Source organism: Muscardinus avellanarius (assembly GCF_963383645.1).
Source record: "Muscardinus avellanarius genome assembly, chromosome: 21".
NCBI lineage: Eukaryota > Metazoa > Chordata > Mammalia > Rodentia > Gliridae > Muscardinus > Muscardinus avellanarius.
The window spans coordinates 921282-1029936 of NC_137807.1; the positions used below are offsets into that span (position 1 = coordinate 921282).

General features: G+C 50.1%; 2 protein-coding genes across 2 annotated transcripts; one reads left to right on the forward strand and one right to left on the reverse strand.

Annotated features, from left to right (window-relative positions):
• Positions 1 to 9466: 9466 nt before the first annotated feature.
• On the reverse strand, positions 9467 to 61337 carry IFT81 (intraflagellar transport 81; the record flags this gene model as incomplete). Its single annotated transcript, XM_080717640.1, has 18 exons — positions 9467 to 9649; positions 16507 to 16552; positions 19303 to 19388; positions 19468 to 19539; positions 20332 to 20418; positions 25867 to 25956; positions 28446 to 28574; positions 29860 to 30009; positions 45190 to 45336; positions 46994 to 47089; positions 48454 to 48617; positions 51521 to 51605; positions 53473 to 53583; positions 53775 to 53840; positions 56716 to 56805; positions 59723 to 59903; positions 60579 to 60682; positions 61194 to 61337. The coding sequence occupies 18 exons, from the start codon at positions 61335 to 61337 to the stop codon at positions 9467 to 9469; spliced, it is 2031 nt and encodes a 676-aa protein (XP_080573766.1).
• A 17754-nt stretch (positions 61338 to 79091) lies between these two features.
• On the forward strand, positions 79092 to 108263 carry P2RX7 (purinergic receptor P2X 7; the record flags this gene model as incomplete). The annotated part of the gene is made up of 13 exons (XM_080717579.1): positions 79092 to 79216; positions 91536 to 91707; positions 93163 to 93231; positions 94741 to 94813; positions 96209 to 96305; positions 99229 to 99309; positions 99796 to 99925; positions 103864 to 104000; positions 104663 to 104753; positions 106062 to 106127; positions 106211 to 106360; positions 106908 to 107009; positions 107844 to 108263. The coding sequence occupies 13 exons, from the start codon at positions 79092 to 79094 to the stop codon at positions 108261 to 108263; spliced, it is 1713 nt and encodes a 570-aa protein (XP_080573705.1).
• Between the last annotated feature and the right edge of the window lie 392 nt (positions 108264 to 108655).

Consider the following 108655-nt stretch of genomic DNA (forward strand, 5'->3'; position numbering starts at 1 on the left):
TGGCAGACTCCTGTAATCCCAGGCTGAGACAGGAGGATCACGCAGGTTCGAAGCCAGCCTCAGCTACTTAGTGAGGCTCTCAGCAACTTAGTGAGACCCTGTTTCCAAATAAAATAGAAAATAGGTCTGGGAGTACAGCCCAGAGGTGGAAAGCATCTGGGTTCCACCCCCAGTACCACCAAAAACCAAAAACAAAAACAAAAAATCATGCACATGGTACCCGGAAAGGTGTACCTTTAATGACAGTTAAAACCGGCCGTCGTCGTGGGCTAAATTCAGATACGATTGGAAGCTAACGTTGGCTTCCAGGCGTGGAGCTGGACGGGCAAGACCACCGTCCTCCCACAGGCGCCAGCAGCCTTACAAGGAGACACCGGGACCTCTCGAACCTTCTTTGAGCTCTTACATCAAACTACCCGGCTAAGGACGGACACTTGAATGGGTTAACTGCTGGTTGTTGTTTTTTAATTTCTTAGTAGCTAAAAGATTTTAAAAAGCAAGAACGGCTCAATTTAGATTATAAAAAGACATTCTGCTGAGAAGCAAATGTGTTCCTAAATGCATTCTGAGGTAGATGGGAAGAGAGCTAATCTATATAGGGTTCGTGGGCTAAATATATCATTTTTTTGAGAAGCAGAACATGACTGCTGGCGGGGGGATCGTCTTCTCGCACAGGACTCATGGCCGAGGGGAACGAAAATGTCTTCCTATTTGTTGAGTTTTCAATGTTGGGTAATATTGCTCAGTGGACCCAGAGAGAAGTCCTAAATTGGAAAAGCAGCTGAGTCCAAGGTCATCTCTCTCGTTTCCAAATATATCTCGAAACAAATGCGGGAAGGGCCCTTTGCTGAGTGTTATCTGCACATATATAGTTTCAATCAAGTTCTCTGAGAAGTGTCGGGAGGAGAGCTGAACACTTGTTTGACACGGCCGAGCTGCCGGCCGGCGGGCCTCTCTGCGCGCCGGGCTCTCCGTGGCAACTTGGCAGCGGTTCCGCTCAAAGCTCCCCGCACCCAAGGAAAATAAGTCAGGCACAGCGAAGCCCTCGGCTCTGAATTTTTTTCTCACATTTTTTTTTAAATATAGGAAATCATATAAACTTACAAAAATGTCTTCCAACAAAAATAGCACTCTAAAATATTCTGTTCCTCGGCTGAATTCCTTGGAATTATCAAATCTTTTGCACAGACTTCCTGAAAATGTTCCAGGGAACAGCGAAGTCAGGGTGTAGACGACAGAGCTGGAAACCAGTGAAAGAATGCAATGCTGATCCTTTGAATTAGTGTAAAAAAGAAAATAAGCACCCAGATAGGTCAAAACCAGGGACTTCGCTTAAAGTTTCTAACCGTTCATCTGTTACCAAAAACCAACGCAGACCAGGCCATCTTCCGTGGCTCGGGTCACTGTCCCTCCCCAGCTGCAGCGTGGCCCGGCCATTCCGTTTCCACCCGTTTCCCTACTCCTCTCTCTCCCCCGCCGGCCAGGCCTGGACCTCGGGGCAGTGCAGTCTTGGGGTCACCTCTTCCCCCGGCTCCCCCTTTTCTACACCTGCTCCCAGAAGTATCTGAATGCTATCTCTCAGGCTGCGGCCGGCTTGGGATGGTCCAGCCTAGCGCGCTTTCATCCTTTGGAACTGAGACCTTAGAGCTTCTAACCTTCAGAAAGATGGCAGTGCCCGATGCAGGAGGTCGGGAAATGAAGTAAGCGCTCAGCCATGGAAGGAGAGAGAGGGAGAGGGAGAGAGAGAGAGGGAGAGAGAGGGAGAAAGAAAGGGAGGAAGGGAGAGAGAGAGAGAGGAGAGAGAGGGAGAGGGAGAGAAAGAGAAAGGAGAGAGACAGACAGACAGACACACGGAGGAAGGAGAGAGCGAGCGCGCCCGTGCCAGCCAGCCCTGCCTTTCCTCTTGTTTCTTCTTTGGTTGGTCCTGAGGACTGAGTCCAAGGGTGTGTTCTACCTCCGAGCTACATCCCCAACCCCATTTTATTTTTAATTTGGAACCGAGATCTAAGTTGCTGAGGCTATCCTCGAACCTGTGATCCTCCTGTTTCTGCCTCCCAAGTCCTGGGATGAAGGGCGCGCGCCACTTGGCTTCACAGAGATTTAAATAACCTTCACCGGGCGGGCGCGGTGGGCACGCTTGTCATCCCCGCGCTTGGGAGGCGGAGACAGGAGGATCACAGGTTCGAAGCCAGCCTCAGCTGGCTTAGGAGACCCTGTTTCCAAATAAAATATAAAATAGGTCTGGGAGTGTAGCCCAGAGGTAGAAGGCCCCTGGGTTCCATCCCCAGACCACACACACACGCACACACACACACACACACACACACACACCCTATAAGGCTCAGTCAGCTCTAGACCTGAAGCCACCGCTCACTGCGTCTGGTTGTGAAGCTTTTAATCATTCAGTAAAGTTTGTTCTTCAGGTACGGTAAGCACACAGGTACAGTAAACACACTCTGGTGGTGCTGGGATTAAACCCAGGGGCATGCTCTCTGAGCCACACCCCCAACCTCCAGCCAGACATTTTTTTTTTGCGGGTCTGAGGATGGAACCCAGGGGCATTCGACCTCCGAGCTACACCCCCTGTCCTATTTTTTATTCTTTATTTGGAAACCGGGTCTCACTGAGTTGCAGAGGGCCTCACTAAGTGGCTGAAGCTGGCCACGAACCGTGATCCTCCGGTCTCAGCCTCCCGAATGCCAGGATGACAAGCGTGCGCCACCACGCCTAGCTACATTTTTTTTTTTTTTTTTGCGGGTCTGGGGATGGAACCCAGGGGCATTTGACCTCCGAGCTACATCCCCTGCCCAATTTTTTATTCTTTATTTGGAAACTGGGTCTCACTGAGTTGCGGAGGGCCTAAGTAGCTGAGGCTGTCCGTGAACCCCGACCCTCAGGTCTCAGCCTCCCAAATGCCGGGATGACAAGCGTGCGCCACCATGCCTGGCTACATATTATTTTTTGAAACGGGATCTCTCTAGGGTGCCGAGAGTGTCACTATTGCTGAGGCTGTCCTCGAACCTTCGATCCTCCTGTCTCAGCTTCCCAAGTTCTGGGATGACAGGTGTGCGCCACCACGCCCGGCTAAGCCAATACATTTGGTAAAAGATGCTTATAAGTTTAGAATAAGCGCCAAAAGTCATTTCAAGTTGGACGCCAACTTGCTCGAAATTACGTATTTGGGATACGCACGGTCACACTGCAATACAAGCCAGCGGTGGGGAGCAGGTTGTGGCCCCGGCTCTGCCACAGTCCTTACCTGCTAGGAAGGAAGCGGGGAGAGCTGTCGGCCCCGCCGGGCTCCCGCGGGCACCTCGCGGGCCTGTGCACAGCGCCGCCCGTGACTCCAGCCACTCGCCTGCGCCCGCGCGGCCTCCGCCTTTGTCCACCGATCCATGCAGAGCTTTGCAGAACAGCCTTTGTTCAGTCTTTTGGTTCTGGGAATTGAATCCGGGTGGCACTCTACGTCCAAGGCATAATCCCAGCTCTTATTATTGTTCTGAAACGGTCTCGCTGGGTTGCCGAGTCTCGCTGATTGCTGAGGTCTCGAACCTGCGATCCCCTTGTCTCAGCCTACACCACCGCATCCCGCCGCATAATTCAAAATTTGACAAAGTCCTTTCTCTGTAAGTTTGCTTTGCTTACAGAGCCAAGCACTAAGCAGGCTATGCTTTTTTCTTTTTTTTTGGGGGGGGGAACTGGGGATTAAACCTAGGGGCATTCCACCTCCCCCAACACCTAACACCTACAGCCCTTTTTTTTTTTTAAATAAGGTCTCACTAAAGCCGGGTGTGGTGGCGCACGCTTGTAATCCCCACACTTGGGAGGCGGAGACAGGAGGATCGCGCAGGTTTGAAGCCAGCCTTGCTGGCTTGAGAGACCCTGTTTCCAAATAAAATATATAAAATAGGTCTGGGAGTGTAGCCCGGAGGTAGAAGGGTTCCATCCCCAGTACTATTAAAAAAAAAAAAAAAAAAAGAACAGGGTCTCACTAAGTTGCTGAAGTTGGCCTCCAACCTCCGGTCCTCCTGTCTCAGCCTCCCAAGTAGCAGGATTTCAGGTGTGTGCCCCACGCTGGCTGGGCTGTGCTCTTACAAGAGTCCTGGTGAGGAGCGGGCTGTGCCGCGGTTACTCTGCAAGAGGAAAGTCTGGAACGCGCTTTGGCGCCAGCACTGCGGGGCAGCTTCTGCGGTGGCCAGGGGCCTGCGGCCTCTGCTGACCAGGCCGTTCTGTACAGCGGAAGGCCCTCGGCTGTGGGAACTCCGACTTCCACTCCAAACAGCAACCTTGCGCTTCTTCCTGTGTTCTCAATAGTGAATTTCCACAGTCGTCAACCCAGTTTGGTGACTTGAAGCTCTTAGCAATTCTAGCGAGGAAATTGTGAAATTACCTGTTGGCCAGGGAAGTACCTCCCGTCCACCAGAAGAGGGAGCATGGGAGCAGAGAGCGCGTGGATGTCCAAGCCCCCCTCGGAAAAATATTTACTTGGATAATATTTTACTTTTTAATTCCTTTTTGCAAGGATGGGGTAGGATTAAGCCATGATTACAGTCAGCTTTCTCTTCTTAAGACTGTCTTAGAGCCGGGCGTGGTGGTGCACGCTTGTAATCCCCGCGCTTGGGAGGCGGAGACAGGAGGATCGCAGACAGGAGGATCGCGCAGGTTCGAAGCCAGCCTCAGCTACTTAGTGAGGCTCTCAGCAACTTAGTGAGACCCTGTTTCCAATTAAAGTATAAAATAGGTCTGGGAGTGTAGCCCGGAGGTAGAAAGCCCCTGGGTTCCACCCCCAGTACCACCAAAAAAAAAAAGATTGTCTTAGAAAATCCAGGCATGGTGGCGCAGGCCTTTAATCCCAGTCCTTGGGAGGATGAGGCAGGAGGATCACAGGTTCAAGGCCAGCTTCAGCAACTTAGTGAGACTCAGCAGCCTAGTGAGACCTTCCTCCTTCGCTCCCTTCTTTTCTGTGGTACTGGGGATTGAACACAGGAGTGTTTTACCTCTGAGCTACACCCTCAGCCCTTTGTACTTTTTGATTTGAAACAGGGTCTTGCTAGGTGGCAGAGAGAGGGGAGGGGGAGGGAGAAAGGATGTCCTTACATAAAAATCAAATTTTATATCATAAACCTAGTTTTATGTATAAATGTAAAGCTCTCTCGCTAGGATGTGGAGAACCTGCTGCTACAAGCACACCTGATCACTAGCGTGACTCTTACCGCCCACCCTGTGGCTACACACTCCTTCACGCCCATCAGGACCAACGCAGGCCCTGGAACCTTCTAGAAACGCCTTTCCTTCACGTGCTCCGCTCGCAGTGCTGGAGACGGGCCATGAGACGAGGCTTGAGACGCACGCCTCCATACAGAGCCCTGGTTGATTAATGTCTCTGCCTCATAGAGCAGCTTTATCACGTCACCCATTTGTATATTTTTTCAGATTCAATGAGAAAGAATTCTGCTTATATGTTTTATACGTTTCAGCATAATGTATTCAGTCTCCCCATTTACTCGTATTATCAAAGAAAATGCTCTGTACCATCTTTTGTGTGTGTGTGTGGTTCTGGGGATGGAACCCAGGGGCTTTCTACCTCCAGGCTACACCCACAGTCCTATTTTTCATATTTTATTTGGAAACAGAATCTCATTAAGTTGCTGAGAGCCTCGCTAAGTAGCTGAGGCTGGCTTCGAACCTGTGCGATCCTCCTGTCTCCGCCTCCCAAGCGAGGGGATTACGAGCTCGTGCCACCACGCCCACTCCCCTATTTTTTATTTTATTTTTTGGTGGTACTGGGGGTGGAACCCTTCTACCTCCGGGCTACACTCCCAGACCTATTTTTATATTTTTTATTTGGAAACAGGGTCTCTTAAACCAGCGCGGCTGGCTTCGAACTGGCGCGATCCTCCTGTCTCCGCCTCCCAAGTGCGGGGATTACCAGCGTGCGCCACCATGCCTGGCTCCAGTCCCCTATTTCTATTTTTCATTTTGAAACAGGACCTCACTGACCTCACTAAGTTGCAGAGGGCCTTACTGAGTAGCTAAGGCTGGCCGCGAACCGGGGTCCTCCGTCTCAGCCTCCCGGGTCCTGGGATGACAGGCGTGCGGCCCATGCTGGGCTAACTGACAAGCGAGGAGGGCCGCACCTGAGCCTGCGGGAGCAGAGGAGCAGGCGCGGAGTCGCAGCGGGCACGGCGGGCCGCGCAGCAGCTGGCAGCCCGAGCCCCGCGGAAGGCCGTCGGGGGCAGAGGCAGGCTGCCCAGGCCGCATGCTTCCCCTTTATTTGGGCCATCACGTGAAAGACAAATTACTTTCTAAAACGATTAAGTACTCTCATCAATTAGGCAGCCAGAGTATTAATCCCAAAGGAAAAATGTAATAAGCTCTTCTTCCGTAAGCGCCAGCTGTCAAGAACCGTCAGTGTTAGCCAAAGCCTTTAATGTTCTAATCAAGTCGTGAGGGGAGAGGCTCCGCGTGACACCCTTAGGCTGCTGCTGAATGTCCAATGTTACATAAAAGCTATAAATAACTGTACTTTAGAGTTCTTTTCCAATTTGTTTTTCTTGAAGTAATAACAATGTTCTGCTTCAGTTAATAAAGAAGTTTGGAGCGGCCTGGGTGTTGAATCCACACACTTTCTGTAGAATGAAGACGGCCAGCAGTGATCCGAGCAGCTGCACCAGAAGCATTCCTGGAGGAGCTGCCATTTTCGGGGGTGGGGACTGGGGATAGACCCAGGCACGTTCTGCTTCTGGGCCACACTGCTGGCCTTTTTTTTTTGGTGGTACTGGGGGTGGGACCCAGGGACTTTTTTACCTCTGGCTACACTCCCAGACCTATTTTATACTTTATTTGGAAACAGGGTCTCACTAAGTTGCAGAGGGCCTCACTAAGCAGCTGAGGCTGGCTTTGAACTTGCATAATCCTCGGGTCTCAGCCTCCCAAGCGCGGGGATTACAAGCATGCGCCACCACGCCCAACTGTTTTTTTTTGAAACAGGGTCTTGCTAGGTTGCTGAGTGTCCTGTTAAGTTGCTGAGGCTGTGAACCACGATCCTCGGCTCTCAGCCTCCCAAATGCTGTGGTTTCAGGGGAGCATTCCTATGCCCGGCTTGTCAGTAACAATTTTAAAACTTAAAGAAGAGCAGCAAAGAGAGCGGAGAGTTAAAATCATCCGGTTTAGTAATCCTGAGTTGGCATTCCTTTGGGTGAATAAAACGCTATTTCTAAAAAAGCCATCTAGTCTCTCAAATACTGCAAAGAAATGAACCTTCTGGTTAATGGACATCACTTATACTGGATTAAAATAACAAGTCTGTAGTCAATACCACACAAACATATCAGCCTTGATTTCCAACACCGATACTGAATACAGAGGGTCTGTTTCAACTTTATAAAACACGGCTTTTCTTCCTTTAGCTTTGGCTTCCAGTTGGTCTAATGGGACAAATGAGCCGGCGTGGGGGCACACGCTGTCCTCCCAGGACTTGGGAGGCTGAGACAGGAGGACCCCCGGTTCAAGGCCAGCCTCAGCAAGTAGTGAGCCGCTCAGCAACCTAGTGAAACACTGTTTCCAAATAAGAAATAAAATTGTGCTGGGGTATAGCTTGAAGGTAGAATGCCTGAGTTCAATCCCTATTATCTATTTTTTTTTTTTGGGCAGGTCTGGGGATGGAACCCAGGGACATTCGACCTCTGAGCTATACCCCCTGCCCAATTTTTATTCTTTATTTTGAAACAGGGTCTCACTGAGTTGCAGAGGGCCCCACTAAGTAGCTGAGGCTGGCCGCGAACTGCGATCCTCCTGTCTCAGCCTCCCGAATACTGGGATTACAAGTGTGCACCACCACGCCCGGCTTCCCTATTATCTAAAATGAATGAATGAATGAATGAATGAATGAATGAATAAATAAATGGACAAATGAACTGATAGGTGATACTTGCCCAAATAAAAGGAAAAATAAACAGAAGACCATATTTAAATCATTAACATAGCTGGGTACGGTGGCACACGCTTGTAATCCCAGACTTGGGAGGCTGCCACAGGAGGATCACAGGTTCATAGCCAGCCTCAGAAACTTAGTGAGGCCCCTGTTTCAAAATAAAGGAAAAAAGCTGGGCGTGGTGGCGCAGGCTTGTCATCCCAGCATTCGGGAGACTGAGACAGGAGGATCGCAGTTCGATGCCAGCTTCAGCTACTTACTGAGGCCCTTTGCAACTCAGTGAGACCCTGTTTCAAAATAAAAAATAAAAACTAGGGCTGGGGGCGTGGCTTGGAGGCCGAATGCCCCTGGGCTCCATCCCGTTTCTACACAAGCCAGGCTCTGCTTAGCAATAGCAAAGCTTTCAGACAAACGTTAAGAGGAGGGGATCCAAAGCTGCTTGTTTTACACAGACAGAAACAAATTTTTTTTCATTAAAATTTGTACTTTCATATATAAAAGTATGATATTTTGAAAAGTATGCTGAAATGGAAATAAAGCAAAGCATATGAATTTTTTAAATCTATTTTTGCGGTACTGGGGATGGAACCCAGGGGCACTGTGTCTCCAAGCTGCACCTTCAGCCTTATTTTTTAGTCTATTTTTTTTTTTTAAAAAAGAGGGTCTCACTGAGTTGCGGAGGGCCTCAGTAAGTAGCTGAGGCTGTGCACGAACCGCGATCCTCCTGTCTCAGCCTCCCGAGTGCTGGGATGACGAGCTCGCGCCACCGCGCCTGCTGAGTTTAGTATTAATTCTTTAAGGAAACCCAAGAAGTTTCAAGTACATGTCCACCGGATAAGGCACAGGCTGGAGGCACTGTGGATTGTTGAGTTTCACTTGGAATCTTGTGCTGGCATTTGTACATGGTAATGATGACCTTCGATGACGATAGGTATCATAAAGTAACAATTCCAAGGCTGTCCAATTATCATGTTACTAAATCGAAATTTTTGGTGGAAATAAGTAACAATCCTTTAGTATTAGCGTGTGAATACTTACTTAAAAAGCGTATATTAGGACACAAGATAACTGTATAGTTGTGAAATAAAGAGCCACGATATCTGTATCAGTTTTATTTGCCTTTCAGGAACACGTGTGCGATTCAAAGTATCAAGTTCTCTTGCATTTTACAGAAGAAAAAGAAGCTGAAGTGAAACCGCAGCAACTGCTGAGCTTAGACAAACGCTTCTTCAAAACAAGGGGTATTAGCTCCTAAAAGACTCCTCTAAAGTTAAAAAGATTGAGAGAACATTCAGCCACTGGGTTATTGCATATTAAAAAAAAACACTACGTGTCTCTTAAAGGATATATGTTTACGTCTCCAACCTGGCCTCCTGTCTCATGAATCTCAGAAGACACCACTAACGTCTAAACCAATAAAAGCCTCTTGTCCACACGGAACCCTCCGGAACCTCGACCTAGAGGAACTTCACTTCCCGGGACCGGGAAGGCTCATCCGAGAGCCAGGGGCCGGGCTGCGCAGACGGAGCCGGCTCAGAGCACCAGCCGGTCCTCCCCGCCCTCCCGAGTTACCTGGCCCAGCGCCGCCTGGCTCTGCTGGCTCAGGAAGCACTGCCGCTTGCACGCCATCAGCTGCTCAAAGTCGCGCCACATCTTGGCTTGTTTCATGTTGGGACCGTGGCGCTCTCGCACAGCTTTTTGCTTTTCCCGGAGTTTCTATCATTAAAAGAATAATAAATAACGAGCTGTGAGTGATGGGGATTTGCTGCTATTTTTCTGAGTCCGAAGCATACGGTATGTTTCATACAGTTGAGAGGTAATAGTTAAATAACCAGGCTCGTCTACAAAGAGGTCTAAACCAAGATTTAAAAGTTCATTAAAATTTAAGGAATTTGTGAAACAAAAGTGTAAAAAGAGCAGAGTAGTACAAAAGGGAGGGAGAAGCACGCAGGGAGGCCGGCAGGCACAGCGCCCGCACTGCGCACGCGGCCCTGCGCGCATAAAATAGGTCTGGGGGTGTAGCCCGGGGGCAGGAAGCCCCTGGGTTCCATCCCTAATCTCACACACACACACACACACACACACACACACACACACACACACAATTATAGCCAACAAAATGATTTTTTGTTTTGTTTAGTTACCAGGAATTGAACCCAGGGATGCTCTACAACTGAGCTACGTACCCTTTTTATTTTTTATTTGGAGACAGGGTCTCACTAAATCGCTCAATTGTCCAGGCTGGTCTTGAACCTGTGACGCCCCGTCCTCAGCCTCCCAAGTTACTAGGGGTTATAGGTGTGCGCCGCCGCGCCCAGCAAGCAGCCAGGTTTTGATACACTACCCGGCATACGAGTACATAGACTTAAGCTTATGTTACAAATAACTTATTTTACAACAAACGTTTGTATTCTCATAAACTAAAACAAAAGGATGTGGAAAGGCTATTAAACAGACCAGTAAGTTTTGGTGGTGCTGGGTTCCTGGAAGCCCTCCTGCCTCCGGGCTACACCCCCAGGCCTGTTTTTTTTTATTATTATTGTTGTTATTATTATTATTATTATTATTTTGGTGGCGCTGGGCTCCTGGAAGCCCTCCTACCCCCGGGCTATACCCCCAGGCCTATTTATTATTATTATTATTATTATTATTATTATTATTATTATTATTATTTTGGTGGCGCTGGGGCTCCTGGAAGCCCTCCTACCTCCGGGCTACACCCCCAGGCCTGTTTTTTATTATTATTATTGTTATTGTTGTTATTATTATTATTATTATTATTATTATTTTGATGGCGCTGGGGCTCCTGGAAGCCCTCCTACCCCCGGGCTACACCCCCAGGCCTGTTTATTATCATTATTATTATTATTATTATTATTATTATTATTATTATTATTATTGGTGGCGCTGGGCTCCTGGAAGCCCTCCTACCACCGGGCTACACCCCCAGGCCTATTTATTATTATTATTATTATTATTATTATTATTATTATTTTGGCGGTACTGGGGCTCCTGGAAGCCCTTCTACCTCCGGGCTACACTCCCAGGCCTATTTTATATTTTATTTGGAAACAGGGTCTCACTAAGTTGCTGAGAGCCTCACTAAGTAGCTGAGGCTGGCTTTGAACCTGTGCGATCCTGTCTCAGCCTCCCAAGCGTGGGGATTACCAGCTTGCGCCGCCACGCCCGGCAAGACCAAGAATTTTAAGAGTTCTGAGCGTGATTTTAAATTAAGGAACTACTTAAAACTGTAACTTTATGTTATTGGAATAATTTCCTTGTCAAGAATCCTAACAACCTATAAAAGTTATTTAAAGAACCAAAGACAGGATGTGGGCACCGTCTGTGTCAGGAATATTAAATTTAATTTGCTTCAGAACCATACGTGTTTGAAACCTTTAGCTTAATGAATACAACTGACTTTAGTATGTAATTTATTTTAAAGCGGATTGTTATTTGATACAGATTTATTGTGTAGAGAGTTGTAATGTACAAAAAATAAAATACTTGTCATGGATCATATTGTCCCGTAACGGTGGGGGCCGGCAGCCCGAGGAGGCCGCGGGCGGGAGGCTGGCTGCCAGCAGTCTGCAAACCTGGTTCATTCGGACTCGAGGTCAGTTCTGGAGGTGGGAGGAAGGGCCAAGGAGCTTTGCTTCCTTTTTCTTGATTCTTTCTTTTTTTTTTTGGTCCTGGGGATTGAACCCAAAGACATTTACTTCTGAGCTATGCCTCCAGCCCTATTTTTTATTCTTTGTTTTGAAAGTTGCAGGGCGCCTCACTAAGTAGCTGAGCTGGCTGTGATCCTGCGATCCTCCTGCCTGTCTCCCAGGTACTGGGATTACAAGCGTGCGCCATCACGCCTAGTTCTTTATTTTTTTTAAATTCTGATTTTGAAACAAGGTCTCACTAGGTTTCTGAGGCTGGCACCAGATCGGCGATCCTCCTGCTTCAGCCTCCAAGCCCTGGGACTGCGGCGCGCGCCGCCACGCCTGGCTGAGGAGCCGAAACGACAGCTGTGACCCGGGAGGGAGCCAGTCGCTGGACCACTCTCAGAATACTTGACGGCAGGCCTCCCGCCGCTTTCTCCACGGACCCTTCAGTACATCGCTCTATTAGAAGGGAAAGCACTGTCTTTTTGGGGGTGCTGGGGACCGAGCCCAGGGTCTTGCGTGTGATGAGCAGGCAAAGCGCCACCTCTGAGCCACATCCCGGCCCTCGAGTAATCTTTGACCACATCTTGTAATTAAATATGAGTCTTTAAAAGGATGCAAGTCTTGATAAACATGTCTGTGCACATCAGCATCCATCCAAAGAGGTTTGAAAACAGAAATAAAGGAATGTTTTCATATTATAGAACATGAAATATTTTGATGAAAGTCAATTCTTAACAATCAAAGTAAATCCTAAAATCCTGTAGTGAAAACATGATGTAAATGCCAGGTGCGGCGGTGCCCGTCTGTAATCCCAGTACTTAGGAGGCTGAGATAGGAGGATTGAGATTTGAGGCCAGGCTCAGCAACTTAGTGAATAAAATAGGGCTGGGGTATAGCTCAGAGGCAGAATGCCCCTGGGGTCAATCTCCACACACACACACACACACACACACACACACACACACACACACTCTCTCTCTCTCTACTGTACAAATGAATGCCTACAACTTAATTAGTGCTTCTTAATATGAAAATTATTTCATTTTTTTCTTTTAGGTATGGCATATAATTCTATAAAATCAAGGCATATAAAGTTTACTGACAAAGGGGCAATTAGCTTTAGGAGGTTTCCTTTCATTTCTTTTTAGTTATTCTCATGAATCTAATAATAACAATATTTTTAGACGTTTATTCATGAATCATAAAAACAGAACAGATGAACATTTTTTAGAGAAATGGTTCATTCTAGATTTGGGACAGGAAATGTACAAGATAAGCGTGGAACACTCTGTCACACCAGAAAAAAAAGCCATCAAAGCCTACTAGGTGTTTTCAAAAGGACGCAGGAGCCGGGCGTGGTGCGCGCGCTCGGCACCCCAGCATTCAGGAGGCGGGGACCGGAGGATCGCGGTTCATGGGCAGCCTCAGCTACTTAGTGGGGGCCCTTTGTAACTCAGTGAGAGTCTGTTTCAAAATAAAGAATAAAAAATAAGGCAGGGGGTGTAGCTCGGAGGTCGAATGCCCCTGGGTTCCATCCCCAGCACCACACACACACACACACACACACGCGCGCGCGCGCACGCACACACACACACACAGAAAATGCTCTATTGATTCGATGACATTCTCATTCCTTGCGCACACAGCGCTGCTGCACACCGGGGACTGCAGCCGGGAAGAGAGCTCACCACAAGCTCCCCGCGCTCGGGAGGTGGAGACAGGAGGATCGCGCTGGCTTAGGAGACCCTGTTTCCAAATTTAAAAAATGGAAAAATAGGTCTGGGAGTGTAGCTCGGAGGTAGAAGGGCTTCCAGGAACCCCAGTACCACCAAAATAAATAAATAAATAAAAATAAAATAAAATAAGACTGGTCATGAGTTCAATTATTGAAGTTGGGTTATAAGTACACCTGGATAGTATCTCTACCTTTTATATAGTTTTGAAAAATTTCACAGTGAGATTTTTTTTGGTGTGTGTGTGTATGTGGAACTGGGGACAGAACCCAGGGGCATTCTACCTCTGAGCTACACCCCTACCCCTATTTTATTCTTTATTTTGAAACAGGGTCTCATAAGTAGCTGAGGCTGGCCGCGAACCTTTGACCCTCCCGTCTCAGCTTCCCAAGTACTGGGATGACAGGTACTTCCAGCTACTATTTATCTCTTTCTTTCCTTCCTTCCTTCCTTCCTTCCTTCCTTCCTTCCTTCCTCTCTCTCTCTCCTCCCTCCCTTCTCTCTCTCTCTCTCTCTCTCTCTCTCTCTCTCTCTCTCTCTCTCTCTCTCTCTCTCTTCCTTTCTGTCTTTCTTTGTAGTACTGGAGATGAAACCCAGAGGCATTCTACCTCTATCTAAGGCTGTCCGCGAACCGCAATCCTCCTGTCTCAGCCTCCCAAATGCTGGGATTACAAGCATGCACCCCCACGCCAAGCTCTGATTCTTTACTTTGAAACAAGGTCTCACTAAATTGCAGGGGGCCTCACTAAGTCATTGAGGCTAGCTGTGAACCTACAATCCTCCTGTCTCAGCCTCCTCCCAAGTACTAGAATTACAAATGTGTGCCACCACGCCTGGATTAAGATTTTTTTTGAGGAAGGGTTACTGAAATTGAACCTAAAGGTATTCTACCTCCAAGCTATATCTCCAGCTTGATTTTATTTCTTAATTGGAAACGTGGTCTCATTAGGTTGCCGAGGGCCTCCCTAAGTTGCTGAGGCTGGCTCTGCACCTATGATCCTCCTGTCTCAGCCTCCCAAGTGCTGGGATTCTAAGTGTGTGCTACTGCACCCAGCTAAGATTTTTTAAAATGAAGAATATATCTACTCTATTTAGCTACTACTCTATTATTTACTATACTCTTTCTCTCTCTCTCTCTTTTGCGGTACTGGGGATAAAACCCAGGGGCATTCTACCTCTGAGCTACACCCCCAGTCCTATTTTTTAGTATATATATATAATTTATTAATTTTTTTGGTGGTACTGGGGTTCCTGGAAGCCCTTCTACCTCTGGGCTACACTCCCAGACCTATTTTATATTTTTTTATTTGGAAACAGGTTCTCTTAAGCCAGCGCGGCTGGCTCCAAACCAGCGCGATCCTCCTGTCTCCGCCTCCCAAGGGCGGGGATTACAAGCGTGCGCCACCATGCCCAGCCTAGTCTTTACATTTTTTGAAACAGAGTCTCACTGAGTTGTGAAGGGCCTCGCTCAGTACCTGAGGGCCTCCACGAACCGTGATCCTCTGGTCCCCGCCTCCTGAATGCTGGGATTATAAATGTGCGCCACCACGCCCAGCTGCCACTTTTTATTCTTTATTTTGAAACAGGGTCTCACCGAGTTGGGAAAGCCTCACTAAGCAGCTGAGGCTGACTGCGAACCGCGATCGTCCTGTCTCAGCCTCCTGTCTCAGCCTCCAGAAGGCCGGGATGACTCCGGCTACCATTTGTTTTTCTGAAGTTCACCATTAGAATATTATTAGGTTCCTAGGAGCTAATTCAGCTTTTATGTAAAAAACATAGATATGTGTATTTTTAGATGATACTTCAAACCAAAAAAAAAGTAAATCAGCACGAATCATTTTCCCAGGAGCGACTCAGTGAGTCTGACCTCGAGCTCAGCTGTAAACGCGCTGAGCCCCAAGCAAAGCCGTGCTTTCCATTTGTACTTCAACAACAGATAAACTGCAACCGGCGTGCTGCCCACACCTGTGACCGCGGGACTTTGGAGGCTGAGACTCGAGGACCGCAGGTTCAAGGACAGCCTCGGCAACTTGATGAGCCTCTCAGCAATTTAGTGAGACTGTTTCAAAATAAAAACTGAAAAGGGTTGGGGTGTAGCTCAGAGGTAGATTGCCCTTTGGGTTCAGTTCCCAGTTTAAAGAAGAGGTAAGATAAAAAGAATGGACAAGTTTCAAATACACATAGAGAGACGCCAGCTTGGTGATGCACTCCTGTAATCCAGGACGTGAGAGGTGGGGCAGGAGGACCACGGGTTCAAGGCCAGCCTCAGCAAGCAGTGACGCTCTCAGCAACCTAGGGAGACCCTGTTTCAAAATAAAGATAAAACAGGACTGGGGGGTGTATGTAGCTCAGCGGTAGAAGGCCTCTGGGTGCCATCCCCAGTACTGCAAACAAACAAACAAAACAAAAATCATAAAGATTTTTGAAAATCATGAGTGGGCGTGGTGACGCACACTTCTAAGACTCATACATGGGAGGCTGAGACAGGAGGATCACAGGTTCACAGCCAGACTCAGCTGCTTAGTGAGACCCTGTTTCAAAATAAAAAATAAAGCCGGGCGTGGTGGCGCACGCTTGTCATCCCCGCGCTTGGGAGGCGGAGACAGGAGGATCGCGCTGGTTCGAAGCCAGCCGCGCGCGCTGGCTTAGGAGACCCTGTTTCCAAATAAAAATGTAAAAATAGGTCTGGGAGTGTAGCCTGGAGGTAGAAGGGCTTCCAGGAACCCCAGTACCACCAAATAAATAAATAAATAAATAAATAAATACATAAAAAAATAAAAAATAAAAAATAAAAAATAGGGCTGGGGTACAGCTTAAGTAAAATGCCCCTGGGTTCAATCCCCAGTTGCACACACACAAAAATAAAAAACATACAATAGGGCTGGGAGTATAGCTCAGAGGTAGAATGCCCCTGGGTTCAGTCCCCAGGAACAAAAAATAAAAAATAAAAGTAAAAAGTCCACTGTAGGGCTGGGGCTCAGTGGTAGAGCTTTCCTAGAAGCCCAGCAGTCCAGCACCAGGAGGCCCTGGGCTCCATTCTCAGCAGAAGGAAGACAGACACAATGGATCTTTCATTAACAATTTCCCTTCAAAAATTATGCTATAATTTTTAGCAAGCATGATCATGTCATAATCATGAGTTAGAAGACAAAATCAGATACATTAAAAAATAAACAATTCTTACCTTTCCAAGGTTTTCTTGTTCAGCAATATTTTTGGTATACTGTTCCCTAGAGAATCAAATAATGATTTACTTTCAATTTATTTCATTTGATTTAATCATGTAAGTAAATTATAAGTTAATGTATCTACCTAATTATATGAGGCAATATGGCTTCCGTGTCAGAGTCACAATGGAAACCGTGTTATCAAACGCTTTACCTCTCCCCATCTTAGTCAGCTCTTCTAGTAAACAGTAATTTAACAACAGCAAAAAGGCAAGCAGTGCATAGGCAATTAAGAGAATTAAGATGTAAGCACTATGTCTAGCTAATCTACCCTTAAAACAATGGCAACTCATTTGCTTAAATTACACTTTGTATTTAATGAGGTTTGTAGAAATAAAAGGATACACTTTTTTTTTTTGCGGTTCTAGGGGTGGAACCCAGGGGCATTCTACCTCCGTGCTACACCCCCTGCCCTATTTTTTATTCTTTACTTTGAAACAGGGTCTCACTGAGTCCTGGAGAGCCTCACTAAGTAGCTGAGGCTGGCCGCGAACCGCGATCCTCCTGTCTCAGCCTCCCAAGAGCGGGGATTACAAGCGTGCGCCACCGTGCCCGGCTAGAGATACACATTTTAAATAGACATTAAGTAGTATTTAGTTCTGCAACTTTACTTCTAGAAAATTATCCTGCAGAAAAACTCCCTAAAAGTGAAGACTATTAAAATCAGCACTGTTCAGAACAGAAAAAATCTGGGGACTAAACACCTCTGAGGGGATGTCTAAGGAAATCACGATACAGTCATTCAAAAAATAACACAGAGCCGGGCGTGGTGCGCACGCTTGTAATCCCCGCGCTTGGGAGGCTGAGGCAGGAGGATCGCGCAGGTTCGAAGCCAGCCTCAGCTACTTACTGAGGCTCTCAGCAACTTAGTGAGACCCTGTTTCCAAATAAAATAGAAAATAGGTCTGGGAGTACAGCCCGGAGGTAGAAAGCCTCTGGGTTCCACCCCCAGTACCACCAAAAAAAAACCCAAAAAAACAAAAAATAACACAGAGCCGGGTGTGGCGGCGCACGCTTGTAATCCCCGCGCTTGGGAGGCTGAGACAGGAGAATCGCGCAGGTTCGAAGCCAGCCTCGGCTACTTAGTGAGGCTCTCAGCAACTTAGTGAGACCCTGTTTCCAAATAAAGTATAAAGTGGGTCTGGGAGTACAGCCTGGAGGTAGAAAGCCTCTGGGTTCCACCCCAGTACCACCAAAAAAAAAAAAAAAAAAATGTACTAATGAGTTTAGAACATAATCATATCAATTTTATTCGCCAAATTCTTATCACGTACTTCCGTAGTCATGGCACAATATTTTTTCCTAAGGAAAACTAGGGAACAATGCAGGTTCATAATGACTTTTAAACAATGGAAAAGAGCCTGCTGCTAGAGAACTGACAGGAGCCAGAGGCCCAGGGCCAGCGTTTCCTTCTTTCCAATTTGTGTCGCTAATCTTAGAAAAAATGGAACTTAAACTTCAACGTTTTATTTTTCAAGAGTAAAGTTATTCTCATTCCTTAGCACTGACTATACAGATTTATTTGAGCAAATTTTGAATGCAATGACAGAATCTGAATAAGGACATTCTTAGTTCAAAATGGGAGAAAAACACTTCTATCTATAGGATACATTCGGTCTGGCCCGCATGCCAGGGTTTTATATACATATATTTTTTTTCAGACTTTGCAAGACACTATTTCTTAGATGCTTTTGTAAAATTAATGTGTGCGTGTCTCAAAATCTGAACAGAAATCTCAAATAAATGTGAATCTTACTGAGTTCTTACTGGATAATAAAAGCAAAACGTCTAGCTTTTGATGAGGGCAAGGGAGGCTCATCTTGTTCAGCTGCTGTGCTTTATTTCAGCTGGCCGTCCAACTAAAAACGAAGATTTCAAGGCAAGAATTGACCTGTCACAGCATGCCACAAGCTAGACTCCCCAGAACGTCAGCGTTTAGGGGCTGAGCAGGATGTCCCCGCCCTCTCGGTCACCCGGGCCTGCTGCAATGCAGGCAGGCGGTGAGGGCTGGGACGTGTGAGTGTGAGAGTGAGTGTGGGGCTGGGGATGGAACCCAGGGCCTTCCACCTCCGGGTCGTACTCCAGCCCTATTTTATTTTTATTTGGAAACAGGGCCTCGCTAGGTTGATGAGAGTCTCAATACTTGCTGAGGCTGTCCTCGAACCTGAGATCCTCCTGTCTCAGCCTCCCAAGTATTGGGATTATAAGCACGTGCCACCATGCCTGGATATCGTGTGTGTGTGTGTGTGTGTGTGTGTGTGTGTGGTACTGATGATTGAACCTAGGAGGAATCTACCTCAGAGCAACATCCCCAGCCTATTTTATTTTTACTATCAACAGGGTCTCATGAGGTTGCTGAGCGTCTATTTGCTGAGTTTGTCCTTGAACCTGCGATTCTTCTGTCTCAGTCTACCAAGGACTAGGATTCCAGGTGTGCACCACCACGCCTGGCTAGGAGTTTCTTCTTCTTCTTCCCAGGGGCTTTCTACCTCTGGGCTATACTCTCAGACTGATTTTTATATTTTACTTGGAAACAGGGTCTCACTAAGTTGCTGAGAGCCTCACTAAGTAGCTGAGGCTGGCTTCGAACCTGCGCGATCCTCCTGTCTCAGCCTCCCAAGCGTGGGGATTACGAGCGTGCGCCACCACAACCGGCTGTGAGACCGTTTTAAATAAAAATACAATAGGCTGGGAGGTGTAGCTTGGTGAGAGGCGCATGCGCGCACCCCCCCCCCCAGCAGGTGAACTCTTGCCTGACGGCCTTTCTTTTCTCCTGCTGGTCAGAGGAGACGTAGGCCTTCATCTCGTCGGTGGCGCGGCGCAGCCGCACCTCAAGGTCCTGCGTGGAAAGGTGGGTTTCAGTGGCGTCTTTGATACAGAAAAACCTCGGGCAAATTCTGGCGTGCGTTCTGTCTCACCTTAATCATACAGTTTGTGTAGTGGTATTTACTTTCTTCTTGGAGGCATTCTTCGCGGAGCCCTCTCACTTCCTACAACAGCGATGGTGAAGGGGCCGTTACTGAAGGAAGGCGGCGGCTGCCGGGAGGACGCAGCGGTCTCCCTCCGGCCGGCACCCATGGCGAAGCCCAGGGTATCTGGGGTGGGGCTGGTCCATGAAGAAAACGGCAGCGGACGTGACGCAGGCAAGGCCGGGCCGTGCGGCGGGGCGGGCGCAGCAGACAGGGCAGCACAGCACAGAAGCTTCTAGGAGTGCCCCCCAGGCCCGTGGGCCTGACGGAGGCGCCCAGGTTGGAAACAGGCTCCCGGGCTGCTGTACGGAGTAAACGCAGGAGAGCGGGAGGGGAGGCAGGCCAGCGGGCTCAGGCCACCGGGAGCCAGGCGGGACGGCGCTGGGCTTGGGCAGTAGTGGCAGATGGAGGTGGTCAGCGTGTACACGGGGCCCAAAGAAACAGAGGGCTCTGGAGCGCGGACACAGCAGAGGAGGTGGGAGGTGGCGCGGAAGGCTGGCATCCACACCCCGCCGCTGCCACCGCCGCCGGGGGCACGCTGGCGCCTGGGCTGAGCCCTCAGTCTCAGGAGGCGCCGCGCTCTTACCTGTTCCAGTTTGCTTGTTTTTTTTTTTTTTTTTTTTTTTTTTTGTGGTACTGGGGATGGAACCCAGGGGCCCTCTACCTCTAGGCTACACTCCCAGACCTATTTTATATTTTATTTGGAGACAGGGTCTCTTAAGCCAGCTGAGGCTGGCTTTGAACCTGCGTGATCCTCCTGTCTCCACCTCCCAAGCGCAGGGATTACAAGCGTGCCCACCACGCGCGGCTTACCTGTTCCAGTTTGGACCGATTGCTCTCGAGGCCCGCTGCACAGCTATCGTACTGGGATTTCTTCTCGTCACACTCCTGGGTCAGCTCCTAGTGTGAAGGGGGCAAAGATGGGCAGGTGACAAGCAGGCCTCAGGTGGCTCCTCGAAGCTTCTTGGCACACTTGCCAGCTACTCATACCATGATGGACATGTGAGATCCGAGTTCTGTGGGGTGGAGGCGGCGGTAGAGTCACAGCGACCTTACCATCGGGGCTGTGGCGCCAGGTGGACAAGTGCGCCATCCCTCCCCGAGAGCCGCCAAGGGTCCACGGTGGCAGGTGGCGGGCGCGGGGATCAGTGAGGGGGACAGCTGCCCAGAGCCGCCGCCTCTGCCGTCTACCCGACTTACCCTGAGCACGGAGGATTAGTAAGGAGGCCAGGAAGGTGAACAGGGGAGGGGGTGCTTTTAAAGGGTTTTTTTTGTCTTTTTTGGAACCGGGGACCGAACCCAGAATGCCACACCTGCAAAGCAGGCGCTTTGCCACTGAGCGACATCCCGGCCCCAAGGGGGTGCTTTTAAGAAAGACACCGTGTGTAAAAGATTGGAAGCTAAAAAGAACAAGAACACCGAAGGAACTTCTAAGCCGTTGACGGCGCTGGCCTGGGCCTGGGAAGGAGCGAGGGAGGAAGAAGACCGAGGCTGGGGCCTGGCCACTGGCGCCCGTGCACACTAGGGAGTTTGAGCTGGACCGACAGCAAGGGAGTCTCCAACGCCCTCGAGGGGTGTCCTGACCCCCGCACGGCGCCCGGAGATGCTTTGGGAAGGCCCAGACCTCCAAGGGCTTCTGCCCTCTGAAAAGGGGCGAAGTCCACAGTTTTAGTAGTTTCAGAGTTTATACTAATGTGATGTTTTGAACAAGATAATCTGATATTTTGCTATAAATACCTATACTGCTAGAAAGAGCTGATTTTTTTTTTTTTTTTTTTGCAGGTGTGGGGATGGAACCCTGGGCATTCAACCTCTGAGCTACACCCCCTGCCCTATTTTTTATTCTTTATTTTGAAACAGGGTCTCACTGAGTTGCAGAGGGCCTTGCTAAGTAGCTAAGGCTGTCCGCGAACCACGATCCTCCTGTCTCAGCCTCCGAATGTTGGGATGACAAGTGCGCCCACGCCCAGCTGAGTTGAATATTTTTGATTGGGGAAGGTAACATCCTTTAAATCCAGAGTAAAGCTGGATTCTCTAGGAAGGAAGGAACAAGGGTGACCGTGGAGGAGGAGAAGGAGGAGGAGGAGGAGGAGGAGGAGGAGGAGGAGGAGGACGACGACGACGACGACGACGACGACGACGCAGCCGGCTGGACAGCAGAGACTTCAATGTCCAAGTCGGGAGGGAGAAAAGCCTGCGGCCTATGCAGACTGGACGTTAGCACTAAGAACCCTGTAACCCACCCACACTGCCTGCACCAGGAAACTGCGAGGAAAGGGTTAAGCAGGTCTGGGAAAGGCCTGGCTTTCAAGGTCTCCCTGGAAACTGGAGCGTGGCCAGGGCTCAGCACCCTGCCCTTGTCCTGCGGGCCAGGACTGCATCCGGTGCGGTACCAAAGGCTGAGGGTCAAGGAGCTGTGGCTCCATCTACCAAAGTGACCTACAGACTCCCGTGCCTCTCAGGGTCACGCGTGCACACGCTCATGGGAGGGGAGGCAGATGTGTGCGCACACGCGGCAGCTGGGCAGCCCTTCTGTCTGGCGAGCCTGGCAACCCAGGTGCTAAGCATGCCATGGCCTCCCAGCTCTGCGGCTCCAAGACAGGGAGGACGCCCCGGGCAGGCTCATCCTGCCTCCGGTAGAGGGGCTCCTCGGTGGAGACCGCAACTCAGTGTCAGCTCCAAGCTTGTGAGATGCCCTTTCTTTCTTTTCTTTTCTTTCTTTTTATTTTTTTGCAGTACTGGGGATGAAACCCAGGGACATTCTACCTCCAGGCTACACCCCCAGTCCTATTTTTATTCTTCATTTTGAAGCAGGGTCTCACTGAGTTGCAGAGGGCCTCACTAAGTAGCCAAGGCTGGCCGTGAACCTGAGATCCTCCTGTCTCAGCCTCCCAAGCACTGGGATTATAAGTGTGAGTCACTATACCCAGCTCAGCTTGTGATACTGTGTGTGTGTGTGTGTGTGTGTTACTGCAGATGAAACCAGGGGCATTCTACCGCTGATCTATACCTCCAGCGTCCTACTTTACAGCTGAGGCTGGCCTTGACCCTGCGATCCTCCTGTCCTGGGATTACAAACATGCACCACCACGCCTGGCTAGCTTGTGATCCTTCTAAAACACCCAGCAGAATACTGCAAAGCCACCCTGGAGGCCACACTGCGTAGCCCAGCTGCCAGGATTGAAGAGGGGAGACCTGCTCAAGGCGAAATAGCTGTTCCAAAGAGAATCAGGAGACAGGAAGCGCAGCAGGAACTCTGCACTAGAAACACGTCCACTCACTACGCACACGGGGAGATTAGGAAAACAGGAGGGAAGCCAAAGGAAAAAGGTAACTGTGGAAACTGGAACCTAAACGGATAGACTAAACATAAGAAAGACGAGACACTGCTGAGGAGACAGAAGAACGGGGCGGGGAGTGGTGGCGCAGCTGAGACAGGAGCATGGCAGGTGCCACGGTGGCCTCAGCAAGTAGTGAGACTCTCAGTCACTTACTGAGACCCTTTTTCAAAAGAAAAAAAAAAAAAAAAAAGAACCAGGGGTGTAGTTCAGGGGTAGACTGCCCCTGGGTTCAATCCTCAGTACTACCAAAAAAAAAAAAAAAATTAGAAAACAAAGCCAGGCATGGTGGCAGCACACTCCAGTGATCTCAGTACTTGAGGCTGAGACAGGAGGATCAAAGTTTGAGGCCGTCCCGGCAACTTAATGAGGCCCTGTTTCAAGACAAGATGCAGATAGGAGTGTGAGGTTGAACAGTAAGAAACACACTAAAGATGTCTGACGTACACCTTAGGTAGACGACATGGAAGAGATAATATTTAAAAATATTATGTAAGCCAGGCGCACGCTCGTCATCCCCGCGCTCGGGAGGCCGAGACAGGAGGAGCGCACGGGTTCGAAGCCAGCCTCAGCTACTTAGCGAGGCTCTCAGCAACTCAGTGAGACCCTGTTTCCAAGTAAAATACAAAATAGGTGTGGGAGTGTAGCCCAGAGGTAGAAAGCCTCTGGGTTCCATCCCCAGCACCACAAGAAACAAAACAAAAAAATATGTAGAATTTTTCCAGAATTAATGGAAAACACAACACAATTCTAGCACACTCATTAAAACTAGGTCCAGCCGGGCGTGGTGGCGCACACTTGTCATCCCAGCACTCGGGAGGCTGAGACTGGAGGATCGCGGTTCACGGCCAGCCTCAGCTACTTAGTGAGGCCCTCTGCAACTCAGTGAGACCCTGTTTCAAAAATAAATAAATAAATAAGGCAAGGGGCGTAGTTCGGAGGTCGAATGCCCCTGGGTTCCATCCCCAGACCCCCCCCAAAAAAAAAAAAAAAAACCCTAAGTGTACACTTAGCTTGTGGTAGAGAAACATGGACATTAAAGCCAATGACAGGAGAGAATTGCCCGAGAGAGAAGACGAGCTGACAGAGCCCTGCAATGCAGCAGGAGAGGGCAGCAGGGAGGTCTTGACCACACCATCATTCACACACAAATAAAGGATGGGTTGCTTCTTGTCATAATTCTTTACTTAGGGAATTACTAAAAGAAAAACAAGGGAGCTGAAATTCAGAAAGAGGGAAACCGGCTCCAGGAGGAAGGAGTAAAATAAAAGCAGCAATGGTGAGGGCTGCTGGCTATCTGGGCCAAGTGAACAGGTGCGATTAGAGAAAGTGGTTACAGCACCTGCACCGTGACAACGACTTTATTTATTCATTCATCGGCGGCCTGGGGATTGAACCCGGTGGCATTCTACCTCTGAGCTACGCTTCCGGCCTATTCTATTTATTTTGAAATCGGGTCCTGATAAGTTGCCAAGGCTGGCTTCCAAGCTGGATTCTTCCCAGCACGTGGGCTGCCTGGGTGACCACTCAGGAGGAACACAGGTGAGGCCACACACTCTAAGGTCAAGGCAGGAAAGGCAGCGAGGCCGGCGGGGCGGAGCCGCTTTCCGATCCTCCAGCATGCCAGGGCCTGGCAGGGCCCCTGTTCTCCCGGCCTTTCTGGAGGCCCCTATGGAGGGCAAATCGGAGAGCAGGGAGACAGAGGGGAAAGGCGGGGTGGGGGTCCAAGGAGACTGAGAGGAGAGCAGAGGTGGGTGGAGGGCAGGTCGAGGTCAGGTCACAGGGCAAGCAGGCCTGCAGTGGGCGGGGAGGTCAAATGACATCATTTCCAGCTAGCAAATCAAAGCAGAGCATGAGTACACTCAAGGTGTCCAGATAGGCCGAGCGAGACCACAGGACGGCCCAATCAGAGCCGAGGGAGGAGGGAGGAGGAGGGACCACACTCACTCCCTTCTCCCAGCAGGGTGAGTAGACGCTCCATAGGGACATGCAGGATCCATGGCAGAGAGGAAATGTAAAGGCGAGAACAGGCCAGCACGCACGCGGGCACGCGCACACACACAGAAAGTAGGAGAGCTTTTTTTTTATAGGCTTTAAAATCAAAAGCCAAATATAAAATGACTCCACCAAGACCAAAAAATATAAAAGAGTTAAATTTATCTGTTAAATGTTTCAGACGGTATCATACAGCGAGCCTAATTCAAGACCTATCCAGGAGACACACCTGAAACAATGGTTTCTAAACAGTGACAGGCAAAGCTGGCGGCCGCCTGAGAGCCAGTCCCTGGGGGGGCCAGAGGCCGGGGAGCCGAATCCTGGCGCTGCCTGGCAATACGACACCCCATCCCAAAAGAGTAATAAGCAAGCCGGGCGCGGTGGGCACGCTTGGAATCCCAGCACTTGGGATGCAGACAGGAGGGTCGCGGTTCGCGGCCAGCCTCAGCTACTCGGTGAGGCCCTTTGCCACTCAGTGAAGACTGAAAAATAGGGGTGGGGGCGTAGCTTGGAGGCCAAATGCTTCTGGGTTCCATCCTCAGACCCGCAAAAAAAGAAGTAAAATCAGTCTGGGGACGTATCTTGGAGGTAGAATGCCTCTGGGTTCAATCCCCATGACCCAAATAAGTAAATAAGTAAAATTAAATAAAGATAAAATCAGGCTGGGGTGTCGCTCAGAGGTAGAATGCCCAGGGTTTAATCTCCATGACCACAAAAATAAATAAATAAATAAATAAATAAACAAATAAATAAATAAATAAACAAACAAATAAATGAATACATGAACATTCCTGGCTGCTGTCTGTTGGGTTTCAGTTTAAATCCCTTCTTTCTCTCCCCCATCCCTACTAATTTATGCCAAAATGAGTAGCATAAATTAAACAAAACCTTTGTAGGTCACATCATTAAAATAATAATTTATTTTCTATAATTACTCAAGCAAAATGCTCAGTAGTCTAACTATACATCAGAATAAGACGAAACACTAAAAAAATCCCCAAATCAAATGACTTACTTGACATTTCTGACGCAACTGTCGAAGTTCTTTTATAACTGGGGCTAGAGCTGATTTCTTCTCAGACACCAAGGCATTCAGTTTTTTTACCTACCATTTAAGCAAAAGACATGATGTCTAAGAAATAATTAAAAAGAAAATGTTACCTGCATAAAAGTATGCATTGCAGTGTTTAAGAGTATAAAAACTATGAGTGGTTTCAGTGCCAAACAGTGGGGCTGGGCGCAGTGCCAGTCTACTCCCCAGCACGGCGGATGGTGCCACCTAGTAATTCAGAATGTCGGTTATCGCGGGTGACCCTAGTACTTGGAAGGCTGAGACAGGAGGACTTCAGGATTAAGGCTAGCCTCAGCAATTTACTGACATTCTGTTTTGAAATAAAAAGTAAAATCAGGCTGAGGGTATGGCTCAGAGGTAGAACACCTCTAGGTTCCATCGTACTACCAAAAATAAGTCAATCAATAAATAATAAAAAGGACCATACATATACACAAATGCCAGTTAATAAGACTGTAAATCATTATGGGGAAATATTTATTTATTTATTGGTGGTACTGGGGATGGAACTCAGGGGCCTTCTACCTCCGGGCTACACTCTCAGACCTATTTTATACTTTATTTGGAAGCAGGGTCTCACTAAGTTGCTGAGAGCCTCACTAAGTAGCTGAGGCTGGCTTCGAACCTGTGCCATCCTCCTGTCTCAGCCTCGCAAGTGCTGGGATTACAAGCGTGCCCACCACGCCTCCTAGGTCAATACTTTAGAACATGGTGCCTTTTTTTTTTTTTTGGTGGTACTGAGGGTGGAACCCAGAGGCTTTCTACCTCCAAGTTATACTCCCAGACCTATTTTATATTTTACTTGGAAACAGGATCTCACTAAGTTGCTGAGGCTGGCTTCAAACCTGCGCGATCCTCCTGTCTCAGCCTCCCAAGTGCGGGGATTACAAACGTGCGCCACCATTTTTGGCAGTACCGGGGATTGAACCTAGGGGCATTCTACTTCCAAGCTACATCTATGGGGAAATATTTATAATCTAACACTGAATGAATAAAGTAAATGCAAAGTTATCTTATATAACAACAATCATGTTATATACAGTTATATAAGTATATATATATAGTTATGTAGGTTATATAAAAACATATAGACATTTGAATGAAGTGATATTCAAAGTGCTTAATAATCTGAATGGTACAAGTAACGATCAACAGATACGAGTCGCTGGACAGATACGGTCCTAGAGGCCTCTTTTATACTAATTGCTAACCTCTGTGTGTGGGTGGCACTGCAGATAGAACCCAGGGGCATTATGCCTCCAAGCTACGGCCCAGTCCTATTTTATTTTTTATTTGGAAATAGGGTCTCACTAAGTTGTGGAGGGCCTCACTGAGTTGCAGAGGCTGGCCGTGAACCTGCGAGCCTCCCGTCTCGGTCTCCCAAGCACTGGGATTACAGGTATGTGCCACTGTGCCCGGCAAAAGCTAATCCTTTTAGTGGTTAGATTTTAGTAAAATCCAGAAGGTGTTAGGGCAAGGCCCTGTGTGCACGAGGTGCTCTGAGAGGCTGGGGAAGCAGCCATTTCCCACAGGTAAGAAAAGCTTGGAAGATGATACCGTGTGACGCGAACGCGCCGGGACTCGGGCTGTGCGGCCTCGCGAGCGTGGACACCCACTAAGGACACTGCACGAAAATGAAAATCTTTACTAGGCAGAGTGGGCAGATTTGGGGAAACTTGATTTTTTATTGTGAATATTTCTCTAATGTTAAATAGCTGTGTGGGGTACTAGGGATCGATCCTACAGACATTCTCTCTCCAGGCTCTACCTTCAGATCTTTTTATTTTTGTTTTGAAGCCGGGGCTCACCAGGTTCCTGAAAGTCTTGCTGAGTTGCTGAGGCCGGCCCAGCCCGTGGTCCTCCAATCCTCCAATCTCACCCTCCCGAGTATGGGATTACAGATGTGCTCCACGATGCCAGGCTTAGCTTTTTTTTTTTTTTTTTGCGGTACTGGGGATGGAACCCAGGGGCCTTCTACCTCCAGCTACATCCCCACCCCTTTTTTTTTTTTTTTTTTTTTTTTTTTTTGGTGGTACTGGGGTTCCTGGAAACCCTTCTACTTCTGGGCTACACTCCCAGACCTACTTTTTATATTTTTATTTGGAAACAGGGTCTCCTAAGCCAGTGTGGCTGGCTTCGAACCTGTGCGTTCCTCCTGTCTCCACCTCCCAAGCGGAGGGATTATACGCGAGAGCCACTACGCCCGGCCCCAGCCCTGTTTTTTATTCTTTATTTTGAAACAGGGTCTCACGAGTTGCAGAGGGCCTCACTAAGTAGCTGAGGCTGGCTTTGAACCTGTGCGGTCCTCCTGTCTCAGCTTCCCAAGTGCGGGGATTACAAGTGTGCGCCACCACACCCGGCTTCAGGCTTAGCTTTTAGACATCTAAAAAGTTTCCAAATGCATGAGCCATGAGGAGTTGAGCGGTCTTATTAGAATGGAGAAATTCAAGAGAGGATAAACACAAAACACCCGTTTCCTAGCAACAGAAAACAACCAAGTAGCTGGAAGGACGTGAGGTCACCATTTCCGACATGTCGCCCAGCGTCCGGCCTTTGGCCTCGTCCACTTCGCTCTTCAGCGCCGACACCCTTTCCAGCTCCTCTTGGGTGTAACTGTACCCAGATATGCCTTTCTTCTCCTCAATCGTTTGCTACAAGTAAGAAATAAAAAGGCCCCAAGTGGGTGTCAATGTTGTGTTGGTTCCAAGGAGCAGGACAGACTTCACACTCTAAGAGTTATCAATCAAGTGAGCTCTTCAGAACCCTGAAGGACGCCTCTGTGCACGTCTTTCATTCACAGCAGGAGCCGACACAGTTTTCTACACGAGGAAGCGTTTCTGACCTTAGAGTTTAGAACAACCACAAACCACAAGGCTGGCCCGCAGCCTCCGCAGGGCGCTCAGCAAGCAGCCGGTGAGCTGGGACTCTGTCCCCGGCTCTCAGAGCTCACGGGAAGGTGAGCGGGGCATGGATGGGAAGCCCCGGCCCCGGCCCCGGAGGGCCTTCCTGAACCAGATCCCAGCCGAGGCATGGAGGAGCCAGCCCACCAGAGAAGAGCCGCAGAGTGCCCAGCCCAGAGACTCCAGAAGAGAGCTACGGCAAAGACCGATCGTTCGGTCAGATGTGGCGACAAGGTCCAGCAAGAAAACTAAGAGCTGATCGCTGAGCCCGGCCTGCTGGCGCACGCCTGGAATCCCAGCTCTTGGGAAGCTGAGTCGGGAGGATCACTGGTTTGAGGCCAGCCTCAGCAATTTAGTGAGGCTCTGTTTCAAAATAAAAATAAAATGGGGCAGGGGCTGGGGCAGAAATACGTCCTCCGGTCGTGGAAGAAGCAGGCTTGGAATCCGAACCAGAAAAAACCCGAAGATCTCCAAACGCTAGACTTTAAGCAGTAAGTACTTGGCCTAAGAAAGCCCCAACGGAAATACAATAATGTGAGCCGGTGGCAGGAGGCACCCGGAGCCAGCCCGGCGAGCACCACAGAGCTCCGCGGAGCACGGCCGCCCGCACCGCGGCTCAGCCTCCGCAAGCACCCCCAGCCAGGGCCGCGAACCCCGCGCTGCGCCTGCTGAGGACGCCTTTGCAAAGCTCGGAAATGCACGCGCCCAGGGAAGAAGGGAGGACTCTCCGCCCAGGACGCCATGAGAAACGAGTATTTTGCAGTCCTTCGCTTGGTGTGATAATATTACTCATATTAACTAGCTAAGTAAAAGAAAAACCTACTTGGACTTTAAATCTATTAATAACCTCAAAGTCAGCACACATTTTAAAAAGCCATTAAAACAAATGAACCCGCTTACATGGCATCTCTGCAATTCATCAGAGAACATTAATAACTTTTATGTTTTTCCTAGTAAAAACGATCACCCCCCACAGAGCCGCGCCCGCCTCGCCGCGCCTCCGCTTGGCTGTGCCGCGCAGGATAAACCGCCTCACCAGCTGCTGGTGAAAGTTTTCATGCCGCTGCTTGAGGAGTTCTTCTGTCCTTTGCAAGAGACCGAATTCGGCTCTGAATTCAGCTATGATTTGATGCTTCTTTTTGAAAACTGTGCTCTTGCTTCGAAGTTTACTGACGTATCGTTTGAACTGTAAAAAGAGACATAATATGTAACCTAGTAACCAAAGTAACTAAATGAGAAAACTCCTCCACTCAACAACACTATCAAAAGCATATAAGTTTTATTAGAAGACTTGGAAACACTAACCTCTCAAAATATTATGTGTATGTTTTCCTGGAAGCCCTTCTACCTCTGGGCTACACTCCCAGACCTATTTTTTATATTTTTATTTGGAAACAGGGTTTCTTAAGCCAGCGCGGCTGGCTTCGAACCTGCGTGATCCTCCTGTCTCCGCCTCCCAAACGAGGGAATTACAAGCGTGCGCCACCACGCCCGGCATATGTGTATGTTTTTATTTTTTGGCCCCATCTAAGTATTCTATTTTTTTTTTTTTTGGTGGTCCTGGGGGGGGGAAACCCAGAGGCTTTCTACCTCCAGGCTATACTCCCAGACCTATTTTCTATTTTATTTGGAAACAGGGTCTCACTAAGTTGCTGAGAGCCTCACTAAGTAGCTGAGGCTGGCTTCGAACCTGCGCGATCCTCCTGCCTCAGCCTCCTAAGCGCGGGGATTACAAGTGTGCGCCACCACGCCCGGCTCATCTAAGTGTTCTAAATCCTTATATAAAAGCTATTCATTTCAGGTTTGCCTATAAATAAAGATTAAGAAAATAGAAACTTGAGCAAGGCGTGCTGGTACACACCTGTAAGCTAGTACTTGGGAGGTTGAGACAGTAGGATCTCAAGTTTGAAGACAGCCTCAGCTACTTAGTGAGACTCGGCAACTTAGCAAGACCTTGTTTCAAAATAAAAGGGGTGGGTGTACCTCAGAGGTAGAATGCCTCTGGGTTCAATCTCTAGTCTCACACGTGCAAAAAAGAAGCCGGGTGTGGTGGGCACGCTTGGAATCTCAGCATCTGGGAGGCTGAGACGGGAGGATGGCGGTTGGAAGACAGCCTCCGCTACTACTTAGTGAGGCCCTCTGCAACTCATGAGACTCTGTTTCAAAATAAAGAATTAAAAAAAAAAAAAAGGGCTAAGCTGGGTGTGGTGGCTCATACTTGTAATCCCAGTGCTTAGAAGGCTGAGACAGGAAGATCGCACGGCTTCGAAGCCAGCCTCAGCTACTTAGTGAGGCTCTCAGCAACTTAGTGAGACCCTGTTTCCAAATAAAAATATAAAATAGGTCTGGGAGTATAGCCCGGAGGTAGAAAAGCCCCTGGGTTCCACTCCTAGTACCAACAACAACAACAACAAAAAAGCTAATTATAAGATTAGTAATTTTTTTTTTTTTGGTCCTGGGGATGAAACTCAGGCGCATTCTACCTCTGAGCTACACCCCCGGCCCTATTTTTGGTCTTTAAAAAAAAAAAAAATTTTGAAACATGGTCTCACTGAGTTGTGAAGGGCCTCGCTAATTAACTGAAGCTCTCCGCAAACTGTGATCCTCCAGTCTCTGCCTCCCGAATGCTGGGATTGATTACAAGCATGCACCACCACGCCCAGCATAAGATCAGTAATTCTAAATTGCAAGGTAGTAAAATAGAGAAGTTTTATTTATTTATTTATTTATTTATTTATTTATTTATTTTTTTGCTGGTACTGGGGTTCCTGGAAGCCCTTCTACCTCCGGGCTACACTCCCAGACCTAATTTTACATTTTATATTTGGAAACAGGGTCTCCTAAGCCAGCGCATGCGGCTGGCTTCGAACCTGCGCGATCCTCCTGTCTCCGCCTCCCAAGCGCGGGGATGACAAGCGTGCGCCACCACGCCCGGCGAGAAGTTTTATTTATTGATCTGTGTGTGTGTGGTTCTAGGAATTGAATCCAGGGGCATTCTACCTCTGAGCTAGATTCCTAGCCCTATTTTATTTTGTATTTTTTATTTTATTTTATTTTTTTTGGTGGTACTGGGGTTCCTGGAAGTCCTTCTACCTCCGGGCTACACTCCCAGACCTATTTTATACTTCCTTATTTTTTATTCTTTATTTTGAAACAGGGTCTCACTGAGTTGCGGAGGGCCTCACTTAAGTAGCTGAGGCTGTCCGCGAACCGCCATCCTCCGGTCTCAGCTTCCCAAATGCTGGGATTACAAGTGTGCACCACCACGCCTGGCTTTTTAAAATTTATTTTTTTCTTAGACTTGTTTCCTCAAGTATAAAAAGAAATGCCTGGATGATAGTAAGATTAAAAAGTCTTGCCGGGCGTGGTGGCGCACGCTTGTAATCCCCGCGCTTGGGAGGCAGAGACAGGAGGATCGCGCAGGTTCGAAGCCAGCCGCGTGCGCTGGCTTAGGAGACCCTGTTTCCAAATAAAAATGTAAAAATAGGTCTGGGAGTGTAGCCCGGAGGTAGAAGGGCTTCCAGGAACCCCAGTACCACCAAAAAAAATAAAATAAAATAAAAATAAAATTAAAAAATAAAAAAATAAAAAGTCTTCACATAAAAACAATCCTCCAGTTGCTAGTTTAGACATCTTTTTATACTTAACTTTAAAAAAAAAGGAACGCACGTTTTAGAGGAAGTTAAAAATATTTTTCTACCTATGATTAAGTTAATTTAATACTAAGGAATCTAGCCCACATACTGCAAAACTTCAATGGCCGGATTACAAACAGTGTGCTAAAGTCTTAAATCATACTTCCGTACCTCGAGTCTGATAACCTGCAAGTTTTCCTTTTCAAGAATCAATGTGCAAGGCTGATAGAAGCACAGACTTAGAATCCCTACGGTAACCAGTTCTGTGAATCCCTAGAGGAACTGTAGGTTCTACTGAGTGTCCCGGCCTACGCAGCTGTTAGCCTCTGGAACATCTGGGACCAGTCTCCCTTTCTCTATCTCGCTGTGGCCCAAACTATTTTTAAAAGCTAAAAGCTAGAAATGTTTCTGATGAAAGAACCAATTAATTACTCAGTGCGATCTCCGCTGACGGGTTGACGCTCACTGCGATCCTTACCTAAGGGCCAGATTCGTCACATTCCATGCGATTCAACAACTGTGGTCACCAAAGCAGCTAAAAACGCCCCTACCCCAGAACTAAGCAGAAGAAAGAAAACATACTATCTGTGTTTTTCTTCCACTACAAGTTTCTCCTAAATCTCACTTGGATATATATTTAGGGTATTTCCGGTTTCTTGTTTGTGTTTGGTACTAGGGATTGAACCCAGGGACATTCTACCTCTGAGCTATATTCCCAGACCTATGCCATTTTTTAATTTGGAAACAGAGTCTCATTAAGTGGCTGAGAGCCTCAGTTGCTGAGGCTGGCTTTGAATCTGTGCGATCCTCCTGTCTCAGTCTCCCAAGTGCAGGGATGACAAGCGTGCGCCACTACGCCTGGCTACCCTATATTATTTTTGTTTGTTTGTTTGTTTATTTATTTATTTATTTTGGTGGTACTGGGGTTCCTGGAAGCCCTGATACCTCCGGGCTACACTCCCAGACCTATTTTTACATTTTTTATTTGGAAACAGGGTCTCCTAAGCCAGCGCTCGCGGCTGGCTTCGAACCTGCGCGATCCTCCTGTCTCTGCCTCCCAAGCGCAGGGATTACAAGCGAGAGCCACCACGCCCAGCTTCAGACACTGTTAATAATTTCTTTTTGTGTGTGTATGTGTGGTACTGGGGATTGAACTCAGGGGCCTTGTACCTCTGAGCTACATCCCTAGACCTATTTTACATTTTATTTGGAAACAGGGTCTCACTAAGCTGCTGGGGCTGGCTTGGGACCTGTGCGATCCTCCCGTCTCGGGCTCCCGAGTGCTGGGATGACAAGTTACTGTCAGCCCAGCTACTGTCAATGATTTCAGTAGAGCCAGGCGTGGTGGCGCACACCTGCAATCTCAGTGTTTGTGAGGCTGAGAAGGAGGCTCGCAGTTTTGAGGCCAGTCTCAGCAATTTGGTGGGACTCTCAGCAACTTAGGAAGACTGCGTTTCAAAATAACAAGGCCAGGCCTCAGGGCGCACGCTTGTAGTCCCAGCACTTGGGAGGCTGAGACAGGAGGATGGCGGATGCACGGCCAGCCTCAGCTACTCAGTGAGACCCTCTGCAACTTATAAAGAATAAAAAATAAGAAACAGAACTAGGGGTGGAGCTCGGAGGTAGAATGCCCCTGGGTTCCATCCCCAGTACCACAAAAAATAAAAATATGAAAAATGAAAAATAAAAATGTCTAGAAGCATAGCTTGGGGATAGAATGCTTCAGGAGTCAACCTTCGGTACCCAAAATAAGGATAATAATAATAATTTTGATAGGACATATTTCCAGAAATGGTCAAAAGAAACACAGGCTTCTAATACATTCTGCCAACCTGCCTTTCGAAAGGCTATTTATAACACTTTTATAATCAATCTGATAAGCAAGCAAAACAGTTATCTTAACTTTCTATTTTCTTTTCTTTATTAGGAAACTTTGCTTCTTAGTCATGTTTATTTTGAATCTATGGGGATTTTAAGAAAATTAATTTGTCTCTCTCTGGTTGTGGAGAAATTAAAAATAATTCAAATGGTTTAGCTAAGCTCTCTGGCCTTGCTACGTTGGCTGGAGCTGGCCTTAAACCTGCCAGCCTCCTTTCTCAGCCTCCCAAGTACTGGGATCATAGCTGTGCACCACCATGCCCAGCTTGTCCTGTCTGTCTGTCTGTCTATGTCTATTGGAGTACCAGGGATTAAACCCCTGGGCATTCTGCCTCCAATCTATACCCCTAGCCTTATTTTTTATTCATGTGTGTGTGTGTGTGTGTGTGTGTGTGGTGCTAGGGATGGAACCCAGGGGCCTTCTACCTCTGAGTTATACTCTCAGACCTATATTTTATTTTATTTGAAAACAGGGTCTCACTAAGTAGCGGAGGCTGTCCTCGAACCTGCACGATCCTCTGTCTCAGCCTCAGGGATCACAAGTGTGTGCCATCACCACAGGCTTTATTTAATTAAATTAATTTATTTATTTTGTGGTCCTGAGAGGGAAGCCAGGGAAGTTTTTTTTTTTTATCTCCAAGCTACACTCCCAGTGCTATTTTATTCTTTTATTTTGAAACAGGGCCTAAGTTGCAGAGGGCCTCACTAAGTTGCTGAGGCTGGCTGCGAACCTGCAACTCTCCTGTCTCAGCCTTCTAAGTACTGGAATCGAAAGCATGTGCCACCATGCCCTGGCCCTGCTAGGATTACTTTTTTAACTTCTTGTTTTTTTCTTTTTCTTTCTTTTGCCACCAGGCCTAAACCTAGAGGGGTCTACCTCTGAACTACCCCCCCTTTTTATGTTTTGTATTGAAACAAGGTGTCACTAGGTTCCCGAGGCTGGTCTCAAACCTGCATCCTTCAGTCTCAGCTCTCATGGACTGTGATCAGGGCACGCGCCACCACGCCCAGCTACATTTTTAACTTTAAATTAGAAAATCTCAGCAAGCCACGCACGAAGGCTGCAATTACCTACATATGGCAGTGGCTAGCTAGCCGCTCCTTCTTTTGAGAGAGTCTATAATAAGCAGTGATATATATTGGTAGAAATCTGTCTTACATGAAACCGAGGGCCTAGCTCCATCTGTGAAGCAGTCGGTCACACCTTCCAGAGTCTCTGAAATCCCAGCACGTCACTACCCCACAGCTGTTACTATCTCTGATGGCTGTTTCCACTTCTGCCCAGTTAACACTCCAGAAAAGAAAAGAAAAAATCTGGAAGTTTCTGAGTTTGGGGCTAACATCGTGGGCGGCGTTACCTAGACCGCACACATAACACACCGCGATTTCTATTACGGCCAACCGAGCCCAGTTTAGCGGTTTCTGTCTTGTTCCCGAGAAGACTCGGGGGCCGGGGCCTGCTGTGAACTCTAAGGAGCACATGTGATTTGGGAGGTTCTAAAAATAGCGCGGTGTGCCTGAGGAGGGCGGAGGGCTCAGTCGGAGCGCCGCAGTCTTGTTTCTAGGATGTGACTAGGATGTGACGCCGCGGCAGTCTTGTCCGGATCCCCGGATCTTCACTCTCAAGACTTAGCGACGATTTCATAATCTTCCCAATTTAGCTCGAGGATTTCTGTCGGCAGCTGCACGATGAATTGGTAGGTTCCTTCTAAAGCTGCTTATAAATATTATCCGGCCAAGCATATTTTTCAAGTAGCTAAAAGGTTCAGGGGGAAAAACGCTGGGGGCCCTGCACCCACACAGGTGCCACCAGCCTGGTGACCTCTCGGGGCAGGAAGTGCCTGTGGGGCCCAGCAGGAAGGTCACCTTGTCTAGAAGAAATATCCCCAGCGGGGCACAGGGGCGCACGCCTGTAATCCCAGTACTTGGGAGGCTGAGGCAGGAGGATCGCAGGTCAAGGCCAGACTCAGTAAGTAGTGAGCCTCTCATCAACCTAGTGAGACCCTGTTTCAACACGCAAAATAAAATCAGAAGCCGGGCGTGGTGGTGCACACTTGTAGTCCCAGCATCTGGGAGGCTGAGACGGGAGGATCATGGTTCGTGGCCAGCCTCAGCTACTTAGTGAGGCCATCCGCAACTTAGTGAGACCCTGTTTCAAAATAAAGAATAAAAAATAGGGCTGGGGTGTAGCTCGGTGGTAGATGCTCCTGGGTTCCATCCCCAGCACCACACACACACACAAATAATAATAATCTAAAATAAAAAATAAAATCAGGCTGGGGGTTGCAGCCCAGTGGTGGAGTGCCCCTGGGTTCAAACCCACTTACACACGCTTGTGCACACACGCGCGCGCGCTCACTCACTCCCCAAAGGCAATGTCCATTTGAACGACAGCTGTGTCCGGGGCAGCAGCACCGCAACGTGGGGCTGACTTTGGTATTTTGTTTTGATTTTCAACTTACAAAGCAGAGATACAGAGAGAGAGGTGACCAAGATGGCAAGTGCCGGCTGTCATAGGCCCCGCTGCGTGCAGACTGTGTGTGTGGTGCTGGGCCTGACCCAGCAGCATTCTGCCTCCGAGCCACAGCCCCAGACCGATTTTATTTCTTATTTGGAAACGGGGTCCCACTAGGTTAACGAGAGTCTCACTGCTTGCTGAGGCTGGCCTCAAACCTGCGACCCTCCTGTCTCGGCCTCCCCAGTCCTGGGTGATGGGCAACAATGCCTAGCTCTGTTCTTTGTCTTCCATCAAAACTAAGTCTTCAAGCTTAGATTGTTGCCTATGATATGGCAAAAACCTGGCAAGAACCGGCCGGAGGCACCAGATTAAACAGGAAGTTCAAGTTTGTGGTCAAGTAGTTCATAACTGTCTGTACAAATGATGAAATAAATACCTGCTTAGGATGAAGAGTTCCCTATAATTAGCTTTTTTTTTAAACTGAAGCCTAGCAGGAAGTGCCAAGACATCCTTACTATCACTTTTCTGATGAAAAGATGCACGTGGAGGGTAGTTTGCACGCTGTGTCCAGGCACCGGCAGGAAGCCCTCGAGTCCCTGCCGTCGCCGCCCTGACAGGCAGCACAAAGCTGCCCGGGGCGGAGGGGAGGGTGCAGGGCGCAGCCTGGAGGAGGCGCCGCTCGCAGGCCTCTCCCTGCCTCCCCACTGAGGGTGGCGACCCTAGGACAGCCCAGACCACTGGCGGCCAAGGACCATGCGGTGCGCTCTGGGGCTGGCTTTCTGATCTCCTTTCACACCGAGCTCTGCACAAATAAGATATTTCTATATATAAAGAAGTTTCCACCCTGGCGCGGTGGTGCACACTTGGAATCCCAGCATTTGGGAGGCTGAGACGGGAGGTTCACGGTTCACAGACATCCTCAGCTACTGAGGCCGTTTGCAACTCAGTGAGCCCCTGTTTGAAAATAAAGAATAAAAAATAAGGCTGGAGGTGTAGCTCAGGAGTAGACTGCCCCTGGGTCCCATCTCCGTACCACACACACACAAAAAAATTTTCAGCAACACTCCAAAATATGGATAACTAAGGCCACTTAACATTAAAATCCTAGCCAGGCATGGTGGTCCATGCTTGCAATCCCAAGATGAGACAAGAGGATCACAGGTTCAAGGCCAGCCTTAGCAACTTAGTGAGGCCGTTTCCAAAAAATAAAATAAAATAAAGGGCTAGGAAGCCGGGCGTGGCGGCGCACTCTTGTGATCCTGGGACTTGAGAGGCTGAGACAGGAGGATCGCAGTTCGAAGACAGCCTGTTACTTAGCGAGGCCTTCTGCAACCTCACAGGACCCTGTTTCAAAATAAAGAATGAAAAATAGGGCTGGGGGTGTAGCTCAGAGATTGAATGCCCCAGGGTTCCATCCCCAGTACCACAAAAAATAAAAAATAAAAAAAGAACTAAGCCTATAGTTTGGAGGTAGAGGTAGAATTCCCCTGGGTTCCATCCCCAGCACCACAAAAAACAAAATAAAATTTAAAAAAGAAATTAAAAATAAAATCCTGTTCTAATATTTGAAATTATCATGACTTAGAAAAATAGCAGTAATTTACATTTTCCTGAGAGAACCACATTTTATATATATATATATATATATATATTTTGGTACTGGGGGTTGAACCCGAGGGCATTCTACCTTGCAGTTGGACCCCCAGCCCTATTTTTCTTATTTTTATTTTTTTATCTTGAAACAAGGTCTCTCTAGGTGGCTGAGAGTCTCACTACTTGCTGAGGCTGTCCTCCAACCTGTGATCCTCCCGTTTCGGCCTCTCAAGTACGGGGATGACAGGCCTGCAGCACCGCGCCAGGCTAGCCACATGAAGATTCTGAATAGCATCTAACAGCAAATCAACTTACAAATTAAAAGCCGGCTTCTCTTATAAGTGATAAAATAGAGCAAAGCTCGCATGCAGGTTCACGGCACCTCCTTGGGCAGTGACTCACAGCGAGTGCCGGGGCGATGGGCTCTGGACCTGGGACGGACCCTAGATTGACCGTAAAGTCCAGAGACTTCCAAGCCTCTTTTTGAACAGTGAAATGTTGTTTTCAAGCAATGCTTCTTTGGAACCCCGATACATCATTCAGATACAAACAGAAGAGATGTGGCTGAAGTCAGGAGGGGCCTAGGCGCACCCCAGCTGTCCCCGGGGCTCCCCCGCCACGGTGCGAGAATCCTGGCAAGAACCCTGAGCTTCCTGGCAGAGGGCTGCACCCCTGAAACCCCAAGAAGTAGCAGAAGAGGGACACACGCACACAAGCCCAAATTACCCAGGATTTGAGGAAATCTCATAAGCAACACCAACGTGGAACTTTAGGCTCAGTAACTCCAATAAGTTATAACTGTTCAGAATACCTCACGGCGACAGAACGACTAGTTTCTAGAAAGAAGTGGCAGAGACGGAGCACAGATGCTCCGGGCCCAGAGCCCACGCTCTGCCTCTGTGGTCTTCAGAGCCTCTCTCGTCTATTACTGACGAGAAAAAGCCCTAATACGTGGTGTTCAGGGTGAGTCACGCAATGTACACAGTATAAAGCTATTCACGCGTGTAAACCCACACAACACCTATCTATCTATCTATCTATCTCAAGAGAAAGGGCTAAAAAGACCAGCAGGCTGGGTTCATCAGGAGCTCCTCTCGGGCAGGGGCCGCGGGGCGGGACTGCGGTCAGGACCCAGTCAAGGAGCCTTCTGTTTTCCGTGTATCATTTTTCACAGCATGGCACGTCTTCAGGTGCGCTGTGATCAGATTTGCTAAGATGACAACGCCCAACGCACGGAGCCGTGTTCACACAGTACTTCTAAGGGCTCCCTGCCTGGCTGGCAGACTGAACAGTGCGCCTTCTCCTTCACCAGCGCGGCCTGCTCCTTCCCGAGCCGCTCAGGCGGGCAGGGACGGCTTCTTCTCACGGCTCTCCACTGTCCTGATTCACCAACAGAACCACGGCAGGCACCTGCGCTGGGGTCCCCTGGGCAGCCCTGGCTGCTGTCACCCTCGAGGCTGTGACTTATTAACCACAGGCAGCCGGCGGAGCCCACCCTAGGTGCACCCAGGCCCCCCCGGGACCGCTCAAGCCCGCTCTGCTCCTCCAGCCAGGGAGCCACGGCAGACCGGCTGTGCAGGGCTCCTGGGGCTGCACCTGGAGGCGCCCTCTGCCTGGCTCGCGACACCCAGGAGGAAGCGGCCCTCTGCACAACCTGCTACCACACAGGGTGGGTGAGCCAGCCATCTTGGCGCGGAGTGCTGGGAACCCTTCCAAGAACCCAGTGCCTGGAAGCCAGCCGGGGCACTCTCGCGGGCCGGCCTGCAGTGTGAACTCTCTCCTGCCTTCCATCAAAGGTTCCAGATTTTCACCCATTTTAGTGACCCTCCTCTGGGACTGTGGCATAACTCTCTCTCTCAAGACATGAAACCAGCCGGGCGCGGTGGCGCACGCTTGTAATCCTCGCACTTGGGAGGCGGAGACAGGAGGATCGCGCGGGTTTGAAGCCAGCCTCTCTGGCTTAAGAGACCCTGTTTCCAAAAAAAATATAAAATAGGTCTGGGAGTGTAGCCTGGAGGTAAAAGGGTTCCATCCCCAGTACCACACACACACAAAAAAAGACATGAAACCAAAACTGTAAAATCATATTCCAGACATAATACGACCCTAAACAGGATATTACATTTTTAGGACATTACGTTATTGTTTCTGAAAGCTGCAATCCTAATGGGTTTTGTGTTGAGCTGGCAGACTAAACTTCAAAACTTCAATTTCACCACATTATATTATTTTTAAATTTTTTATATGTGTATGTGTGTGGTACTAGGAATTGGACCAGGGACATTCTACCTCTGAGCTACACTATTTTACTCACTTGTGAAACAGTGTCTCACTAAGGTGCGGAGGACCTCACTAAGTTGTTGAGGCTGTGAGTCTGACATCCTCCCGTCTCAGCCTCCCAAGTGTGAGATTTCAACTGTGAGGCGCCACGCCCGGCTTACCACGTTGTATCATATCCCGCTCGTGGCTTTACTTAGGCACGGTACGCCTACCTGAGGAGGTGCCATCCCCTGGCTCAGGTGACGGCTTGCTTTCTGTCTTGTGTAAATTTTACTGAGGGCCTTGGGCCACAAGGCCTCAGTTCAAATCCCGGTCCGATCAAGCACTGGTGACTCGCAGAGAGGAGGCGGCGCAGAGTCTGTGTGCATCGATTCTCTTATCTGCAGAAGCTGGGATAAGAGCTGCACCTGCGTCAGAGCCGCAGCGCGGCATGAGTGAGCTGGTGCGCAGCGGACCCTCCTGTGGTGTCTGGCACGTTCTGCGGTGACAGACTCCGTTAATTTAATCACCTAAATCACCAGCAAGAGCCACCAACGGGTTGGGGTCGAGGGCGGGTGCAGGCCTACTGTTGGGTGACTTTTCTCAGAGATAACGAACAGCAAAGGATTTTTTGGTTTGTTTTTGTGGTACAGGGGATTGAACTCAGGGTGGTCTACCTCTAAACTACGCCCAACTGTTTAATTTTTTATTTTGAACCCGGGGCTAAGTTGCTCAGGGTCTTGCTAAGTTGCTGAGGCTGGCCTTGAACCTGTGATCCTTCTGACTCAGCCTCCTGAGTTCTGGATTAGAAACGTGCACCATCACAACCAGCAAAGTTTTCTGAGACTATCAATGAAACCAGATTTTTACTTAATCATCTTATACTTAATGCCCAATATAAAAACCTTTAAGACATAACAAAAATTAAATATATACAATTTGTGTGTGTGTGTGTGTGTGTTGCACGCTTGTAATCTAGGAGGATCGCAGTTTGCGGACAGCCTCAGCCACTTGGTGAGGCCCTCCACAACTAGTGAGACCCGGTTTCAAAATAAAAAATAAAAAGTAGGGCTGAGGGTGTAGCTCGGAGGTAGAATGCCCCTGGGTTCCCTCCCTAGTGGGGCAGACTTGGCCTAGCTTGGCCACTTCTTAACTGTGAGATTCCAGAGTTTTCCTGAGCTTTGCTCAAGTGTAAAATCAAAATGTTAAGACCACGTCTGCGGTCCTCAAGGAAGCATGTGTTTGTAATGCCTCTAGCTCAGAGCTTTGCATAAGAAGGGCTCAACTGCTGGCCATGGTGGTTCACAGACAGCAGGCTCAAGGCCAGTCTCAGCAACTTAGCAAGACTCTGTTTCAAAATAAAAAATAAAAAGGGCGGGGATAAGCCAGGTGTGATGGCGCACGCTTGTCATCCCAGCATTCGCGAGGCTGAGGCAGAAGGCTCATGGTTCGCGGCCGGCCTCAGCTACTTAGTGAGGCCCTCTGCAACTCAGTGAGACCCTGTTTCAAAATAAAGAATAAAATAGGGCTGGGAGTGTCGCTGGGAGGTGGACGCCCCTGCGCTCAACCCCCAGTACTAAAGACAAAGTCCTCAGTAGGTATCTCCCTCTCTTCTCCTGCACAGCATTCTCCCAAACTCCTCCCACTTCTCAACAGGCAGGGCCTGAGCTTCAGCGACTGCATGTGCCGCCAAACGAGAAGGCGCAGTGAAGTCCAGCTAGCTTTTGTTTTGGTGGTCCTGGGGATGGAATCCTTCTAGCTCTGGGCTACACTCCCAGACCTGCTTTTTTATATTTTATTTAGAAACAGGGTCTCTTACACCAGCTGGGGCTGGCTTCAAACCTGCACCATCCTCCTGGCTCCACCTCCCAAGCTGAAGGATCGCAAGTGTGCGCCGCCTCTCCGGCTGAAGTCCCGCTATCTTGCAGAATTCATGAGACTGCCGTGCTGCCTACTGCGCTAAGGAGGCACCTTATCTTATATAATTTTAATATAACAAACTTCCTCCCTTTCGTCCATATGGCCCATCACTCCGTCAAACTTGAAAATAAAATTCATCTACCAGGATTTGTTCCTTATAAAATTATGCAAAACGTTCCCCAATACCTTCTGTTCTCTTAGGTCACTGCCAAATAATTTACTTGATTTGTTCTTTCTGATCGGATATTACTTGAAAATTAAGTTGACCTTATCATTTCCTTCCTTCTTTCCTTCTTCCTTCCTTTCTTTCTGTGTGTATGGTGGTGGGGACTGAACCCAGGGGCATTCTACCAACTGACCTACACCCCGAGACCTACTTTTTTTATTTTTTCAGCAGCAGTGGGGATGGAACCCAGGGGCACTGCACCGCCCAGCTAGACTCCCACCCCCATTTTTCAGTCCTTTTATTTTTGAAGCAGGGTCCCACTGAGTTGTAAGGGCCTTGCTAAGTAGCTGAGGTTGTCTGCGACCTGCCATCCTCCGGTCTCTGCCTCCCGAATGCTGGGATTACAAGGAGTGCGCCACCACGCCCAGCCTAAGCCCTATCTTTATTTTTGTTTTGAAACAGGTCTCATTAGGTGCACAGGGCCTCGCTAAGTTTCTGAGGCTGGCCTCAGGACTTCCATCCTCCCTTCCTGGCCTCTCCTGCACTGGGGTTAGACATGTACCACCATGCCTGGCCACCTTATCGTTTTCAAGGTTTTCTTTTTTTCCCTTAATCTTTTGTCTCATCCGATACTATTTACCATGAGTTCTCAAAAATAAAGGCTAATAATGTGCCCCAGGGCTCTCTTCCCCTCCTCTGCACAGAGAACATGGACACTGATCTAGAAGCGCTGCGCCTGGCAGGCGTGGCCACAGCCAGAAGTGCCCCTGCCAACTGGGCAGCGTTTTCTTAAAAAGGGTAAAAACGCTAGGAAGTAGCACGGTTTCTTATAAGGCGAAACCACGGCATCATGAACCCCCCCCCCCCCCAGAGCAAAGCTATCCCAAAGCACAGGGTTGTGGCGTCCAGGGATCGCGTAACACATCTTGGAGCAATCCGGGCTCCAGGTTAAGAGCCAGAGGAGTGTTGGATGAAGGGCTGCCTTTCTGAACGCACCAGGTCCCCTCCGCGCTAGCGGGGAAGGGAGCCACGTCAGAGCGAGCGCCTAGCACGCAGAGAAGAACGGCGCCGCGGGAGCCCTGTGTGCTCCGCACAGGGAAAGCTCGCTGCCAATTTTTAACAGTGTGAATTCAATTACTTTTCAAAGCCAAAAAGTAGCTAACATAAAACTTTATTTATTGGTTTATCGGGGTTGAACCCAGGGGCATTCTATTGCCAAGCTACAACCCCAGCCTTATTTTTTATTTTTACTTATTTATTTTTTATTTTGAAACATGATCTCACTGAGTTGCAGAGGGCCTCGCTAAGTATCTAAGGCTGGCTGTGAACCATGCCCAGCTTAACATAGGACTTGAAAAGCCCGTGAGAACAGGCAGAGCTCAGGCGATGGTCAGGAAGGTAATGTGAGCTGGCTGGCTTCATACATTCAAAATGTAAGGTCATAAAGTAAGGTCACACATTCATAAAGTTAAGGTCTTCCTCGACCTTACTTTATGAGGAGGAGATAGATAGTTATATTTCTGGTGCTTGAATTAAGCCATTAATAAAATTATTACTTGTCTTACTAATTATTTTGTGTGTGTTGTGTGTGATGCTGGGAATTTGAAACCAGAGGCACTCTACCAAAGAGTTACACCCTCAGCACTTTTTTGTTTTTGAAACAGGGTCTCGCTAGGTTGCTGAGAGTTTTGCTAAGTTGCCGAGGCTGGTCTCACATCTGTGATTCTCCAGTCTCAGCCTCCCAAGCACCAGGATCACGGGCGCGTAGCGCCACGCTCAGCTCATCTTCCTGACTGTAGAGTCCCACAGGATCATGAGGGAAGAGCGCTAAAGCTCTACTCGCGACCCAGAGCGCAGCACGGCAGGACTGCTGTATCTTGGCCATGGAAGCCTGCATGATGGTCCTTCTACTGGGCCGCCCCAAAGACATTGCTGACAAAGTGACATACTCCTAGCCCTTTACCAAAAACACATCAACAAAGATGAAGTTTATACTGTTAGTTTTTACGACTTTCTCACTCTCTATGATTTAGTACTTTAGTAAATCCAACAGACTTGCCTAATTAAAAAGTGAAAGTTTGGAAGCTGGGCATGGGGCGCGCGCTTGTTATCCCAGCATTCAGGAGGCTGAGACAGGAGGATCGCGGTTCGCGGACAGCCTCAGCTGCTTAATGAGGCCCTCCGCAACTCAGTGAGACCCTGTTTCAAAATAAAGAATAAAGAATTGGGCAGGGGGTGTAGCTAGGAGGTAGAATGCCCCTGAGTTCCATCCCAGACCCCCCCCCAAAAAAAAGTGAATGTTTGGAATATGATCTCATAAGGCCACCAAGATCTCCCTTATTTTGCATCAAGAATAATCAATATTATGACAAAAGACTTCAGTTTTATGAGTATTAACTTATATTAACATTCAAAATCAGAGAGTCAAGGACACCGGCCCACGAGGCCCTCGCTCACCTCGTCGCCCTTCAGCACCTCGGCGCCATCCAGCTCGCGGGTCTGGCTCGTCTTCACGGCCACTTCTCTTTCCAGGCTGGCCAGCTTCTCCTTGGCCTCCTGAAGCTCCTCGGCTTTGGCTTCTTTTTTGCGGGAAATGATGGACGCCTAATCGAGCATTTAATGTGAATATAAAATAAAACATATATAACCAATTTTCTATTGTCTTTTAGATCTCACCACGCTAATTTTCAGTGTGGCTTGGCTTCTCCTGACCAGTACCCCACGCCCTACTATTCAGCAACGGTTTTATTTTCAGCACAGCATATAATGTATCTTAAATGTCAACCTAAAATACTTTGAGGACAAAAACCCTTAACATATAGGGTAGATCGACAAGGACACAAAAGTGTACTAGTGAAAGCATGTGCCTCGAGTCACACTCGGATGCCAGTGCAAAGGCACTCTAGGTGAGCACAACACAAGCTCACACTGCGTCTCGGTTTCCTGTGTGCTGGGTTTCCTTCCACTGGAAAAAAACAAGAATGCTTTGTTTTCAGAATTGTAAAACAGTCCGCCGGGTGTGGTGGCGCACGCCTGTAATCCCTGCACTTGGGAGGCGGAGGAAGGAGGATCACACAGGTTCGAAGCCAGCCTCAGCTACTGAGTGAGGCTCTCAGCAACTTACTGAGACCCTGTTTCCAAATAAAATAGAAAATAGTTCTGGGAGTGTGGCCCGGAGGTAGAAGGCCCCTGAGTTCCATCCTCAGCACCACACACACACAAAACTAACATCCTGGGTTTGGGCTGATGTTTATATTTACTTTTGTGTGTGTGGTACTGGGGATGGAACTCAGGGGCCTTCTACCTCCAGACAACACCCCCAGTCGTATTTTTATATTTTATTTGGAAACAGGGTCTCAGTAAATTACTGAGCATCTCATTAAGCTGCCAAGGCTGGCTTTGAACTTGTGATTCTCCTGTCTCAGCCTCCCAAGTATTGGGATGACAAGCGTGCGCCACCACGCCGGCTTATATTTACTTATCCTGTTCAGGCTGTGTACCGTCAGTTCTTACCTTTCTTCACTTGTTAAGCTGGAGTGCTTGTACACAAGCACTCCCTGATCACTGGGATTACAAGCACTGGGATTACAAGCGTGCGCCGCCATGCCCGGCTCCAGGAGGTTATTTAATAGAAAAATATCAAGTATCTCCCACTAAAGTCAGGAATAAGATAAAAATGCCTATCGTCTCCACTACAATTAGACAAAAAACAATCAAAAGCAAAATAATTTGAATGGCAAGTTGAACTCTGCATATTATGTAATTATGTGCCTTAAAAATTACAGGAAACGAAATCAATAGCTTTATAGAAAAACAAAGTCAGCCAGAGGCATAACAGAAGAAAAGCCCTTCAAACTAACTGTATATCTGAGAAGGCGCGTTGTTTCTGACTCATTAAAGATTATAAACATTTTAATTATGCCACCCCAACATAAGTATTCATTTGAAAAACAGAATTCCAGACTGGGAAATAGCTCAGTGGTAAAACACTTATCTTGCAATGCAATGCCCCAGGCTTGCTCCCCAGGACCAAAAAGGTCTCCCAAAAGAGAGGAATCCCACATTGCCAGATTAAGCAAAAACACCCCATCCCCACAGCCGGCCGCATCTCCACTGCAGCAGCGTCTCTGCGACTCCTCCACTACGCACCTGCTGTGACCTGGGGGCGGGAGGGCCCCGCCTCGCCTCCCTAGCTCTATGGCAGCCGAGAGGGGCCGCCGGCGCCAGGAGCACCGCAGCCCCGGCCGCAGGGCGGTCTTACCTGCTGCCGATAGAGCGACAGTTTGCCTTCGATTGGCTCATTCCTCATCATTTTCTTTTCTATCAGCTGATTGATTTGTGCATTTATCTCATTTATCTAAAATAGTACGAAAGTGAAAAATGTTAAAAATCTCCTGATAATTATATAAGCGAAGTGACATCTGGCCAAAGCCCAGTTTTTTTGTGTTTTGTTTTTAGTACTAAGGATGGAACCCAGGGGCATTCTATCTCCGAGCTACACCCCCAGGCTGAGTTTTTCTCCTTTAGTTTGAAGCAGGGTCTCACTGAGTTGCAAAGGGCCTCGCTAAGTAGCTGAGGCTGGCCGCTAACTGTGATCCTCCTGTCTCAGCCTCCCGAATGATGGGATGACGAGGGTGCGCCACCACGCCCAGCTTATACGTGGCCACTAACAGATGCTCCTAAAGCCCTCATGACCTCAAAGACCATGACTTTTTCTTTTTTCTTTTTCTGGTACTGGGGGTGGAACCCAGGGTCTTTTCTACCTCTGGGCTATACTCTCAGATCTATCTTATACTTTATTTGAAAACAGGATCTCACTAAGTAGCCGAGGCTGGCTTTGAACCTGTGCAATCTTCCTATCTCAGCCTCCCAAGTGCTGGGATTACATGCATGCGCCACCACGCCTGGCTGACCATGACTTTCAAGCCACTGTGAGTGACAGAGAATCCAGATAAACGTTCCCAGAGACTTCCTACAAGAAATCCACGAACTCAGCTGTGAACTGAAAGCCTTCCTGAGCCAGGTGTGGTGGCGCATGCTCGTAATTCTAGTCCCTCGGAGGCTGAGACAGGAGGATTGCGGGTTCATGGCCAGCCTCAGCTACTGAGCAAGGCTCTTTGCTACTTAATGAAACCCTGTTTCAAAATAATAAAAAATAAAATAGGGCTGGGGGTGTAGCTCAGAGGCAGAATGCCCCTGGGTTCAATCCCCAGTTCCACATACACGAAAAAAGTTAAAAAATATTATGAAGATATAAACTTATAATTCAATTCATATGCATTAATTTGTATATTCAAGTTACTTAGTTTCCTAATCAATTGATTGGGCTTTTATAAAATCGTGGGGCCAGGCGTGATGACGCACACCTGTAATCTCAGTATTTGGGAGGCTGAGACAGGAGGACTGCAGGTTCAAGGACAGCTTCAGCAATGTAAAAAGACTTTCAGCAACATAGTGACACCCTGTTTCAAAATAAATAAAAAGGGCTGGGGATACAGCTCAGAGGTAAAGTGCCCCCGGGTTCAATTCCCCAGCATCACAATACGTAAGTAAATCAATTCAAAACCAATGTCATGGCACCGAGTGATAGTTAACGTGCCGCGATCCCTCCTAAAGGGCAGCCTCCGAAGAGTCCACCGTAGCCGGGCTTGCTTAGCAGTGGCCATAATCCTCACGGGCCTGGGGAGGCGAGAGCGGAATCTGCGGATCATCATCACTTACTTTAGACTCAAGTTCAAGAAGATCGGAATGGCCCATGGCTGGCTCGGAAACCACTCTTTGTAGAAAATGCAATTCCTTTTTCTTGTTCTCTAATTCTTTGGGAAATTTTTCAGTTACCATATACGAATTAAATTTTATCTCCTCCTCTAGCCTCTTCATTAAACCTTTAAGAAATAAAATCAACAGACAATCGGCCTCAAAGCGTAGGTACAGTGACAGTGTGTACAGTGTTTTAAATACAAGACCTGGATTGTGAAGTGCGCCAGCCCAAAGTGTCCCGCAGAATACCTAGATCAGCACAAGAGACCGGCCACGGAAATCTTTTGACGTTAGTTAGAATGACCATGAAACCCAACTTAAATGAAAGAATATTTTCAGAACTGTGATATTCCCACCTTTACAACCCAGCTCTTCCGTGGCCCGCCATCTGCCAGTACGGCATCCGCAGAAGCAGCTTCACTACGGGGCTGTGTTACCTCCTGAGTGTTTAAGAAACCCCTGCGGGTTAGCGAAACCCAACCTGGAGGGACCTCTCGCACACGGCGGCCATTACTTGTTTCTTTTGCAATATTTCTGATGCAATTAATATTTCTATCCTAAAGTTTCATAATAGTAATTAATACATTATAACTTGTCAGCTTCAAACCCATGAAGATATTACTAAAGGCACAAGTCAAAATCTGGAAAAGAGAAATAAATTGTCTACTTCATAGATGTTTTAGGTTTGCTAACTTTTATATCTTTATTGGTTACTTTTTATTTTGTGTTCTGAAACAGGGTCTCACTATGTCACCGAGAGTCTCAGTATGCAGCCAAGGCTGTCCTTGAACCCGCAATCCTGTCTCAATCTTCTAGTTCTGAGATCACAGACATGAACCGCCATGCCCAGCTAGCTTTTATACTTTAAAGTGTTGGTTTACAGCTAAGTAGTAACTTTAATTATATTTTTAATAATAGTTTTCTTATTTTGGCAGATGCACACTATACACAGAGATTTTTCCGTGAATAATGGTCTTGTTATAAATTCCCAGCCTAGAGAGCTTTATCAAGTTTATTTCACATCCTTCCATTACACATTCACAATTCTGGCTTGACTTTTTAAAACACTGGTTTCCGGTTTAAGTAATCTACATACACTGATTGCATAATAAATTTGGCCCAAAGCCTTAAAATTATTTTTAGTTCTGTTGTACTAACAGAACATGTGACGATTATTAGTGGTAAATTTACAAGTTTTCCATTCATTCCTTCAATCTCCCCACTCTTTTTTCAGAATTGGAGAAGGGGGAAAAAAGAAAAGTATATCATGAATCACACTATAATAAAAATCGGGCAATGACCCCTCGGTGCTAATTAAATCTCCATTCTGGCTTCTTTAGCTATTAGATGACTAGTTTTTCCATCTTCAGATTCTTAAACACAACTCATGTAACCAGAGATATTTGGAATCAGAGCTTAAAATATTTTATAAAATGTAAATTTCAAAGGCAGGCATGGTGGCACACGCTTGTCATCCCAGCATCCTGGAGGTGGAGACCGGGTTCGCGAAAAACCTCAGCTACTAAGTGAGGCCCTCCGCAACTTAGAGAGACCCTGTTTCAAAATAAAGAATTAAAAAATAGGGCAGGGGATGTGGCTAGGAGGTAGAATGCCCCTGGGTTCCATCCCCAGACCTGCAAAAAAAAAATAAAAGTAAAATTCAGCTGGGCGTGGTGGTGCACAGGTGTAATTCCAGTACTTGGGAGGCTGAGACAGGAGGATCAGAGGGTCGCCAACAGCCTCAGCTAAGTAGTGAGGCCCTCTGCAACTTAGTGAGACCCTGTTTCAAAATAAAAAATTAAAATAAGACTGAGGGTATACCTCAGAGGTTGAATGCCCCTGGGTTTAATCCCCAGAACCAAACACACGCACACACACACACACACACACACACACAATAAAATTTTAGTTGGGCATGGTGGCACGCTTATAATCCCAGTACTTGAGTGTCTGAGACAGGAGGGGCACAGGTTCGAGGATGGTCTCAGTAAGTAGTGAGAGTCTCACTAACCTAATAAGACGCTGTTTCAAAATAAAAAAATAAAATAGGACTGGGGTGTAGCTCGGAGGTGGAATGCCTCTGGGTTCAATCCCTAGTACCACGACGAGTAAATAAATAGTAAACTTCTTAAATAACATCTTTTCTACTTAACCAGAGTTTCAAACTGTAGAAAATACAATCGACAGTGACAGGCGGATTGACGGCGGCCTGGAGAGGGGGCGGGAGCATGTGCTGCCGAGGAGCACGGGAGGCGTGTGGGGTGATGGGTGCCGTTACCTTTTTTCCTTTGTGGTACTGGAGGGTCTCACTTACCTGCTGAGGCTAGTCATGGACCTAGGTCCTCCTGTCTCAGGCTCCCAAATACTAGGATTACAGGTGTGTGCCGCCACGCCGGCTATCCTTAGTACGCTCATTCAATGTACACCTTAAATATTTCATAGGTAACTACAGAAAGATGACCTGGCCGTATCGGCTAGATAGTCACGTTGTAAGAGTTCTCCAGTACAAATCTGTGTGGGTTTTTTGCGTAGTGCCGCTCTCTACGAGCAGAGACACTTTCAAGATGCCTAGACTGGGTCTGGTGGTGTTACCCTCTGTGTGGGGCTGTGGCCGACCGAGCCAGGGAGGCCCACGGCACCTGCACTGCTACTCCGCAAACCGCAGGAGGCGGCGGCAGGCTGGTGCTCGACTCCCCTTCCTTCCTGGTCCTGGCTCTCAGCAGTGCTCCCGTCTCTCCACCCTGGTGCTCCCCAGCATCCATCCTAAGTCTTACCCAAGTCGGCACAGAGGGCCTCTCGGTCGGCCTTATCACCACCCTCCGCCTCTGGCAGCGACACCGGTGAGTTTTCCCTCAAACCTGAGGTGAGCATCCGCGCGTGCCGTGGCCGACCTCACTCACCAGCGGGGCAATGGTGCTCTAAGGTGGGAGGGCGGCTGCTGCCCTGGGGCGGCTGCCGTCAGGACTATCTACCCCGCCCAAGTCAACACTTCCATCGATCGCCTACGCCGCGGACAAGGCGCACTTACTTTCAGGCTTGGCGTCCGCTGCGGCGCTGCGCATGCTCTTCAGCTGGTTTTGTACTCTCTGCAGTCTCTGCACCGCATGAAACAGCTTTAAACACGAGATTAGGGATCGTTTAGTCCACTGAAGCGGAGCGCTCGCGGGGCGACGCGAATGCACCTGATCTCAGGACGCCAGAGAAGCCCTGAGGCAAGCGTCCTAGCCACACCTGTCCATGCAGACTTTTTGCTTTCAAAAGTTTTCTCCTGGCCGGGCGTGAGGGCGCACGCTTGTCATCCCAGCATTCGGGAGGCTGAGACCGGAGGATCGCGGTTCGCGGACAGCCTCAGCTACTTAGTGAGGCCCTCTGCAACTCAGTGAGACCCGGTTTCAAAATAAAGAATAAAAAGTAGGGCAGGGGGTGGAGCTCGGAGGTCAAATGCCCCTGGGTTCCATCCCCAGACCCGAAAAAAAAAAAAAAAAGTTTTCTCTTGAGTGGAACGTGGTGGCGCACCCTTTAATCCTAGCATTTGGGAGGCTGAGACAGGAGGATCGTGGTTTGCAGCCAGCCTCAGCTTCTGCTTCGTGAGGCCCTTTGCAATTCAGTGAGACCCTGTGTCCAAATAAAGAATAAAAAAAAATAGGGCTGGGGCTGTAGTTCAGAGGTAGAATGTCTCTGGGTTCCATCCCCAGTACTGCAAAAAATAAAGTTTTTCTTGAGCAGGGCGTGATGGCGCATGCTTTTAATCCCGGTATTTAGGAGGCTGAAACGGGATGACCGCAGTTTGTGGACAGCCTCAGATAGTGAAGCCCTCCGCAACTCAGTAAGACCTTCTTTCAAAAATAAATAATAGAAATCGGGGTTGGGGTGTAGCTCAGAGGTAGAACGTCCCTGGGTTACATCCCTAGTCCTGTAAAAATAAACTTTTTTTCTTTAGTTATTGGGAAAAATACGCGCTCGCCTTTCTTGGTGCAATATGGGCTTTTCATCCTTTCCTGGGTGCACCGTGACTCCCCACCTCAGTGAGATTCACAGTGACACAGCACCCTCCACCTCAGCCGGCCCCGAAGCCCCGCCTCCAGCCGGGAGCCACGCCCACGCCCCCAGGCTCCTCCCACCCACGGGCTTCTCTTTTATAAGCGGATTTCCTGAATCCTCAAGATGCTACATTCTCATGATGTCTCAGAACCAGAAATGGATGCTGCGTTAGCACCGCGCTGCCGCGGACAGCAGAGCGCGCCCGCCGCCATGCTGCCGGGCGACGCCAAGGCCAGCTGAGGCTGCTGTTTTTCTTCGGAGCTAGGGACGGAGCCCAGGGCGTCCTACCTCTGAGCTACACCCCCAGTCGTATTTTTTATTCTTTATTTGGAAACACTAAGTTGCAGAGGGCTCACTAAGTGGCTGAGGCCGTCTGCGAACCTCTGAACCTCCTGTCTCAGCCTCCCAAATGCTGGGATTACAAGCGAGTGCTCCACACCTGGCTTCAAACTGCCACTTGAGTACAAAATGAAATAAATAAATCAAATAGGAATGGGGGTATAGATTGGAAGTAGAAGACCCTGGGTTCAATCCCCAGTAACACACACACACACACACACACACACACACACAGAAAATAAAAATATTCTAAGCCAGGTGTGGTGACACACACTTGGAGGCTGAGACAGGCAGGAGGAACACAGGTTTGAGGCCAGCCTCAGCAACTTAGCAAGGCTCAGTTTCAAAATCAAAGGGCCGGGATGTAGCTCAGTGGCACAGCAGGAAGGCAGTGCTCTGGGTCCGATCCCTAGTCCAAAACGGAAGACAAGAAAAAGATAAGTGAAATAAAAGACAAAATGAAAAGGGCGGGGATGTCTCTCAGGTAGAGCCCGGTTCAACCTCCAGGACCATGAGAAGATCCAAATAAAAAGGAAGAGGCGGGGCAACCACGGTCCTCGGCCGTGGGGGGCGCTCTCCTCGGATGGAAGCTGGCGGTACCTGGCTCTTCTGCTCCTGCTTCTGCTGCGCGAGGAACTCCTCTCTCTCCTTTTCCACCCGGAGCTGCCTTGCTATCTCCAGCATGCGCTGGTGGTTCTGCACCGTCTCCACCTGCGTGAGGGAGCAAGCAGCCCAGGTTGCTGTTGGGCCGAGACTCGGTCCTTCGGAGCCCGGGCTGCTGCCTGAGCTCTCTGCCCTCAGAGGCCCGCAGCGCCACGCGCACTGGCCTGATCTCTACTGGCATGCCTGGCTCTCCAGCCCGGGGCCTGGGCCGACGCCTGACGTGCTCAGCCTCGCCTTACCCGCTTCTTCAGTCGCTCGACTCTCTTGAGGAGCTGGTCCTTTTCTTCCTCCATTGCACTGATATCCTAAAGAGCAGGGAAGAGGACATTTGAAGCATTCTTAGTCGCCGGGCGTGGTGGCGCAAGCTTGTCACCCAGCACTTGGGAGGCTGAGACAGGAGGATCGCACAGGTTCGAAGCCAGCCTCAGCTACTGAGCGAGGCCCTGTTTCCAAATAAAACATAAAATAGGTCTGGGAGTGTAGCCCCTGGGAGGTAGAAAGCGCCTGGGTTCTACCCCCAGCACCACCAAAGAAAAAAGAAGCATTCTTAGTCAAATTGGATGGGTTTTCTGTAATTCTGGATCTACCATTTTCATCATTCATAACCAAGGCAGTAAGGAGCAAAGATCCTCTTCGGAATAAAGGGCATTTCTATTACCTCCCCCCAGGGTTCTTGAACAGAGCTTTTTATTTATTTATTTATTTTGACAGGTTGGTTCATCTAGAAAAGCAACTAACTAAAGCAGGTTAGAACGCAGCAAGGTAAAGCTGCCAGCCAGCACATTTGTGTTCTGATTCCAAATATGGACACAGGATTTTTGGAAAATCTTCTATAATGGAAAGCGGGCAGGTCTAAATGCACGAAGGCCGGCTGCTGACACCCCGGCTGCTCGCTTACGTGCCAAACCGTGCGCTCTGCCAACTTTCCATCACAATTATTTTTAAGGCTCTGGTGTTTTCAAGACAAATCTGTATCTGGCTTTACCAATTAACCAACTGCCTCCCTGAAAATAAAGACCGTAAAAAGAAATTACCTTTAACTAGCCCCCAAATACTTTGTAATGAAAACAAACAAAATCCTTCCTAAACCTAAAATCCAATCTAGTAATACCACCAAAGGTAAAATATATACAGCAGTCAGTACTGGCAAAATGTGGGGAAATGGGCACTCTCACTCACGACCAGATTAAAGAGTGAGAGAAAGGCCGAGCACGGTGATGAACACCGGCGACCGCAGTATTTGGGAAGCTGAGACAGGAGTAATGCAGGTTCAAGGCCAGCGCACGCTAACCTGGTGAGACCCTGTTTCAAAATAAAAAGTAAAATAGGGCCGGGGTATCGATGGGAGGTGGGAGGCCCCGGGTTCCATCCCCAGCACCACACACACAAGGAATGCCATGACAAGTCGCCAGTGGGCATCTCTAGCCCCGTAACTCCACACGAAGAGATCTGTCCTAATAACTGCAAAAGCCAGACTCCTCCATGAGGCTCTCACTGCTGCCTAGAGCTGAGCTAAACGTCAGAGGACTGTTAAACTGCAGCACAAGACAATCAAAGCATCAGGACGGTGCAGAGAACAGCTCGTGACAGGAGGCGCTGGCGCGTGACAGTGCTGGGAAGACGCCATCACGGCCTCTGTGCGGAGCGCACGAGCAAGCGGAGACTTAAATGTCCTCATCACAAGTCAAGTGGCGATCTCCCCAGCGCACGGGCGAGGAGTGGATTCTTCTCTCTCTGCTTTAATCCTGTTTTCTACATTTACCTCAAGGACTGTGCTGGGAGCATTCTGGTAATAATGAATAAAGTTAGAACACGGACTCCAGGCCGGACACATCACCGCTCTCCTAAGCGTCAGCATCTACTTTCTGATCCGTCCCCCCTAACAGACTGGAGCTCACCTTCCCTTTCTAATAGTCAACAAACTCCTTTTGAGAACCAAGCACTGCGCCAGGGCCTGGAAACACGGGGCGGGCCGACGGCACAGACAGCCTCTGCCCTGCGGAGCTGCAAGCTGGTTGGAAGCTAAGTCAGAAGAGAGAGTAAGGAGCGGTATCACACAGGCTGCGGGGAATTAGGAGAGGCTGCTCCTGATTAAATGAGAATATAAGACCGCACTGACAACTCAGGCGTCCTAAAATAGACGAGGCGAGCAGTGAGCTCAGGCGGAGCCTGGGGAAGGGCCGGCACGCCAGGTGAGCGCGGACAGACACTTTCTGGAGAGCACTAAGTAACACGCATCAGAAGTCCTGCAATGTTTCATATCATTTAATAAGCAATTCCTTTTTTTTTTTTTTTTTTTTTTTTTTTGCAGTACTGGGGACTGAACCCAGAGGCATTCTACTTCCAAGCTGTAACCCCAACCATATTTTTCATTTTTTATTTTGAAACAGGGTCTCACTAAGTTGCAAAGGGCCTCACTAAGTAGCCGAGGCTGGCCGCAAACCTGTGATCCTCCTGCCTCAGCCTCCCAAGTACTGGGATGACAAGTGTGCGCCACCGCACCCAGCTTAAGCAATTGCATTTCTAAAAATTTATTCTGGCCGGGCATGGTGGCGCACGCCTGTAATCCCCGCGCTTGGGAGGCAGAGACAGGAGGATCGCGCAGGTTCGAAGACAGCCGCGCGCGCACGCTGGCTTAGGAGACCCTGTTTCCAAATATAAAATGTAAAAATAGGTCTGGGAGTGTAGCCCGGAGGTAGAAGGGCTTCCAGGAACCCCAGTACCACCAAAAAAAAAAAAAAAAAAAAAAAAAAAAATTTATTCTAAGGAAACAATCACAGAAGGAAGCAATAATCAAAGCACTACCTATAATAGCAAAAAATGAAACCAAAACTTAAAAGTGATTAAACTACCAATACTGTGGAATACAGTTTGGTCATTAAAACCATTTTGGAGAGCTGGGCGTGGTGGCGCACGCTAGTAATCTCAGCGCTTGGGAGGCTGAGACAGGAGGATCACGCAGGTTCGAAGCCAGCCTCAGCTACTTAGTGAGGCTCTCAGGAACTTAGTGAGACCCTGTTTCCAAGTAAATTATAAAAACCGGTCTCGGCATATAGACTGGAGGTAGAAGGCCTTTGGGCTACATCCCCAGTACCACACAAAAAACAACTCATACTGAATTAAGTACCAACAACGTGAAAACCACACTACTCAAGTAAAACGGCGTCGTCTTTCCCTTACCCTTCTTATTTCGGCTGTAGAAAATCCAGATGTCTTCAGCTGCTCACATTCTTTATGCAAAGCTTTAAAGGCTTCCATCAACTCTTCATACTAAAAGAGTAAGTTATAAAATTATAAACTAAGGCTGAGATCAGCAGGGCTTTCTTTTCTTTTCTTTTCCTTCCCTTTTTTTTTTCTTTGTGGGTTTGGGGACGGAACCCGGGGGCATTTGACCTTTTGAATAAAACGAACACATCTCACTGAGCTGCAGAGCGCCTCACTAAGTAGCTGAGGCTGGCTGCGAACCTGCAATCCTCCTGTCTCAGCCTCCATGCCCCGCTCACTTCAGGCCTATTTTACTTCTTACTTTGAAGCAAGGTCTTACTAAGCTGGAGCCTCAGTTCTTGCTGAGGCTGTCTTCAGACCTGGGACCCTGCTGTCTCAGCCTCCCGAGTACTGGGATTACAGTAGCACTCGGGAGTGCAGACGCGCACTGCCATTCGCAATTTCTTTTCTTTTCTAAGTTTTTTGGTGGTACTGGGGAGGGAACACAGGCATTTTACTTCCGAGCTATACAGCTAGAGACCTATTTTATTATTTTATTTTGAAACAGGGTCTCACTAAGTTGCTGAGTCTGGCCACAAACCTACAATCCTCCTGTCTCAGCTTCCCAAATACTAGGATTACAAGCATGTGCTACCATACCCAGTTTTGTTCTGTTTAATTTGAAACAAGGTCTTGCTAAATTACCTATACCAATCCTGGCTTACCAACACGTCTGTTTGTCTGTCTGTATTTATTTATTGGCAGTACTGGGAATGGAACCCAGGGGCATTCTACCTCCGAGCTACATCCCAGCCCTATTTTTTTTAACTCTTTATTTTGAAACTGGGTCTCACTGAGTTGCAAAAGGCCTCACTAAGTAGCTGAGGCTGTCTTCGAACCGCGATCCTCCCGTCTCAGCCTCCCAAATGCTGGGATTACAAGCGTGCGCCACCACGCCCAGCTCAAACACGTCTTTACCACCATTAATCTTTTCCTTAATTAACTGAGCATACGTAGTAAAACTATTAATAAGCTTCTTCTAAAATAATTCGTTTTATCCCGGTGATGAGGGAGGGAGGGAGAGACATTTCGCGTTTAGGCTTATCCATTCTCTAACTATGTCCCATCTTCAGAAGCAGAGAGGGTGTTCTCGTTCTGCTCTGCTGCTCCCCTGGGGTCTACTGTGACATGTGACACAATATTGGCATAAATAGTCTTTTTTTGTGTGTGTGTGGGTTTGGGGATGGAACCCAGAGGGATATGACCTCCAAGCTACACCCTCTGCCCTATTTTTATGCTTTATTTTGGAACCGGGTCTCACTGAGTTGCAGAGGGCCTCACTAAGTAGCTGAGGCTGTCCGTGAACCGTGATCCTCCGGTCTCAGCCTCCCGAGTACTGGGATGACAAGTGTGCGCCACCACGCCCAGAAAATACTGTCTTAAGAGATCAAAGTGGATTCTATTTTAAGTGACTGCCGTGTCCACCCAAGAGAACAAAACATATGAATAAAACCAAAAATATAGCCAGGCATGGTGGTGCACACTTGTAATCCCAGTACTTGGGCGGTGGAGACAGGAGGATGGTAGGTTCACGGCCAGCCTCAGCAAGTTGGCAGACGCTTGGCAACCTAGTGAGACGCTGTTTCCAAATAAGAAATCAAAACCAGCTGGGGGTGCAGCTCAGCGGCGGAAGGGCCTGGGTTCCATCCCCAGTACATGACACCTTCCTCCAGGGCCTCACAGTCCATTAGGGGAGACACACTGGCAACCGATTCACAACAAACGGCACAAATCAGAACAAACAGGAGCTGTGCGATAGAGGTGCCAAGCACTAAAGGCAGATGTGTGAGAGTGTGGTGTGTGTGAGAGTGTGTGTGAGTTGTGTGAGAGTGTGGGTGAGTGTGTGTGTGGCACTGGGGACTGGACCCAGGTGTGATCTACCTCTGAGCTATGCTCTTTATTTCTGTTTGGAAACAGGGCCTCACTAGGTTGCAAGCCTCAGCTCTCCTTGACCGTGTAAGCCTCCTGTCTCCATCCTTCCAAGGGCTGAGACTAACGCAGCACCTCCGCACCTGGCTCAGACCGCGTTTGAGGGCGAGGGGATGAAGCACTTTGAATCTAAGCCTGGTGTCTGCTTCTGCAGTCTCCGGCTAGCCTAGTGCTTTGGGATCCAGGACCAGGCAGCAGGCCGGCCAGTGTGCCCAGGAGCAGCGAGCTCTGTGACCTGGGCCAGGACCCCAGTGGCGGCGGGAAGGCGGGAATGAATGCGGGTGAGAACTCCGGCCCCCCAGCTCTAGCTCTGCCCCCCCTGAGGCTGCAAGCCGCCTTCTGTACCGACGGGCAGCTCAGTGTTCCCACCGGCCTGGGAGAGCGCCCACTGACTCACCGCTTGTTTTGGTGTAATTATTATGATATCCTGATTCTTTCTAACTTGGATGGCAAATTGTATAGTCACCTGACCGATCAGAAAAGTGTTCTGCAGTCTCAAGCCCAAGACAGAACCCTATCTATCCACAAATACTAAGTTAAAAAGACTTCTAAAAGCCGGGCGCAGTGGGCACGCTTGTCATCTCAGCATTCGGGAGGCTGAGACAGGAGGATCATGATTTGAGGGCAGCCTCAGCTACTTAGCGAGGCCCTTCGCAACTCAGTGAGACCCTGTTTCAAAATAAAGAATAAACAATAGGGCTGGGGATGTAGCTCAGAGGTAGAATGCCCCTGGGCTCCATCCCCAGTGCTGCAAAAAAGTAAAAAAATAAATAAAAGCTTAACTTCAGGGTTTTTTTCCCTATCCACAGCCTCCTTGTCCCTAAAATGGTACGTGAAGATGTGACTACAGGTGAGCTTTAGTTAATCCTGTTTTATCTTTGGTGCTCCTGGCACAAGAGACGGCAATGAAAGAGAATAATCCATGTGTATTTGAACATACACGGCTTGAAGCCCGTTCCAGACAGTCTGAGAAGAGCATCTGTGTGTTAGGTACCTGTTTGTGAGTGTCGGCCACAGCTTCATCCTGAAGGAACTCACTTGGTACCTCGAGCTTTATTAAAAAGCGAGCTAGATACGCCCTTTTCTTCAGCTCGCTGGTCCTCTGGAGGAGCCAGTGGAGCACGGGGTAGATCACGGGTTTACTGCCGGTCACCAGCCCCTGGCGAAAGGTGCTCCTGCAAGAGAGCGCCCGAGACAGACGGCCTGCGCTCAGAACTACTCACAATGTCCTCCCTGCTCCCGGAATGACTTCGCAAAGATAAACCCACCTGAGCTGAAAAGTCAGTCTTCTATTATTGGAATATCAGGCCCTCAGTAGAGCACTGGAGGGCCCAAGGGAGCTGGGCTGAAACCTCTAATGCAGAGTCAGCCTACATGCCTCACCTATTGACTACCGAATGCTAGGATTACAAGTGTGTGCCACCATGCCTGGCTTTTGACTGGGTATCATTTAAATTTTTTTAACCTAAGATGGCAATAAATGATAAAATGGCATAGTGGATTTAACTGAGTTTTTGGTTAGAGGAGATAAATGACCCATTTAAGACATCTGCATGACAAAGTAATATTCGAAGGTTTGACGACTGTGAAATTCAGTGATGTACTAAGGCCATCCAGAGACACCAGGTATTCCCTAAGAAGACTGACCACAGCAACGTGAAGGTTTGGACGTTAATGGCCCGAGGTTCCATCCCCAGTACCACAAAGCAAACATGGTCATAATATGAGTAATAAAATGAAAAGGGAGGGGCCGCGGTTCGGTGGCAGGTGCTTGCTAGCACGCAGGAGGCGCTGGGTCCAAGCCCGGCACAGCTTGAGAGAGCAGGAGCAGCAGCGGAGAGCAGACTCACATGTCCGCGGCGTTCCCTGGAGGCTTGTACTTGAGGATGCCGAGAAGGCTCAGCATCCGCTTGGCTGTCTGCTCCGGCATCTCCTCTCTGATGTCAACAACTTGCTAACCAAGGAAGAAATGGGAAATGTCATTGTTCCCCATCTAACAAAGAACGACAGTTATCATCACTGACGGATGGCTTTGCTGGAGCCCACAGCACAATGGTCTATTCATAAAACAGGCTGACTCCGGCTGCCCCGGAATCCAGGTGTGAAACGCCCAAGTCAGGTCAGGATTCGTGTTAGGGTCCCGCTGAAAAAGTCTCCAGTGGGAAGGACCAGGTCTGAGACGTGCGCTAACTTGCAACACAACAGAGCCCTTTGTGAAAGCAGTCTCATTCCAGGACCAAATCTACACACGTCTGGGAGTAGAGAAATATTTCTAAATAAGGATAAGGTACAAACAGAAAAATGGTGGGTTAGCAGAGAAACCTTAGATACTTACTATGACTTTATAGGTATGAAAAATAAAGCCCAGAGAGGTTAAGTAACTTGCCCAGGACTCACAGCCGTCGAGAAGCAGGTACTGGCTACTCTGCCCTCCTTTTCCTTACAGAGAGAGGAACAAGCCTAACCTTCGGGTCGACATCAGCGAGGACGTCATTGAGAACTTGCAGCAGCTGCATGGGCTCCAGGGAATCGAACGTGATTAGATTGTAGTTCTTCTTAAAAGGCTCCTTATTGAGATTGTCCACAATGAATTTAATTTGGTCACTCATAATTACGCCTTACAGCTTAAAGATAAAGAGTAAAGAAAACTTCCTCAATATTGGTAGCAAAAGTTGTGGGGGAAAAACCAGAATTAAGTTCATGGGTAAGAAACGTGCGCTTCTGGCCAGCAACCAAAATGCTGTGAACGGGGCCACTGTGTTGAATCGAGGTAAGAAGGCTTTATTACGAAAACTGCAGGATTTACTGTTAACATATAATACATGCTTCTGCATATGACTGATAGCAATCACCTAAATTAACATGGAGAATGATATGGAATGAAAAATAAATCCTAACTACATTAGCACCTCTCCTGTAAGTCTGTGAGACATTTGGTGGCAGGCATGCTTCTAATTTTTTTTAATAATTTTTTTTTTTTTTTTTTTGGTGGTACTGGGGGTGGAACCCAGGGGCATTCTATCACCGAGCTACACTCCCAGCCCTATTTTTTATTCTTTATTTCTGAAACAGGGTATCACTGAGTTGCAGAGGGCCTCACTAAGTAGCTGATGCTGGCCACGAACCACGATCCTCCTATCTCAGCTTCCCAAATGCTGGGATTACAAGCGTGCGCCACCACGCCCCGCTTCTAATTTTTTTTTTTTTAGATCAACAGCCCAGCCGGGTGTGGTGGCGCACGCTTGTAATCCCCGCGCTTGGGAGGCGGAGACAGGAGGATTGCGCTGGTTCGGAGCCAGCCTCGCTGGCTTAAGAGACCCTGTTTCCACATAAAAAAGTTAAAAAATAGGTCTGGGAATGTAGCCCGTGGGAGCATATCCCAGAGGTAGAAGGCTTCCAGGAACCCCAGTACCACCAAAAATAAATAAATAAATAAATAAATAAATAAATCAACAGCCCAGAGGATCGCGCAGGTTCGAAGCCAGCTGCGCGCGCTTTAGGAGACCCTGTTTCCAAATAAAAAGGTAAAAATAGGTCTGGGAGTGTAGCACGGAGGTAGAAGGGCTTCCAGAAACCCCAGTACCAGAAAAAAAAGAAACAATCACAAAATAAACTGCCAGAAAAAGTAATAAAAAGTTTCTTCAGTGTTCCCTAATTCTAAGAACCATGAAGTGGGTAGACACTACTTTACTCAAGACATACTTGGGGTGACAAACATCTGGCTCTGTAATGAATTTAACTGAGTGGGTAGGGCCATATGACTAGGTAACTAAAATTGTAAAAAAAGAAAAAGTCAAAAGAGGATAGACAAATTTAATGTCATATAAATCTGAGGTTTCCTTTATTAAACTATAAAAAGAAAACTAGCTGAGCATGGTGGCTCATGCCTGTAATCCCAGCACTTGGGAGGCTGAGATAGAGGATTCCATATGCCCAAGTAGGGAGACTTCTATCAACCTAAGCGAGCCCTGTTTAAAAATAAGTAAATGGATAAGCGGGACATGGTGGTGCACGCTTGTAATCCCAGCACTTGGGAGGCTGAGACAGAAGGATCGTGGTTCGCGGACAGCCTCAGCTACTTAGTGAGGCCCTTTGCAAATCAGTGAGACCCTGTTTCAAAATAAAGAATACAAGATAGGACTGGGGGTGTAGCTTGGAGGCAGAATGCCCCTGGGTTCCATCCCCAGTACCGCCAAAATAAATTAATAAATAAATAAATAAGGCTGGGGGTGTAACTTGGAGGTAGACTGCCCCAGTGTTCATTCTCCAGTACCACACAGAAAAGGAAAATCTTTACATAAGCACTTATTTATTTATGGAACGGGAGACTGAAGATTGAATCCAGGGACATTGTACCCCTGAGCTACACTCTAGCCCTATTTTAGTTTTTATCTGTAAACAGTCTCACCAAGTTGATGTGAGTTTCACTACTAGCTGAAGCTGTCTTCAAACCCACCATCCTCCTATCTCCGCCTCCCAAGTACTGAGACTGCGGGCCTGCACCAGCTCTCCCGGTTTATATAAGTTAAAAAAAAAAAAAATTCCATACTAGGTCGAATGTGGTGGTTCTTGCCTGTAATCTCAGTATTTGGGAGGCTGAGACAGGAGGATCACAGGTTTGCAACCAGCCTCAGCAACTTAGTGAGGCTTTCAGCGCCTTAGCGAGACCCTGATTCCAAACAAAACATTCAAAATAAGCTGGGGTTGTAGCTCAGAGGTAGAAAGCTCCCTGGCTGGGTTCAATCTCCAGTGCCACAATAAATAAATAAATAAATAAATAAATAAATAAATATCCACATTGGAGGTGCAAGTTTTCCACTGTTTAAACCATTTTAAACTCCACATCGTTCCGTTTGCACAGAAGATATAGTGTATAACGATGTCGAAATCGTTAGCAGGCATTTCAGAACTCCCCAATTGAGATAACCCAGTGCCACATAACCGGGAGTGGTCTGGAAAGGAACCTCGCTGGCTCCTCCCCAGCCGTGGTTGCCCCCCCACCGCCACCAACCCCTCCACCCCGCTTCAAACCACCCCCCTAAGGGCAGAGAGGGGCAGAGCAGGTAGGCTGGCGGCGCCCCGCGGGCTCTGCGCTCTAAAATTAGCAAAAGCAATTACCCTGCCCCGGCCGCGCCCCCGCCGGCGCTCACCCACTTCGGCCCCAGGGGGGGCTTTAAAAACCAGGACGCGCGCTTTATCGGGCACAGCTCGGGACGCAGGCGACGCCCCGGCTCCGCAGCCCCCGGGCCCCCGAGTCCGCGCGGCCCGGCGAGCCCCACACGGGGACCCCCGGGACGAGGGAGCCCTCCCATTCCGGCTTCGGGGGAGTCTCGGACGCGAGTTGGCGAGGTTACCTCAAATCCTCCTCCCGACACCACTCCCCACCCCCCAAGAAGCACCCCGGCTCCAGCGGGTTCCTGAGAAGAGCTCCTTGGCAACGGTTGCTAGGCCGGGGCGCGCGTCACTTCCGGCGGACGAGTGCGCATGCGCGCTCCCGGGGGCGGGGCTTCGGGGCGGGGCTGGGGAGAGGAAGGCGGAAGGGCGCGCCGCGCACGTGCGCAGCGGGTTCGCGCGCGGGGTCCCCTGCGCCCAGCCCTGCGCGCGGCCTGCCCGGCACCCCAGCTGTTTTCTTTTGGCACCGAGGATTGAACCCAGCGGCATTCTACCTCCGAGCTACAACCCCCCAGCCGCATTTTATTCTTTTATTTTGAAGCAGGGTCTAAGTCGCAGCGGGCCTCCTGGCTCCCCCCTCCCAGATCCTGGGGGTACCAGCGCGAGCCACCCGGCCGGGCTGCCACCCCGACTTAGACGCGCTGCAGCCGCCTTCCCCAGTGTCCTGCCCGGTCTCCGATTCGCTTGTGCGAAATGGCACTGCGCTGTTGGCTTTCTTGTTCTGGGGATGGAGCCAGAGTTGGGGCTGTACCCCCCACCCTATTTTATTTTTTTGAAACAGGGTCTCACCAAGTTGGGGGAGGCTCGCTAAATTGCTGCGGCTGGCGGCAAACCTGAGTTTCCTGTCTCAGCCTCCCCGGCACTGGGAGGACAGGCGTAATCGGTACGGCTGGCTCAAATTTAGGTTTTTGTCACGTTATTTCCAAATTAGGTTATACATAGAAATAACTGCTAGAGTCTGGCAGGATAAAGCGAAGGCACATTCATCGCCGGAATCTCAGCCTCCGTGTCACATTATGGGGCCACATCGCCTGTGCTGGGGATTCTTTTTTTTTTTTTTTTTAATCCACTAACTTTTTAATATGACGGGAGCCTGAAAAGAAAACCCACAAGTGGCTTTAAGGTCCTTCGGTCTCTGAGAGACTCCCCTTGGACAAGTGCAGAAACAAGCCGTCCTCGTCTTTATGGAGTTCACATCCTAGCCTGTGCAGGGAGCTGTGTGCCCCATCACTGGGGGGGGGGGGGTTGGGAACAGAGACCCTGAAATGAATGCACTTGCTGGTTTTAGGGAGGTATTAGAGCTAATAGTAATTCTGTATCTACACCTATTAGATTGGAGGCCACTGCACTTTGTGATCTCTTAGCAATTTTTTATTTTTTATTATGTATTTATTTATGGTACTGGGGATTGAATCCAGAAGCACTGTAGCTCAGAGCTATACCCCCCAACCTTTTATTTATTTATTTATTTATTTATTTTTTGCAGTACTGGAGATGGAACCCAGGGGCATTCTACCTCTGAACTACTCCCCAGCCCTATTTTTTTTTTTTTTTTAATTCTTTACTTTGAAACAGGGTCTCACTGAGTTGCAAAGGGCCTCACTAAGTAGCTGAGGCTGTCCTCGAACTGCGATCCTCCGGTCCCAGCCTCCCAAACGCTGGGATTACAAGCATGCGCCACCACGCCTGGCAACCCTTCTTATTTTTATTTTTACTTTAAAACTGGGCCATACTAGCCGGGTATGGTGGTGCACGCTTGTAATCCCTGCGCTTGGGAGTCGGAGACAGGAGGATTGTGCATGTTAGAAGCCAGCCTCTCTGTCTTAAGATACCCTGTATCCAAATAAAAATATTTTTAAAAATAGGTGTCTGGGAGTGTAGCCTGGAGGTAGAAGTGTTTCCAGGAACCCCAGTACCACCACAAAAAAAAAAAAAAAAGCCTCACTAAGTTTCTGAGGCTGGCCTCCAACCTGACCTCCTTCTGTCTAAGCCTCCAAAGTACTGGGATTACAGGCATGTGCCAGCCCACCCAGATCCCCAGCCCTTTTTATTTTTCAATATTTCAAAACAAGGTCTCACTAAGTTGCTGAAGCTGACCTCGAACCTGCAACCCTCCTCTCTCAGCTTTCCAAGTACTGGGATTGCAAGCGTGCCCCCACCAAGCCCTGCTACCGGTTTTCAGCGCAGCCATCTTTCATGGTGCGGATGGCGGATGGGGTCTTGAGACAACAGCTCCTGCCTCTCCTTATCTCCATAGAGATCTGAGGATGCCACCAACACACCCGGCCCCTTTTCATTTCCAGACTTCCAAACAAGAACTTTCCTGTGTGGCGGACAGGAAATTTTCTGTTTTTGGTATTAAATTTAGACCTTGCCTCCCGACCGTGAGATATTTCTGGATCCTGAAGGAGCTTCCAGTGAATGCCAGCTCTCAAGTTGCTCTCCCATCTGGGCGGCTCCATGCTCATGTTATCTTGTCTCTTCGAGACTGGGAAAAATAGCCGGGCGTGATGGCGCACGCTCGTCATCCCAGCACTCGGGAGGCTGAGACAGGAGGATGGTGGTTCGCGGCCAGCCCCGGCTACTTAGTGAGGCCCTCTGCAACTCAGTGAGACCCTGTTTCAAAATAAAGCATAAAAACTAGGGCTGGGGGTGTAGCTTGGAGGTAGAATGCCCCTGGGTTCCATCCCCAGTACCGTAAAATTAATTAATTAATTAAAAGACTGGGGAAAACGACCCAAGCACAGAAACAAATACAGGAGTGGGTTATCGTGGTGTTCCTTGATGGTCACTTAATTCCTGTGCCTTCTCAGTTCCTCGGAGATGAAAGAAATTAAATGTCAACGGAAAGCCAAAGAGACCCCCAGCTATCCCCAGTCGTCTCTGCGCTGGCGGTTTAATCCTGCGGCTGCGTCTGATGGCAGAAATGTCCTTTCCTAAAAGGAAAAATGATAAATATTATAAATAATGTGTGAAACATTCAACTAAGTGGATGAGGTTTATTAAAAGCATGCCTGAGCCGGGCGTGGTGGCGCACGCTTGTCATCCCCGCGCTTGGGAGGCGGAGACAGGAGGATCGCGCGGGTTCGCAGCCAGCCTCAGCTACTTAGTGAGGCTCTCAGAAACTTAGTGAGACCCTGTTTCCAAATAAAGTATAAAATAGGTCTGGGAGTATAGCTCAGAGGTATACTCTTTACTGGGGGCTGAGCCTAGGGATATTCTACCTCTGAGCTACACCCCCAGCCCCAGTTTATTCTTATTTTGAAACAGGGTCTCACTAGGTTGATGAGAGTCTTACTATTTGCTCAGGCTGTCCTCAAACCTGTGATCCTCCTGTCTCAGCCTCCCAAGTACTGGGATTACAAGCGTGCGCCACCAGGCCGGGCTATTGCTGCTACATTTTGTCAGATTTTTTTTTGTTTTTTAATGGATTTTGTATTTGTGAATGGGTTATGGTTTTTAAAGACTGGAAAAATCACCAGTGACATTAATGGACAATCTAAAACAGTTAAAACTACTAAGAAGCTAGGCGTGGTGGTACACAACTGTAGTCCTAACACTCAGGCCGCTGAGACAGGAGGATCACAGGTTTGAGGCCAGCCTCAGGCACTTAGCAAGACCCTCCGCAACTTAGTGAGATCCTGTTTCAAAAAAAAAAAAAAAAAAAAAAAGCCGGGCGTGGTGGCGCACGCTTGTCATCCCAGCATTCGGGAGGCTGAGACCTGGAGGATCGCGGTTCCCGGACAGCCTCAGCTACTTAGCGAGGCCCTCTGCAACTCAGTGAGACCCGGTTTCAAAATAAAGAATAAAAAATAGGGCAGGGGGTGTAGCTCGGAGGTCGAATGCCCCTGGGTTCCATCCCCAGACCCGCAAAAAAAAAAAAAAAATAATGTCACTCTTCTTGCAAATTTAAGTCATGGACCAAAATGGATAATCTCTGTCAGCATCCCTCCAGGGAAAAGATAGCTTGGTCCAGGCAATTGAGGACAGCTTAATAAAGCTCTATTTTTAAAGGTGTGGGCCAGGTGCACAGATGCCCGAAGTCCAGGACACTGCCCCTGAGGAGGCTCTGGAAGCATGGTGGGGGGGATGGATGGAAGTCCTGGGTGCTGTTCAAGGGCGCTGAGTAAAAATAAGGGGGAGCCGGGCGTGGGGGCGCTGCTAGTAATCCCAGCATTTGGGAGGCTGAGACAGGAGGACCGCGGTTCGCGGACAGCCTCAGCTTCTGCTTAGTGAGGCCCCCCCCGCAACTTAGTGAGACCCTGTTTCAAAATAAAGGATAAAAGCCGGGCGTGGGGGCACACGCTTGTAATCCCTGTGCTTGGGAGGCTGAGGCAGGAGGATCGCACGGGTTCGAAGCCAGCCTCAGCTACTGAGTGAGGCTCTCAGCAACTTAGTGAGACCCTGTTTCCAAATAAAATATAAAAAAGGTCTGGGAGTATAGCCCGGAGGTAAAAAGCCTCTGGGTTCCACCCCCAATACCACCAAAAAAAATTTTTTTAATAAAAAAAAAATAAAGGATAAAAAAAAATAGGGCTGGGGGTGTAGCTCAGAGGTAGAATGTCCCTGGGTTCAATCCCCAGTACTGCAAAAAAAAAGACGGACCCTCAGGCCCCCGGGTGGGGGGCGAGGGGCCTGGGGGGGCTGCTGCTTACACGCTGGCGGCTCTGTCGTCACCCAGGGAGGGTTCATGGTTCAGAATGAAAGCGGGGACAGAAACCCTGGGCTCAGGATGGGGGAGAGTGCATTTCCCTTGCGGATGTCTTTCAGAAGCTTCCTTTCTTTCTTTCTTTTCTAGCCTGGTGCGCGGTGTATTTATAGCAGTCAGGGGGAGGGTTTAAGGGTAGCCAGCAGTCCAGCAGTAGATTTGCCTTTGGGGCCATCGGGAAACTCGGCATCGCCCAGGGAGAGGTTGACCGGGAAGCCGGCAAGAAAATGGGGCAGGATCTGCCGGACACGGCTCCTCCTTTATGTCGCGAGCCCTCCTTATCCCCCGGGGCTGCTGACGTCAAACCGAGGTCTGTGACCACGCCGTACATGGAATTACAGGCCAGCGGGGGAGGGACGCGGGCGGGGCTCAGTCCTGGGGGCTGAGACAGGAGGGTGGCAGGGCGAGGCCCATCTCAGCTACTTACTGTAGCTCTCTGCAATTTAGTGAGACCTTGTTTCTTTTTTTGTTTTTGTGTTTTTGGTACTGGGGATTGAACCCAGTGGCATTCTACCTCCAAGCCACACCCCCAGCCTGATTTGATTTTCTTTTCCTTTCTTTCTTTCTCTCTCTCTCTTTTTCTTTCTTTCTTTCTTCTTTCTTCTTTCTCCTGGAAGCCCTTCTACCTCTGGGCTACACTCCCAGACCTATTTTTATATTTTTTATTCGGAAACAGGGTCTCTTAGGCCAGTGAGGCTGGCTTCGAACCTGCGCGATCCTCCTGTTCCGCCTCCCAAGCGTGGGGATGACAAGTGTGCGCCACCACGCCGGGCATTGCTTTTCTTATTTTGTGGTGCTGGGGATTGAACCCAGAGGCATTGTACCTCTGAATTACAGCCCAAACCCGATTTATTTATTTAATTTTAGCAGTACTGGGGATGGAATCCAGGGGCATTCTATCTCTGAGCTTCACCCCATCCCTATTTCTTATTCTTTATTTTGAAACAGGGTCTCACTGAGTTGCAGAGGGCCTCGCTAAGTAGCTGAGGCTGTCCGCGAACCGCGATCCTCCAGTCTCAGCCTCCCAAAAGCTGGGATGACGATCATGCGCCAACACACTTGGCTTCCAGCCCTATTTTTTATTCTTTATTTTGAAACAGGGTCTCACTAAGTTGCAGAGGGCCTCACTAAGTTGCTGAGGCCGGCCACACACTTAAGATTCCCCTGTCGCAGCCTGCTGAGTTACTGGGATTGCAGGTGTGCACCACCATGCCCAGCTCACTTTTTTTTTTTTTTTGGTGGTACTGGGAATTGAACCCAGGGGAGTTGTACCCCTGAGCCACACTCCCGCCCCTATTTTTCTAGTTTGAGACAGGATCTTGCTAGGTGGCTGAGAGTCGTGCAAAGTTACTAAGCCTGTCCTCGAACCCGCAATCCTCCTGCCTCAGCCTCAGAAATACTCTCAAGTACTGTGCACCACTGCACCTGGCTTTTTTTTTTTAATACTAATTTTACCAAGAAGGAGTCAGAGAGGTCAGGATCTTGCCGAGGTCACACAGCAAACAGGTTCACCCCGACTCATCCCCTCTGCTCTTCTGGGGTTTGCGTGGAGGTGGGCCTAGGCTGACGTGGGTCTCTGTTCCTGCCGTGGTTTTCCTGAAGGATCCCCCTTGCGCTTCTGGGATCAGAGCCAGGGCAGCCCATGGCGGGAAGATCGAGCCCAGGGCCTCAGAGCCCGGCGGCCCCGGCCGTGCCGCCCGCTCACACCTGGGGTGTTGGGATTTGAGCAGATCTCAGTCACCCCGCTGTCTTATCGACTTGTGACAGCCCCAAGTGGCCAGGGCCTGCGCGGTGGGGCAAAGAATGCGGCTGGGTAAAAATAATCTCGCCACATTCCTTGGCAGCCCCCTGCCCCTTCCCCCTGCCCGCGGCCTCGGCAGTGCCAGGGATGGGGGGAGGGCACCCAGAGAGAGGGAGCCCGAGCAGCTGCTGTCCAGCTCTGAGAGGGGCAGAGGGAGGGAGAGAGAGAGAGAGAGAGAGAGAGAGAGAGAGAGAGAGAGAGAGATCCCCTTAAAAGGGAAAGGACAGACGCAGACAATGCTCGGCAGAGCGCAAAGGACAGTGCGGGTCAGATACCAGACAGATGGGAGAAATTAAACATGGGACAGAGCGTGTTCCCGGCCCTGAAAGCAGGTCTTGTTTCAAATAGGGCTGTACAGAGCCTGGCCCGTTCCTCTTTTTTTTTTTTTTTTTTTTCTCTTAAGCTGAGCAGGATCTGTGCATCCTAAATTCTGTAGGACTTTGATTTGGGGCCCTGGTTCCATGCTTGGCCGGCAAAAGTGTGTGCGGTGTGTGTGTGAGACAGACAGACAGACAGAGACAAAGACAGAGACAGTCACACACCGGGGATTAGCCTGGTGACATTCTATCTATGAGCTACAGCCCCAGCCCCTTTTCTATTTTTTAAAAATTTATTTAATTAATTTATTTATTTATTTTTGCGGTACTGGGGTATTCTACTTCCGAGCTACACCCCCAGCCCTTCTTTTTTAGTCTTTATTTTGAAACAGGGTCTCACTAAGTTGCAGAGGGCCTCCTCACTAAGTAGCTGAGGCTGTCCACGAAACTGCGATCCTCCTGTCTCAGCCTCCCAAGTACTGGGATGACAAGCGTGCGCCACCACGCTCGGTTTATTCTTTTATTTTGAAACAAGGTCTTCCTAAGTTGCTGATAGTGTCGCTAAATTGCTGAGGCTGGCCTCAAATCGGCAGTTCTCCTGTCTCAGCCTCCCAGGTCCTGGGGTCCCAGGACAGATAAGATGATTTGCTCATCGACATAGCCGATGGGTGGTGGCAGGTCACGCTCCTTCTGACTCTGAATCGCCAGTTTTTCCATTACCCTGAGTGACAAAGTGCATTAGGACTTTGAGTTGCGTAAGATGAGAGCTCACAAAAAACAGGATCAGGCAGGACAACAGTGACTGACTACTTCCCGTGAGAGGCCCTGGATGGCCTCGCGGGGAGGGGCTGTCCCCGGCTGCCCTTGGGCTGTCACTCCTGAATCTCCTCGGTTCCCATCTTGGCAGGGCTCCTGATTGCGTCAGGCTCCCTTCACCAGCAGCCTCTCCACTCCTGAGGGCAGCCAGCTGTCAAACCTCTATTAGCTGCAAACCCAATGGGCACAGAGCTTCTTGCCGGGCGGGACAGCGCACACCTGTCATCCCAGTACTGGGGAGGCTGAGACAGGAGGATGGCATATTTGAGGCCAGCCTCAGCTACTTGATGAGACTCTTAGCAACTGTTTCAAGATAAATAATGATGGCCCAGGGTGGTGATACGCTCTTGTAATGATACGCTCTTGTAATCTCCGTGCTTGGGAAGCTGAGACAGGAGGATCACAGGTTCAAAGCCAGCCTCAGCAAGGCCTTCTGCAACATAGCGAGACTGTTTCTAAATAAAATAAAATAAAATAAAATAAATAGCCGGGCATGGTGGCGCACGCTTGTAATCCCAGGGCTTGGGCGGCTGAGACAGGAGGATCATGTAGGTTCGAAGCCAGCCTCAGCTACTTAGTGAGACCCTGTTTCCAAATAAAATATATATTTAAAAAAACGTCTGGGAGTATAGCCCGTAGGTAGAAAGCCTCTGGGTTCCACCCCCAGTACCACCAAAAAAAAAAAAAAAATATATATATATATATATATATATATGTATGTATATATAATAAAAAGAGCTGAGGGTTAGCTCAAAGGTAGACTGCCTCTGGGTTTGTTTTATTTTTTGCGGTACTGGGGGTGGAACCCAGTGGGGGTTCTACCTCTGAACAACACCCCCAGCCTTATTTTTTATTCTTTACTTTGAAACAGGGTCCCACTGAGTTGCAGAGTGCCTCACCAAGTAGCTGAGGCTGGACGCGAACCGTGATCCCCCCAAGTGCTGGGATTAGGAGCGTGCCCACCACGCCTGCCTCTGAGTTTAATCCCCAGCACACCCCCCCCCCCCAAAAAAAAAAAAGAATAGAAGAAAAAGCCTCTTTCAGACAGTCCCACTAAAGGACTCGAGCCTCCTTGGTCCTGATTGGCCTGATTAGTCTTGTATCCACAGAGAACCAATCACTGGCCCGCGACTGCCTTGGCGCGGATCACGTGACCGTGGGGCCTCAGTGTGCGGGTATTAAAAGCCCGCTCTGGTATTAATTTCCAAAACTGTAAAAAGCAATCAGAGCCTGGGTGCTGCACAGGCTCTCAGGCAGGGAGGGGCGGCAGCTGCTACCCTGCAGGTGGCCCCCACTTTCCCCTTGGTTCTAGTGATTAACCTCTAACTATAGTAAGAATGTAAAGGAAATTACAACCTCTTTAGCCTTAAAAATTCATAGAGGCAATCAGCACCTCTGTTTACCTCCGCTTCTCCGTGACCCAGCCTGGGTATAAGAAATATAAACAGCCGGGCGGTGGCGCACGCTCGTCATCCCAGCATTCGGAGGCTGAGACCGGAGGATTGCGGTTCGCAGACCGAGATCTGGGTTTCATCCCCAGTAGTGCAAAAAATAAAAATAAAAATACTGCCGGGCATGGTGGCATACAAGATCGTGATCCCAGCATTCAGGAGGTGGAGACTGGAGGATCACAGAGAACAGCCTCAGCTAATTAGGGGGGGCCTTTGCAACTCAGTGAGACCCTGTTTCAAAAACTAAAAACACTAAGCCGGACGTGGTGGCGCACGCCGCTTGTCATCCCAGCATTCGGGAGGCTGAGACCGGAGGATCGCGGTTCATGGACAGCCTCAGCTATTTAAGTGAGGCTGTGTGCAACTCAGTGAGACCCTGTTTCAAAATAAAGAATAAAAAATAGGGCAGGGGGTATAGCTTGGAGGTCAAATGCCCCTGGGTTCCATCCTCAGAGGCTGCAAAAAATAAAATAAATAAAAAGACTAAAAAATAGGGTTGGGAGTGTAGTTCAGAGGTAGAATGCCCCTGGGTTTCATCCCCAGTAGCACCAAAAAAAAAAAAAAAAAAAAAAAAAGACTGCCAGGCCATGGTGGGCGTGGTGGCCCAGGCTTGTCATCCCAGCATTCGGGAGGCTGAGACAGGAGGATCACAGTTTGCAGACAGCCTCAGCTACTCAGTGAGGCCCTTTGCAACTCTCTAAGTAGCTGAGGCTGTCGGCGAAACCGCCATCTTCCTGTCTCAGCCTCCCAAATGCTGAGATTGCAAGCGTGCGCCACCACGCCCGGCCCAAGCTGTTAGAGTTAATTTCCCGATTCAATTTATCTTTTTATTTATTTATTTATTTATTTATTTATTTATTTTTGTGGTACTGGGGGTGGAACCCAGAGGCTTTCTACCTCCGGGCTATACTCCCAGACCCATTTTCTATTTTATTTGGAAACAGGGTCTCACTAAGTTGCTGAGAGCCTCACTAAGTAGCTGAGGCTGGCTTCGAACCTGTGCGATCCTCCTGTCTCAGCCTCCCAAGCGCGGGGATGACGAGCGTGGCCACCACGCCCGGCTTCAATTTCTCTTTTTAAATTGAAGGAAAGAACCCACTGCGCCGTGACAACCGTAACACTCAGGGCTGGGGTCGGCGACACTCAGAGGAGTCCAGGGTTGATGGTGGGGGAGTCTCTTCCCCAAGGCAACTGGGCGCTGTCACCAGGCAAACGAATGGCCGATCAAGCCAAGCGCCAGGCCCGCCCGCGCCAGCCCCGGCCTCCTCACCTCCTCCTCCTGTCAACTTGAAGGTCCAGGTCAAGACTCTCCCATTCACTCCCCTGGGGTTTAGGAGATTGTTGTGGGAATTCCTAGTACCCACAGAATGTGAGCCGGGCCGGAGCTGTGGACTCAGTGGGAGGAGAGGATTGGGGGGCCGCCACGTGCAGGAAGCAATGCCGGGACCCGGGGGACAGCACTGTGAGTGGCGCGACTGACCCGGGTGCCGTTCAACCTGGTCCATCTAAAACGTGGAGAGGGGTTGGGATGTGGCTTCATTCCAACTACGGCCGAATAAAATAGGAAGCCTCGGCCTTCATGCTTGGTGGCGGCCGACTGGGTACCGGGCGCCTTGCCTGAAGACCTCCCACGGCACATCTGCCTATCTGCGCCCCAACATCCCCGCATCCCCACATCTGCCTAGCCGGGCGGCTGGGGTGGGGATCAGGATCTGGGCCTGGGGTCCCTTTTGAGAATCTTTTATTTTTTCTTTCAATACTGGGGATTGAACTCAGGGATGTTCTACCTCCAAACTTCGCCCCCTCCCAGCCATCTATAAAAATTATATATAATTTTTTTTTAACAGGGCCTCACCAAGTAGCTAAGGCTGTCCTAGAACCTGCGATCCTGTCCCGGCCTCCCAAGTACTGGGATTACAGGCGTGTGCCACCACACCCAGCTTGCACACCTCTAAACTGGGAAGAAGAAGAGGAGAATTCTCTGGTGCTGAGGCTCAGAAAGCGCCTCGTGGGCCCTCAAGTAGGTAAGGGATTGCTGACTTCTGCAAGCCAGGCTTACAGCAAAGCGTCCGTCCCGTTGTTTCTTCGTGGCCTTGTTGTTTCTGCGCTTCTGAGGCTCTGCCTTCACTGCACACCACACCGTGGCCAGACAGACCTCGGAGGACGACACCAGGGAGGGCGGACACCGGTCTCCTGTCAATGGCGGCGCGCGGCTGCCCTCTGCTGGTCGCAGGTGGCACTGCAGGGCTTGCCCGCCCCGCGAAGGTCCTGGGCCCGCGCTCCCCCGAGGAAACTGAGGCACAGAGGGGGGGGCACCTGCCCGCGGCACAGAGTGCAGCCGCGACTTTGAGGCCCCCGACCCTGCTTTTTTTGCGGTAAATTGGCTTTGCACCTGGGGGGTGGAGGAGCTGCCGGCAGGTGCTGAGTGGGCGACGGCTCTAGGAGCGAGGCGATGGGGGCGGCATCAGAGAAGACAGACAGACAGACAGACAGACAGACAGACAGACAGCGGGAGCGCCAGGGGGGGTTCTTTTTTTCTTTCTTTTGGCACAGGAGATGGGATCCAGAGCATTCTACCTCCGAGCAGCACTTCCAGGGTCTTGCTAGTTACCGAGAGCCTAGCTCTGCCCCAAGGCTGATGAGGCGGCGTGTGCGTGCGTGCGTGTGTGTGTGTGTGTGTGTGTAATGCCCAGGGGCATTTTGCCTCTGAGCTACACCTGCAGCACAATTTTCTTCTCCTTCTGTTTTTGTGTGTGTGTTTGGGGCTGGGGGTGGAACCCAGAGGCTTTCTCCCTCCGGGCTATCCTCCCAGACCTCTTTTATACTCTGTCTGGGAACAGGGCCTCACTGAGTAGCTGAGGCTGAGCCAGACGAGATGGCGCACCCTTTTCATCCCAGCATTCGGGAGGCCGAGACAGGAGGATGGCAGTTCAAGGCCAGCCTCGAGTACTTGGCGAAGTCCTTTGCAATTCAGCGAGACCCTGTTTCAAAATAAAGAATAAAAAATAGGTCTGGGGGTGTAGCTTGGAGGTAGGATGGCCCTGGGTTCCATCCCCAGTACTGAAAAAAAAAAAGAATAAAAAATAGGCCAGGGGTGTGTAGCCCAGAGGTAAGGGGTTAAAACCCCTGGGTTTAATTCCCAGTCTCACACACACACACACACACACACACACACACACACACCACACACACCAGGGAGGGAAGCAGGATTGGTGGTGCCCACCGGGCACACCTGGAGCTGGGGTCTCCACACCGCAGCCCCTCCGCCCTCCCTGCTGCGCTCTGTCTTGGCTTCAGGCCCCACATTTCTGTCCATTCCCCATAACAGCTTAATTCTGTTTCCCTTCTGTTCCCTGCCGCAGTGAAACTACTGGTTTTTCTCTCCGCTCCGGGAGCGAGGCGGTGATTCACAGTCGAGGAGACACTTGGGGAGGGTGTTCGTAGCTTTGGGGTTAGAGGGCAGATGCTGTCAGGCACATGTGGTAGATTAAGAAAGAAACAAGAAGAAAAAAAGCCTCGCTTCCTTAAAAACTTAAATATAGAATTACCCTCTGGGCACGGCGCACACGCCTGTAATCCTAGTACTTGGGAGGCTGAGATAGGAGGGGCCCGGGGTTTGAGGCCAGCCTCAGCTATTTAGTGAGACCCTATTTCAAAATATATAAAATCAGAGCCGGCCGTGGTGGCGCAGGCTTGTAATCTCAGCATTCGGGAGGCTGAGACCGGAGGATCGTGGCTCAAGGACAGCTTCAGCTACTTAGTGAGGCCCTCTGCAACTCAGTGAGACCCTGTTTCAAAATAAAGAATAAAAAATAGGGCTGGGAAGCTAGACATGGTGGTACACGCTTTTCCAGAGGCTGAGACTATAGGATTGTGGTTCTCGGACAGCCTCAGCTACTTAGTGAGGCCCTCTGCAACTTAGTGAGATCCTGTTTCAAAATAAAGAATAAAAATAGAGGAGAGGGTGTAGTTCAGAGGTAGAATGCCCATAGGTTCCATCCCCAGATCCACAACAAAAATATATAAAATAAAATAAAATAAAAATATATAAAATCGGGCTGTAAACCTAGCATTTGGGAGGCTGAGACAGGAGGATCACAGTTCGTAGATAGCCTCGGCTACTTAGTGAAGCCCTATTTTTTAATTCTTTATTTTGAAACAGGGTCTGAGTTGCAAAGGGCCTCATTAAGTAGCTGAGGCTGTCCACAAACCTCAATCCTCCTGTCTCAGCCTCCCGAATCCTGAGATTACAAGCGTGCACCACCACGCCCAGCTTCAGACCTTTTTTATGTTGTATTTGGAAACAGGGTCTCACTAAGGTACGGAGGGCCTCACTAAGTAGCTGAGGCTGTCCACGAACCACGATCCTCCGGTCTCAGCCTCCAGAATGCTGGGATGACAAGCGTGCGCCACCACGCCCGGCTTATTTATTTATTCATTGTGGTCCTGGGAATGGAACCCAGGGGCATTCTGCCTCAGAGCTACACCCCCAGCCCTATTTTTTTTTTTTTTTATTGTGGTACTGGGGTTGGAACCCAGAGGCTTTCTACCTTCAAGCTACACTCTCAGACCTATTTTATATTTTATTTGGAAACAGGGTCTCACTAAGTTGCTGAGAGCCTCACTAAATAGCTGAGGCTGGCCGCGAATCTGCACGATCCTCCTGTCCCAGCCTCCCAAGCGCGGGGATGACGAGCGTGCGCCACCACGCCCGGTTACATTTCCTGTATTTGAATTCTGTGAATAAATGTTTTTTATTTTATTAAACAAACAAACAAAACCCTCCCTTTTCCTGCTAAAGAAACTCATGTTATTTTCAGTAACTTGTCACCAGAGACATGTGCGTACACCACACACACACACACACACACACACACACACACACACACACACACGCCCTTCACTAAGAAAGGCACTGACCAGTCAAGCCCTGGTCCCATTTCACCACCTGGCCCTCTACTTCTCAAAGAAACTGGCCTCACCATCATTTACTCAGTTCATGATGGCGGTGATGATGGCGGTGTGTGTGTGTGTGTGTGTGTGTGTGTGTGTGTTGAACCCAGGGGTACTCTACCTCTGAGCTACCCCCCCCAGCCCACCCTTTTTTTACTTTTTATTTTGAAACAGGGTCTCACTAAGTTGCAGAGAGTCTCACCACCTGCCGAGGCTGTCCTCAAACCTGCGATCCTCCTGTCTCAGCCTCCCAAGTACTGAGGTTACTGGCTTGTGCCACCGCGCCTACCTGACTAGGAAGCCGAGTTTTGCGGGAAAGCGACCTTGTCCCTGCGGATCTGAGGCTGACTGGGCTAAATCATGGGCCGACGTCCCCAGGTACAATGGAGAGCAGGAAAAAAAGTTGGACGGAGAAGTGGGAGAGATCCAGTATAGAAATAAGGGTCCCCTGCCCCAGAGCGAGCCTGTCCCCCATCACGTGCAGGCAAGAGATGGCACACACCTGAAATCCCACTACTTGGGAGGCCGAGACCAGAGGATCGCGGCCAAGAGGCCAGCTTCAGCAACGTTGTGAGGCTCTCAGCAACTTAGCCAAGCCCAGTTTTCTTTTTCTTTTCTTTTTTTTTTTTTTGTGGTACTAGAGATGGGACCCAGGGGCATTCTACCTCTGAGCAACACCCCCAGACCCAATTTTTATTATTTACTTTGAAACAGGGTCTCGCTGAGTTGCAGAGGGCCTCACTAAGTAGCTGAGGCTGTCCGCGAACCTGCGGTCCTCCTGTCTCAGCCTCCCGAGTGCTGGGATGACAAGTGTGCGCCGCCACGCCTGGCTCAGAAATGAGTTTAAAAAAAAAAAATACAGAAGAGGGAGCAGAGAGAATGCTAAGCTGGCTGGCAGTCTGAAAGCCATCTCTGTGCAGGCGTCCGTCCGGGGGAGGCCCGCTGGGTGGGGCGGGGTCCTGCGCCAGCCGGGCCTGGAGGGCTTGGTTCTTTATTCTTGTCACATCTGGGGCAGCTGCCAGGGCCCGCCCCCACCCTGCGAGAGGAACTCGACAGCCACAGACTCCTGCTGAGAATCCGGAGGACTCTTCCTGCCCTTCCCGGGACCCGGGGCCGGCCCAGGAGGGTGAGCCCGGGCCGCCGCCATGCCCACCTGCTGCAGCTGCGCCGACCTGTTCCAGTATGAGACCAACAGGGTCATCCGGATCCAGAGCATGAATTACGGCACCCTCAAGTGGGCCCTGCACATGCTGGTGCTCTCCTACGTGGGGTGAGTGGGCCGCGCGTGCGAGTCGCGTGGAGTTTCACAGTCACACGTGGCTTGTGAAGCTGAGCAGTGCGCTCGAGCCAGCCGGGAGGAATCGACGCCGGGCAGCCGAGCGCTCCAGGAGGAGGAAGCTGGGCAGGGAGGCCCAGGCCTGCCCGGGCGGGCGGGCGGACAGGGCCCGCCTGCTGCCTCTGGGTGGCGGGAGCCGGGCGCCCTGGACTTCCAGGGAGGAGGCAGGGACTTCGGGACGCACCTGGCTAAGCACAAAGGCCTCTGAGTCACGGGATGGAGGGAAGACTAGGACCAGGCCGTGAACGGTTCTTCAGGTCCCCGCCAGCGTGCAGAGGTCTCCCTTTACCTATGCTTTTTGTTTTTCATTTTTTTGGTGTGTGTGTGTGTGTGTGTGTGTGTGTGTGTGTGTGTGTGTGGTATTAGGGAGTGAACACAGGGGTAATCTGCTTCTAAACTATACCCTCAGCTCCTTTTATTTATTTATTTTTTTGTTTTGTTTGGAAACTGGGTCTTGCTAAGTTGTTGAGGGTTTCACTAAATTGCTGAGGCTGGCCTCGAACTTTTAATCTTCCTGTCTCAGCTCCCCAAGTACTGGGATTACAGGAATGGGCCACCGTTGCTGGCATTGTTTTTAAGTGTGTGTGTGTGTGTGTGTGTGTGTGTGTGTGTGTGTGTGATCTGAGAAATGTGTGTGTGGCACTGGGGATTGACACCAGAGTACCGTGTGTGCTAAGTAAACAGGCTACCACTAAGCCACAAACACAACCCCTGCCCTTAAAAATAAAATTAGCTAACTGGGATGTAATTCATATGCTATACCAATTCGCTCATTTAAAGTGTATATTCTAAGCCCGGGCGTGGTGGCGTACGCTTGTCATCCCCGCGCTTGGGAGGCTGAGACAGGAGGATCGCATAGGTTCGAAGCCAGCCTCAGCTACTTAGTGAGCCTCTTGGCAACTTGGTGAGACCCTGTTTCCAAATGAAATATAAAATAGGTCTGGGAGTATAGCCCGGAGGTAGAAAGCCCCTGGGTCCCACCCCCATTACCCCCCCCCACACACACACTGTATAATCTAGCCGGGCGTGGCGCACCCTTGTCATCCCAGCATTTGGGAGGCTGAGACAGGAGGATTGCGGTTTGCGGACAGCCTCAGCTACTTAGTGAGGCCCTCTGCAACGCAGTGAGACCCTGTTTCAAAATAAGAATAAAAAAAATCGGGCTGGGAAGCCAGGTGTGGTGGCGTTGAGGAGGGCCTCACTAAGTTGCTGAGGCTGGCTTTGAACCTGCGCCCCTCCCACCTCAGCCTCCAAGCACTGGGATAACAAGTGTGCGCCAAGGGACCGGCTTGGCGTGTTTTCTTTTCTTGGCCATCATGAATCATTACTGCTTCAGTACGCAGTCGTGTACGACGTGTGGCTCTGTGTTCTCATTTCTCTAGGATTTCTGGGTCATGTGGTAACTCTGCCTTACCTTCGGGGACACTGCTGGCCTATTTCCCATAGCAGGTGCACATTTTCACGCTTCCACCGGCAAAACGCGAGCGTTCCAGTGACTCCACGTCCTCACCAACACTTCTAATGGTGTCTTTTTCGTTACAGCCAACCTATTGGGTATGAAGTGGCATCTTACTGTGGGTTTTCGTTTTGGCTTTTGTGGTGCTGGGGATTGAACCCAGGGGCACTCTACCTCTGAGCTACACCCCCAGCCTGATTTTGTGTTTTAAGTTTGAAATCGGGTCTTGCTAAATTGCCGAGGTTTTCCGGTGCCCCTGGGTTCCATCCCCAGTACTGGAAAAAAAATTAATTTTTAAAATTTTGCAACAGGGTCTCAATAGGTTGCTGAGAGCCTCACTAAGTTGCTGAGACTGTCCTCAAATCTGTGATCCTCCTGTCTCAGCCTCCCAAGTATTAGGATTAAAGGGACGTGAGCTACTGTGCCTGGGTTTTGTTTTGTTATTTCCGTGGTAGAGGGGCTTTCTACCTCCGGAATACACACTCCCAGACCTATTTTATATTTTGTTTGGAAACAGGGTCTCACTGAGTTGCTAGAGACTAAGTAGCTGAGGCTGGCTTCGAACCTGCGCGATCCTCCTGTCTCAGCCTCCCAAGCGCGGGGATTCCAAGGTTACTAACAGCAATCTGTTTTGTAATCCTGGCTATAGCGCCTTGGCTATAAACACCTTGGTTTCTGTATGTTTCATACAGTTTGATGATTAAACAAGAAAAGGCCTGAAGCTGGGTGTGGCGGCACATGCCAATAATCCCAGTACTTGGGAGGCTGAGACAGGAGGATCCAGGTTCAAAGCCAGCCTCAGCTACTTAGTGAGGCTCTCAGCAACCTAGTGAGACTCAGTTTCTAAATAAGAAATAAAATCGGGCTGGGGGTGTAGCTTGGAGGTAGAATGCCTCTGGGTTTAATTCCCAGTACTATGCATATACATACAAATACACACACACAGGATAATCATTGTCAAAACTATTAAATGAACTAATACATGCAAAGCTATTAGAAAAATAGAAGGTGTGCCGGGCGTGGTGACGCACACTTGTAATCCCAATACTTAGGAGGCTAAGACAGGAGGATTCCGGTTTGCAGACAGCCTCAGTTACTTAGTGAGGCCCTCTTCAACTTAGTGAAACCCTGTTTCAAAATAAAGAATGAAGCCGGGCGTGGTGGCGTACGCTTGTCATCCCCGCGCTTGGGAGGCTGAGACAGGAGGATCGCGCAGGTTCGAAGCCAGCCTCAGCTACTTAGTGAGGCTCTCAGCAACTCAGTGAGACCCTGTTTCCAAATAAAATATAAAATAGGTCTGGGAGTGTAGCCCGGAGGTAGAAAGCCTCTGGGTTCCACCCCCAGTACCACCAAAATAATAATAATAATAAATAATAATAATAATAATAATATAATAATCAATTGAAAAATTGGGCTGGGGTGTAGTTCAGAGGTAGAATGTCCTTGGGTTCCATCTCTAGTACTTGGGGGGGAAAAATAGAGAAAGAAAGAAAGAGAAAAAGAAAAAAATAGAAGGCACAATGCAAATACTAGTTCTTATTACTAACAATCCTATTAGCCAGGTGTGATGGCGCACGCTTGTAATCCCGGCACTTGAGAGGCTGAGGCAGGAGGATCGCAAGGTCCAAGACCAGACCAAGGAACGTAGAGAAACTCTCATCAAACTAGGGAGAGACTGGTTCAAAATAAAAAATTAAGACTAGATCTGGGGGTGTAGCTCAGAGATAAAATGCCCCTGGGTTTAATCTCCAGTACCAAAAATAAAGAAAGAAAGAAAGAAAGAAAAGGGCTTGGGGCGTATTTGGAGGTAGAAGGCCCCTGGGTCCCATCCCAGTACAAAGGATTATCATCGCGAGATCATCCTATTATCAAGGCCAGCGTCTGCATCCCTCCCCTCTGCTCATCTGCACTGCGCTTACTGTGTGTCAAATCTCTGCTTCTCCCAGGACCCAGTGCTGTGTTCAGGGCCCATGGGGTGGTTTAAGCCTGGATAATCGCACCATCTCCTTAACTTAATCACGTCTGTGAAGATTCTTCCCCCGTGAGGTAACATGGGCAGGTCCGGGCCTGATTCTCCTGAGGCTAACAGTAGCTGTCTGTCAGAGGGGCGCCCCGGGGCCTCCAGCCCACCCGGGAATGGTGGTGCCTGCGTTCCCTGGGAAGCTCTGGGCAGGGCTGGCAGAGACCTTTTTCTGGAACAGCTTCTGCTCCTTGAGTGTTCCTGCCTATGTTGTGTCTAAGCAAACCTGGGTTTTGGTCTTCTGAGAGACCGAATTACCTAACATTTTCCCAAAATCTGTGTGTGTGCCGGGCGTGGTGACGCGCCCTTGTCATCCCAGCATTCGGGAGGCTGAGACAGGAGGATCGAGGTTCACAGACAGCCTCAGCTCCTTAGTGAGGCCCTTTGCAACTTAGTAAGACCCTGTTTCAAAATAAAGAATAAAAAATAGGGCTAGGAGCCAGGCGTGGTGGCCCACGCTTGTAATCCCAGCATTCGGGAGGCTGAGTCCGGAGGATTGCGGCTCCCGGGCAGTCTCAACTACTTAGTGAGACCCTGTTTCAAGATAAAGAATAAAAAATAGGGCAGGGGGTATAGCTCGGAGGTCGAATGCCCCTGGGTTCCATCCCCAGACCCGCCAAAAAAAAGCGGGGGGGGTTAGGGGTGTAACTCAGAAGTAGAATGCCCCTGAGTTCCATCCCTAGTACCAATAAATAAATAAATAATAAATAAATTTAAAAACTAAGGCTGGGAGTGTAGCTCAGAAAGCTCAGAAGTAGTGTCCACGGGGCAGAGAAACATCTATGAATATGTAAGTCTAGCAGATAGAGGTTTCTTTTTTTTTTTTTTTTAACCTAGGGGCATTCTACCTCTGAGCTACACCCTGGCCCTATTTTTTTATTCTTTATTTTGAAATAGGGTCTCACTGAGTTGCAGAAGGCCTCACTAAGTAGCTGAGGCTGGCCGCGAACCGCGATCCTCGGGTCTCAGCCTCCCAGATTCTGGGATGATGAGCACCCGGGGCTGTGTCAGCAGCACGCAGATGGTCACTAGACACACGACGCAGCGGTGACTGACCAGTGAGGGAGGAGTAAGCTGAAGGAGCACGGGGCATTCACCGTGAGGAGCACGGACCTTTGTTTCTTTTTGTGGTACTAGGGAGTGAATCCAGGGGCTTCTACCTCTGTGCTACGTCCCCAGCCCGATTTTGTTTATGTTACTAGAGATTGAACCCCCGCACATTCTACCTTTGAGCTACATCTCCAGCCCTATTTTGTTTTTATTTTGAAACAGGATCTCGCTAGGTTGATCAAAGTCTCACCACTTGCTGAGACTGTCCTCGAACCTGCAATCCTCCTGTCTCAGCCTCCCAAGCACTGGGATTACAAGTGTGCCTCACCACACCCAGCTTATTTTATTTTGAAAGCGAGTCTTAATAAATTTCTGAGGGTCTTGCTAAGATGCTAAGGCTGGCCTCGAACACATGATCCTCCTGGCTCAGCCTCCCAAGCACTGGGAGGGCAGGCGTGTGCCACCATGCCCGGCTAGCGGGTGGGGAGCACGAAGTCCCCCAAGGACTTGGAGGGGAAACCACAGAGGTCCAAGGAGAAGGTGGATCCGGGAAGCTGACGGAGAGGGAGAGGGAGGCGGCACAGGCTCAGCACGTCCACTGCCCTGGAGGGGCAGGCGGCTCAGGTCTGCAGCTCGAGCTGGAGTCAGTGGGGCCGAGGGAGGCCCCGCAGGAGCGGCGGGGTGGGGCCCGCCTGGCGGGGGCGGAGGAGAGAATGGAGCCGCCGAAACAGATGTGGTGACTCACTCTTTCGAGACTTGGCTGCAGAGCGGCACTGCTGAATGGTGGTACAAGAACATGGGGTAGAGGGAGGGTTTATTTTTAAGATGAGAACTGCTGCTTAAATGCAGATGGAGAAGAAAATGGAGAGGGAGAAACTGGGATAAATGGTTATAATCACCACCGCCACCACCATCACCATCATCACCACCACCTCCATCATCACCACCAGCATCATTACTCTCCCCATTACACATCATCCTCACCACCACCACCATCAGCACCAACACCACCATCAGCACCCTCACCATCATCACCACCATCACCACCATCACCACCATCACCATCAGCACCAACACCACCATCAGCACCCTCACCATCATCACCACCATCACCACCATCATCACCACCATCACCACCATCATCACCATCACCCTCATCACCATCACCCTCATCACCATCATCACCACCATCACCACCATCACCATCATCACCACCATCACCACCATCATCACCATCACCCTCATCACCATCACCCTCATCACCATCATCACCACCATCACCACCATCACCATCATCACCACCATCACCACCATCACCCTCATCACCATCATCACCACCATCACCCTCATCACCACCATCATCACCACCATCACCACCATCATCACCACCATCACCACCATCATCACCACCATCACCACCATCATCACCACCATCACCACCATCATCACCACCATCACCACCATCACCACCACCATCACCACCATCACCACCACCATCACCACCATCACCACCACCATCACCACCATCACCACCACCATCACCACCATCATCACCACCATCACCACCATCATCACCACCATCACCACCATCACCACCATCATCACCACCATCATCACCACCATCACCACCATCATCACCACCATCACCACCATCATCACCACCATCACCACCATCATCACCACCATCACCACCATCACCACCATCATCACCACCATCATCACCACCATCACCACCATCACCATCATCACCACCATCACCATCAGCACCACCACCACCATCAGCACCCTCACCATCATCACCACCATCACCACCATCACCATCATCACCACCATCACCACCATCACCACCATCACCACCATCATCACCACCATCATCACCATCATCACCACCACCATCACCCTCATCACCACCATCATCACCACCACCACCATCAGCACCAACACCACCATCAGCACCCTCACCATCATCACCATCATCACCACCATCACCATCACCATCATCACCACCATCATCACCATCATCACCACCATCATCACCACCATCATCACCACCATCATCACCATCACCATCACCAGCAGCAACAGCATCACCATCATCTCCATCATCACCATAAGTACCATCATCACCACCACCACCACCACCACCACCACCACCACCATCACCATCTTCACTGCCACCAGGTGGCAACCACAGTGAAAGCTTGTTCTGTCCTGGGATTGCTCCAGTTGTTAGGCCTCTCTGAGCCAGACTCTTCCCCCTGTGTCTTTCACCTTTTTGTGTGTTTTTGTGTTTTGGTTCTGAGGATTGAACCCAAGGGTGTTCTACCTGTGAGCTACACTCCCAGCCCTAATACACACACACACACACACACACACACACACACACACACACACATATGCATATATATGTATGTATATATATATTTTTTTTGAAACAGGGTTTTGAAATATATATATTTACTTTTAAACAGGGTCTTGTCAAGTTGCTCAGCGCCTCACTCAAGTTTCTGAGGCTGTTCTAAACGTGCAATCCTCCTGTCTCCACCTCCCAAGGGCTGTAATCACAGGTGCGCACCACCACACACGGCTCTGTCTGAAACACTGTGTTCCTTCTCCTACTTCGAATGGCTTGTGCTCCTGCGTGGCCCTCCTCTTTTCCACAGCGATATCCCTCGTTCCTCTTGCCAGTGCCCCTAACATGCTGCCCAGGCCTTTCAGCCAGGAGTCCAGCTTCCTGTTTGTCAAGACCCTCCTAAAAGGCTGTGTGCAGGCCGGGCGTGGTGGCGCACGCTTGTCATCCCCGCGCTTGGGAGGCAGAGACAGGACGATCGCGCAGGTTCGAAGCCAGCCGCGCACACTGGCTTAGGAGACCCTGTTTCCAAATAAAAATGTAAAAATAGGTCTGGGAGTGTAGCCCGGAGGTAGAAGGGCTTCCAGGAACCCCAGTACCACCAAAAAAAAAAAAAAAAAAAAAAAAAAAGGCTGTGTGCAGCCAGGTGTGGCGGCCCTGCTTGAAATCTCAGGCCTTGGGAGGCTGAGACAGGAGGATGGCAGGTTCTCAGCCAGCCTCAGCAACTTAGTGAGGTCCTTGACAACTTAGGGAGACCTGATATCAAAATCAAAAATAAAATAGGGCTGCGGGTAATTGAACCCTTAAGTTCAATTCCCAGGCTAACAAACAAAAAAAGTGTCCACGCTTTTGCTTGGCAGAAACATGTACAGCTTCGACCTTCTGTGGTCTCACAAAATGAATCAAGATATAAAAGGGCTAGGCGTGCTGGGCGTGGTGGCGCACGCTTGTAATCTCCGCGCTTAGGAGGCTGAGACAGGAGGATCACACAGGTTCGAAGCCAGCCACACTGGCTTAAGAGATCCTGTTTCCAAATTAAAAAAATGTAAAATAGGTCTGGGAGTGTAGCCCGGAGGTAGAAGGGCTTCCAGGAACCCCAATACCACCAAAAAAAAGGGGGGGGAGGCCAGGCGTGGTGGTGCACGCTTGTCATCCCAGCATTCGGGAGGCTGAGACAGGAGGATTACAGTTTGAGGCCAGCCCCAGCTACTTAGCGAGGCCCTTTGCAACTCAGTGAGACCCTGTTTCAAAATAAAGAATAAAAAATAGGGCTGGGTGTTGCTCAGGGATAGAATGCCCCTGGGTTCCATTGCCAGTACAAAAAAAAAAAAGATATAAAAGGTATGCAGGCCTGAAATCCCAGGACTTGGAAGGCTGAGACAGGAGGATGGCAGGTTGGAGGTCAGCCTCAGCAGTGTAGCGAGGCCCTCCACCACTTAGCAAGACTCTGTTCCCCCAAAAAAAATCAGGGTGGGGGCTCACGCTTGTAATCCCAGCATTTGGGAGGCCGAGACAGAAGGATCACAGTTCACAGACAGCCTCAGCTAGTCAGTGAGGCCCTCTGCAACTTAGCAAGACCCTGTTTCAAAATAAAGAATTAAAAAAAAAATAGGGCTGGAGGTGTAGCTCGGAGGTCGAATGCTCCTGGATTCAATCCTCATGAAGAACAACAAAAGATAAGTATACATGCCCTTTGTCTAAGGCCAGGAGCTAGCTGTAAGCAAGAATCTCTTAGGAACCTTCCCGCGGCCAGCGTGGCTGGGTGGCCATGGAGCCTGGTGGTTAGGCCCTGGCGAGGCATGGGTTAAACAGATGGGAACGCAGTTCTGGTCAGGAGTGTCCTTTCATTTGGAGTTACCTTTGCTCAGGAAGCCCGGGTGCCTTAAGGCAGAGACAGACCTTGCTAAGGGGCGCTTCTCCTGCCTCGGCTCTGAGAACACCCCTGCCATGCCAGTCAGGGCCCAGTTGTGCGGGTACACGTCTGTGAGGGTCCTGCACATTCAGGACACGTGGATCGGGTTGCTGAAGAATACCTTGCTGCTGGGCACCTGCGTCTACATCTGGTGAGACGCCCCCTCTCTGCCCTGCCCTGCTCCTGCCCAGCATCAGCCTCCCGGGCAGGAGGGGCCTGCGAGCCCCCGCGGGCGCCCCCGGCTTCTCCAACGTCTGCCTCGACGCCCCAACTCCTCTCTCCCCCGCCTGGATCTTACCCACCCTCCCAGGCCCAGCCAGACCCCAGCTGCTTCATGCTCTGTCTGCTGCAGAACAGAGATCTGCTGGGCAAGTCATCCCAGGACTTGGGAGGCCGAGACAGGAGGACCGCAGGTTCGAGGACAGCCTCAGCAAGTAGTGAGACCTCAGCCACCTAGCGAGACTCTGTTTCCAAATAAAAACTGGAAGCCTGGCGTGGCTGCGCACGCTTGTAATCCCTGCGCTTGGGAGGCGGAGACAGGAGGATCGCGCAGGTTCGAAGCCAGCCGTGCTGGCTTAAGAGACCCTGTTTCCAAATAAAAATATAAAATAGGTCTGGGAGTGTAGCCCGGAGGTAGAAGGGCTTCCAGGAACCCCAGTACCACAAAAAAAAAAAAAAAAAAAAAAAAAAAAAAAAAAAACCTGGGGAAAAAAATAGGGCTGGGAATGTAGCTCAGAGATAAAATGCTTCTGGGTTCAATGCCCAGTGCCACAAAGGAAAAAAAAAAGGACTACAGAAAATTGTATCTTCTTTAGAGATGAAAGGTCACTGGGACAAGAGGACCAGGGACTTATCACCTGGTTCAGGGACTGGAGCCAGGAGCTGGATAGGTGACGAGGCTTGTCTGTATTACTGAGAAAGGTCACGACGGTACAGCCAGGACAGTCATTAGAATATGCTTTTCAGAGCCGGGCATGGTGGCACACGCTTATAATCCCCGCGCTTGGGAGGCTGAGACAGGAGGATCGCACAGGCTCGAGGCCAGCCTCAGCTACTGAGTGAGGCTCTCAGCAACTTAGTGAGACCCTGTTTCCAAATAAAGCATAAAATAGGTCTGGGAGTATAGCCCAGTGGTAGAAAGCCCCTGGGTTCCACCCCCAGTACCACCAAAGAAAAAAAAAAGAATATTCTTTCCAAAGGACAGGACCCTGCCAAGTCCCTTTGATAAAGCCGTGGCACGTTTTAATTCTTGCACTCTCCATGTGGCCAGGCATGGCGGCACACACTGTGATCCTCCTGTCTCAGCCTCCCAAATACTGGGATTACGAGCGCGTGCCACCACACCCAGCTAGAATCCACTATTTTTCACCATTATTTTTCCTCTCTCCCTCCACTCCCCCCTAATGATTGTTATTCACATTCTGAGGGAGGCCTTAACAGCAAATACACGGACCAAAAGTCAGGAGTCCAGAGGGGCACCGTGCCAAGCCTGGAGTCCAGAGGGCTGGCTTTTGCTGAGGCTGGGCCAGCCCTGGACCTTGGTTCTGCCACCACAAACCCTGTGTGGCTTTGGGAAAGTTTCTTTACCTCTCTGATTCCAGTAACTATCTTATATTGTTGTTTTGGGGATTAACAATGATGATATACGTAGAGCTATTGGCATATATTAAGAAGATCTGCTAGCTGCGTTTGGTGGCGCCCACCTTTAATCCCAGGACCAGGAAGGCTGACACAGGAGGATCACAGGTTTGAGGCCAGCCTCGGCAATGTAGTGGGACTCTCAGCAGCCTAGTGAGACCCTGTTTCAAAGCGAAAATTAAAAAGGGTATATATAGCTCAGAGGTAGAATGCCCCTAGGTTTAAGGTTTTTTTTTTTTTTTTTTTTTTTTTTTCGGGTTTGAGGATGGAACCCAGTGGCATTCTACCTCTGAGCTACACCCCCTGCCCTATTTTTTATTCTTTATTTTGAAACAGGTCTCACTAAGTTGCAGAGGGCCTCGCTAAGTAGTTGTGGCTGTCCACGAACCACGATCCTCCGGTCTCAGCCTCCCAAGTACTGGGATGACAAGTGTGCGCCACCACGCCGGGTGAAGAGCTGGGATTATCAACTTTATTTATGTATTTATGTATTTATTGATCAGTGGTACTAGGGATTGGACCCAGGGGAATTCTACCTCTGAGCTCTATCCCCAGCCCTATTTTATTTTTTAGTTTGAAACAGGGTCTCACTGAGTTGCAGTAAGACTCAGTAAGCTGCTGAGGCTGGCCACAGACCTGGATCCGCCGTCTCAGACTTCCAAATGCTGGGATGACAAGCGTGGGCCACCACGCCCGGCTTATCAATATGATTTATAAAGCAGATGGTGTGTGTGAAAAGCAGCTGGCTGACCTGCCGGACACGGCCTCGCCGGCAGCGCGCTGACGTGTTACTGAGGCCCCAGGACAAAGGTTGCCGACTGACCTGGCGCCGGACTTTATCATAAGCTCTCCATGTCAGTCAGCTTTGGGTTGCTGTGACCAAAATGCCTGGCAATCAGAGTCTAGAGGAGGAAAGGTTTATTGGGGTTTAGGGTTTTGAAGGTTCAGTCCAGGGTGGGCCACCTCCAAGGCAGAAACATCATGGCGGCGGGAGGTGTGGAGGAGAGCTCCTGCCAGATGGGAAGCGGAGAGAGAGAGAGAGAGACAGACAGACAGACAGACAGACAGACAGGAAGGGGCCAGAGGACAGATACAGCCCCCAAGGCCACACCCTGAGTGGCCCACTCCCTCCTGCCTTGCCCCAGCTGTGAACTTCACTGCACTGGAAGATCACATTTTCAACACATGGGATTTTGGCGGGAAACTTCCGGATACAAACCATGCCGCGGTCCTGTGAGCCGGGGTCTCTGCTACGTAATATTACAGAACAGGATCGAGGGCAACGTTTTCTCATAGGAAGTGTTCATGATGTGCCAGATCCTGGGCTCAGGCGTTTGGGCCCCGGTCTCATAACCCTCAGGATAATCCCACCAGGCAAGGACGACTCGGTGCTCCCACTTTGCAAAGGGAAAGTGAGACAGAAATGTCAGTCACCCGGCAGCAAAGCTAGGAATGGCAAGGGACGGCCTCCAGCACCTGTACCCCAAACTGCTGCAGGCGCCCCCACCCCGACAGAAAGCCACTAGTGCCAGCCGGGCGCGGTGGCGCACGCTCGTAATCCCAGCATTCGGGAGGCTGAGACCGGAGGATCGCGGTGCGCGGACAGCCTCAGCTACTTAGTGAGGCCCTCTGCAACTCAGTGAGACCCTGTTTCAAAATAAAGAATAAAAATCAGGGCTGGGGGTGTAGCTCGGAGGTAGAATGCCCCTGGGTTCCATCCCCAGTACTGGAAAAAAGAAAGAAGGAAAAGAAAGAAAGGAAGGAAGGAAGGAAGGAAGGAAGGAAGGAAGGAAGGAAACCCACTGATGCTCCTGTGTCTGCACGTAGCTTTGCCTTGGTGATCGACAAGCTATACCAGCGGAAGGAGTCCGTCATCAGCTCCGTGCACACCAAGGTCAAAGGGATCACGGAGGTCACGGAGCAGGTGGCGGGGGCGGCGGAGGCGAAGAAGCTGGTGCGGAGCGTGTTTGACGCGGCGGATTACACCTTCCCTCTGCAGGTGAGCGCGTGCAGCCTCCTCCCAAGACCCGGTCACTCACGCCTGGTCTCCTCCTCCGCCCGGGGGCCTAGAGCTTTGCTTTAAAAAAAAAAAAAAAAAAAAAAAAAGTGCCCCTATTTAAAAATCTCTGAAAATCCCAACCGAGAGAACCTGAAAATTGCCAAACTGGGTCAGCTCCAGCAGCTCCAGGAAGACGGTTCTTTGTTTCATCCAGTCCTATGGGGTGTCTCAAAATAGCAGCGCAGCCTGGCGCAGTTCAGACAGGAGCTGACTCGCGCCTCTGGGCTCTGGTCGCAGACGAAGCGCCCAGGGGATCCGGGCCACCCGAGCCAGGCCAGCCTGGCCTCCGAAGGGCAAAGGACTGGGCCCTTCGGCATCGTCCTCAGGCTGGCCTCTGCCACCAAGAGGTCCCAGGAGGCCATGCTGGTTATACACCTATCCACAGAAGGGGGAGATGCAGGTCACCAGGAGAGGAAGGGCGGGGGCGCCCAAGGTGGGGGCGTGTGACTGGATCCCTTTGCCAGCTAGAAGAAAAGCAGAATTATTGAGGAGAAATCACAGAGGGGTGGAGGAACACCTGGGGGCGGGAGGGACACAGGGGCACATTTGCAGCCTGAAAGCTTTTTGCAAAACACCCAAACTGCTTTTCCATTGTTTCTAAGGGGGTGTCGAAAACCCGGCCTTTGTCCAGGTGGTGGGGTGCCCTATTGTCCTTTCATTGAGGTACAGAAAGCCTCAACAGGCTGCCCAGGGTACAGCCTACGCCCCGCCCCACCGCCCCCTCAAGTCTCAGTTTAATGGGATTTTACTGTGTTAAAAGAAAAACCAGAACAAAACAGGAACGAAAGCCCTGCTTTGGCGATTGGGTTGCAAAATGACTCCCGATCCCTCTCAGCCCAGTGGGACGGCTCGCTCGGCTTTGATGCTAAACCCTGGGCATCGCCCACGCTGCCCACGGACGGACGGACGGACGCTGCTTTCCAGAAGTTTAGAAGGCCAGAAGGGCTCGCCCCGGTACTTAGCACCCTGGGTTATTATGGTTAAGTAGCTCAGTTCTCAGTTAAGTAAGCCTGGAGGGGTGTGTGTGTGTGTGTGTGTGTGTGTGTGTGTCTTACTGGGGATTGAACCCAGAGGCAGTCTACCTCTGAGCTACACTCCAAGCCCCCTCCCCCTTTTTCTTTTTGGTGGTACTGGGGTCCTGGAAACCCTTCTACCTCTGGGCTACACTCCCAGACCTATTTTACACTTTTAATTTGAAACAGGGTCTCTTAAATCAGTGCGGCTGGCTTCGAGCCTGCTCGATCCTCCTGTCTCCGCCTCCCGCGTGCGGGGATGACACGTGTGCGCCACCGCGTCCGGCTTTTTTTGTTTTAAAACAGGGTCTCAGTAGGTTGTTGACAGTCTCGCCCAGTTTCCGAGGCTGGCCTCAAACCTGCGGTCCTCCCGTCTCCACAGGGGAACTCCTTCTTTGTGATGACGAACTTCCTCAAGACACAAGGCCAAGAGCAGGGGCTGTGTCCTGAGGTAAGGAGGGGACCTCGGGGACCTGCAGGGCGGGTGAGGGGCGTAATAAGAGCCCGGGGGAGGCGCAGGCTGAAGAGACAGAAGGGGCCCGGGGTGCGTGTGACTGTCAGCGCCCCCACCAATATTTAACCCACAAATATTGCCGCACATCTGCCGCTCGTGGGGTAGGGTCTGGCCGGAGGAAGGAGCTGAGAAACCCTCGCAGGTCTGTCTCTGAAGCCACCGTCTCTCTGCGCCCCCCCCCAGGCTCCAGTGGTAACGCCCGGGGTCCGTGCAGAGGGGACACCTGCTCTCTGTCGCTGGCTCCCGGGACGGTGTGATTCTTGGCGTTCACAGAACTAAGTTCACTTTCCACAACAGCCCCATTTCACAACCAGGGCACACTCACAGAGATTAAGTGACTCCCAGCGCACACAGCTTGCTGCAGGCAGAGCCAGGATTCAAAACAGGGTGTCCTCTTCCAGGGCTCCTCCTGCCGGGACCCCGCGGAGAGCCGTGGGGCGGTCGTGGGAAACACTGGCCAGCAGCTGGAGTGCCGTTCGCCCCACTCCTGAGGCTCGGCCCCCATAGACGCGGCGCAGCCATCCCTCCACCTTCCCCGTCCCTCCACCTTCCCCGGCTCAGTCTCCCTGTCAAACTTTCACGGTCCTGCTCTCTGTTTTTTAAGATGAAAACCCAAAGCCCTCGAGTCTGTCCGTACCAATGCGCCCTCGAGTCTGTCTGCGCCAACATGCCCTGAAGTCACCCGTACTGATGTGGCCCCACGTCTATCAGTACCAAGTGCTCCTGAGTCTTTCCATACCAAGGTGCCCTTAAGTCCAGCAATACAGTGTTCCCCTATGTCTACCCATACCAGTGTGCCCTCAAACCTATCAATACCGATGTGCCCTAAGTCTTAATTCCAATGTGGCCCCAAGTCTATCAATACGAAAGTGCCCCTAAGTCTATCAGTATCAATGTGCCCCCAGGTCTAGATATACCAGTGTGCCCCCAGGTCTAGATATACCAGTGTGCCCCCAGGTCTAGATATACCAGTGTGCCCCCAGGTCTAGATATACCAGTGTGCCCCCAGGTCTAGATATACCAGTGTGCCCCCAGGTCTAGATATACCAGTGTGCCCCCAGGTCTAGATATACCAGTGTGCCCTCAGTCTATAAACACCAAAGTGCCCCTAAGCCCATCCATACCAATGTGCCCTTAACGCTATCAATAAAAAATACCCCTAAGTCTATCAATACCAATGTGCCCATAAGTCTATCAATACCAAGGTGCCCTTAAGTCTATTAATACTTGTGTGACCCTAAGACTATCAATACAAAAGTGCCCCTAAGTCTTCAATTCCAATGTACCCCTAAGTCTACCCATACCTTAAGGCTATTGATACCAAAATGTCCTTAAGTCTATTAATACCAATGTGCCCCTAAGTCCATCCATACCAATGAGCCCGCACAGCCCAGCCACACGCGCATGCGCGGCTCACGTCCCACCGCCCTGTCCTCCTCTCCGCAGTATCCCACCCGCAGGACGCTCTGCTCCTCTGACCGCGGTTGCAGAAAGGGATGGACGGACCCACAAAGCAAAGGTGCCTTTTTTTGCTTTCCCCCGGGGCCCCGCAGGCGGTGACCTGGCATTGCGATGACGTTCCCGAAGCCCGCTTCAGGCCCTTAGCCTCTGGCTCCCGGCACCACCAAGCCACACACGGCCTATCAGCCCCGTGTCCTGCTCTGTCCCCAGCGGGCCAGCTGCGGCCTGTGAGTTTGATTCTTGTTTCCCAGGGATAGGAGCTCCTCAAAGCCTGGCATATGGCTGGGCGTAGTGGTGACGCTTGTCACCCCAGTGCTTGGGAGGCTGAGTTGGGAGGGAGGGTTGCAAGTTCAAGGCCAGCCTCAGCAACTTAGTGACACTCTGTTTCAAAATAAAAATAATAAAGCTGGGTGTGATGGCCAACACTTGTAATCCCAGTACTTGGGGAGGCTGGGACCGGAGGATCGCGGTTCGCGGACAGCCTCAGCTACTCAATAAGGCCCTCTGCAACTCAGTGAGACCCTGTTTCAAAATAAAGAATAAAAAAATAGGGCAGGGGGTGTAGCTCAGAGGTAGAATGCCCCGGGTTTAATTCCCAGTACTGCATAAAATAAAATAAAAAATACAAAAGTAAGCTGGATATGGCGGTGCACATCTGAAACCCAGTGCTTGTGAGGCTGAGACAGGAAGATCGCAGGTTCTTGGCCAGTCTCAGCAAGTAGTAAGACTCTCTTCAGCCTTGCAAGACCCTGTTTCAAAATAAAAATAAGCCTGCGGATGTAGACTGCTGAGAGGTAGAATGCCCCTGGGTTCAATCCCTACAAAAAAACAAAGCAAAAATCGTGGCGTGACCTGTTGGTAGAAAATCACATGATCACACGGCCCGCCATGTCACTGGAGTGCTTTTCTGAATTTCTCCAAAGATGGGGGGGCTTGACTTCCTAGTGTGCACTATTCAGGATGGAGCCCAAGGACATTGTGCCTCTCGGCTACACCCCCAGCTCTATTTTTTAATTTTGAAACAGGGTCTCACTAGGTTGCCGAGAGTGTCACCACTTGCTGAGGCTGGCCTCCAACCTGCGGTCCTCCTGTCTCAGCCTCCCAAGTACTGGGATCACAGGCATGCACCACCACACCTGTCTTTATCTTTTCACTTTGACACAGGATCTCCCTGAGTTGCTGAGGGCCTAAGTTGTTGAGGCTGGCTTCAAACCTGCGATCCTCCTGCCTCAGCCTCCTCAGTACTGAGATTACAGGTGTGCACCACCGCACCGGGCAAACGCTTGCTGTCCAATTTTACACTTGGTCCGGGGAATGTTTGTGGGGAAGATGGGGTTCACAGACGCTGAGGCCGCTTCAGCTGGGCAGCACACCATCTCTGCTTGGCTTGGGTCCCCGACGCTCCCTGGAGAATTTCCTCTCCATGGTCTTTTTTCATCTGGCTCCCTGGCAGGCATCCAGACCGGCAGGTGCGTCGTGTTCAAAGGTAACCAGAAGACGTGTGAAGTCTCCGCCTGGTGTCCCATCGAGACCACCGAAGACGCGCCCCGGTGAGCGGCAGGGTGGGACGGACGCGCGGCCTCGGCAGGGACCCGTGGGGCCCTGGTCGGCCGCTCAGGGACCCCTGCCTGGCACGCAGCTGGACACGATCTGGCGCTGATCTGGGAAGGCCCTGCAGCTGGGCTTTGCTTTGGGGAGGGAGGACCGGGCACTGAACTCAGCGGCCTTCTACCTCCGAACAGCATCTCTACCCTGTGTATTTCTTTATTTGGAAACAGGGCCTAAGTTGCTAAATCGCTGAGGCTGGCCCTGATCCTGTGATCGGCCCTGGGTTCAATCCCTAGCATCTCACACACACACACACGCACGCACGCACACGCACACACGCACACACACGCACACACACAGAAACACACAGCGCACACGCACACACAGACACACAGTGCACACACAGACACACACGCACACACACATCCACACACAGAGACACACACGCACAAACACACACGTGCACACACGCACACGCACGCACATGCACAAACATGCAACACACACACACGCACATGCATGCACGCACATACACGCACAAACACATGCACACACAGACACACACGCACACATGCACGTACACACACACACACGCACACGCACAAACACACAGCGCACACGCACACACAGACACACAGTGCACACACAGACACACACGCACACACACGCACAAACACATGCACACACAGAGACACACACGCACAAACACACACGCACACATGCACGCACACGCACAAACATGCACAAACACACACGCACACAGACACACACACACAGATGTACTACTACAACTCAACAGCTAAATTTTAATTTTTTTTTTCAGTACTGGGGATGGAACCCAGGGGCATTCTACCTCTGAGCTCCACCCCCTGCCCTATTTTTTATTTTTTATTTGGAAACAGGGTCTCACTGAGTTGCAGGGGGCCTCACTAAGTAGCTGAGGCTGGCCGTGAACCACGATCCTCTTGTCTCAGCCTCCCGAATGCTGGGATTATAAGTGTGTGCCACAGGCCGGGCGTGGTGGCGCACTCTTGTCATCCCCGCGCTTGGGAGGCGGAGACAGGAGAATCGCGTAGGTTCGAAGCCAGCCTCAGCTACTGAGTGAGGCTCTCAGCACCTTAGTGAGACCCTGTTTCCAAATAAAGTATAAAATAGGTCTGGGACTGTAGCCTGGAGGTAGAAAAGCCCCTGGGCTACACCTCCAGTACCACAAAAAATTAAAAAAAATGAAAAATAAAAAACAAGTGTGTGCCACCACACACAGTGAATTTAAATTGAAATACCAGTATCTGCTTAGTAGCTACCAAGACCAAAGTGACTCAGGGCCACTCCAGCGTGCGCGTGTGTGTGTGTGTGTGTGTGTGTGTGTGTGTTGGGGGCACTGCCCCAAGCTGGCGTGTAGAAGGCCCAGGCCGAGGCACTGGGCGCCGTCACCCTGTCCATTACCCCGGGTTCATTTCTAGGCCAGGGAAGTTTCTCTGTCACAGAGGAATGGGCAGCCGTAGGAGGAACATCATCCCACACCCGGCCATTCTTGGTTCAACACAAGGGGCCCTTGACTGGCCCCGTGACCAGCCCATTCATCAGCTAAAGACCCGTCTCCTGGCCCTGGGTGGCATCTTGACACGACCTCGGGCAACCAGGCCCCCGATTTTCAGGTCCCTCCCGTGGAATTCACGAAGATGAATTCATTCAACATATCCAGCCCGTGTTGTAAGTGTTTGATATTTACCTCCTATGTGATGAGGCAGAACCGTTTCCTTAATTTTATGTAAGATAGAGGAAGTTCCGGAAATAAAGCCAGTCACAAGGCTAACGGGACAGATAAGACACAGGCGGGTGCAGTGGCACGCACGCCTGTGATCCCAGTACTTGGGAGGCTGAGACAGGAGGATCACAGGTTCGCGGCCAGCCTCAACTACTTAGTGAAGCCCTCTGCAACTCAGTGAGACCCTGTTTCAAAATAAAGAATAAAGCCGGGCTTGGTGGTGCGCGCTTGTCATCCCAGCATTCGGGAGGCTGAGACCAGAGGATCGTGGTTCGCGGACAGCCTCAGCTACTTAGTGAGGCCCTCTGCAACTCAGTGAGACCTGGTTTCAAAATAAAGAATAAAAAATAGGGCAAGGGGTGTAGCTCAGAGGTCAAATGCCCCTGGGTTCCATCCCCAGACCTGCAAAAATAAATTAATAAATAAAAATAAATAAAGAATAAAAAATTGGGCAGGGAGAGGGTATAGCTTGGAGGTCAACTCTGGGTTCCATCCCCAGACCTGCAAAAATAAATTAATAAATAAAAATAAATAAAGAATAAATAAAGAATAAAAAATTGGGCAGGGAGGGGGTATAGCTTGGAGGTCAAATGCCTCTGGGTTCCATCCCCAGACTTGGAAAAAAAAAAAAAAAAAGACTGCAACCGAATTCAGCTCTATCCCTTTAGAACCAGCCGTGGAGGGAGTATTCACACCATGGTAATGGGCAATCACTGCGTATCAAGCCTTTTCTCCCCTAGGGACCTGGCTTACCGACACACGGCTGCACATACCTCTGTCTCTTTTTATCCCAAAGACTAAGCGTAAAACCAGAAGCTGATCCAGTCGTGGTGGTGCAGGTCTGTCATCCCAGTACTTGGGAGGCTGAGACAGGAAGATCACAGGTTCGAGGACAGCCTCAGCAAGTAGTGAGACTCAAATGAACCTAGAAAGACCCTGTTTCAAAATGAGAAATAAAAAAACGGGCTGAGGGTGTGGCTCGAAGGTAGAATGCCTCTGGGTTCAACCCCAGTACTGCGCGCGCACACACACACACACACACACACAATCAAAAACAAAACAAAAACAAAAACAAAAATACCCAGAAGCCTCTGGCCTCAGTGGCCCACTGACTCCCTCTGCCCCTGCGGTCCCTCACCCTCATTTCTCTCTCCCAGGCCTGCGCTCCTGAGAAGCGCTGAAAACTTCACCGTGCTCATCAAGAACAATATCGACTTCCCTGGCCACAACTACACCACGTAAGGGCCTACAATACCTGGCTGTAACAGTTACCTACAGCTGTGTAACAAATGGCCCCCAACCTACAAAGCCCCCTAAAAGGATACTTACCCTCTCCCTCGGTTTCCGTGGATCAGGAATCTGGGAATGTCTTTGCCGGCTGGTTCAAGCTCAGGTCTCCCAGGTTAGAGCTGTTGACTGAGGCTACATCTCCCAGGCTGGGCTGGGACTGAGAGCCCTTTGCCAGGCTCACTCCCGTAGCCATTGGCTGGCACCTCGGTGCCTCCCCGAGGTGAACCGGGATGTCCTTAGGCCACGGTGGCCGGCTTCCCCAGAGCAGGCACCGAGACGGAAGCCATGGTCTTTGGAAGTGACACAGCAGCCCTTCGGCCGTGTGCGACTGGCTGCCCGGGCCAACCGCGGCACATGGGAGAGGACCCGCCCGTGTCGCCCAGGCAGCCGTTGTTGGTAAGGATGTCTGTCCCTCTGCTTTTCCCTGTGCACAGGAGAAACATCCTGCCGGGTCTGAACACCAGCTGTACCTTTCACAAGACTCTGAATCCGCAGTGCCCCATCTTCCGGCTGGGGGATATCTTCCGGGAGACTGGAGATAACTTCTCGGAGGTGGCAGTGCAGGTCGGTGGCGTGTGTACAGGGCGTGTGGGTCGCGGGCACGGGGCGTGGTGGGCGCCCAACAGTCAGGAGGCCAGCTCGCTGGATCCAAAGACCATGGCCCATATTTACTGGGCCACGCATTTTGGTTTGGTTTGGGTACTGGGATTTGAACACAGGGCCAATCTACCTCTGAGCTCCACCCTAGCCCCATTTTATTTATTTATTTATTTATTTTTGTGGTGGTACTGGGGTTCCTGGAAGCCCTTCTACCCCCGGCTACAGTCCCACGGGCTACACTGCCAGACCTATTTTTACACTTTTATGTAGAAACAGGGTCTCTTAAGCCAGCGCAGCTGGCTTCGAACCTACGCGGTCCTCCTGTCTCCGCCTCCCGAGTGCAGGGATTACAAGCGTGCGCCACCACACCCGGCTTATTTATTTTTTATTTTTTATTTATTTTTGTGGTACTGGGGGTGGAACCCAGAGGCTTTCTACCTCCGGGCTATACTCCCAGACCTATTTTATATTTTATTTGGAAACAGGGTGTCACTAAGTTGCTGAGAGCCTCACTAAGTAGCTGAGGCTGGCTTCGAACCTGCGCGATCCTCCTGCCTCAGCCTCCCAAGCTCAGGGATTACAAGAGTGCACCACCACGCCTGGGTATTTTTTAATTTTAAAACAGGAGGCCAGGGGTGGTGGCCCACATCCGTAATCCCTGTACTCAGTGAGACCCTGTTTCCAAATAAAGTATAAAAAATAGGGCTGGGGGTGTAGCTCGAAGCTAGAATGCCCCTGGGTTCTGTACCCAGTACCACAAAAAGGAAAGAAAGGAAAGAAGGAAAGAAAAGAAAGGAAGAAAGAAAGAAAAGAAAGAAAGGAAGGAAGACAGAAGTTTTCCTTGAGGGTCTCGCTAAGTTGCTGCCTCTGGTCTCCAACCTGCAGTCCTCCCGTCTCAGCCTCCAAGTACAGGGATGACGCGTGCAGGCCGAGCCCCGTGTACCTAACAGCAAACCCAGGCACGGGCCAGGGCTTGGGCTGCGTCGCCCGCTCTGGCCCGGAGCCCTGAGAGCAGCTACTTGGTCTATGGTTTCCTGCAACACACCATCACAAGCGCAATGGCTCAAAACAATGCGTGCTTTCTTTGGATTCCGGAGGCTTCTGGAAAAACCAAATTCCCTTCGCGGAGACCAAGTTAAGGCTCCAGCGGGGCCTGGCTCCCTCTGGAGGCTCGGGGGGGAGAGTGCCCGGCCCTGGCCACCCTCTAGAACATTCCCTGCACGTCTGGGTTCCCGGCCCTTTTCTCAGTCTTCAGTGAGAGCCAGTGGTGCGGCTTGCTCAGGGGTCGTACCGACTCCTTTTTAATTTACTTTTCATTTTATTTTATTTTATTTTATTTATTTATTATTATTATTATTTTTTGGTGGTACTGGGGGTGGAACCCAGAGGCTTTCTACCTCCGGGCTATACTCCCAGACCTTTTTTCTATTTTATTTGGAAACAGGGTCTCACTAAGTTGCCGAGAGCCTCACTAAGTAGCTGAGGCTGGCTTCGAACCTGCGCGATCCTCCTGTCTCAGCCTCCCAAGCGCGGGGATGACAAGCGTGCGCCACCACGCCCGGCTCATTTTATTTTATTGTCTGTGTGAATACGGTACGGGGGATTGAAGCCAGAGGCATTCTACCTTCACGCTACACCCCCAGCCCTACTTTATTTTAATTTAACTATATTTTATTGTGGTACTGGGGATTGAACCCAGGGGCATTCTAGCTCCGAGTGACACCCCTAGCCCAATTTTTTTTTTTTTTTGAAACAAGGTCTCGCTAAGTTGTGGAGGGCCTCAATAAGTAGCTGAGGCTGACCGCGAACCTGTGATCCTCCTGTCTCAGCCTCCCAAGGACTGGGATTACAGGTGTGCACCATGATACCCAGCTACACTGACTTTTTTTTTTTTGGTGGTACTGAGGATGGAACCCAGGGGCATTCTACCTCTGAGCTATACCTACAGCTCTATTTTTTATTTTTTATTTTGAAACTGGGTCTCACTGAGTTGCAAAGGATCTCACTAAGTAGCTGAGGCTGTCCGCGAACTGCGATCCTTCTGTCTCAGCCTCCCAAATGCTGGGATTACAAGGGTGCGCCACCACGCCCAGCACATTGGCTCTTTATTCTGTTTCTAAACATCCTCTTCTCTCTCTCTCTCTCTCTCTCTCTCTCTCTCTCTCTCTCTCTGGTGGTACTGGGGTTCCTAGAAGCCCTTTCACCTCCGGGCTATGCTCCCAGACCCATTTTTATACTTTTTAAATTTGGAAACAGGGTCTCTTAAGCCAGCGAGGCTGGCTTCGAACCTGTGCGATCCACCTGTCTGTGCCATCACGCCCCCGGCTCCTCTCCTCTCTTATGAAAGCTTTTTTTTTTTTTTTGTACTGGGGGTTGAACTCAGGGGAATTCTACCTCTAAAATACATCCCTAGATCTTTTAAAAATCTTTATTTTGGCCAGGGATGGTGCCACATACTTGTAATCTTAGTACTTGGGAGGCTTGAGGTAGGAGGATCCCAGTTTGCAGCCAGCCTTAGCTACTTAGTGAGATCTTGATTCAAAATAAAGAATAAAAAAATAGGGCTGGGGTGTAGCTCGGAGGTAGAATGTGCCTGGGTTCAATCCCCAGTCCTACAAAAAAAAAATGTTTATTTTTGTAACAGGGTCTCACTAAGTAGCTGAGGCTTACTCGAACCTGATCCTCCTGTCTCGGCCTCCCAAGTATAGGGATTCCCAGCATAAGCCTCCACGCCCAGCAAAACAAATAACAAAAAACACGGTCCTTATAGGAGGGAGGACCTGTGTGTGTCTGTGGTACTGGGGACTGAACCCAGGGTATTTCTACCCCCAAGCTACACCTCTAGCGCTATCTGAATTTTATTTGGAAACAAGGTCTCTCTAGGTTGCTGAGAGGCTCCCTACTTGCTGAGGCTGTCCTTGAACCCGTGGTCCTCCTCTCTCAGTCTCCCAAGTACTGGGATGGCAGGTGTGCGCCACCGCCCAGCAACATAGAGCATTTAAAAGAGGTGGGATTTATGGCCCACCTGGGTAACTGGGATAATCTCCCATCTCAAGATCCTTAACAGAGCGGGCGTGGTGGCGCACGCTCGTCATCCCCGCACTTGGGAGGCTGAGACAGGAGGATCGCGCAAGTTCAAAGCCAGCCTCAGCTACTTAGCGAGGCTCTCAGCAACTTAGTGAGACTCTGTTTCCAAATAAAATATAAAATAGGGCTGGTAGTATAGCTGGAGGTAGAAAAGCCCCTGGGTTCCACCCTCAGTACCACCAAAAGAAAAAAAAATTCCTTAATATACCCACAGTGCCAGGAGCCTTCCCCAAGGGAATCCAGAGAGATAAAACAAAAAATATTTGACTGGATGCCATGAATTCCAACCAAACAAGTTTCAATTTATCTTTAATGGGGATGTGGGGGGGATTAAAGGCGCCAGATGTGCAGGAATGGTTTTTTGAAAATTATATTGTTGAGCTGGGCATACTGACACATACCTATAATCCCGATACCAGGGAGGCTGAGACAAGAGGGTTGCGGCTTCAAGGCCAGCCTCAGAACTTTAGAAAAACTTTTCAAAGCAAAACAAAACAACACCAAAAAATAGTGATGGCACACGCTTGTCATCCCAGTACTTGGGAGGCTGAGATGGGAAGATCGCAGGTTCGCGGCCAGCCTCAGCTGCTTAGCGAGGCCCTCTGCAACTTAGTGAGACCCTGTTTCAAAATAAAGAATAAAAAATAGGGCTGAGGGTATAGCTCAGAGGTAGAAGCCCTCTGGCTTCAATCTGCAGTACTACATAAACCGAAAAGGCAAAATCTCTCCGGCAGCCCTGATTGCCGTGCGGGGCGCCGTGCGGGGGTCGCGGGGCCGGGCCAGCAGCTCAGGGACGGTGTTGTTGCCGCCCCCAGGGAGGAATCATGGGCATCGAGATCTACTGGGACTGCAACCTGGACAGCTGGTCCCATCGCTGCCGGCCCAAGTACAGTTTCCGTCGCCTCGACGACAAGGCCACCACCGAGTCCCTGTACCCTGGATACAACTTCAGGTCAGGCTGGCTCAGCTCCCGGCCTCCAGGAGCCACGGCCCCAGCTGGTTTCCCGAGACAAACTCTGCTAAGCCGGGTGGGCGCGGTGGCGCACGCTTGTCATCCCAGCATTCAGAAGGCTGAGCAGGGGGATCACGGTTCGGGGACAGCCTCAGCTGCTTAGTGAGGCCCTCTGCAACTGAGACCCGGTTTCCAAATAAAGAATAAAAAATAGGGCTGGGGGTGGTGGCGCACGCTTGTAATCCCCGCGCTTGGGAGGCTGAGACAGGAGGATCGCACGGGTTCGAAGCCAGCCTCAGCTACTTAGTGAGGCTCTCAGCAACTTAGTGAGACCCTGTTTCCAAATAAAATATATTAAAAAAAAAAAGGTCTGGGAGTAGAGCCCAGAGGTAGAAAGCCTCTGGGTTTCACCCCTAGTACCACCAAAAAAAAAAAAAAAAAGAATAAAAAATAGGGCTGGGGTGTAGCTCAGAGGTAGAATGCCCCTGGGGTCCATCCCCAGTACTGAAAAGAATAAAATAAAATAACACAGGGACGGAGGTGGAGCTCCAGGGTAGACAGGCAGACCGGATCGGCTACCGGTTTTGCTTTGTCTTCTCTTTCCTGAAATGTCAGCACTTTCAAGGCGAACTTTATAAACAAAGATTCTTTTCCTCCGGCAGGTATGCCAAGTACTATGTGGAAAACAGCGTGGAGAAGCGCACGCTGATCAAAGTGTTTGGAATCCGCTTTGACATCTTGGTTTTCGGCACTGTAAGTCTCTCCGGGGGCCCAGGACGGCGGCCCACGGTGCGGTGGTGGCTCCGGGGGGCGAGCTCGCCACGCGGCCGTCATTAATGGCACCCGGCATTTTGCTCGGGACACAGAGAGGAAGACGAGCTGTCCTGCAAGTCCTAAGACCGAGTCATCTGAGGAAAACGTGTGGGACTCGGGGGGAAATGGTAATATTCCCGAGGGAAGAAAGAGAGAAGAAAAAGAAAGAAAATAAAGAAAGAAAAATTTCTCTGCAGCCGGGTGTGGTGGGCACGCTAGTAATCCCAGTATTTGAGAGCCTGAGACCGGAGGATCGCGGTTCGAGGACAGCCTCAGCTACTTAGTGAGCCCCTCTGCAACTCAGTGAGACCCGGTTTCAAAGTAAAGAATAAAAAATAGGGCAGGGGGTGTAGCTCGGAGGTCGAATGCCCATGGATTCCATCCCCAGTACTGCAAAATAAAATGGGGACAGGGGGTGTAGCTTGGAGGCTCAAGCCTCAGCACCAAAAAAAAAAAAAAGAAAAGAAAAGAAAAGAAAGGTCAGGTGTGGTGGCACACACTTGTAATCCCAGTACTTGGGAGGCAGAGACAGGAGGATCGCGGTTCGCGGACAGCCTCAGCTACTCAGTGAGGCACTCCGCAACTTAGTGAGACCCTATTTTAAAATAAAGAATAGCTGGGCGTGGTGGCGCACGCTTGTAATCCCCGCGCTTGGGAGGCGGAGACAGGAGGATCGCGGATTCGCTGGCTTATGAGACCCTGTTTCCAAATAAAATTGTAAAAATAGGTCTGGGAGTGTATCCCGGAGGTAGAAAGGCTTCCAGGAACCCCAGTATCACCAAAAAAAAAAAAAAAAAAAAAAAAAAAAAGGTCAGGTGTGGTGGCGCACACTTGTAATCCCAGTACTTGGGAGGCAGAGACAGGAGGATCCAGGTTCGCGGCCAACCTCAGCTACTTAGGCCCCTCCACAACTTAGTGTGACCCTGTTTCAAAATAAAGAATAAAAAGAAGTGGGGCTGGGGGTGTAGCTCAGAGGTAGAATGCTCCTGTGTTCAATGCCCAGTACTGAGAAATAAATAAATAAACAAAAAAATTCATGGGCCTAGGCTCAGCTTAAAGAGCAGAGACAGGACACAGGAGCGTCGCAGCCCCAGCCTTCCCTCCCGCTACCGGGAGCAGGAGGGCGAGGGCGCGGATATCGGTCACAGCACCAGGCTCTGCTCCGGGGGGGTGGGGAGCCTCAAAATTCACGCTGGAGCAAAGGGGCTCTGAATCCCCATGGAGTAACGTTTGCTGTTCCCCCTGCAGGGAGGAAAATTTGACATTATCCAGCTGGTGGTCTACATCGGATCCACCCTCTCCTACTTCGGTTTGGTAAGAGACTCGCTTGCCCACGGCCTGGGAGAAGGAGCTGGGGAAAGGAGGTGTCCCGACCCTGGGGCTTGTCGTCCCCCCAGGCCACCGTGTTCATCGACTTCATCATCAACACCTACTCCAGCGCCTTCTGCCGGGCCCGCGTCTACCCGTGCTGCAAGTGCTGCGAGCCCTGCGCCGTCAACGAGTACTACTACAGCAAGAAGTGCAAGTCGATCGTGGAGCCCAAGCCGGTGAGGCCCCGGGTTTCAGATCCGGAGAGGCCGGGAGCGACCGCAGGCTTCATCCTGCGGTTGGCAAGTCCCCGCAAGACGCTGACCCACCATCTTGCGGGCCAATCCTTTGAGGCATTCGACCTCCGAGCTACACCCCCAGCCCTACTTTTTATTTTTTGTTTTGAAACAGGGTCTCACTGAGTTGCAGAGGGCCTCACTAAGTAGCTGAGGCTGTCCGCGAACCGCGATCCTCCTGTCTCAGCCTCCCAAGTGCTGGGATGACAAGCGTGCGCCACCACCGCTGGCTGATTCTTCATAATTCTGCATCAAAGTGAACAAATGGCCGGGTGTGGTGGCGCACGCTTGTCATCCCCGCGCTTGGGAGGCGGAGACAGGAGGATCGCGCAGGTTCGAAGCCAGCCGTGCGCGCTGGCTTAGGAGACCCTGTTTCCAAATATAAAATGTAAAAATAGGTGTGGAAGTGTAGCCTGGGGTAGAAGGGCTTCCAGGAACCCCAGTACCACAAAAAAAAAAAAAGTGAACAAATGTTTCAACCTTCTCCTAGACGTTAAAGTACGTGTCCTTTGTGGACGAGCCCTACATTCGGATGATAGACCGGCAGCTACTTGGGAAGAGCCTGCAAGACGTCAAGGGCAAAAAAGTCCCAGTAAGTTAAAGCATTTTATCTTTTTTTCTTTTCATTTTTTTCTTGGGGGGGGTACTTGGGGTGGAACCCAGAGACATTGTACCTCTGAGCTACACCCCAGCCCTATTTTTCAGTCTTTATTTTGAAGCAGGGTCTCACTGAGTTGCAGAGGGCCTAAGTAGCTGAGGCTGTCCGCGAACCGCGATCCTCGTGTCTCAGCGTCCCAAGTACTGGGATGACAGACGTGCGCCACCACACCTGGCTCTGTCTGTCATTTCCTAAATTAATAAAATTACCCAGGCGTGGTATATAGATAGATAGAGAGAGAGATTGATAGAAAGTAGGGGACATGTAGCTCAGTGGTAGAATGGGCTCAGTCCTTAGCACCATTAGATAACAAACAAACAAACAAATAAACAGATGGGGGTGCACGCTTGTAGTCCCAGCACCTGGGAGGCTGAGACAGGAGATTGCAGGTTTGAGGCCAGCCTCAGCTACAGGGGAGACTTTCACCCACCTAGTGAGATCCTGTTTCCAAATAAGGCTGGGGTGTAGCTTGAAGGGTTCAATCCCCTGCATCACACACGCACACACGCGTGCACACACGCACACATGCACGCACACACGCGTGCACACACGCACCCCGTGGCTCAGGCTGGGACCTTGTTTTCGCAGAGGCCGGAGACGGACCTGGCGCTCTCGCAGCTGGCCCTGGCCCTGGCGGCGGCCGGGCCCGAGGAGGAGCGGGAGGAGGAGCGGGAGCAGGAGGAGAAGGAGGAGGAGCAGGAGGAGGAGGAGGAGGAGCAGGAGGAGGAGCAGGAGGAGGAGCAGGAGGAGGAGGAGCAGGAGGAGCAGGAGCAGGAGGAGGAGCAGCGGCAGGAGGCGCAGGCCCTGCGGCCGCTGCACGCGGGCCGGACCCCGGGCTGGTGCCGCTGCGGCCGCTGCCGGGCGTCGGCGCTGCCCCGGGCGCGGCGCGGGCCGGAGGAGCTGTGCTGCCGCCGGCGGCCCGGGCCCTGCCTGGCCGCGTCCGAGCCCTTCCGCCGGCTGGCGCTGTCGGCGCCCGCGCTGCGCCTGCAGCTGCTCTGCCGGGAGCCCCTGGCGCCCGCGCCCGGCCCCGAGCGGCTGCGGCGCCTGGCCCTCGCCTGCTGCGCGCGCTGGCGCTTCGGCCGCCTGGCCGGCCACGCCGTGCTGCCCAGCTGCTGCCGCCGGGCCATCCGCGCCCGCTTCCCCCAGGCCGGCCCGCCCCGCGGGGCCCCGCGCCCGCACGAAGAATAAAGCTGGGCCGGGGGCCACCCCCGGACCTGCAAAAGAGGAAAAAAAGAAAGAAAAAGAAAAAAAGAGCCCCCTGACCACCGGGGGCTGTGGCAATCCCGCCGCCCTGTGCACCTGCAGCTAAAGGGGCGCTCTGCGTGGCTCAGCGTGCAGGCTGACCCCTGAAGCCAACCAGCACCTCCCCGCAGGGACTGAGAACGGGGAGAGTCAGATCCAGGGGTGTGTGTGTGTGGGGGGGGTACTGGGGATGGAACCCAGGGGCATTCTACCTCCGAGCTCCACCCCCCAGCCCTATTTTTTTATTCCTTATTTTATTTTTTATTATTATTATTATTGGTGGTACTGGGGTTCCAGGAAACCCTTCTACCTCTGGGCTACACTCCCAGACCTATTTT